Here is a 144,179-nt window from a genome sequence, read left to right on the forward strand (position 1 = left end):
AATGTGAGATATGGCTCGGTTTTAAGGTCTCGCTCAGGCTTTCATTACTTCCATGATAATTATTAACCTAAGATAAGTGTTGCAGTGATTTGAATAAATTCAGTTTGTTAAATGTTACCAGCAGTGTGTGTAATGAACAATTTTTTCACCGCAAATTCCTGCCCGCGTTTTCTTGAACTTCCTGAATGTATCTTGACAGTTAATGCGACAAATGCATTGGTCGGTCGGTAGACGTCAGCGAAGCCAACTCCCAGAAACACAACCACGAATCTGGAGGCCACAGGAACAGCGGCCGTAACCTGAATTACGGCTTATTATTTGTGCAGGTGCACTTGGAGGCCTCACGGACGAAAGTTACGGAACAATTATTTTGCGGGATCAAGTAGTTGGAAAACTGCATTCTGTTTTATAAACAACACATTTTATCCATACAGTCGCAAATGTTGACCTCACATGGGATAAACAGGTTAGTACTGAACAAATTATCCAACACACTGGAAAACTCTACACAAGTTACATAATTTAATTGCGGAAAAAAAATTGAGGCGGCAGAAATGAAGTTCCGCTATTTGTCGAAGGCTACTCATTGCTCGGCTGCGAGAGGAGTGAATTAATACAAATTGGTTGGGGGTTCACAGCGGCACTAATGAAACTATGAAATAAAGGAACAGCTGGTTGCTGAGCTTCAGCACATGACTGTATCTAGGACAGCCAAAAGAACTCGGCAGTACCAACCATCAGCTGAGTGAGGAGACGAACGCCACTTGTAAAAAAGGCAGAATTATAAAAAGTCGGAAGAGTTCCAACGACCGAAACCTTGAAATCGTTCCTGTTGATGAATCACAGTCACTTTAAAGCGCACTGAAAATAAATGAGTTGAGCAACAATTCGCAGACCGTTTTAGATATTTAAATGAGTAGCGAACATCCACCACTATGGCATTTCGGTAGCATGGTGTGTTGTGATGGTATATGCAATCAGATATCATATAGTTTGTGATAGTGTAGGATTCATAAGAACGGGTGACAATTTATGGATTTGACAACAATATGAAATATTCTTATATTTCCACGTCACCTGCTTTTAGACCAATACATTTTTTGACCATGAGTAGCTTCCATCCACGAAGTGGATTATGGCCACTCTGCCAAATATTCATTTACTGTTGCCTAAAATGTTCCACTGAAGTCTAACGACAATGTTAATAAGATGTGGGAACACACTGGTGTCATGTGCAAGTCTTAGTGTATGGAGTGTTACATTAAGAATTCTTTTATAATATCTCCTGTTTCCTGTTAACAAGTCACCTATGTGGACTGGTGATTTGTCTTGAAGATATATTCGTTTATCTTTCGTCTTTCAAAGCCCCATGCAAAAGTATACCCAGGATCTGAGCTAAGAGGCCGGCACCACGTAGTCTCTTGGTGAGTGGCGAAATAGTTTTAAGATTTTAAGACAAATTGCATAGTCTATTGGTGAGTACACACGCTACTAGTCAGTGTCAATATCAGTTCCGCCTTTCTTCAGAGTAATACTGGATTGATAGGTCTGTCTGCGAGGGGAGGAGGATTCAAGTTCGGTACACTTAGATAATTTCTTGTAGAGGGCTCGTAGTATCGCAGAACGTCCTGTTTTGAAGAAGTAAGAACAACTAAAGTAAAGTGCTTGTATTTTGGACATCTAGCATGCTGCAGCCGGAAAAGGTTAGCCAATTTTCCTTTATTGAAATAAATAACTGGAATTCCATAGAAAGTTGTATTAAGAAAGTAGTCACCACCAATAAACAAAGGGTATTTCTTATTACTACTTTCAGTGGAATTCCAACCGTTTATTTCCATGTGTATTTTGGTCATACTGGATGTTTAAGTAGACTCCTGCGAACTTTAAGCAAATATCTGTCCCTCTATGCAAACTACCTTAACGAACTTAGAAAAAATGTATAACTGTCTTGGAAAGTGTGCTGAAGAATCTCAAACAACTAAGTTTTCCTAAACCAATCAGATGTTTAGGTTGACCAAGAGTGTATTTAGCATGCAATTGAAAAACTGTATACGTACGTAAAAATCTGTGTGCATATTAGCTGTATAACTGTTTTACTATTTCCACAGGAACTTGAAGGGAGAGTGTGAACGGACATCCTTTAGACTATTTAGCATGTGAAAGATATTCACAGTGAATATGATCGTTAAATAATAATAATAATAATAATAATAGCAATAATACATTTGTGTTATGTAATTGTAACTTTGTTAATGTTTTCTTCGGGCCATTATCAGTAGCGGATATTTGTTTTAGGATGCCTTACAACAACTTGCTTATCTAAGATACAGCCTACTGTTTCATGTAGCTTTTACTTAGCGTCCAGCATTATTCTTGTGTTATTATAACCTGGGATAAGTTCCCGAGCATATTCCCAGTTATAACCAAGTGTGGTTGGGTTACTGGAATAATCCTCTTTTCTTTAAGGGTGCAAAGCCACCTGATTTATTTGCAACAGAAAATTAATAAATTGTTCTTGTTGTTGTGGTCTTCAGTCCTGAGACTGGTTTGATGCAGCTCTCCATGCTACCCTATCCTGAGCAAGCTTCTTCATCTCCCAGTACTTACTGCAACCTACATCCGTCTGAATCTGCTTAGTGTATTCATCTCTTGGTCTCCCTCTACGATTTTTACCCTCTACGCTGCCCTCCAATGCTAAATTTGTGATCCCTTGATGCCTCAGAACATGTCCTATTAACCGGTCCCTTCTTTTTGTCAAGTTGTGGCACAAACTCCTCTTCTCTCCAATTCTATTCAATACCTCCTCATTAGTTATGTGATCTACCCGTCTAATCTTCAGCATTCTTCTGTAGCACAACATTTCGAAAGCTTCTATTCTCTTCTTCTCCAAACTATTTATCGTCCATGTTTCACTTCCATACATGGCTACACTCCATACAAATACTTTCAGAAACGACTTCCTGACACTTAAATCTATACTCGATGTTAACAAATTTCTCTTCTTCAGAAACGCTTTCCTTGCCATTGCCAGTCTACATTTTATATCCTCTCTACTTCGACCATCATCAGTTATTTCGCTCCCCAAAGAGCAAAACTCCTTAACTACTTTAAGTGTCTCATTTCCTAATCTAATTCCCTCAGCATCACCCGACGTAATTCGACTTCATTCCATTATCCTCGTTTTGCTTTTGTTGATGTTCATCTTATACCCTGCTTTCAAGACACTGTCCATTCCGTTCAGCTGTCCTTCCAAGTCCTTTGCTGTCTCTGATAGAATTACAATGTCATCGGCGAACCTCAAAGTTTTTATTTCTTCTCCATGGATTTTAATACGTACTCCGAATTTTTCTTTTGTTTCCTTTACTGCTTGCTCAATATACAGATTGAATTACATCGGGGAGAGGCTACAACCCTGTCTCACTCCCTTCCTAACCACTGCTTCCCTTTCATGCCCCTCGACTCTTGTAACTGCCATCTGGTTTCTGTACAAATTGTAAATAGCCTTTCGCTCCCTGTACTTTACCCCTGCCACCTTTAGAATTTGAAAGAGAGTATTCCAGTCAACATTCTCAAAAGCTTTCTCTAAGTCTACAAATGCTAGAAACGTAGGTTTGCCTTTCCTTAATCTTTCTTCTAAGATAAGTCGTAAGGTCAGTATTGCCTCACATGTTCCAACATTTCTACGGAATCGAAACTGATCTTCCCCGAGGTCGGCTTCTACCAGTTTTTCCATTCGTCTAAAGAATTCGTGTTAGTATTTTGCAGCTGTGGCTTATTAAACTGATAGTTCGGTAATTTTCACATCTGTCAACACCTGCTTTCTTTTGGATTGGAATTATTATATTCTTCTTGAAGTCTGAGGATATTTCGCCTGTCTCATACATCTTGCTCACCACATGGTAGAGTTTTGTCAGGACTGACTCTCCCAAGGCCATCAGTAGTTCTAATGGAATGTTGTCTACTCCCGGGGCCTTGTTTCGACTCAAGTCTTCAGTGCTCTGTCAATCCCTTCACGCAGTATCGTATCTCCCATTTCATCTTTATCTACATCCTCTTCCATTTCCATAATATTGTCCTCAAGTACATCGCCCTTGTATAGACCCTTTAAATACTCCTTCCACCTTTCTGCTTTCCCTTCTATGCTTGGAACTTGGTTTCCATCTGAGCTCTTGATATTCATACAAGTGGTTCTCTTTTCTCCAAAGGTCTCTTTAATTTTTCTGTAGGCAGTATCTATCTTACCCCTAGTGAGATAAGCCTCTACATCGTTACATTTGTCCTCTAGCCATCTCTGCTTAGCCATTTTGCACTTCCTGTCGATCTCATTTTTGAGACGTTTGTATTCTTTTTTGCCTGCTTCATTTACTGGATTTTTATACTTTCTCCTTTCATCAATTAAATTCAATATTTATTCTATTACCCAAGGATTTCTACTAGCCCTTGTCTTTTAACCTACTTAATCCTCTGCTGCCTTCACTACTTCATTCCTCAGAGCTACCCATTCTTCTTCTACTGTACTCCTTTCCCCCATTCCTGTCAATTGTTCCCTTATGCTCTCTCTGAAACACTGTACAACCTCTGGTTTAGTCAGTTTATCCAGGTCCCATCTCCTTAAATTCCCACCTTAAATTCCTTAATAAATTATGTTTCTTTAATATTCATATTGATTAATAGCTGAATATTTACTATAGACCTTCAGTCTAAAAATAATAAAGTAATTAGTAATATTAAGGTAGCTATAATTATAAGGGAGGGTCAAAAAGTTTCCCTTTAAGGTCGTTGTTGCATCATATATGCAACCTAGCGCGATTATGATGCGTGTATAAGCATCAACATGTATTTTGGTATAATTTTTTTCAAATTTCCTAACTTATTTGAAGTATCTTGTGAACTTAATAGATTATGTTGTATCGTGGCATTCAGTATGCCGGTGCTGAATCATTAATCTGCGTACAATCTTACTGAAAATGATCTTGCGAATATTAGACATTGGAAACCAATACCGGTAAGCATTATTGTGTGACGACGCTTCTACTTTGTCGTGTACGCGTTATTTCTGTCACGTTAATTACAGTATAAGTTATGGAACCTCACTGTTTCAAAAGTTAATAATTTTAGAGGTAGACAGCGGAGTTTTCGCTTTGTGCTTTCGATCCATTTACATAACAGCAACATATGTGTGTGTCTAAATTATAAAATCGATTAATAATTAATTAGTTATGCTGAAGAACTGTCGATAGTTAACTGCCGACCGTATTGCTTTGTAGTAATTATTCTTGTTTATTTCAATTTTGGCAAGTAGCATTCCTACAGTTTCACACTCTTAGTGATTTACTCAAGATTTTACCAAAATTTACACTTAAAATTTGAGCAGAAGGTGAGCAGTATAACAAATAGTCATTTTCGGCAGCAGATGTACAAAAAAATGTTCAAATGTGTGTGAAATCTTATGGGACTTAACTGCTAAGGTCATCAGTTCTTAAGCTTACACACTACTTAACCTAAATTATCCTAAGGACATACACACACACACACACACACACCCATGCCCGAGGGAGGACTCGAACCTCCGCCGGGACCAGCCGCACAGTCCATGACTGGCAGTAGATGTATATTTATACAATTCGTTTCGGTTGTGTTCTGGAACCTTACCTTATTTCTGAACTTTCAGAGTCAAAATTATATTGTCGTTGTGAGAGACCAGATTGAAAGCTCGGGGCACTACAAACTCTGTGAGAATTCAAGAAAAGTAAATTTTTGCTGTTTTTGTTTCATTCTTTTCAAGATATAAATTTCTCTTCAACGGTTCCTGACTTACCTGTGTTGTCAACACATACAAAGTCGAACTTGCTAGTAGCACTTCGCTATTTTTCAAATGATTGGTGCTCAGTAAGTGGACGACGCCTGAAGCGCAGTAATACGCTCAGAATAAGAGGTAGGAAGAGGCACAAGGGAGAGAAAATTTACAAATGAAATTATGGTTATCTCGGGACTCGCATGTGAATGTTAAACGTCTCATAAAGCGCAGCAAACTTGGCGTGACACGGCAGCGCGCTCGGTCTCCCGGCCGGCAGCGCCACGGAAGCCGCTATCTCGCTTCCCTCGGCCCTGCCGCTCGACCCCCTTTTTAAGTGTCAGTTGGAGTAACAACATTGCCGATTCGCTGCCTCCTAAACGGTTTCCGCGCCGCCGACAATTACGCGACGTTAAATCTTCCGCTAGCGCCGGAGAGCGGCGTCCGCCGCCAGCGCCTCTGTTGTATACTGACCCGCTACACGCAATCTTCTAACTGCTCTCCCTAGCTATGACAAGCTTTTGTTATTACCTCTACAGTTTCGTTTCTATCTTTGTTTTACGTCGCCGCCGTAGACTGGTAAAGTGATCAAAGATAATCGCTTCAACAATGTAATGGTATATGTACGAGGATGGGACCACCAATAACCTACATTATCACTGATATTGTTCAAATAACTTACGGGTTTGCTGCCGGTTGACGTCGTCGAACACCGCCGATATTTTGACAGGAGCATACCCTGCCATTCTCAAGGCACAAATGCAAGGAGGAAGAAATGTGCAAGGAAATTTAATACCTCGGATCACAGAGGAGAAACAAGGAAGATACCACACACAGAACAAGTGTCAACACAAACAAAGATAACCAACATCAGAAATATCGATATTTACTGTTAATCAACAGGCGAGGTAGCGCTAATTCTGTCCCTCTGTTTTTTGATGAGAGACAGAGCCGGATTCCAAGCAGCATTTAAACAAAATCCACCATCTCTGTTAATAAGGTTGCTTGATAGTTTGATTTCGACAGCTTCCTTAATAGCACTATCCAATAGCTGGACGTGCAAGCCAGAATCTCCGTGTTGTTGTATTCCATAGGATGACCGGTGTCAAGGCAATGTTCTGCAATAGCGGATTTGTTCGGCTGTTGTAAGCGTGTGTGACGCTTATGTTCAATACACCGGTCTTCCACAGTCCTGATTGTCTGACCAATATATGACATGCCATAACTGCAAGGAATACGATAGACCCCAGCCTTACGCAAACCAAGATCATCTTTTACGGACGCCAACAGGGCCTTAATCTTAGAAGGTGGTCGATAAACACATTTCACATCATATTTCCGCAAAATACGACCAATCCTGTTGGAAATGCTTCCTGCGTAAGGCAAAAAGGCCGTCTACGGAACATACAAGTCTGCACATACAAGAATCTCGTACTGAAGTTCACAAGCTACATATTATCATGAATATTAATTTTCAGTTTTTACACAAACCATGTACATATTCTTATCTATGACTTTTCATATCTTTGCAGACTTTTTCGCGCCTTTCTGTAAATCTGTAATTTATCTTCAATGAGAAATCGTTTCGACTGTCAAAAGACACTGACACAACCCTTTCTACAAGTCCTCCGGCCTCGTAGAGTTGATCTAACAGTTGTTCTTTCAAAAATCATAAAAGACGGTCGTCGGCGCATAGTCGTTACTGTAAGAAGGGTGCAGAGAACTTTCCCACGTAAGTATCCTAATTTTCTGTACAGCGACGCGAGAAGAATGAGGCCGCATGTTTTCGTTCTGCAGGATGATTTTCTCTCGGCGTGTCTCGTGCAATGGTCAATGATCTTCAAAGATGTCTGAGTAAAGCGGATAGCATTTATGGTTTGTGCAGGTTCAATAAAATCTATCTGTGTGCGCTCTCTTCCTGCACCATAGAATACACTACTCATAACTTTCCCAGAAGATCGTGGTTCCATTTTCTTTTTTGTTGGGGGACCCGGATGATAATAATCTATACTCCTTGATTCTTTTTCTTGTTTACAGTGACGAGAACGGTTTTCCTCAGTAATTGAAAAACTTTATAATATGAACATCCGCAGCTGAAAGTGTGCATTCTTCAAAAAGAACCGCGATCAGCTGTTGTGTGGTCTTCAAACCTCGTGTACCTCGTTTCTAAATCTATGAAATATGCTTTAGTTGATGGTTCTTCTACGAACGTCCTGGTGTTCCGTCATTAAGTGCGGAACCAGCGAGCAGAAATCTCTTCATAAGCTAAGCTTTGAAACATATCTTGCAATATAATCGCAAATTTTGTTGCAATCTTATTCACAGGGACACGAGCATCCTCCCTTACGAACTTCTTAACCTTTTCCTTGCTGGAAGGCCTGGAGACAGTTTGAGGATAACCACTTTGAGACTCATCTGGTATCTATCTAAGATCGCTAGTGGCCATGTACACGTACCCATATACTCGCTGAAATCTGAGATGAATTTCAGCAGTACATATTTCTCTTTAAAATTAACGAAATCGTCCCCCTTGCCGGCCATTTTGTAAATACTGCATTTGTTCACTTGACGGAAGTAGTTTTGCCAACACTGATTACGATAATGCTCTCTAAACTGCCGCCCCCCCTCCCACCCTTCCCGATTATTTTCAAGTTTTCTTTCATGTCCTCTGAATGCAAGCCTACATACGGCGTTTATAATGTGGCATATGAAACTAAAATTGTCCTAAAATCTTTACAGTCTTTCTCGTTGTAATGCTTAGGTAACAAAAATAAAGGATTTTAACTAAACCGCCAAACAAAAAGCTCTCGTCATGTAACCTACTGCTAAGCCTGCTCATTCTAAAAATGGTTCAATTGGCTCTAAGCACTACGGGACTTAACATCTGAGGTCATCAGTCCCCAGACTTAGAACTACATAAACCTAAATAACCTATGGACATCACACACATCCGTGCCCGAGACAGGATTCGAACATTCGACCGCAGCAGCAGCGTAGTTCCGGACTGAATCTCCTAGAACCGCTCGGCCACAACGGTCTGCTCTGTTCATTCTAGACAGTGCTTCGTTTCTCAAGGCGTATAGTTTATCAACTAGTATTTTATGTTGGCCTGCTGCTATCTTCTTCGTGAGGTTCTAAATGGCCTTTTCATTCCCATTTCAAAATTTTTGATTCACGATCCATTTCATCACATTTATGTGAACATACGCTTCCGCGGCCATTGTCACAGTCAATAAGGTTCTTCTGGTTTGAGGCGGCATTGTCAGCTACACTACTGGCCATTAAAATTGCTACACCACGAAGATGACATGCTACAGACGCGAAATTTAACCGACAGAAAGAAGATGCTGTGATATGCAAATGATTAGCTTTTCAGAGCATTCACACAAGGTTGGCGCCGGTGGTGACATCTGCAACGTGCTGACAAGAGGAGAGTTTCCAACCGATTTCTCATACACAAACAGCAGTTGACCGGCGTTGCCTGGTGGAACGTTGTTGTGATGCCTCGTGTAAGGAGGAGAAATGCGTACCATCACGTTTCTGACTTTGATAAAGGTCGGACTGTAGCCTATCGCGATTGCGGTTTATCGTATCGTGACATTGCTGCTCGCGTTGGTCGAGATCCAGTTAGCAGAATATGGAATCGGTGGGTCCAGGAGGGTAATACGGAACTTCGTGCTGGATCCCAACGGCCTCGTGTCACTAGCAGTCGAGATAACAGGCATCTTAACCGCATGGCTGTAACGGATCGTGCAGCCACGTCTCGATCCCTGAGCAACAGTTGGGGACGTTTGCAAGACAACAACCATCTGCACGAACAGTTCGACGACATTTGCAGCAGCATGGACTATCAGCTCGGAGACCATGGCTGCGGGTACCCTTGACGCTGCATCACAGACAGGAGCGCCTGCGATGGTGTACTCAATGACGAACCTGGGTGCACGAATGGCAAAACGTCATTTTTTTCGGATGAATCCATGTTCTGTTTACAGCATCATGATAGTCGCATCCGTGTTTGGCGACATCGCGGTGAATGCACATTGGAAGCGTGTATTTGCCATCGCCATATGGCGTATCATTCGGCGTGATAGTATAGAGTGCCTTTGGTTACATGTCTCGGTCACCTCTTGTTCACATTGACGGCACTTTGAACAGTGGACGTAACATTTCAGATGTGTTACGACCCGTGGCTCTACCCTTCATTCGTTCCCTGCGAAACCCTACGTTTCAGCAAGATAATGCACGGCCGCATGTTGCAGGACCTGTACGGGCCTTTCTGGATGCAGAAAATGTTCGACTGCTGCCCTAGCCAGCACATTCTCCAGATCTCTCCAATTGAAAACGTCAGGTCAATGGTGGCCGAGCAACTGGCTCCTCACAATACGCCAGTCACTACTCTTGATGAACTGTGGTATCGTGTTGAAGCTGCATGGGCAGCTGTACCTGTACACGCCATCCAAGCTCTGTTTGACTCAATGCCCAGTCGTATCAAGGCCGTTATTACGGCCAGAGGTGGTTGTTTGCTCTGGGCACTGGTTTCTCAGGATCTATGCATCCAAATTGCGTGAAAATGTAATCTTATGTCAGTTCAAGTATAATATATTTGTCCATTGAATACCCGTTTAGCATCTGCATTTCTTCTTGGTGTAGCAATTTTAATGGCCGGTAGTGTATAAAGGCTTATTGCAATAATCGCTGAAACGTCGGAATTTTATAGCTGACAATGAGGCCTGAGACCCAGAAGAATCTTATTACTATCATCACATTTAATTGGTGCTCCAATCTTAGTCCATGTACTTCATGTAGTATTTCCACAAATGGTCTCTCTTACATATGCTGTCATCTTCCACTTTTTGCTAAGTCTGCTTCGTGTCTCGACCTTTGTTGGATCTTTATATTTGGTAGATACTTAGGTGCTCTATACAGTTATTCTAATTTCGCTGATTCTTTTTAGTTCTTCAATATCCACACACTGAGTTCCACTGATCAGTTAATATTCTTAGTTCTTCTGCAGTTTTCCACATGTTTCTATCCATCTACAAAACTGTCATTCTTCAGTTGCGCATGTTTATCGGGTTTATCTAATATGTTTGATATCGATTCCTGCCTTTCATTTCCGTTTGCTTTTCTCCAACCTCTTCTTCTATAAGGGGCGTTCAAAAAGAAACGAGCTGGAGGCATAATTACAGAAACCAATTTCTGTATGATAGAAGTATTGACCCTGGCTGTTGAGACACTTGTCCCACTGTGACACAAGGCGGTGAATGGCTGCCTCAGAAAATTCCCGTGGCTGCGATGTTAACCAGTTCCGCACGAACAACTGGACGTTGTCGTTCGAAGTGAATCATTTGCCCCTATGCTGACATTCTTCTTTGACCAAGATGGCCCCCTTCTCATTCAATTCCTGCAGCACGGGACAACAGTGAATGCCCAGCTTTACTCACAAACCTCGACCACCCTTCGCGAAGCGATCAAATCAAAACGACCAGGCTACCACACCTGTGGGTTCATTTTGCTTCACGAAAATGCAAAGCCTCATACTGCCAAAACAGTCGCAGCACTCCTGCAGAAAGTCAAATGGGAGGTTCTCGGCCACCCTCCATATAGTCCGGACCTCTCGCCCTGTGATTTCGACATTTTTGGTCTTCTTAGAAAGGCTCTGCGGGGCAAACGGTTCACCTCGGATTACGGCGTCCAGCTGTACGTGAGCAACTGGTTAACATCGCAGCCTTTCACCGCCTTGGGTCACAGTGGGACAAGTGTCTCAACAGCGAGGGTCATACTTCTAACATACAGGTACTGGTTTCTGCAATTATGCCTCCGGCTTGTTTCTTTTTAAACGCTCCTTATAAAATATCTAGAATGATATTTTTATTCGTATTTCATTCTTCTGATATACGACATTCTAATAAGTTTTCCAGTTTTTCTTCATCTGACGTCCGTTATGATATGCATCAGTGTTGCTCATACATCACCGCCAGATGCCTACGATTTATATAACACCATCTCCAGGCAATGTTCCAGTTATTTTACAATATTTTTTACTCTTTGTTAGGTTGTAGCTAGACCTATAAACTATACTGCAGTATCACCATTATATTTCTATATTTAAAGATTTAAATGATGACTGTTAAACCACGTCTCTGCTCACAGTTTCATAGGTGTGAATGAAGGTAGAGGGATGCAGTTCCCATTTTTGGCAGCTTAGTAGTTTTAACCTGGTCTTGGCTTTCTGTTGGATGGTTAGTAGGTGGGATTGCTGCGGTAGTTTGCAGCCGAAAGGTAGTCCAATGTATATGCAGCGAAGACAGGTGCGACTCATTTCATCATGGAATGAGACATTAGTTTATTGTCTTTGATTTTTACCGTCACACAGTCATTTACGTTATGATGTCTAGTGACAGAATCACAGTAACTACTTATTCAGATCATATGCATTATTCCATTCACAAATCCACATGAAGCATTTACGATGACGATCATGGGTTCTTCATACCTTGTACAACCAAGATAATATAAACGATATCATAAACAAAAACAGTAACTTTAATAAATTTTCTTTACGATCTTGTCTCTTTGCCGTGTAACAGCGACGACGTGATTCATATAACCTACAATGGTAACCTGTTTCTGGATTTTGAATTTCATAGCCTTTGTTTATGGCTGTAAGTGAATGTTTTGGAACGAATCATTTGCTACGTGGTGGAGTGTGCGCTTTTTTGAAACTTCCTGCCAGATTAAAGCTGTTTGCCGAAACTGGAAGGTAGAGTTTTGAATATGTCATGGTGAATCGTCCCTGCATATCTTAATCGGCAGGAGCACTGTGCAAGTGAAACAAGATCCGGAGTTCGTGGCCCAGTCCAGCATAGAGTTTTAATAAACCAGAAAATTTGCAGTTTTGAGTAACTGTCATTATCAGGCAAACATAATCGGTGCTGTCGCAATGCCTATTTGTAGACTACCATCAGCGTAAAATACCATGTTCAAAACATATGAAAGCTGTTGAGCCGTTTCTCAACAAACCGTTTTTCTTGTGCATTGCGAATGAAACTGACTCACTTGTATGAGTAAATGGTAATTTATTCTAGACGAAATAAAACTGGTTACCTAAACTTTTCAGCAAACGTGGTGCTGTTTATAATGGAGGTGCCCCCATGCTCAGTAGTAATTTACATTTAACAGCCCACCAGACAGAATGTTGGTAATCCCCTTGAAAGAGCACACAGGTCGGTTTGAGGCAGTCTTCCCAAACTTGCCTCCAAAATCCAGGTGCGGCTTATACTCGAAATAAATATAAAAATTTCCAGTTTTTGATTTAAAATTCCACCAGTCTTAAAAACGGCCATGTACTCAATGCGTCGGGAAACCTATTTCTATCCGGCATCTACATCTACATCTACATGGTTTCTCTGCAATTCACACTTAAGTGCCTGGCAGAGGCTTCATCGAACCATTTTCATACTAATTCTCTACCATTCCACTCTCGAATGGCGCGTGGGAAAAAGGAACCCTTAAATCTTTCCGTTCAAGCTCTGATTTCTCTTATTTTATTATGATGATCATTTCGCCCTACGTAGGTGGGTGTCAGCAAAATATTTACGCATTCGGAAGAGAAAGTTGGTGATTGAAATTTCGTAAATAGATCTCTCCTTTGATTCAGTGACTGCCACCGCAACTCGCGTATCATATCAGTGACACTCTCACCCCAATTGCGCGATAACAATACGAAACTGGCTGCCCTTCTTTGCACTTTTTCGATGTCCTCTGTCAATCCTACCTGGTAAGGATCCCATACCGCGCAGCAATATTCCAGCAGAGGACGGACATGTGTAATGTAGGCTGTCTCTTTAGTGGGTTTGTCGCATCATCTAAGTGTTCTGCCAGCAAAGCGCAGTCTTTGTTTCGCCTTCTCCACAATACTATCTATGCGCTCTTTCCAATTTAAGTTGCTCGTAATTGTAATTCCTAGGTATTTAGTCGAATTGACAGCCCTTAGATTTGTGCGATTTATCGTATACCCAAAATTAATCGGATTTCTTTTAGTACCCATGTGGATGACCCCGCACTTTTTTTAGTTTAGAGCTAATTGCCACTTTTCGCACCATGCTGAAATTCTCTCTAGATCATTTTGTAATTGGAATTGATCGTCTGATGACTTTACTAGATGGTGAATTACAGCGTCTAAGGGGGCTGCTCAGATTATCACCTAGATCATTTATATAAATCATGAAGAGCAGAGGGCGTATGACACTATCTTGCGGAACGCCAGATATCACTTCCGTTCTACTCGATGATTTACCGTCTATCACTACGAACTGTGACCTCTCTGGGAGGAAATCACGAATCCAGTCACACAACTGAGACGATACTCCATATGCACGCAATTTGATTAATAGTCGCTTGTGAGGAACGGTATCAAAAGCCTTCTGGAAAACTAGGAATATGGAATCGATCTGAGATCCCTTGTCCACAGCACTCATTACTTCATGGGAATAAAGAGCAAGTTGTGTTGCAGAAGAACGATATTTTCTGAATCCGTGTTGGTTATATATCAATAAGTCATTTTCTTCCAGGTGATTCATGATGTTCGAGTACAGTATATGCTCCAAAATCCTACTGCAAATTGAGGTCATTGGTATGGGTCTGTAATTCAATGGGTTACTCCTATTTCCTTTCTTGAATACTAGTGTGACCTGTGCTACTTTCCAGTCTTTAGGAACACACCTTTCGTCAAGTGAGCGGTTGTATACGATTGCTAAGAAAGGCGCTATTGTGTGTGCATACTCTGAAAGGAACCTGATTGGTATACCATCTGGACCTGAAGACTTGCCTTTCTTAATTGATTTGAGTTGTTTCGCAACACCTAAGTTATCTACTTTTATGTCACTCATGCTAACAGCTGTTCTGGTTTCGAATTATGGAGTATTTACTTCGTCTTCTTTCGCGAAGAAATTACAGAAACTGCATTTAGTAACTCCGCTTTAGTGACACCATCATCGGTAACATTTCCATCGCTATCGCGCAGTGACGGTATTGACTGTTTTCTGGCACTGGTGTACTTTACATACGACCATCAAGCGAATTTTTATCTGCTGTTTTAAATAAAAATCTTTTGCGTTAATTTTTAGTGGTTTTGGTTGATATGGTTTTGAGCCTCGCTACAATGACCTTGTGTTCCGTAATTCCTGTATCCGTCATAACACTATTAGATCAGGATTATTTGTGGCTAAGAGTTCAAGTGTGTTTTCACAACCATTTATAATTCGTGTGGGCTCATGAACTAATTGTTCAAAGTAATTCTCAGAGAAAGCATTTAGTACAATTTCGGAAAATGTTTTCTGTCTAGCACCGCCTTTGAACATGTATTTTCGCCAACTAACCGAGGGTAGATTGGTCTCCACCGATTATAACTGTATGAGTGGGGTACTTATTTGTAATGAGATTCAAGTTTTCTTTGAAGCGTTCAGCTATTATATCATCTTAGTCGGTGGGTCGGTAGAAAGAGCCATTATTATTTTGGTACAGCTGTTGAGTATAACCTCTACCCATAGCAATTCGGAGGAACTATCTATTTTAGCTTCACTACAAGATAAACTACTACCAACAGACACAAACACACCACCACCTGCTTTATTTAATCTATCCTTTCTGGACTCTGGATTCAACTGGCAGCAGCAATGCGTCGATGCGACGAACATGAGTTGCGGGATTCATACGCTTGCTGACACTGTCTTCCTCCCGGCCCACCGTCACAAACCTAGAACACCATCTACCCTATAATGCGCCATGGCAGTCTACGGTGCACGTGAACTTGAATTGCAAGTGGTTTGTGTTATCGGTAACAGTACAATCCTTTCATTATAGCTAGTTCCATAAAGGAAAAAAAAGGCATTCAGCTGATCGGTATATAAATTGAATACAAAATGGCCAAAACTAGAAGATGACATACTGAAGTGGATTCAAGGACACTGTGGGGCGGCGAGTTTTGTTGGGGGAATAATAATAATTGCTGTATAACTGTTTGCATGTTGAATCAGTTTCTGGCTATTAGAATGTTGTTAATGATGTCTTTCGCCGTTCTCAACACTGGCTCTCTATTTACTTTTTAGGCACCCAGAAAGTGATTTAACAAAACGTGAAGCCTGTAATTAGAGCTCCTAGTGCCCACTTCATCTGAGAATCCCATTATAGCTGCAGCTTATAGCTCTGAGGAATTAGGAGATTGTCCGGGATTTCTAATCAAAAACGATTTTCCAAAATAGTTGAGTATATTCTCAAAGTCACAAATAAAAAACACAAGTATCCCTACAACCTAACTAACAGAGCAGTTCAGAGTCTAGTGCGCTGATGCAACTATATATGTCCGAATTAAATGTTAGAAAGAATGCTCGCCATAATTTGATGAGAATATTTCATCAAACGCCACGCTAAATAATTGGTAGAATGTCTGTCCCGCGACGGCACGTGAAAATACGACAATACGCAAACTGAAGCTAGATAATGAAAATCACTTGAAATGATTTCATGGTTACGCGCATCTCGAGTAACTGAATACGGCATCCGAGGCTGTTAGTAGCAATGATACCGACGCGACGCGACTCCCGACACAGATGGCGTGTTATTCAGCGTCTGGAGAGAACTGGGGCCTTGCTACCTCGCGCAACGCTCTTATATATAAAGCCGCGGTGCGGACGGCTAAGGGAACGCCTGATCAAATCGGCTCTCCCGACTAGCCGCTGGGCTAGTAACGCACCACTTCAAGTTACATAATAAATCATAGCTTCTCTTGCTGATGGCCGATGAAACTCTTAATTTAAATGTGCATTCAGCACGCAGGTAAGTATTGATAATAAAATTTTGACGTGGCTAAGTTAAGTATTTTGGGCGAGAGAATTAATTTAATTGCCCTGCACGCAGCAGATGAGCTCTGAACTGTCCCTTTTGAGATCCGCTATCGCTATAATTTTATAGGTATTCCAAAGAAACTTTTCACATCTTCATAGTCATAGCGGACCTCCAACCTATTTAAATCTAAACATCCTAGCCTTATTTCTTAGCCTACTTAATCTATCTTGCTTCAGTTTTGAGATGAAAACCACAAAATCATGAATTTCCACTAAAATCTTAATTTTTGAAATCCAAAGTACTGTTTTTATTAAATCATTATGAAAGATGAATCTAAATATAAATTTTGAAGTCTCTAGCTCTTTTCTGTTGCGCCAATGATTTTTACAGAAAAACGTCCAAATTTCGGAAATGGCTTAAGTTATCGAACTGATATTCAACACACATTAATTTGGTATTACTTCTGACATGCCAGAAAAGTTTTAGGTAATTTGCTTGATTTTTAAGGTATTGCGCAACATTTATGACGTCAGAGCTAGTTACAGCAGACTGGCTGGCACACAATTGAAAACTGATATGAATTTACTACAGCGTGAGTAGGCTGCTTCCCTACAACACTGTCAAAATTCCACTGGAATTAATACAAAAATGATTCAAATACACGCTCGAAAACTAGCGCTATAGTGAAGCTTAACCGGCTTTAAGGATGGAGTTGGTTGGTGCTACAGGTTTATGAAGCATCATGGACTTACCATGCCAAACAAAACCAAAATATCTCAGAAAATGCCACGAGAGTATGAAGACAAAATAGCATGCGAACAAAAGCCAAAATATGTCATAAAATGCCACAAGAGTATGCAGACAAAATATTATCGCGCCATTGAAAGAAAATCAGTGTGGAATTAAGGCAGATAGCGAATATGGACGAAACTCCTGACATTTGACGTACCGAGTAACATAACTGTTGCCATGAAAGGTGGTAAAATTGTAACTACAAAAACAAGTGGACATGTAAAAATGCACCACACTGTTGTCCTCTCACGTTATGCTTACGGTGCTAAACTTAATCCAGTGATCGTTTTCAACCGCAAAACAATGCTTAAGCCTTCTGAAATACCGCCAGGTGTTGTTGTTCACGTACATGACAGGGGCTGGATGGACCGCGTTGGTATGACATAATGGATAAACAGAGTGGGGTGAAGGAAGTGTGCTTTATTGAAAAAGAGTTGCCTCCTTGTGCTAGATCAGATTAGTAGTCATTCGAAGAATACTGTGAAAGATAAATTGAGACAGGGAAATACAGAGCTTCGGTTATTCTGGAAGCACTTACTTCACAACTGCAACCTATTGATGTCTCGATAAAAAAGCCAATTAAAGTGTATGTGAGAGAGGAATGGAATAAATGGATGATGGATGGGAACCCAACACTAATTCACACCGATGGGAGTTTTAGAACGTCCTATAATCAAAAAAGTGTGTCAGCGGATGAAACAGTCGTGGTCTAGATTGAGAGAAGGCATTATTGGTCGATTTTTCAAGAAGTGCTGCATATATAACGCTCTAGATGGTAGTGAAGACCATCATATATACGAAGAGGACAACGATGGCGACGAAGAGGAGGAGGAGGAAGAAGAAGGAAGTTCAGATGAAGATGTTCAGGGATTTTAAAAGTCAGTTCGGTTTTATAAACTAAGATCTCTTTTAGTTTGCCTTTTCAGTCTAATAATAAAAACGGTAAAAATGTTGTTTATTTAAAAAAAAACTTCTTAAAAATCAAGGTGTGTCTTATAGCCCATAGCGTCTTATAGTGCGTCAAGTATGGTAGATGATACAGACTGCAACTCTGCGGTCATATGACTCTTCACCTCTGACGCAAGACACTGCAGTGAAGTGGTGTGAGTGTGGCAGTCGCTTGTCTGCAATCAGAGCAGTACGATGGGTCGGCGTATGGACCTGACGGACAATCCATGACTACGTCGTGAATGAAGTTGTCCGACTTGTTCGAGCATCAAGGCGGACTCCCCAATGTGACCAGAAGGAATGGTGCAGCCATGTAACACGGTGTCGTAATAATGATCGTAAGGAGAGCCTAACTAACAGGTACTGGGAACGACTGGCATCTCTTGTCATTTATGGTCAAACTAGGCAGCAATAGCTGCTGTCAGTGAACGTAGGTCCATCCCAACCAAAGTAATATCCTATGGCATTAGTGACTGGGACAGAGCGGGATAGCACAGTGGTTAGCGCGCTGGACTCACATTCGGGAGGACGGCGGTTGAAATCCGTGTCCGGCAGCCCTGGTTTAGGTTTTCCGTGATTTCCCTAAATCGCTTAAGGCAAATGCCGGGACGGTTCCTTCGAAAGGGCACGGCTGCTTTCCTTCTCCATTCTTCTCTAATCCGTCTCTAATGACCACGTTGTCGACGGGACGTTAAACACGAATGTCCCCCTCCCTCCTCCTGGTGGCTCGGAGACGCTGGAGGGCAGGTTCAGCCGCCTAATTGCAAAGCTTTTTCTGACCTTTGCGCACAGTGGCGCCTTCCCTTCACGATGGGTGACAGCTGTATGTTTAAGTGTATCTGATAAGTGTGTGTAGTGTGGTATCATGTTTGTGTTGGATGATCACAAGAAACGAGAAAGGGTAAAATCCGAAGGCGCCATTCAGCCTTCACCTCTCGTATAGCAACAAGGAGGCCGTAGGTTTAACGATTCCGCCAGACGGACGGATCTCCATCAACACATGCCTTCACTTCACGCGGCACTTGCGGAGAGGTTTGGTGCAAAGTCTGGTGATCAGGAAATTTATGTCACCCCGCCTCCTTGCCTTTGCCGTAAAGGTGAAGAGAAAACAGCCAGCAGCACGTGACATACCCTGCCCGTCACTCATCCATGTACTGGCCACGCCCAAGTTGGTTGACTTCGGACGAGAACCGGTGTAGTAAACGACACTACGCCGCTGTGAATATTCCCATATTCCGATATTTCAAGATAGTGGCAACAGCGTTGACAAGCAAAAGTGCATAGATACTCAGCTGCACTAATCTATGTCGACTGGGCCGTTGAATCAGCCAGTATTAATCACATAGAAATGTCTGACACTATCTTGAACAGCAGGTCAAATGTAGCAGTCAACATAGCTGCAGTATAGTATCTCTGCTTACTTGATCATCAATGAATGTCTTCACTTGAATGTGGTACACCTGAATAAACTTTAGACTTGCTACTACCTTTCTTCTTAAAGAATTTTGACTTTTCACAACTCGCAATTAATCAGATCTGAAGATAATCACTACTTGGTCGTAGCTAGTTATCAAGTGTCACTAATTGTAACTGAGAGTGAGAGCATAAATATTTTTAAAAAATTACGTTATGTTCATAATGACTCAGATTTTACAAAAACACATTAAACATGCTATACAACTCTTACGGATGAGAACAGACGAATTCTAATAGAAAAAGGGACACTTGTTATTTGATGTCGACATGGATTAAGTGAAACATAAAATTGCATCACGGCAATGACCCCAGAAGAACTGGCATTTACAAATTCAGTAAAAAGTGTAAACTTGGAACTTGTTTAAGCGTATGCAAGAAGATGAGGCGAAGTTAAAGAAGGTAGATTACTGTTCACATCCGTCGACATTGTTGTCATTGGAGACGGAGGACAAACTCCCAATGCTGCTAGGTTGGGGAAGGAAATCGGCCGTGCCATTTCAAAAGAACCCTCCCAGCATTCACCTCGAACGATTTTGGGAAATTACGGAAAATCTAAATCTAGATGTCCGGATGCAGTTTTTAACCGTCGTCCTCTCTAATGCTAGTCTAACTGCTCTAGCTCGCACAGCATAACAAAATGAAATATACTGCAGAGGGAAGACAGATGCCGTGAGAAAAAAAGAGTTGGGGTTAAGCATAACGATCAAATATTGCGACTGAAGATGATATGTTACAACCTCCGTCACGGCAGCTCAGCGTGTTCGGTCAGGGAAGTGCTCACACTCCATTAAAAAATAAAATAAAAAATAAAAAATAAAAAATCACTGAAATATTCATTGATAAAACCTGAAAGATTGTAAGTAGGCTGTTTATGTTTTCTTATTGGCAACGTTACGTAGCGCTCTGTATGAAAATCACTGGCTGTGCTGTGTGCAGTCTGTGGCTAGTTTGCATTGTTGTCTGCCATTGTAGTGTTGGGCAGCGGCAGCTGGATGTTAACAGCGCGTAGCGTTGCGCAGTTGGAGGTGAGCCGCCAGCAGTGGTGGATGTGGGGAGAGAGATGGCGGAGTTTTGAAATTTGTAACACTGCATGTCATGAACTGCTATAAATATTATAACTATTAAGGTAAATACATTTTTTTTCTCTATTAAAATCTTTCATTTGCTAACTATGCCTATCAGTAGTTAGTGCCTTCAGTAATTTGAATCTTTTATTTAGCTGGCAGTAGTGGCGCTCGCTGTATTGCAGTAGCTTGAGTAACGAAGATTTTTGTGAGGTAAGTGATTGGTGAAAGGTATAGGTTAATGTTAGTCAGGGCCATTCTTTTGTAGGGATTTTTGAAAGTCAGATTGCGTTGCGCTAAAAATATTGTGTATCAGTTTAAGCACAGTCTCGTATAATTGTTCAAAGGGGACGTTTCATATGTCGACCCTTAGCCGAGGATACCTCACTGGAATCTTCTGATTTTTTTTCTTGTACTTTGTGTAATTAGTGTACATTTTGTTTATTGCTAGCGCGTAATTGTAGAGAGAATCTCCTTTGTAGTTGCAGTCTTTCATTGTTGTACATTAAAACAGGTGTGGCACGCATGTAATACTAGACTCCAAAGTAAAGTGAGAAATGACAGTGAAGACGAAAGCAGTGTTTTAGCGCCACCGTGTAATGAATTAACTAATGTTCAAAGTAGTAATTTGGTAATAGTGCATATGGAAATGGAGCGGGCGGCAAATAATGGTGTAGACAGTGAAACAAGTAGTGAACAGGGAAGCATTATCGATCGATCGTTCGGCAACAGCTCGCCTCAGGAATCAGAAATGACAGAACACAATATTGCAAATACTGTAGACTCAGGTTTTGGGTCCTCACCGTTTTCTCAAATAAGTCAAGACACATTTTCTGCTTGTCAAAATGTGAATGTTGCCGGTGCAACTTCACTGCCGAAAAGCAATGAGGAACATGTTTCAGACACCAGTGCACTGTTATTACAGTTAATGCAACAAATGGGACAAAGGCTACAAAAGTTAGACACAACGCTTGAACAAAATCAGAAACAAATGGGACAAAATCTTCAAAAGTTAGACACAATGGAACAACACCAGAGACAAACACAGCAACAGTTAGACACGATGGAACAAAATCAGAGACAAACACAGCAACAGCTTCAAAAGTTAGACTCATTGGAACAAACACTTGAACAAACACGTGAAGGTTTAACTACCGAGTTACATAACATTGAATCGAAATGTCAAATAGCCTGTAATGACGTAAAAACACTAATTTGTGAGCATTTTCAACCTATTTTTTCGCGGCATGAAAATGCATTACAGAATCACGAAGCAGCCATAAAAGAACTGCAAATTATTGTTCATGAAAATCATGAGACCTTGCAAGCTAAAACTGACTCAGTTACATCTACCGATACGGTTACGAAACTTGCAAAAACACAGGAAAACTTAAAGGACACTGTACATTCGATTTCAACACAAATGGACACTCTGAAACTTGGTTCAGAAAAACACACAGAGGAAATAATTTCACTATCGGATAAAGTAGCCGAACTTTCAGATCAGTTCACTAACTTATCTACAAAGGTAGATGATGATCTGAATGACACAAGACCTGTAGCCTTCACTGACACTGAAGAGTATGAACAAATTAGAAAATTCAAACAAAATCAAAATCAAATTAATACACAGTACAAAAGAGAAATCCGGGAAGTACAAGATCAGTTGGCACAAGTAATACAAGAATTACATATTTCAGAAGACACTCGCGCTCCAGTACGGGAAGAGGGACATAGAAATACTGAGCAACCACAAAATAATAACACAGGAAACTTCGGAAATTATGAAAGAAATTGGCAAGGCGCATTGAATTTTGAAATGGAACCGCCGAAACGAAGTAACGATGAGCGATGTGCGACTCGCCGACACGATGATTTTGACTATAAGCTGTTTATTACTACACGTAAATTCAAAACATTTAAGAATTCCGTCAACGACATTCATCCACAAGCGTGGCTCCATCAATTCTCTCATTGTTTTCCTCCCAACTGGTCATTAGAGTACAGATTAGAATTTATGTGTGGCTATTTAGAGAATGAACCAGCTGTAAGAACGCGATCGGTCATTCACGATTGCCACAGTGAAGGAGAATTTTACCATGCCTTCCTCTCAGCATATTGGTCTCAAGCTACACAAGACCGAGTAAAACATAGCATCATAATGATGAAACATTTCGAACAATCTGAATTCTCCAGTCTTGTGAAATATTTTGAAGACATGTTGCACAAGAATCAGTACCTGTCAAACCCATACAGCCCCTCAGAACTCATCCGCATTTGCTTAATCAAATTACCTGAACATTTACGACACATTATTTTGGCAGGACGTTGCAAAGACGACACTGAAGCTTTTCAGGGACTGTTAGTGTTTGCACGTGTGTTAATAATTCAGCAAGGGACTGGATAACAGCATTGCTGGTTCTAAGGACAATTAAAAAACTTTGTGAGTGCACAAGTGGTGGTTTATGGACTTGCTATATTGTCCGCAAGACTCTTCGATGGTGATTGTGCACCTGCACATTTGCAACAGATGGCTGCTGGCCGTCTCTACAAGGACTACAGTGGGTCTGCACCTTTGATGACCCGCCAATACCATTATTTCTACAAGGACTACAGTGGGTCTGCGTCTTTGCTGACTCACCAGTACCATTATTTCTACAAGGACTGCAGTGGGTCTGCGCCTCTGGTGGCCCACCAATACCGTAATCTCTACCAGGACTACAGTGGGTCTGCTCTGTGATGACCTACCTACCATTAATCTTCAAAATTTCGACTGACTCTGCTGTGGGTTTGCTCTGTTGTGGACCAATACCTGTCTGCATGTCAAGAGTCAGCACTGTCTTTCCGTTGGAAGGACAACACTACCTCTTCAAGATTGCATGGAAATCCACTACTTCCGTGTGCATTTTCTTTTACTGCTCAGACTTTGAGAAAAACACTGCAATGTTACTGTGATGAATGATCAGGACTGTCTTTATGGACTGTGAGAAAATTTTAGCTTTTGACCAACATTATATCAAGAAGTGTGTGCATTTGATATCTTTCTTACTGTAATTATGAAAAATTTTTTCAAATCTGTATTGGCCAGTGCCCAAAACAATTTGTAAAATTTTTTTGTGGGGACCATGGGGGCTATGTAAGTAGGCTGTTTATGTTTTCGTATTGGCAACGTTACGTAGCGCTCTGTATGAAAATCACTGGCTGTGCTGTGTGCAGTCTGTGGCTAGTTTGCATTGTTGTCTGCCATTGCAGTGTTGGGCAGCGGCAGCTGGATGTTAACAGCGCGTAGCGTTGCGCAGTTGGAGGTGAGCCGCCAGCAGTGGTGGATGTGGGGAGAGAGATGGCGGAGTTTTGAAATTTGTAACACTGCATGTCATGAACTGCTATAAATATTATGACTATTAAGGTAAATACATTGTTTGTTCTCTATTAAAATCTTTCATTTGCTAACTATGCCTATCAGTAGTTAGTGCCTTCAGTAATTTGAATCTTTTATTTAGCTGGCAGTAGTGGCGCTCGCTGTATTGCAGTAGCTTGAGTAACGAAGATTTTTGTGAGGTAAGTGATTTGTGAAAGGTATAGGTTAATGTTAGTCAGGGCCATTCTTTTGTAGGGATTTTTGAAAGTCAGATTGCGTTGCGCTAAAAATATTGTGTATCAGTTTAAGCACAGTCTCGTATAATTGTTCAAAGGGGACGTTTCAAGATGTGATGCAACATGCGGCCACAGAACTGACGGAAACGAAAATACGACGATCAAACATATCGAGAGAAAGAGGAAAAAAAATTTAAAAAATTGCTTGTTTTTCGTTTCGGTTTTTAGGAATTTGACTACTCAGAAACGTAAACTACTATACTGAACAGATAATCAGTTTTTGTACAAAATGGAGTGCAGTTATTCGAAAACAGAACAGACACATTAGGTGTCCCAGATATAGAAAGACTCCATTCATATCCAAATTTCAGCTTAATGTGAAAAAGAATCTACATTAAATTAATTTTAGAGCAATAATATGATAAAAATTACTGGCGTACAATGTGCTCGTATTTTTACTGGTTACAAGAAATCCATTCGTAAAATCCAGTACATCTACATCTACATCTACATGGATACTCTACAAATCACATTTAAGTGCCTGGCAGAGGGTTCATCGAACCACCTTCACAATTCTCTATTATTCCAATCTCGTATAGCGCGCGGAAAGAGTGAACACCTATATTTTTCCGTACGAGCTCTGATTTCCTTTATTTTATCGTGGTGATCGTTCCTCTCCTTGTAGGTCGGTGTCAACAAAATATTTTCGCATTCTGAGGAGAAAGTTGGTGATTCTAATTTCGTGAGAAGATTCCGTCGCAACGACGAACGCCTTTCTTTTAACGATTTCCAGCCCAAATCCTGTATCATTTCTGTGACACTCTCTCTCATATTTCGCGATAATGCAAAACGTGCTGCCCTTCTTTGAACTTTCTCGATGTACTCCGTCAGTACTATCTGGTAAGGATCCCACAGCGCGCAGCAGTATTCTAAAAGAGGTCGGACAAGCATAGTGTATGCAGTCTCCTTAGTAGGTCTGTTACATTTTCTAAGTACCCTGTCAATAAAACGCAGTCTTTGGTTAGCCTTCCCCACAACATTTTCTGTGTTTTCCTTCCAATTTAAGTTGTTCGTAATTGTAATACCTAGGTATTTAGTTGAATTTACGGCTTTTAGATTTGACTGATTTATCGTGTAACCGAAGTTTAACGAGTTCCTTTTAGCACTCATGTGGATGACAGCAAAGTGCCTATAACACTACCTTGGGGAACACCAGAAATCACATCTGTTTTATTCGATGACTTTCCGTCAATTACTACGGACTGTGACCTCTCTGACAGGAAATCACAAATCTAGTCACATAACTGAGACAATATTCCATAAGCACGCAAATTCACTACGTGCTGCTTGTGTGGTACAGTGTCAAAAGCCTTCCGGAAATCCAGAAATACGGAATCGATCTGAAATCCCTTGTCAGTAACACTCAACACTTCATGTGAAAAAAGAGCTACTTGTGTTTCACAGGAGCGATGTTTTCTAAACCCATGTTGACTTTGTGTCACTAGACCGTTTTCTTCGAGGTAATTCATAATGTTCGAACACAATATATGTTCTAAAATACTGCTACATATCGACATTAACGATATGGGTCTGTAATTTAGTGGATTACTCGTTCTACCTTTCTTGAATATTGGTGTGACCTGTGCAACTTTCCAGTCTTTTGGTACGGATCTTTCGTCGAGCGAACGGGTGTACATGATTGTTAAGTATGGAGCTAATGCATCAGCATACACCGAAAGGAACCTAATTGGTACACAGTCTATTTTGAAGAAAAATCGTCTTGGTTGCGGAAATTATTGTTTAATGACACGTTTCGCCTTTTTAGGTTATCATCCATTTATAGAAAATGGAAGAAAGGGAAATATAAACAGCCAGGAGTATGGTCTCACCATGCATAGCTCGAAATAAAAATATCAAAGAAGCGTCTACGAAACCATTGGAAAGATAATTAGCGGTTGCTGTTATTCAAACTAACAGCGTTTGGCTATGCAACGTATTAGTAATAAGGAAATATTTAAAAACGAAGGAGTACCACAGCAAAAGCAAAATGAAAAGTGAAAACATCATCTTCGATACACATGACGCCAAGGACCACGGTACACACTTACTGACTTGCGGATATATGGCCACATTTAAACACAGTATAGTGAAACGGATCAGCACAGTTGAAGACGTCAAGCATGTAAAACAGTTAAGAAATGTACTACGCGCCTCGTGGATCTTAGTGGTGCAAACTCACACAGATGGCGAGCGTGAGTAGTTTTAAAATAGAAATTTAAATAAGAGTGTATAATAGAATTTCAATATTAGGCTACTAAACAAGAAACTCTGAAGAAAGAATATACTAAATCTATAAATAAACATGATGAGATATGATCATTTCCGTAGAGCACCAGTAGGTCGCAGGCCGCGTTCATAGTAGCACTTAATGACAAGTGATGTGAATCTCAACAAAAACACAGTAAAAAACAGATAGTGTAAACCCTGCTAATCTAAATGCATAAAATAACTTCATCAAACAAAATTTAAAAAAAAAACATTTTTATACAGTAACAGACAAGCTAAGTATATATTTTGGCTACTGACCTCATGGAGTCCAGATAATTCTGATTTTTGCTAATCAGCTGATCATTAAATAGTAGATCATTGATCATTGTGCATGTGTGTTGAAGAATTTCCAAATCTCAGAGAAGATTTAGCTTATTGCCTTTTTGAGCGTAATGTAAAATCTGGAAATTGTGCAGCGTAGGTGGTTGCTGCCCGTTTCTTTTTAATTCTCAACAAAAGTGGAATGCCGCTTTACCTGGCCTTTTTTGTGAACAGGTGTATATTAAATGTAGTCTTGAACATACTGTCGGTTTTCCGTATGTAAAGCATTTCAAAGTGATGTACATTCTAATTTATACACTCTAGAAGAGGCATATTTATCCTTACAAAGGTGCTCATTACGAATACAACAGGCAGCTGATCGTTCACACGCACACTTGTCAACTTGTACTGAAAGGGTACAGTACCACCCGACATTGAAAATAGGTACAAAATACTTCATTATTCTTGTCAGAACAACACATTTTTTGTGTAAAAATAACTCAATTTCAATTAACGCAGCGAAGCCGGATACCAGTGTGGGAAAGAATGACAATTTATTTATTTAATTGATCACATGTGCACTCCCACAATGTAAATCCCTACATCCAGTTTGGTGAGATCTGTGAAATGAATGAATGTATGGTCGTCTGCTAACCACAGATAGTGAATGGGAATATATGATCATCTTTGAGTCGATCCTTTGGCCACCTTTGGTGGGACCAAAGACATGAAATTTACCAGAGATTTGAGCGCCTGAAATGTGGTTGACCAATACGGTGGCAAGGTGCTTCCCCCACCTCGACAGAGGTGCGAGATGACCTACAGAACGGCCATGTTTCAGCACTCTGCCGCTGGATCTTCTGCCGTTAAGACCTATTTTTGTTGTGCTCCGTAATGACGAAAGAGTGGAGGCATGGTATGCATGTGGAATATTTAAGAGTAGTTTGAATTAATAATTTCTCTATCTCAGGAACTTTTGTGGGGAGAATTAAATGTCAGGCAGGTAATATTAAGGGGATTGTAGTAATCGTCGGAAGTGACCAACGGTCACAATGAAACCATGTGTAGCTATAAGTTACTTCCGTGTGCTTAAGTTAAGCTGAATTACTAGCGTGTGTACAATAAGTTGAAATATTTAAGAAATAGCGTGTGTATCACAAGTTGAAATATTTAAGAAATTACGTGTGCAGGACTTGAAATTAGAGACGAGTACTTCCACGTGGTGAGTACTGTGTGAGTCTCAATCTATGTATGAGGCAAAGGATAAAGAGAAGTACTCGTCCATGGTATCAGTTAAGGACTCGCGTGTGTGCTTAATATTAAACTGCATGATATGATTCCGTGTGACGCTAGATTTAAACTCTGAGAGAGAATCAAGGTGAGTCGGCCGTCTATCCAGCAACGCCACTTGGCTTGCATTGCACAGGAAGACGTGCATTTATCTCCAGAGTTCACAGTAGGAAAGTAGAATTACAAAGTGGGGCAGTGTCGTGTGAAACTGGGATCAGTATTAATTGAAGTGGGAAAGCTGAAAGTGATAACGTTGTAACCATTCTTTGTGTAGTATTTCATATTGTTGTGTGGTGTATGTCATGTAATTTGGGTATGTGTGGTTTGCATGGGGGAGTAGCAAGGTAGTGTCAAGAGATTTGTGGGTTATGCTTGTTCCTTCTGTATCGCTCGATCTGGAGGAAAGTTTCGTGATGATTGTGAGAGTCGAAGTGTGAGGTATAATAAAAGATCCACCATCCTATCCAGAAAGTGCACTGTAGAGTTAAATAAATTACGAGACCATAATATAGAGATTCACTAATGTAAAGCCGTGCTCACTGGGCGGAATTTCTCATGTGATATTGTTGTAGGTTATAGAATTTGTGTGTTTAGGAATAAATAAGATAGTGAAAAGAAAAAGATTGGTGGACTTTTACTGCGATTTGTATGTTGTCATAATGTCCCAAATTTATAATGTGTGCGGCATTCATATTCAGTGCGGTGGCCACATGCTGACAAAAGCCGTTAAATAAACGGCAAAAAGTAAATGTGGTACTGCCAGTGCGTAGTGTACAGTCAGAGTTCTGTAAATCACTGATAGTCAGATGTGCGTTTCCGTTGCGCATTATTCATACAGGAAGATAATTTGTAACTAAATAGTGAGATACGAGAGTTCATGTCACTCGATAAATTAAGAAAGAATCCACTCGCTTGGCGGACCACTCATCTTGCAGGCCTGACTGCTTGATGCCACAGTATGAGTAAAGCAAGTGGGTGCCTCTCAGTACAACTATTAGCTTTTTGTTCGACAAATGAGTTGCTATGTAATAAGCACATGGAAAGAGCTGTTCTGCTAGGAACTATTAGCTTTCTGCTCGACAAATGAGTTGTTGTCTACCAAGCATATGGAAAGAGATGTTCTGCTAGGGAACATATGTAATAAACATGATGAGATTACAAGAAATATATTGTATATTATTTATACAAAACATAAACATGCATTGTAAATCTCCAAATGAAATTTTGTGACAATCGAAGAAACTGGCGTCCTTTATCTCGTCATATTAAAATAAACCACAAAATTGGTCTTCCCATTGTGTACTTTCTCTTTTCTTTGTTACTGTAACAAAGTGGATTCCTGGAAGAGAAATCTGAACAACATTACCATTTACGCCTTTTTGTTTGGTTAGGCTATCAAGTTTCTCATTAAATGATATCATATAGCAAGGCTAGGAACAGAAGGTTTACTTCCATCTCTTGAGCAATTTGTATGGGGTATATACTTATAGTTTTGTTCCATTATGGTTCAGAAGTGTTACAAGTATGTATTGTAAGCCAGATAACAATCTATGATGTATGGCTTGTGCAGCATAAATGATGTAACGAAAAGGTATAGCTAGATATTGAGAACACATTCCCAATTCCTTGCTGAAGATTGTATGTGGTATCGATATTGACCCGCAAATTCCGTGTTCCAGCTGGAATTTTTCTTCATATTATTTTCATAGTAAATTTGTTACAGATTATGTATAGAAAGGAAACGTTACCAAAATGTGTAGTGGAGCTATTTTTACATGAAACATTCAAAATGCCTTCATAATTGTGTGTGTGTGGATCTAGAAGCCTGTCGACAGACAGACTCAGTGGCAGAGTAATAGGAAAAAGTGGGTTGCACATTTTCCGGATGTAAATCCACTAGACTATTATTTGTGTGCGCCTTTGAAAGCTGATGGACATTTTGGATTTCGTATTCGTATTGTGGGAGGCAGCATAACCAAATGTAGTACTCCAGGGAGACATCCGCGCGAGGGAATTTTTATACGTGTTTTAGTGATAATGGAGGGTATGTTGCACATAATGTGTAAGAAAGAGTTATAAGAGGACGTCTCGGGTGAAAACTGAATAACTAGGCCAGTAAATCCTAAATGCCCTGATTTGAAATGTTATGCCTTATTACAGATAAAGTTATGCCCTACGTAATTACAAACTTAGTCTGTTTACACCATGTTAAGAGAAAGTCAAGTGAACAGTTCAAACTTACTTCAACGGCACAACGGTAAACAAAAGGTATAGCAACAGTTAACTGAATTTAAGTGGATACGAAAATTCATCTCTAGTGCCTCAGCATTAGTGATGTGTTCCAGCAACTCAGTTTACTGTCACTTACTGTGGAGCCGGCCGAAGTGGCCGTGCGGTTAAAGGCGCTGCAGTCTGGAACCGCAAGACCGCTACGGTCGCAGGTTCGAATCCTGCCTCGGGCATGGATGTTTGTGATGTCCTTAGGTTAGTTAGGTTTAACTAGTTCCAAGTTCTAGGGGACTAATGACCTCAGCAGTTGAGTCCCATAGTGCTCAGAGCCATTTGAACCATTTGAACTTACTGTGGACTGCGGATGTGATCCCCGATTTTTAATTATAATTCAGCTAAGACCTATCTGTAATCAAGTACAGCATCTCTACAAGCTGCGTCAGCGTCACAACTTACATTGTTTGCAGTAAAGTTTGCACAAAAAACGGGATTCGTAAGGTTATAAACAGTAAATGCTATCTTTGATTTGAAATATGAAAGAGTTGTAGTGTATCAATTTGTACAGCCAAAAGTTGCGTATTGCATTCGGCAATCGTGTTATGGCTCGAAAATAACAGTAACTTGAATGCATTTAAATATCAAATAAATGGCGAGGGAAATCGAAATAACAGGGAATATTTAAATAAAATTTATACAGTTGACTATTGAAATCAAGTGAACAAAATAATACATGCACTGCTGGTTTGTCCAAACGGCATGTGGTAGATAAATTGCCAATGCGTACCCATCACATACGCGAAGTTTCCATACACAACATACAGCATTTAATAAGTTAAATTTGATGGGAAGAGTGGCTGAATTGACTGTAGTACTCTTCGGATTATGACACTAAAGCCGGATTATGTACAAGCCTCGTAACCTCCGACGTCACAGAGAAACGGAAGTTAAGTAACGACAAGTTGGAAGTAAGTATTTTCACAATATGAATTAATGAAAAATTAACCGTGAAATATAACTACGTCATGAATAACGAACAGATTAATAGTGCAGACACGGAACAGCTACATATAACACCAATAAAATGAACCACCACACCAAACAGCAACACTGCAACCGCAGCAGGGAGCACCAACCAAGACATCCCCTGCCTCGGAGAATTGTGTTTGAGAGCCAATCCAGTTGCGTGCAGCCAGGTTCTGTTCTAAGGCCGTCAGCTAGCCTTGATGTGGCAAAAAGGCGAAACGTTAGAAATGTGACTTGGTCATTTCCACCACCTATATGTGCCAGACCAGGCCCTCAGTAAATCTCACAGAGAAAACATCCATGGATACAAAATCATCTTTGCAGTATCGCTGCGATAACTAGTTCGCGAACATAACAAAAAATTTAAAAAAGTAAAACTGAGTTTTGAAAGAGGAGTTTTAACAAACAACTCTCAGAGTTTATGTAGTAAGCTGGTACGTTCTGTTTTTGTTCCCATGAAGTACTACAAAGAGTTGCAGAAAATTGGTTGCAAGATGGAAATACAATGTTTCGGATTCCATGTCCCTATAATGCGTTTTCTTCTTCCTACGTTCGACGAACGTGTCCTCAAACATCGGCTCATCATTCTCATCATATTCTGTATATGAAAAAATATTCTTGAAATTTATGTTTGCCTTGCCTTGAAGTGACTCTGATGTTTTTGACAATAATATAGCTCATACAACTAATTTGTAAGCTGAAAGCGGCAATCATGGCCGGCGCCACACGAACGAAATGCCTCTTAATAATGAAATCGAATAACGATTTTTCTTTTTGTAAGTGCAGAGTGTACCTGGTCAGGATGGACAAGGTTTGTTCATTTCTAAGGAGCGTTGAGTCAGAAGATTAGGTTTATAGAGGGTCGAATGATTGGAGTCAGTACGTTAGACAAAAAATGTGAAGGAGTACTGGGAGCCAGAAGTCGAAAAATGTTTCAAATGGCTCTGAGCACTATGGGACTTAACTTCTGAGGTCATCAGTTCCCTAGAACTTAGAACTACTTAAACCTAACTAACCTAAGGACATCACACACAGCCATGCCCGAGGCAGGATTCGAACCTGCGACCGTAGCGGTTGTAGCGCCTAGAACCGCTCGGGCACCCCGGCCGGCGCCGGAAGTCGTGAATGGGTGACACACACATATACACACACACACACACACACACACACACACACAGTTATGACCTGTTTCATCACTTCGTGGTTCTCGTTATCATCAGTTTCATTACGCACATTCTATAGCTTGGGGTTCAGGTAAAACTGTCGATGCACCTCCGATTATGGATTACTCGTAATAAGTGCATGAGGTACACAAAATTATGTTGTGTGTCTAGACAACAACTCGATAGTGCAGAGCAACAAAACTATACTTTGTGCTTTCCGCCCATATGGAACTGAATATCCAAGAATTTGGTGAGACAGCTTTTCGTGAATGTTCATACACTGAAGGAAAAAAATCGCTACCTCAGGGAGTTGTGCGACATGGACGAAAGATGAAAGATGGTAGGCATGTGTCTATATTCGGAAGTTGCGTAAAATAGGCGCTATTAGCGCCACTATGGGGTTGCAAATTAGGCTTGCTTTATACACACGCTGTAACGGTCATGTTCCTTATTTACCTTTGAGATTGTACGTGATGTGTTGATGTTAGTCGAGAATGTCTTTAAGGTGACAAAGAAGCTATTCTCAAACCTTATTGAGTTTGAACGACGTCGTGTAATAGGGCTGTGAGAATCTGAAGTTTTTTCTGAAATATTGCAGAAAGACTTGGCAAGAATGTAGCAGCTATACATGATTGAGCTAACGGTGGTCACGAGGATGTACAGTCGGAAGAAGACGGGGCTCCAGACAGCCACGTGGCACTACTGAGTGGGAAGATCATCGTGTTCGGCGTTTAATTGTGGCGCATCGTACTGCGTCTGCAGCTGCAATTTGAACGACAGTTGGCGCCACAGTGATAAAATGGTTCAAATGGCTCTAAACACTATGGGACTTAACATCTGAGGTCATCAGTCCCCTAGAACTTAGAACTACTTAAACCTAACTAACCTAAGGACATCACACTCATCCATGCCAGAGGCAAAATTCGAACCTGCGACCGTAGCAGTAGCGCTGTTCCGCCTAGAACCGCTCGGTCACAGCGGGCGGATCACAGTGACACAAAGAATTGTTACATACTGGTTACTTCAAGGACAGATCCGAGCCAGACGCCCTACAATGTACATTCCACTGACGGTTATATTATTATTATTTTTTTAATTATTTTTTTATTTGGCCTTTGAGTGTGTACTCAATTTAGCCATCGGCAACACATAGTGACAATGTACACATAATTGAATAAACAAATACAGAAATGACAAACTGCCTATTGGCTTCTGTCTCGGGTTCTTCGGCCGACGTTCATCTAATGATTTTTCTGACGTTTCGCCAGCACGAGTGGCTGGCATTGTCAAAGCTTCACCCTCCATTGCCGGTGGTGAACTGGAGCCGAGCTCGCGGCCGCAGACTATATGTACCTGGCGCGCCAACGTCCGAGGGCTTCTCCGCGGTCATTTCCGGTGCGGTTCTCCTCTTGCTACCTGCGACGGTCGTTCGCTGCAGTACGGGAAGCCAGGATCCGTTGACCTTAAGGCTTTCCTCTTTCTTGTTCAAACTGTTCGCGTGTTTTTGTATTTCTACAGCTTCTCTGAACAAGCGCGTGTGATAGTGCTTCTCTACAGCCAGAACTTCCGTGTCGGCGAATTTTATTAGAAATACAAAAACACGCGAACAGTTTGAACAAGAAAGAGGAAAGCCTTAAGGTCAACGGATCCTGGCTTCCCGTACTGCAGCGAACGACCGTCGCAGGTAGCAAGAGGAGAACCGCACCGGAAATGACCGCGGAGAAGCCCTCGGACGTTGGCGCGCCAGGTACATATAGTCTGCGGCCGCGAGCTCGGCTCCAGTTCACCACCGGCAATGGAGGGTGAAGCTTTGACAATGCCAGCCACTCGTGCTGGCGAAACGTCAGAAAAATCATTAGATGAACGTCGGCCGAAGAACCCGAGACAGAAGCCAATAGGCAGTTTGTCAACAAGTGGCCACGAAAGCCTCAACAATTTTGAAATACAGAAATGCATATTTACAAGAATAAAAAGCTTAACTGTTACAGGTTTGTACATAATGTTTTAAAAATTGAATTGAATTGAATTGGAAAATAATTAAAAGGGCCTTGGCGTACAATTCACACCAATTCTGAAATATCTTCATCAGCAAGACATTTATAATTTACGTACACCATTAAAACCTACAGATTGTGACTAGTACTCTTGATGACGTTAACTATCACTTTATATAGACAAACGTCTTTAGTACACAAAAGAGAAGAAGCTGATTGAGGAAGATGGTAGCCCATACTCAGCAATGTCTTCAGAAAGACCAACCGTTCACGGTCAAATTTGGGGCACATAAATAAGATGTGGTTGACATCAGCTTTCCCACTCAGGATCACACTCACATGCTGGTGAACTGTAAACATTGATCCGATGTAGATGTTGTGGGAAAGAGGCATCATTGAAGCGGAGTCTTATGATGGTAGAAATCGTGGGTCGGTCCAGATGTGTCCTCATGAACCACGGCTGTGAAGGAATCCGAGGTTGTAGCACTGTGTAATAACCGCCTTTTGTCTGTTGAGAAACGTTCCACATTTCCTGCCATTGTTGTCTTGCGTGATCCTTGACTTCACGTAAGTAGTCTGTATAAGGAAGGTGCAGATCCAGGACGGTGCCTAAGGTTGCCGCTTGTTTGGCTAATGCATCAACTTCATCATTATAGAGGATACCAGAGTGGGAAGGTGCCCACAACAAATGGATCGTCCGGCCCGTGCGTGTGCTGCGAATATATTCAGATATCACATCCAAGATATAACTGTTGGTTGTTTTGTTCCATCGACTGTACTGAATGTTTTTAAGAACGCTTTGCGGGTCAGATACTATCTATATCTTGGGGAAGTAAGTGCTAGAGACAAACTTAAGTGCTTCCAAAGCTGCCACTGTCTCCACCGTAAAAATAGAAGTGCTCGTAGGCAGGTTGAAGGTTTTGCGGATCTGGATCTGAGGGCAGAAAAGAGCGCATCCTGTACACTCTTCTTGCGGAATTTTGGAGCAATCGGTATATACACAGAGAAAACCCGGCCATTGAGCTTGAACGAGACGTTTGAAGCCAACGTTGACATTAGTACTGTCCAGCCAGGTCGTACTTAAATAATGGACTGGGATCTGGGAGCAGAGCGTTTGAAGATCATATTCAAAAACAGGTAGATGTGCTGAACGTCGTTTAGAATGTATGGCAGGTGACCAAGTGTCAAAGCCGGTTCACCACCGTCATTTGCAACAGCAGTCATCTCCACGGAGAACCAGTGGAGGGCAGGGTTTAGGCCTGTCGTGGTTTCTGGTGAAAGCTGATTCTATCTCTGAGGCAGTGATGGCTGTGTGTTGGTTAGAATGAGGCCAGCAGAGGACCTGCAACCGGCCTGTCGACGAGATAAGCACGCTGGACTTACACCTGAGTTACGGTCTGAACTCTCTCGCGGTTATCCCACGCACTCTGACTACATACTCTACTGGCCATTAAAATTGCTACACCACGAAGATGAAGTGCTACAGACGCGAAATATAAACGACAGGAAGAACATGCTGTGTTATGCAAATTATTACTTTTCAGAGCATTCACATAAGGTTGGCGCCGGTGGCGACACCTACAACGTGCTGACATGAGGAAAGTTTCCAACCGATTTCTCATACACAAACAGCAGTTGACCGGCGTTGCCTGGTGAAACGTTGTTGTGATGCCTCGTGGACGGAGTGAGAAATGCTCACCATCACGTTTCCGACTTTGATAAAGGTCGGATTGTAGCCTATCGCGATTGCGGTTTATCGTATCGCGACATTGCTGCTCGCGTTGGTCGAGATCCAATGACTGTTAGCAGAATATGGAATCGGTGGGTTCAGGAAGGTAATACGGAACGCAGTGCTGGATCCCAACGGACTCGTATCACTAGCAGTCGAGATGACAGGCATCTTATCCGCACGGCTGTAACAGATCGTCCAGCCACGTCTCGATCCCTGAGTCAACAGATGAGGACGTTTGCAAGACAAAAACCATCTGCTCGAACAGTTAGACGACGTTTGCAGCAGCTTGGACTAGCAGCTCGGAGACCATAGCTGCGGTTACCCTTGACGCTGCATCACATACAGGAGCGCCTGCGATGGTGTACTCGACGACGAACCTGAGTGCACGAATGGCAAAACGTCATTTTTTCGGATGAATCCAGTTTCTGTTTACAGCATCATGATAGTCGCATCCGTGTTTGGCGATATCGCTGTGAACGCACATTGGAAGCGTGTATTCATCATCGCCATACTGGCGTATCACCCAGCGTGATGGTATGGGGTGCCATTGGTTACACGTCTCGGTCACCTCTTGTTGGCATTGACGGCACTTTGAACAGTGGACGTTACATTTCAGATGTGTTACGACCCGTGGCTCTACCCTTCATTCGATCCCTGTGAAACCCTACATTTCAGCAGGATAATGTACCACAGCATGTTGCAGGTCTTGTACGGCCCTTTGTGGAAATGTTCGACTGCTGCCCTGGCCAGCACTTTCTCCGGATCTCTCAGCAATTGAAAACGTCTGGTCAATAGTGGCCGAGCAACTGGCTCGTCACAATACGCCAGTCACTACTCTTGATGAACTGTGCCATCGTGTTGAAGCTGCATGGACAGCTGTACCTGTACACGCCATCCAAGCTCTGTTTGACTCAATGCCCAGACGTATCAAAGCCGTTTTTAGGGCCAGAGGTGGTTGTTGTGGGTTCTGATTTCTCAGGATCTATGCACCCAAATTGCGTGAAAATGTAATCACATGTCACTTGTAGTATAATGTATTTGTCCAACGAATACCCGTTTATCACCTGCATCTCTTCTTCGTGTAGCAATTTTAATGGCCAGTAGTTTATTTGTACGTCAGTCTGGTAATCCGAGCTGCCGTGCTGCAGTTTACGAACAGCGGTCTGGGGGATTGTTTACCAACAGGCTAACGCTCGCCCACATACTGCTATTCTTACCCACCGTCTTCTAGAGTGTGTCGACATGTTGCTTTGACCTGTTATATAATCAAATCTGTCTCCAATCGAGCACGTATGGAACATCACCGGGCGACAACTCCAGCGTCATCCACAACCGCAACCACCCATGTATTGACCGACTAAGTGCAACAGACATGGAACAGCAGTCCACAGACTGATATCCGGCACCTGTACAACACAACGCATGCAAATTTGCGAGCTTTCATTCAACATTGTGGCGGTTACACCGGTTATTAATATACCAGCATTTCAAATTTCCAACAGTTTTCCTCGCGCTTACACTACTGGCCATTAAAATTGCTACACCAAGAAGAAATACAGATCATAAACGGGTATTAATTGGACAAATATATTATACTACAAGTGACATGTGATTACATTTTCACGCAATTTGGGTGCATAGATCCTGAGAAATCAGTACCCTGAACAACTACCTCTGGCCGCAATAACGGCATTGATACGCCTGGGCACTGTGTCAAACAGAGCTTGGATGGCGTGTACAGGTGCAGCTGCCCATGCAGCTTCAACACGATACTAAAGTTCATCAAGAGTAGTGACTGGCGTATTGTGAGGAGCCAGTTGTTCGGCCACCATTCACGACACGTTTTCAGTCGGTGAGAAATCTGGAGAAAGTGCTGGCCAGGGCAGCAATCGAACATTTTCTGTATCCAGAAAGGCCCGTACAGGATCTGCAACATGCAGTTGTGTATAATCCTGCTGAAATGTAGGGTTTCGCAGGGATCGAATGAAGTGCAGAGCCACGGATCGCAACATATCTGAAATGTAACGTCCACTGTTCAAAGTGCCGTCAATGCGAACAAGAGATGACCGAGACGTGTAACCAGTGGCACCCCATACCATCACGCCGGGTGATACGCTATTATGGCGATGACGAATACACGCTTCCAATGTGCGTTCAACGCGGTGTCGCCAAACACGGATGCGATCGTCATGATACTGTAAACAGAAACTGGATTCATCCGAAAAAATGACGTTTTGCCATTCGTGCACCCAGGTTCGTCGTTGAGTACACCATCGCAGGCGCTCTGCGATGCAACGTCAAGGGTAACCGCAGCCGTGGTCTCCGAGCTGATAGTCTATGCTGCTGCAAACGTCGTCGAACTGTTCGTGCAGATGGTTGTTGTCTCGCACCCCATGTGTTGACTCAGGGATCGAGACATAGCTGCACAATCCGTTACATGCATGCGGATAAGATGCCTGTCATCTCGACTGCTAGTGATACGAGTCCGTTGGGATCCAGCACGGCGTTCCGTATTACCCTCCTGAACCCACCGATTCCATATTCTGCTAACAGTCATTGCATCTCGACCAACGCGAGCAGCAATGTCGCGATATGATAAACCGCAATCGCGATAGGCTACAATCCGACCTTTATCAAAGTCGGAAACGTTATGGTACGCATTTCTCCTCCTTACACGATGCATCACAACAACGTTTCATCAGGCAACGCCGGTCAACTACTGTTTATGTTTGAGAAATCGGTTGGAAACTTTCCTCATGTCAACACGTTGTAGGTGTCGCCACTGGCGCCAACCTTATGTGAATGCTCTGAAAAGCCTATAATTTGCATATCACAGTATGTCAACTGTTGACACGATGCACAAACACTTAAGATGTCGATGGCACAGGTGAACGATGGAGTGTGACGGTGAAGAATGAACACTAAACGCGACGGCACACACGAGACACTAATGGCGATGATCTCCGGCGCACGAGTGTCCACGTAGCGTGTGCGATTCCGGGGACTTGCCAAGAGGGGATGAAGGGGGACGGGGGGGGGGAGAGGGGAGAACGAAGATGCCAATTGCTGAGGAGATAGGAGGAGGAGTAGAGGGACAGGGGAGAGGAAGCCCGGGGGAGGAGTGGGGATAAATGGAGGAGGGAGGGAAGGGGGAGAGAAGGAAGGGAGGGTGCCCAAAGGAAAAAACACAGGGAGGGAGGATCAAAGTTGGTAGGAGGCATAGATGGAAGGGAGGAGGACATCATCATGGAGGGGGAGCAGTCGGAAGCCACCTTGGGAGAGGGTAAGGAGGGTGGAGAGATGGAGAACAGGTGGGACATGGGATTACAGGCGCGGCAGCGGGTGGGGGTGGGAGCAGATGGGGGAGACAAGCGGGTGAGGAGGATCGTGTTTACGGGAGGTATAGAGGACCCGTATCCTTTCAAGGAAAATGAGGAGGTGGGGGTTGGAATGAGGTTGTACAGGATCCGTGTGGGGGAGGGAGACAGATGCGATAGGCGAGGTGGAGAGCATGGCGTTCAAGGATCTGAAGGGATTTGTAAAAGGTAGGGGGAGGGGCGGAGATCAAGGCAGGTTGGGCGTAACATAGGATAGGGCAGATGAGGGATTTATAGGTGTGGAAGATGGTGGAGGAGTCCAGACCCCACGTACAACCGGAAAGGAGCTTGAGGAGATGGAGTCGGGAGCGTGCCTTGGCTTGGATTGTCCGGAGATGGGGGGTCTAGGAGAGGCGACGGTCAAGGGTGACGCCAAGGTACTTAAGGGTGGGGGTGAGGGCGATAGGACGGCCATAGATGATTAGATAGAAATCAAGGAGGCGGAAGGAAGGGGTGGTTTTGCATACAATGATCGCCTGGATTTTGGAGGGATTGACCTTGAGCAACCACTGGTTGCACCAAGCGGTGAACCGGTCAAGATGGGATTGGAGATGACGGCGGCGGCATGTCCGCCGTATACAAAAAGTACAGAAGGGGGGAGAGGATGGTGCCTTGGGGCACACCGGCGGAGGGAAAAAGTGTGTAGGAATCCATGTCATGGATGGTGATGTGGGAAGGACGGTGGGAGAAAAAAATGGTTCAAATGGCTCTGAGCACTATGGGACTCAACATCTTAGGTCATAAGTCCCCTAGAACTTAGAACTACTTAAACCTAACTAACCTAAGGACATCACACACACCCATGCCCGAGACAGGATTCGAACCTGCGACCGTAGCAGTCCCGCGGTTCCGGACTGCAGCGCCAGAACCGCTAGACCACCGCGGCCGGCGACGGTGGGAGAGAAAGGAGCCGATCAGATGGAGGTAGTTAATGGAAAGGGCGAAAGTTTGGAGCTTGAAGAGCAGACCGGAATGCCATACGCAGTCATAAGCACGTTCGAGGTTCAGGGACAGAAAGATTGCGGTGAGATGGGAGTTAAGCTGGTCGGAAAGGAGATGAGTGAGGTGAAGGAGAAGGTCGTCGGAAGAGAGGGACGGCCGAAAGCCACACTGGGTAACGGGAAGGAGGTGGTGCTGGCGGAGATGCTGGTGGATGCGTCGGGCAAGGATAGATTCCAGGACCTTGCTGAAGACTGAGGTAAGGCTGATGGGGCGGTAGGAGGAGACGGCGGACGGCGGTTTACCGGATTTAAGGAACATCAGGATACAGGAGGTTTTCCACAGGTCGGGGTAGTATCCAGTGGACAGGACTACATTGTAGAGCCTGGCCAGGGTGGAGAGGAAAGAGACAGGAGCTTCACGAAGGTGGCGGTAGGTGACGCGATCGTGACCAGGAGTGGGGTTTGCGTTTTGTGCGGAGTGTAGCAATGAGATCCTGTGTAGTGATAGGGGCATTGAGTTCTGTGTGTGCAATGTTGTCCAAGTACTGGAAACCAGGTGCGAGGGGAGGGACAGAGGTGTCAGTTCGATCATGGACAACCGGGAAGAGGGAGTAATCGAACTGGGGATCGTCGGGGATGGAGAAGACATCAGAAAGGTAGGAGGTAAAGTGATTGGCCTTACTATGGGTGTCAGGGAAGAGGTGATCATCATGCAGAAGAGGATAGTAGGGGGAGGGTTTAGTTCCGGTAAGGCGACGGAAGGCTGACCAGAACTTGGACGAGTTTATAGGTAGGGTAGCATTTAAATGGGTGCATGTCTGCCGCCAGTCCCGGCATTTCTTAGCTGTGAGCAAGTTTCGGATGTGTCGCTGGAGTTGCCGGTGGCGTCGTAGTGAGTCCAGGTCATGCGTGTGGAGGAAGGCACGGTAGAGACGGCGGGATTCACAGTGGAGGAGGACGGCCTGTGGGGGTAAGGTAGGACGGTGGGGTGGATGGCGACAGAAGGGACGTGGGCCTAAACGGCCTCAGACAAGGTCTGCTGGAGAAAGGGGGCGGCATGGGTAACACCGTCAGGGTGGTGGTAGGTGAAGGGGTGGCCTTTGACCTGGGTGGAGAGGCTACCTCAGTAGGCATTACAGTCGGCATGGGAATAATCATGGACATACTTCGGGGGAGGGTAATTATGAGGGTCGGGGTGGGGGCGACGACCATCTGAAACAGTGGGGAGGACAGGGAGATGGTCGCTACCAATGGAGTCCAGGACATCCACCGCTATGCGACCAAGGAGGTTGGGGGAGGAGAGGATGATATTGGGAGTGGAGTTGGATTCGGGGCGGGTGTGCTGGGGAATGGGGACGAGGTCGCCTTGGAGGGTGGAGAGGAACCGATGCCACCGCTGTAACTGGGTGGCGGAACGACTATGGATGTTGAGGTCGGCGGTGCTCACATAGGAGGAGAAGGTACGATCAATGTGGGAGAGGTTGTCGAAAGGAATAGGGGCGTAAGGGCAGACATAGATGGTGGCACAGGTGACGGTAAGGCCGGGGAAGAAGAGACTAAGGATCAGGTGTTTGGTGGGGTTGGGAAGGAGAGGTTGGAGCCGAACCACTATCTGGCGGTGGTGACCAATGGCAACTCCGCCACGCGCAATCGGGAGAGGATTATCGGAGCGGTGCAGAAGGTAGGGTGAAGTGTGGATGGTGTGGTGGGGTTGGAGGAAGGTTTCATTGAGGTGGAAGGCAAGGGTGTGCAGGAAGAGGTTCTTGTCGGCAGGAAGGGAACAGATGTTGTTGAACAGGATACAGTGCTGTCGCACCATGACAGGGATTTAGATGAGGGTGTCGAGACGGGAGAAGGTGAAATGGGCCTGGTAGTGGGAGTAGGTGGCATACATTTTTAGGTGGAAGATGGAACGGGCAGCGAGGGAGCCCTGTTGGAGGGTGTGAGGGCGCTGGAAAGGGTGGACCTTTTGCAGGACAATGGTGAGTAACCTAATGATGTCCTCAGCAGTGGGGGGGGGGGACGAAGGGAATTGCCAGGAGGGGTGGGGGCGTCCAGAGGGCGGACAGGGACGGTGAGTTCAGGAGTGGTCAGAGGGGGTCGGGCTTTACATTTTTGGGAGTAGGAGGGATGGGGGAGATTGCAGGTATTACAGGAGGGAGGGGACTGAAGGTTAGGGCACTGCCGGAGCAAGTGCGCTTGCCTACAATGCGGGCAGGTGGGGGCCTCATGGCACTCAGCTGTTGGGTGCGCGTTGTAGCGCAGACACCTCTGGCAGCGAAGGGATTGAGTAGGGGAACGGGAGGGGTCGACCCTATATCGCTAGTTGAAGAGGAGGGCACCCTCCTTCAGGAGACAGTCAATGGAGGGGGCATCCTCGGAGAAAACCCGCAAAAGGTGGGTGGGGCTGGCCAAGTTAAAAATGCGGCGGACCGCTCGCACCTCCAGCGACGGATGCGCCTTGAGCTCCGCCAACACCTCCTCCTCTGTGATCGTCAGACTAAGCCGAAGGTGGGTGGGGCCGGCCGAGTTAAAAATGCGGTGGACCGCTCGCACCTCCAGCGAGGGATGCGCCTTGAGCTCCGCCAACACCTCCTCCTCCGTGATCGTCGGACTAAGCCGAGTGATCACAGCGGTGAGGGTCGGCAGGCAACGAAGGGGTTGGGGTTGGCGGGTAGGAGATGGAGAAGGAGCAGAGGTGAGGGAGGCATTGGGGCCAAACCGGGTGATGGGGAGGCGGGAGAAGATGTCAGTATGGAGGGTGGGGCTGGGGGAGGAGATGAGAACTGAATCCCGTCTGGGAGTGAGGAGTGATATGGGGGCACCAGGGAAGTGTTGGCGGAGGGAGAGGTTCCAGGCCTCGAGAAGGGAAGGATTGGGATGGGAGAGGAGGTATTTGTATAAAGAGCGGGGGAGGAGGAGGAGGAGGAGGAGGAGGAGGAGGAGGAGGAGGAGGAGGAGGAGGAGGCAGAGGGAGCAGGGCTAGGTGGGGAGACATCCATGGCTTCCTGGGGGGGGGGGGAAGGATGACAGGGCGGGGCCTTCTTGGGAGCTGAGGAGGTGGGGGTGCCACTAGGGCGTTTAAGGGCGGTGGAAGGGTGGGTGGTGATATGAGGGACGGGAGCTATAGGGAGGTGGCGGGATGTGGCAGGTCCCGGTGTGGACGCAGTAGTCGGCGCCAGAGATGGTGACGGTGAAGACGACGGCGACGGCGATGGCGGTGGCGGTGATGGCGAAGGTGATGGGGAGAGCTGGGCATGGGCAGTGGCCCGTCGGGCCACCACCCTAGCTGGAGCTGAAGTGACAGGCTGGGGGAGTGGGGTGAAAGGATCAGAGGTAGAGGAGCGGGAGGAAGAGGCTGGGGAGGGGGCGACAAAGAGTGAGGGAGAAGGGAGAGTTAGAAGAGGAGGGATGGAAAGAGGGGGAGGGGGCGACTGGGCACAACATGTAATGGTGGTGGTGGCGGCGGAGGGCGAATTATACACTATGGCAGTGGTGGTAGTAGTGGCAGTGGTGGTGGGGGCTGACATGAGGGCAGGGAAGAACTAAAACAGTACAGGACGAAAAAGAGAGGAAAAAACCGGGGACGGACGAAGACAGATGAAGACGGAGGAAGATGGACGAAGACGAGGACCAGAGTCCCACACTGCTGGCGCCGGCGACGGCTGGCAGGAACGCCGCAGCAGCTGCTGCTGCCGCAGATGGGGGTGGTGCCACTGCTGCTGCTGCTGCTGGCTGGACCGCTGCTGCTGCTGCTGCTGCTGGCTGGGCCGCTGCTGGCTGCTGGCCGGGACTGCTGCTGGCTGCTGGCTGGACCGCTGCTGGCTGGCTGGCTGGCTGGACCGCTGCGACCGCTGCTGCTGCTGCTGGCTGGACTGCTGCTGGCTGCTGACCGGGACCGCTGCTGGCTGGCTGGACCGCTGCGACCGCTGCTACCGCTGCTGCTGCTGCTGCTGCTGGCTGGACCGCTGCTGGCTGCTGGCTGGACCGCTGCTGGCTGGCTGGCTGGCTGGACCGCTGCGACCACTGCTGCTGGCTGGACTGCTGCTGGCTGCTGACCGGGACCGCTGCTGGCTGGCTGGACCGCTGCGACCGCTGCTACCGCTGCTGCTGCTGGCTGGACCGCTGCTGGCTGCTGGCTGGACCGCTGCTGGCTGGCTGGCTGGCTGGACCGCTGCGACCGCTGCTACCGCTGCTGCTGCTGCTGCTGCTCGGCTGGACCACTGCTGCTCGGCTGGACAGCTGCTGCTCGGCTGGCTGGCTGGCTGGACGGCTGGACGGCTGGACGTCTGGCACCTGCAACCCTAACGCTTCGATTAGTGCTGGAATGGCACAATCGAAGAGCGGAACTCGTATCGGGGTACCGCCGGAGATGTATCACAGCATCTTCTTCCTGTCGGTTAAATTTCCCGTCTGTAGCACGTCATCTTCGTGGTGTAGCAATTTTAATGGCCAGTAGCGTACATTAGCCTGTGCTCTTGCAACGCTAATCAGTTGATTGTGTTACCTAGAGGAATGTATTCCCGAAATTTCATTATTCTACAACAATCATTTTTTGGTACTGCGATTCTTTGTCACTCAGTGTATAGTATACAGTGTACGGCTACTGCTACAGATAATGCTAGTTTACCATAAGACCAACAGATGTCAGGAGCATCCATACCTGCTAAAATCTGAAACTCGATGACAGTGTGCTTTAGGCACCTATGCTTGTCAGAGATGCGTATGTACTGCACAGGGACAGATTTGTCGTGAGTAATTCAGAGGAGCAAACAACCTCCGCTGAGACGAGAATCTTACTTGGTACGTAGGCTCCAATAAATTCTAATTAAATACCACAGGAATATAATTTAAAGAAGATTCAGAACAGTAATTAGGCTGCCCTGGCGACCTATACAATTTGTTAGAAGCAAACATCACCTGTTGACGTACGAGTATTTTCTCTAATGACTGAAGTATAACAAGATACACACGACTAATTGATTAACTAGTTAACAGAAATACGGTATGAAATGAGAATACGGAGAGGTAGTACGGTATTGTGGTAGTACGAGTATGTAGTCAACGAGAGCGTCTGTGTGTTTCGCAGCAGCTTTGTGAACTGTTGGAGCTGACCCAGAACTCTGCATTCAACATGTAGGTCGCGCCCTGGAGCGGTGCCCGCAGGAAACAGGGTCTTGTATACGAGCTCCTGCCCGGCCTGACGGGAAAATGTTTTTACCCCGCCTGGGGTACTGCGGGCTGCGTTAATTTGCGAGCGCCGGCGCTGCTCAGCTGACAAGGCTGCAAGAAGCCCCGCAGACGACGTGGCCGTGTTACGTCAGGACAGCAGAAGAGCTGTCTACACTAGGCGGCCGCGAGCAGCGCCCCAACGGAAGATGAACACGATGCAGGGATTTATCTGCTCACCTGCGCAGCGAAGAAAGCGCCGCAAGGGACAGGCAGAGTTTACGGGAGTGTTGAGTTTGCGATGCTGTTAGGTGTAAAGGAAGAACGTTATTGTACATCTGATTTTCATTGTCCCATCTTGCGTGACACAAATAGCTCAGAGGCCTGTGTTTTGTTCATATTTATTTTCTCCAGTAGTAAAGTGCATATGTGCTTCGGGGGGGTGGGGGTGGGGGGTGGGGATAGAACGTAGCGCTTTAATAAAAAAAATAGTATATAGAGCATCTAAAAAGAATTTTTCTGACTTGGCTCTCCTTTATTCTCGAACTAGCTCAGTATTCGTTGCCTGGATGTGTGTTTCTTCCATTTCATTAGTCGAACTCCTTCCGTCTCTCTCTGTCCACCTCTTCCACTCCCTCACTCTCTGTCCATCTCCTTCTACCTCTCTGCTACACTCCCTCGCTCTGTCCATCTCTTCCTCCCACGTCTCTCTCTCTCTCTTTCCATATGCTGTTCCATTTCTCTGGTTATTTTCCTCTCCCCCTCTTTCTCTCCATCTCCTCCTCCTCCATGTCTGAGTGTATGGTCTCCTTCACCCTCTCCGCCCAAATCTTCTTCTCTCCACGAGATCACCTCTAATAGGAGGTTGCTGGTACTTAGAATTCTCCCAGTAAACTGAAGTCGACCATACACCTTCCCAATTACCAAACTTACATGCTCGTTCAATTTCATATCGCTTTGCAATGTTACACCTAGATGTTTAACCAAAATGATTGTGTCAAGCAGCAGATCACTTGCTGTTGTCGTTCTTGTGGTCTTCAGTCCAGAGACTGGTTTGATGCAGCTCTCCATGCTACTCTATCCTGTGCAAGCTTCTTCATCTCCCAGTACTTACTGCAACCTACATCCTTCTGAATATGTTTAGTGTATTCATCTCTTGGTCTCCCTCTACGATTTTTACCCTCCACGCTGCCCTCCAATACTAAATTGGTGCCGGCCGGTGTGGCCGTGCGGTTAAAGGCGCTTCAGTCTGGAACCGCGTGACCGCTACGGTCGCAGGTTCGAATCCTGCTTCGGGCATGGATGTGTGTGATGTCCTTAGGTTAATTAGGTTTAAGTAGTTCTAAGTTCTAGGGGACTGATGACCACAGAAGTTAAGTCCCATAGTGCTCAGAGCCATTTGAACCATTTTTTTTAACTAAATTGGTGATCCCTTGATGCCTCAGAATATGCCCTACCAACCAATCCCTTCTTCTAGTCAAGATATGCCACAAATTTCTCTTCTCTCCAATTCTATTCAGTACCTCCTCATTAGTTATGTGAACTACCCATCTAATCTTCAGCATTCTTCTGTAACACCACATTTCGAAAGCTTCTATTCTCTTCTTGTCTAAACTATTGGTCGTCCGTGTTTCACTTCCATAAATGGCTACACTCCATACAAATACTTTCAGAAAATACTTCCTGACACTTAAATCTATACTCGATGTTGACAAATTTCTCTTCTTCAGAAAGGCTTTCCTTGCCATCGACCTTCGACCATCATCAGTTTTTTGCTTCCCAAATAGCAGAAAACTCATCTAAGAACCTTCAACATCGCAGCGGGTCAGCAATCGTTGGTTAATATATTAAAAAAACTAGAAACCCGCCTCGATTGCGAAAAAAGCACCTAGTGTTAACCTAGGTTTCGACATAGATAACTACACCTTCTTCAGAAGAATAAAATCCACAAGTGCCTAAGAAGACCTTTGTCAATGATTAAAAGAACACCATAGCTATACATTTATAAGCGAAAAAAAGGAAAACACAAACAGTACATATGTACAAAGTCTAAACCACTGCTTAACTTAATTGTGTAACGTCCACCTTACACCGGCCTATGTTCGATGGGCCTGTGCTTAAAGGTTAAACAGGTTAGCAAACAATATGACAGTGATAAGGCTACTTCAAAGCAACCAATCTCTTAACTTCAATCGGCGACCAAGGTGCGACTGGATCCCAACCTCTATCTTCTGACAATTTTGTTTTGACTAAAGCCCTTTTGACAGTTGGCTGTTAATATTTTAAAAGTTAAACTGATTGTCAGTTATTAAGACCACTCTAAAGGAACGTCTTAGAACATTACTTGTGAAAACTTATTACTAAAGAACTCACTCGGCGGAACCACATGATCCAGCTAAAATACACCAATAATGACCCAGCCTTTCAAACACAGAAACGAACAGCTTAGTACAACAGGTTGTTCAGATTACAACTAATGACTGAGAAATGTAATAACAGTCAAAGAATTGAAGCGGTTAACAGCTGAATCCGACCACAAGGTACCTCTTTTGTTTAACAGCAACCTTTGCCTTAGTACAATTGTTCCGGCTGTATTTAAACGACCAAGAGCTGATTGATTAGAACATTAACGATCAGGTACAAACCAGAAAGGAAAGGCAATATAATAGCGGGACAAGTTTTCAAAGTACAACTAGTGTCTTAGTACAATACTACGGCCTATATTTACGACCAAAGAGCAGACTGAGTAAAGCTCTGAGGGTCGGGTACGAACCAGAAAATAATAAGGAGGGCAGGTAGACAATGCACGAGGATTACAGAATGTTACTCCCCTTTTTCAGCAAGCAGTTCCATGGCTCAATTTAACCGAAAATGTCGCTCTAACACTATGGGGCAGTACATCATTTATATAGAAGATTGCTTGGGAAACGTTAAAAGATTTCCTAAACTGTGTAGTTCTCAAATGCGACGAAAACGAGTCCAAGACCCACAAAACAATATAATTAATCAGGCAACACAAGTTGCATAGCAAATGGCACAAACTGTGAGCTGCTCAGAAGTGGATAGCCCTAATTCAAAATGCGACAGTAACTGCAAACTCGGCGTGCGTGTGCTAGACCGCGCCAGACGGTACCAGAAAAAGGGCGGACCACTCGATGTCAGCAACCATGCATCCCTCTCTAGCATTTGGTTATTGAAACGGAATAGCAAATTTACTTTCGAGGGACTTAAATGAAAACTACACATTTCTGATTGGTACTCGCAAACAAAATTCGAAGTAAGCAAACTCACCGCCACATCCCTTGTTTGTCATAGAGCAAACAAAACACCAGCGGAGGGTGTCGCAACTTTGGAATTTATCATTGTTACATTGGTTCACCGCTAACCTAGACAAACAAAACTTTAATGATATTCCCACTTCTCGTCCTACACGACAGCATGAACTGTCCGCTACACAACATTACGGCTCAACATAGTCTCCATGCATTTGTACACATCTGCGCAGTCGCTGAACCAAGCCATAAAAACCAGTTTGGAAAAGTCCATCGTGTCGCTTCTTCACGCATGACTTTAAAGCTGTTGTAACACCATCCATGAGGACAGTGTACAGGGATGCTGTATATACATCAGGGGTGTGCTGTGTGAAGGAGTTTGGTAATGGAGAAACAGACACTGCACAAAAACAGCGCATCGGCCTGCCGATATCTGTCAAAGATGCCAATCGAGGACGTCCTGATGAAGTGATTCGAGGAGAGAGACACGTTATAGTTTTACAATTAATCGGAACCCATGTATCCTCAACTGAGAAACTTAAGGAGGCAATAACGAAATCCCAAAGAAGTCATTTTTCACAACTCAGACAATGGCAAAACTATGCTGGTCGGTGATGCCTCATGCACCCTACAGTCATGATTTGGTCCCGTCGACTTCCACCCGTTTGGACCTATGAAAGACAACCTACGTGTTAACAGATTCAACAACTTCGATCAGGTTAAAAGATCTTCAAAACTATGGGTCAAGAAGCAAAGACTTGAAATTTTCAAACTGATTTTGGTGCCTGTGTACGACGAAGGCCCAAATGCATGGCGGCTCTGTCGAACGGTAGTCCCGCGCAGAGGACAGTTCAGGCTACGTTCTGTACTAATGCAGCTGCTATACATTTTTCGTGAGACAGGAGGCATTACTTTTGATTCATCCTCGTATATAATTCATTGCAAGCGAACCTGTGGTCTAGGAGTTTGCCGGCGACGAAGCGGACGAGCTGATGGAGCCAGTTACGCGCGACGAAGTCCACGATGCACGCTAATGGCGTCACGGTAGACGATGATGTTTCATGGTTAACAGAGGGAACGCCGTACCGCCGTCCTTTGTCACGGGAATTATTACACCCATCCACAAACCGACACCGGGATTGGCGACAGCACATTGCCGTCCCATAACTCTGCTTAACGCAGACTATAAAATTTTTGCACGACTCCGGGCTACGCGATGCCGCAACATCCTGCCTAGCATTCTGTCCCCAGAATAGACAACTCCGGCCACAGGTGAATGTCGTGATTTAATTGCACTGGCAGCGGCGTGCAGACTCCGCGTCGCGGTGACTGCCATTGATTTTGACAGCGCATTCGACAAGGTGCGGTATCGTTTTCTGTTCTCAGTAATGAGCCAAATGGGTTTTCCACCCGCTTTTATCTATGTTATACGGCGCCTTTACGGCACCGCCGAATCGCTGATTCAGGTCAGTGGCCGTGTCGCGGGACCAGTGACGATCCAGCGTTCCATAAGGTATGGTTGCCCACTTTCGACCCTACTCTATGCCATAAACCTGGAGCCACTCATCGGGAGTCTGACGAGCCACCTTTCTGGTCTCACTTTGCGACAGCACAGTTTTCGGAGTCGTGCGTATGCGGACGACCTCCTCCTCTTGGTCCACTCACGAAATGAAACACAAACGGTGCTTGATTTGATATCAACGTACGGAACTGCAGCGGGCAGTAACATGAATGTGGCTAAATCCACGGCGATGTCCATTGGACGCGGCCTCTCACGCGACGACTTAGCACCTCTTCCATGTGTACAGAAAGTACGATATCTTGGTATCATTTTCACTTCCACCGTGCGCCGCTCCGCTGCCATCAATTTTCGACGTACACTCCAAATTATCCATACGGCGGTGTGAAAAAATTTCCTCCAGCGACTCGATTCTTAACAACGTGACGAATACCTCAGTCAGCATGTAGCGTCCAGAAATGTCCACATCGCACAGGTACTCCGGGTACCATCAACTACAGGCCGCAGCCTCCAGGCTGCGTTCCGATACTTTCTTACGGCCGATACACTCTTTAAGCTCCGTTACTGAACGCTCACCCTCCCGCCGTTAGCGGGAGACCTCGGCTTTGTCAATGTGCTACTCTGAGCGGCGTCCTTGTACATGTCCACCATGCACAAGCTGTAGAACGGAGGCACCTCGCTTACGCGCAGCTTGCTGGAAATTCTTACGCCCGCGACCATAACACCACCATTACCAGTCGGACACATCAAGCACCATCTGACGCACGTTTCTGATTTCGTCGTCGACTTCAGCTGTGCTCATAGTCACTTACATAGTGATTTTTACAACCCTCTGCTTCGTTACACATCCAGCAACAACATCGAAGTCAAACATCCATCGGCGCGATGGACCACTGTTTGGTGTCATATCCACCGACGTTTCCTTCCCTCCAATGTCCGGGCAACATGGTACCACGTCGCATGTGGCAAATTCGCCACAAATCAACGTCTCCACGCTATCGGACTAACGGACTCTCCGCTTTGTCCAATTTGCCACCTCGTGGCTAACGCGCCCTCCAACTGGCTTGTGCTGCCACCAGTAACGTCTGGAAACTTCGTCGACAGTTCGTTGCCTGTTGCCTCCGCGCTCCGCCGGATTCGATTGACCCATGGACTTTTATCCATCCTGAGGATACTTATTTAACCGTCACCAAAAATCTTGTGATTGTATGGGTCAAGGCGTGGACGATCAGCTACGTGTGTAATGATGGCGACAAATCACGCCTTGACTTCTGACAGTACTTACAAACAGCTCACAGTGAAGTCGAGCACCGACCGCGCTATCGCGCCTTCTTCGCCAATTATCTACACGCGATATTTACGTAACCCTCACTCAGCTGGGTGGTGCCACACGCTGACGACACTCCCGTCATCCCTGCTAGCATCTTAGTCTCTCCACGCTACACGTCTACACTGTAACCCACAGAGTAGTAGGCGCGTGGACACGAGCCCCTTTCTTTTACGCACTATACCAGAGCACGCTGGTCATTCCCCCAACTCTACTGTCGGCTTCTCCTTGGCCCAGGCCTTGCATGTTGACCTGCCCACTGTGCCTCCACGTTCGATCTGCCGAGCAGGTGCCTGCAAGTCTTATCATACCCTGCCTTATTTCCCCTTTCTCCCTCTGACCTCACACCTTTTAGCTTACTTCAGTACTACTGTTTTTTTCGACACTTTGTTAATAAAGACTTTTGTTCGCCTTGTTAGAGTGTAATGTCTCGTGTTGATTACGCCGGAAGGATAGAATTTCTGTTGTATTTATGCTACTACAAATAAAGATATTTTGTTTACTTACCCTTTTTCCGGTAAAATAAATAAATAAATGATAAATAAAAAGGGAAGGGGGACGGATCGTGGCCAGGTCTCGGATTTCGACCCCTGCCCACCTTATCTCCACCAGCTCAAACCTGACCACTCGACTATATATAAGAAAAAAAGGAGTACAGCTACCACGCCGGAGGTACCGTGTTCGGATCCCCTCTGTATTTTTGCTTTTTTTAAATTTTATTTTACAGAATATTGAAATAAAAAGAAAGGGTAGTGACTTTGATTCATAACGTCCTCGCTCCCGGATTCGAAACCGCCACCACTTAAATTCTGATTAATAATCAGCATTGGCGGCCCAAGACTTCCGGCATAAGAAGTCATCCTCATTCTGCCAACGACCTTGTCAAAGACGGCGGAGAAGTACACAGAGGTTCAGGGCACTCTCTTGCCCTTGGGGTGGGAAACAGTTCCTAAAGGCGGAAGAATCAGCAATGATCAACGGCATGGGGATGCAGAAGGCAATGGAAACCACTGCATTAAGGACACAAAACGTGTATTCAGAGGACATGTGGCCTGTAGTTGAAAAAGTGTCATGATGATCTCTCCTTTGGCAAAAGTTTCCGGAATGCACCCCCCTTCGGATCTCCGGGAGGGGTCTGCCATGAGGGAGCTGACCATGAGAAAAAGATTGAATAACCAACGAAAGGATAATGTTCTACTAGTCGGGGCGTGGAATGTCAGAAGCTTGAGTGTGGTAGGGAAGCTCGAAAATCTGAGAACGGAAATGCAGAGGGTCAATCTAGATATAGTAGGGGTCATTGAAGTGAAATGGAAAGAAGACAAGGATTTACGGTCAGATGAGTATAGGGTAATATCAACAGCAGCAGAATATGGCGTAACGGTAGAAAGATACGTTACGAATAGGAAGATAATGCAGAGAGTGTTTTACTGTGAACAGTTCAGTGAGAGCGTAGTTCTTATCAGAATCGACAGCAGAACAACACCGACAACGATAGTTCAGGTATACATGCCGACGTCGCAAGCTGAAGGTGAAGAGATAGAGAAAGTATATGAAGATACTGAAAGGGTGATAGGACACGCAAACGGAGATGAAAATCTAATAGTCATGGGGGACTGGAATGCAGTTTTATTGGAGGAGTAGTAAAACGATTACACGACAGTATGGACTTGGGACAAGGAATGGGAGAGGAGAAAGACTAATTGAGTTTTGTAACAAATTTAAGCTAGTAATAGCGAATACTCTGTTCAAGAATCACATGAGGAGGAGGTATACGTGGAAAAGACCGGGTGATACGGGAAGATTTCAGTTAGATTACATCATAGTCAGACAGAGATTCCGAAATCAGATTCTGGAATGTAAGACTTACCTGGGAGCAGATATAAACTCAGATCACAATGTAGTAGTGATAAAGAGTACGCTGATGTTTAAGAGATTTGTCAAGGAGAACCAATATGCAAAGAAGTGGGATACGGAAGTACTAAGGAATGGCGAGATACTCTTGAAGTTCTCTAAAGCTGTAGATACAGCAATAAAGAACAGTTCAGTAGGCAGTACATTTGAAGAGAATGGACATCTATGAAAAGGGCAATCACAAAAGCTGGAAAGAAAAACATAGGTACAAAGAAGGTAACTGCAAAGGAACGATGGGTAACAGGAGAAATACTCAGCTGATCGATGAAAGAAGGAAATACAAAAACGTCCAGTACGATTCGCTGATGACATTGATATCCTCAGTGAAGGTGAAGAAGTGTTACATGATATGCTGAATGAAATGGACAGTCTAAAGAGTACATAATATGGGTTGAGAGTAAAGTGAAGAAAGACGAAAGTAATTAGGAATAGCAGAAATGAGAAGAGCGAGAAACTTAACATCAGGATTGATGGGCAAGAAACAAATGAAGTTAAGGAATTTTGCTACCTATGCAGCAAAACAACCAATGACGGACGGAGAAAGGAGGACATCAAAAGCAAATTATCAGTGGCAAAAAGGGCATTCCTGTCCAAGAGAAGACTACTAGTATCAGACGTAGGCGTTAATTTGAGGAACAGATTTCTGAGAAGATGCTTTTAGAACACAGCATTGTATGGTAGTGGAAAATGGACTATGGAAAAACCGGAACAGAAGAGAATCGAAGCATTTGAGATGTGGTGCTTTAGACGAATGTTGAAAATTAGGTGGACTGAGAAGCTAAGGAATGAGTAGGTTCTGCGCAGAATCGGAGAGGAAAGTGAGCCGTGCATGGCTCGTGCTCCCGCTATCGTGTATTTTACACCCTGTTTTTAACGTACTTCCACCTCACTTTAATTTAAATTACTACTGTCACTGAGTTGCTGCTTTGCCTGACCGGTGAGCGGCGTTAGCAGCGCGTATCGATATATCCCCTGTCGTGTTATCTTTGCTGGAATGCTATTACTTCCCGGTCGTTGTCTGTCGTAAGTCAGTTCGGATTACGAGGTCGGGTCGCGAGTTCGGTTCTGTCAGTCGGTTGGAATGCATCTGGAGCGCAGCCCAGACCTGCCAGTCGGGGAGTTGCAATGCGGCACTGGTGCAGTCAGGTTGGAGCAGCAGTGAGGTCTGCGCCGACATGGCTCGCCCGACCATTGCCGCCACGCATCACTTGGGCCGGCCATGGTCTTGGTGGATCGTCTGTCGGTCATCCTACCGGACGACGCGTTTTGGTTCGCGATCGTTCATGAGTCGGCTGTGTGTGTGTGTGTGTGTGCGTGCGTGCATCGACTCCCAATTTTGTTTTCGCGCGTGCTTACTTACTGTTGGGTATCGTTCACGTCTTCGTGCACGTGTCAGGTTGTATGTGTAGTTGGCGTTATTTTCTTGACAAGTTATTTTAAATGTTTTCGGCATGCTGGCACTGAGAGGTCGGTCGTCTCATCGGGCGAAGAGTAACTGGTTCTCTGAGGGCTTCTGGGCCCTTTCAGTTACCATCTTGTGGAACTTGGGCCGGTCCTTTCCTGGTGCAGGGATGTTGTTTAGCCAGTGGGCGTGTTTCCTCTGCGTGGTTGGGTCCGAGCCAGTATTTACGCCTTCGTGTATCTTGAAGTGAGTGGGAGACGCACCAGCAGTGTAGTTGCGATGGAGCAGCAGGCAGTCGGTCGGTTGGTGCGGACCAAGGAGGATCTCCTTACGGTGCAGTTGGCTGGGTCCGCTGCCGGTGCCTGCGCAGAGTCGGAGCTTGTGTGGAGCTGTCCGATCGCTACGAGCTTCGTGGGCTCACCGACCCAGGACGTCTAAATTAAGTGGTGTTTTAAGTATCCAAGCCACGTCCATTTATGTTGTGTGGTTCTTTTCGGTGGTTTGCTGTTGGGGAGGTTTTCCTGTGAGCTACACAGAGTGTTTGTATTGCTGAAATTTAGCCGCCATGAGGTGCAATTAACTATTTTGGTTGTCTACAATTAGAGTGCACCAGTGGAATTTTCTACCTTGTGGCCGTTAGTGTTCCGGTTACCTACTCTGGTTACTAACGTAATTTCAGGCAGCGTCGTTTCCTCACCTGTTGTCGCTGTCCAACATGGTGTGTAATTTTGACAGCTAAAACATACTCGATTGTGGGTTATCACGTTTGTAACCTTTTCTGTTTGTGTTCTACGTACTGATTGACGGGAAGCATGTCGTTGTGTCGGTCGGTACGTGGCTGTCCCCTGGTTGGGTTTCGACGGATCATGTGAAGTTGGGCTCACCATCTGTCTCGCCTAAATGAACGAGGGCAGACCGACCTCCCTGGAGGCTTCTGAGAGCCACCGGTGTTTAATTATCTGTTTACAGCTACTTAAAATTTAAGGCTTATGGTTATTTTTTCTTTTTTCTTAAAAAATTTTCAAAATTAATTCTTAAATTTATCTTTCAAGCTTAAACATTGCGGCCTTCTGCCTTTAAAATATTATGGTAATATATTTTTAAATTTTGAAACTTAATTGTGGCCTTCAGCCATTGGTATTGCACCTTGCATATGTTTATTCTATCTACTTGCTGTGATGTTTTTTTGAATTATTTTATTGCTATCTTAATTGGATTTTTATCTTGTTGATTCGTCAAGATTTCTTACCTGTAAGCCTTCAGCCGTGGAAGAGATCCATTCGGTAAAGGTCCGGCTATGTGCCGATTTGGTTGTAAAAGTGTTATTTAATTACAATAAATTACAATTAGAAGGTGAAACTGACCACAACCTATTTGGTCCTTTCCACAATCTTAATTACCTGTTCTGCCCAGTGGGTTTAACGGGCGTATCAGAAAGGAATATGTGGAAAACACTGACAAGGAGAAGGGACAGGATTATAAGACATGTGTTAAGACATCAGGGACAGACTTCCCTCGTACTAGAGGGAGCTGAGGAGGCAAAAGCTGTAGAGGAAGACAGAGATTGCGATACATCCAGCAGATAATTGAGGATGTAGGTTGCAAGTGCTATTCTGAAATGAAGAGGTTGGCACAGTAGAGAAATTCGTGGCACGCCGCATCGAACCAGTCAGAAAGCTGATGAGTCAAGAAAAAGAAACAAAAAAGCAAGCTGAGCATCGACAGTTTTCATGAACAATAAATGAGAATGAAATGAAAGTAAACTTGATAGCGATGTGTTCAATCATTTACGGACTAGCACTGTTATGCCAGAGCCAAGGTAGTCCCTGAGGGCCGGCAACCCATATTACACCACAGAGGACGGGGTTGTCTATGTCCAAGGCATACCAAAAGCACCATGGTATACATCGGCTATTTACATACGAGATAATGGAAACAGACATTCCGAGCACTACTTCCTGCAGGGGGAGCTCGAGCCACGGCCTGCAGGAAGTATCACTGCGACAAAACCTGATTGGCTGCAGACAGCTATTTAGGGGCCAGAACCAGCCCCGAAGTTCGGTTCACTCCGGAAGCCGACCTCGTGGACTTCAACCGCGGAAGATTACGTCTTCATCTCTGAATTGGACTTTTACTAGTTTGTGTGTGTTACCACGAACTTTTGTGGAAAATTAGAGGTGAACTCTTGTTTGCCTCCATCAGGAGGCCTTACTAGCATCGTTATTGTTACATTTATTTTTGTTCTTCAGTCATCAGCCTTGTAAAGTTACACAAATAAAAGTTGTGTTTGTGAAAATTTGCGAATTTTCAATCACAACAAAACCACTGTACAATTTTCAAAAAATTATTTTTATTGTCTTTAAAAGTACTTCAAACCTTCTAATGAATGTGGCAAGAAGTCTAAAGAAGTCTAACCCCGAAAAAAAGAAATTTTCCTATGGAATTCGGAGCTCCTCCTCTAGCGCCTCGGATGACCCGAAACGGACTACCTGCGCCAACTCGATACCAAAAATAAATGGCTCTGAGCACTATGGGAATTCTTTGGTCATCAGTCCCTAGAACTTAGAACTACTTAAACGTAACTAATCTAAGGACATCACACACATCCATGCCCGAGGCAGGATTCGAACCTGCGACCGTAGCGGTCGCGCGGTTCCAGACTGTAGCGCCTAGAACCGCTCGGCCACTCCGGCCGGCAACTCGATACCCCTTGTAATGTTAGGCTGGCGTACGTGTACGGAAAAGACAGTTCTTTCGCTTAGAGTCTTGATTTTTGTATTCAGTACTGACTTTTGACAATTTCATTGTGATCTTATAGTGTACAGTTCCGTCTTTCAAGTAAGAAGTGTACTTGGGCAGAAAAGGTATGAAAACTTCAATCAAACGCGGCGTCGAAGTAGTATGTCATCATAGCGTCCAAAGAATGGATATGAGGCTGACAGCATTTGGCAAGAAGTCAGTGCCTCTGTTAAGAAACTGAAAGACAGTTATCAGGATTTTGATATGCATTACGGACTGAGCTGTAGAGTTATAAATTTTTTTGCCAGGTTCTCAGTTATTTCTCAACGCGTGAAACGTAAAACGTGTAGTGCAGCCATCACGTTGCAAGAACGAAGACTTAGAGGCTTAGGCTTCACAATAATCATTGCTTGTCCAAACTGCCCAGAAGTTATTATAACAGGTACATAGTGACCATTACTGAACTCTACGGAAAAAAAAGAACTAGAGTGTGCGAACACATTACTCAACATGTAAACGTCACTACAGATATTCGGATTTAAGTTACGACATGTTCGATATGCCTGCGATCGTTGGCGATAACGTGGCGTAGAATAGCGAAATTCTGCATGACTAGCTGAAGTGTGGGAACATTGATGCTGCTGATGACTTACTGAATGGCTCTTTTCAGCTCAGCAATGGTTTTGGGGTCATAGTTGTACACCTTGTCTTTGATACAGCCCCAAAAAAAGACGTCTCATGTGATTAGATCCGGCAGCTTGTAACCTCCCCCTCACTTATCGACCTTAATGACAGTGAAAAATTAAACCGCGTGTACCTAATGGGAAATTTGGGAAAGCAATCGTCACCGAAGTTAATCTGTCGGTAAAGAGGGAGGAAAGGTTTACATCTAAATGAAAGGAAAAATGCAAATGAAACTGGTGGAAATTAATTTTGAAAAGGGGTAAAGTTAATAAAGAAAGTAAATGTGCGGCCGTTACGTCAATAATTAACTAGCGGTAATTAGATATTTGAGATTTGGGGGAAATCACGGTCGCCAGTCCTAAGGACAATTACTATAGTAACTGAAAAAGAAAGGTTATTACACATATAATTAGCACTAGAAGCGTGGCAACTGAAGGTTGACACGTGTAGTGTGAAAACTGAAAGTTTGTCAGAAGTAATAAATTTCGCTACACTCTGACTTAATTTGGCAAAAGAATCAATAAAACCGGAAAATCGAAAGTTAATTTAGTGACTGAAGTTAATAGTGAGCTTTCTTTCTGAAGCACATCGAAATCCAGCAGAATACGGTTAGTCTTGGACTACCTCAACAATCATTTCAAAAGCAACTTGACTCTACGCAATTTAGAAACAAGAGATTTAACTTTGAACTTGAATTAAATGATTCTGAATAATTAACAATAATAAAATTTAGTACGTACCAAGCTGAGCTGCAGTCACAGGTAAGCTAAAATATGCTAACAAAACTCGCACTCTTAATTTGTGCTTGTGTAATCTAACTATTGTAGCCAGCTATGCTTTAACTGCACTTGGAAACTAAAGTAATGAAATGCAATGATAGTACTTTAATGCTGGCGTCTGAATTTCAACGACACTCGGTTTCATTTCGGAAAAGTAAGGGACCCTGCTTGGTAATGCAATTGGGACAATGAGCAACAAAGGTTCATGCTGAGTTGCTGTAATTTTGCGAGGCAAATGGAACAATTTGAAAAGCTGAGGTCTGCCATACAGTTCTGAAACTTTACGTGCTTTTAGTCTTCCTTGTTAGTTGATTGAAGGTTTGAAGCCGTCGATCGAGGAGGTGGCGACGGTCACTCATTGTCGGCCGTCGCTGTTGCAGAAGCTGGATGTTGGCGCGCCTTCTTCTCGACACGGTCACCAAACGAAACGGGCTCTTGATGTGCGCCGGCTAATGCTTCCCGTCCGCGACACCGTGCCAGAAACTAACATAGCAAGTCGAGCGCAATTACATGCTGCTAAACCCCGAAAGCGCGGCAACTCGCGGGAGCGTCGCACAACACACCTGCTCCACTCGCTACTCCAGCCAGACTCCGACTGCCCTGCCCGCGCTCCACGCGGCAGAGTTAACACTACCAAAGATCCTACACACTTTGATTCTTTTACACGACCTATCGATGTAATCGTTCGATAGCAGTTTTCCCTAGGCAAGACCCAGCGTAAAAATACAAATAATATTTACGAAACAAACCAATTATACACCGACATAAATGCATACATACATTATATATATATATATATATATATATATATATATATATATATATATATATATATATATATACAAATAGTAAAACAATTACAATATATAAAGGCACAGAAATGTCATATATTCAGGTAACAAATTAAGGAAAAAACTTACAGTACAACAGATGGAAATAGGAGGATATGCATTTCCGGCGTTACACGTGCCCCACATTGTCTGAGGATGTTCGTGTAACCTAAACAGACTCAGAAAATGTCCGAAAAAATAAACAGCGGAAATGCATATGCTCAAAACATCATCAAAATTTAGCATTCGTCTAATTAAGCATAAATCAATTTTTTAGACCATAAAAATTGAGTGGAGACAGTCCTAATCTTATTCCACTCTGTCATCTTGCACAAAATAAAACAGGTTGACGACATATTAAAATTCATAGAAAGCATAGAAAATGGTTTAGCTATTCCAAAACCATTAAAATTCGTAACACTATAAGAAATGGAATACTATTTGCAAAATTAATTAGAGTACATGGTCATAAAAACAGGTAGATCAAAATACGCAAATTAATTATTAATTACATAGAATTATTAACTCGTCATGAGAGTCCACGTAACGCTAAACAAGAAAATAATATACAGTAGATCGACAAAAACATAAATATTGACAGCAGAATTCTTTCACATCAGCTGTCCGGGAAGAAAAACAACTCCGCCTTCCGTACTCGCAAGTACAAAGAATGCCGACAGCGGCACAAGAGCCGACAGCGACCCAAGAGCCGACAGCGGCTCCACCTCGCCAGTATTGTTGCGCCCGCCTGTGCGGCACGCTTGATCTCACTCGCCTGTGTAGCGGCATTTCCAGAACGTCCGTTTCACTGAATTCTTTAGGAAAACTCCCGAGTAATCTCAAGGAGTCCCTTAATACTATCACAGTGGATAACTCAACACTGTCCATCATCACACGCATGTACTAGCCTGAAACTTAAAACAGCGTCTAAGTACATCGGCAATGACTAGTAAAACACACATTCATGCATTCATGAAATCTGACAGCTAGTTACAAAAGCATATTTACATTCCTTAATCTACTGTGACTCGGCTGAAAACTTAAACTAGCAGCTTGGATTTTTCAATTGGTTAAAACGTCTAATCAAAAATTAATTACTTGTTAATTACAAGTTCTTTAATGACCTCTAGGTCAGGCAAAAGCATCGCAACATGGCACATCCTTAAATCTTACACTCTATATTACATACTGTACAAATTACCCATTCTGTGGTATTAATCAATTCTAGGTTGGTACAATTTCAAGTCTACAATATTCCGTATACCTAATCGTTTTCCAGAGCTTGGATACTCTAAGCAATAAGCATTTGTGTGAGGTATACCAGTGACTTTATATGGTCCATTATACACAAACTTAAATTTAGAGATTTCATTGTCTATCTCGCTCGATTTCTCGTGAGCTTTTACAAGAACTAAGTCTCCGATTGCAAACTTAGCAAAACGCGCTTTAGCGTCATGACGACGTATGCGAGCATCAGCTTTTAGCTTCATTACTTCTCGCAAACGATCTTTTTTCACACCAATACTAATGTCAATCCGTGGAGGGAATTTGATTATCTCTTCCACTAAACTTTTACTTCTGTCAATGCCGAGATTCCTCACTTTACGGCAGTTCAAATTCATACCTACATCAATACCATCCGGCCAGTTAACAATGTGTATAGGCTGGTATTGCCTATGCACACCGTCTCCTGCCTCGTCAAAACTAACTACTATTGTTTTATCTTGTGACGTACATGTCAAAGTTTTGCTTTCGCAATTAATCACTGCACGGTACTTTAATAGCCAATCTAACCCGATAATTACTTCCGTAGTTAAGTCTGGCACGACGACAAACTCTTGCTCAAATCGTGCCCCACATATCTCGAAGTTGACAAAAATCTGTTTTGTGACCGGTTTACTGGCCTTCCAAGTAGCACCGATAATTTTCACTCCTGTTACTGGCATAACTACGATACCAGGTCTGTCTTTCAGTAACTCAAATATTTTCCCAGATACAGCACTCAATTCTGCACCGGTGTCAATCAACACGTTTAGTTGTAGGTCGTGCATATTAACAGACACTACTATCTGTCTACACTTGTCCTCGACTGTTTCTTTATTTTCCCACAGTAAATCCTCGTCTATATCCAGGTCATTCCAGAATAAACCATCCGGCTTTGATCCTAAATCCGGTTTATTTGGCGGCTTTTTCAGCCTCTGTTCACATACAGTCTTAATTTCAGCACGTTTGTCCTGAGGCTTAGTCTGTAGCTTCGCCTCCAATACCGAAACCTTTTCCTCTAACTCGTCAACTAGTGAGTGTTGCCCTGCTATCATTTCACTAATTGTCACCTTCGTTGATTCCACTTTGGCCAGATTGATATCATCCGCCAATCTACCTGGAGGAATGTGCCCAGTAGTCTCTGCAATTACTTCCGCTAGATCTGCGCAACCCACACTGCTATCGTCTGACGGTATAATGTCAGCTCTAACGTCATACACGCTGTAATCCACATGCTTTTCTACCAATCGTGTCCGGCTATCACTAAAATTTTCGTAATCTTTCTCCTCAATACTTTCGCAATGTTTAAACTGGAGTTTTGCGTCGGATGGGTCGGCTACTTCTACCACTGTAACTTTCGGTAAAGTTTGCCGGTTAGGGCCAGAACTTTCCGTTACTACTTCAACAGCCAACTCCTGCGGGACGAAACACGACGAATCTTGCTCGTGCTCCCCATTAACATCAATTATTTCTAGTAAAGTCTGCCGGTTAGGGCCAGAACTTCCTATCACTTCACAAACACTATCTACCTGCGGGACGAGACGCGGCAAATCCTGCCCGCGCTCCCCATAAACGCTTCTCCCATACAGACCCCTATAATCTCTTAGTTCGTCGTATAAGCGACCGAACTGCCTTAACCAGACCTCATCCCTCTCTGCATCCCCTCGCTCGATGACAGACGTTTTATCCGACATCTGATCTTCTCTCAACACTTGCGAATCATTCTTAAACTCAATCTCCAGTTCCGCTGTGGGTATTACAGCTGCCACTTTATAATCGATTTCCGGAACACTACTTAAATTGTTCTCACTGACAGTGAATGTACTTCCCACTGCCGTGTATACAGCTGATTTACTACTTGTGGGCGCACTCCTTTCTCCTAACACTGGCACACTCTCCCGCCGTTGATTATTCCACACGGAATTTTCATAACGACGACACCTGGGTTTTCTACTGTTATTGGGCCACCAAAATTTCTCCACGCCCGGTCGGCCCCTCACCGGCGCGGCTAATGGTTTCCCTGGTTCGTCCCAGCAGATACGCTCCCCGGATGCTGCTGAGGCGGCTGATCACACCCTCTGGCGTTATTACTATTCTGCGAAGCCCGTATCACGTTAGTACGATACTGGTTTCCGTCATTCCTGTTATTATTTGCAGTGTATCGATTGTCATTACGGCCCGAACCACTATTGTTATTGCTGCCAAGATTTCGGTATGCATTATTCCCATATTATGATTGTTGTGGTTGCTGTGGTACCCGTTGTTGTTACCACGGCCTCTACCAGTATCGCGATTATTGCGCCAATTGTCCTCGTCCTCAACTCTTTCCAGGAAATGATTGATTGTCCTGTAATTGCTTCCTACGTGGCGTTTTGTATCATCTGGAAGCTTCTTGTAGAGTTCCCAGACTATTTCGGATTCCGTGCGGCGATCACGCAAATATTCCAACTTGCGGATCCAGCCCTCACAAAACTCCTTCATCGAGCCGCGCGAATTCGCATCGAAAGGCCTCGATACGACAAATTCGCGCCAGACACTTTGCTGTTTTTGCTCTGACCAGTATTCAGCCAGAAACCAATTTTTAAACTCGTCAAAGGTCAGGTTCGTAATGTTGAGGTTTAAGCCCCAACGCTTGGCATCACCAGCCAACACATCAATAACCGCATTAATTTTTCTCTCATTAGTCCATGATCTGGGTAAAACTCTTTCACAGTTTTTAATGAAATCCGTCGCGTGTATACCGCCTTTTTTCAAGGGGTCGAACCGCTCCTCTTTCGTCAACAATTCCGAACTATGTGCACAGATTGGCACATAGCTCTGTTTTTCTTCAAGTTTCTTTTCTAATTCCGACACTCTCGTAATCACTTGGCAAGTGGTTGTCGCAAGCGTTTCCACTTCCCTCTTTTTCTCTTCGCAGGTATTAGCCTGCTTCCTCACTTTGGTATCTACTTCGGATACTAAAACCTTTAAAGTTTCCACCTTCTGTTGATCGTCTTTTCTCACTAATTGAATTTGTTCCGTCACCTTATTCTCGATGATCGGAGCAACTGCGTCTCCTACACTTTTCTCGATTCTGCTAATTTCGGAATTAAAACGCGTATTTATGCTCGCAATTTCCGCCTGAACGCCTATCATTTCCTGTTTAAGATTACCGATTTCGGTATTAATCACAACAATATCTTCTTTGATTTTATCAACTTTTGTGTTAACAACTCCAACATTGTTGTTAACAACATTAATAGCTTTGTTCTGATTGTCTAGCTTCCTGTCAATTTTTCCAGACTGAGCTTTAATTTCTGCCGATTGAGTTTCTATCTTGCTAGACTGAGCCTTGATTTCGTTAATCAAAACATTCAATAAATCAGTTAAATTCCCGGAAACTACCGGTTTTACTTCCGTAGCGGCTTCCTCTTTAATTGTCCCCCCGTATTCGTCATCAAGGGATTCCGATTTGATTTTCACTTCCGATTCCGAAACATTTTCTAATGTTTGGAATTCCATTTCTGCTCTTTGTTGCGTCTCGGCGGTCGCGTCTTTCATGCTAGCCGCCTGCCCCTGAACAATGGGTACCGCGGTGCGTGTTTCCCACTGTTCGACCGATTGTTCCGTACCCAAGTCTACCAAATTTTGGTAATTGTTGCCTTCACTCAATTTAATAATTTTCAATATAAATAACAAATCTCAAATCTAATTAGGATTCCTCAGACTAATATTCTCGCTGACGTATCGACCATTTCGTAACCAGTACTTTGTTACGAGAGTTGCACAATGCAAAATTCGTGTCCAGAACAACCTCAAATTTGAAGATTGTCCTGTCACCAGGTCGCCACGTGTAACCTCCCCCTCACTTATCGACCTTAATGACAGTGAAAAATTAAACCGCGTGTACCTAATGGGAAATTTGGGAAAGCAATCGTCACCGAAGTTAATCTGTCGGTAAAGAGGGAGGAAAGGTTTACATCTAAATGAAAGGAAAAATGCAAATGAAACTGGTGGAAATTAATTTTGAAAAGGGGTAAAGTTAATAAAGAAAGTAAATGTGCGGCCGTTACGTCAACAATTAACTAGCGGTAATTAGATATTTGAGATTTGGGGGAAATCACGGTCGCCAGTCCTAAGGACAATTACTATAGTAACTGAAAAAGAAAGGTTATTACACATATAATTAGCACTAGAAGCGTGGCAACTGAAGGTTGACACGTGTAGTGTGAAAACTGAAAGTTTGTCAGAAGTAATAAATTTCGCTACACTCTGACTTAATTTAGCAAAAGAATCAATAAAACCGGTAAATCGAAAGTTAATTTAGTGACTGAAGTTAATAGTGAGCTTTCTTTCTGAAGCACATCGAAATCCAGCAGAATACGGTTAGTCTTGGACTACCTCAACAATCATTTCAAAAGCAACTTGACTCTACGCAATTTAGAAACAAGAGATTTAACTTTGAACCTGAATTAAATGATTCTGAATAATTAACAATAATAAAATTTAGTACGTACCAAGCTGAGCTGCAGTCACAGGTAAGCTAAAATATGCTAACAAAACTCGCACTCTTAATTTGTGCTTGTGTAATCTAACTATTGTAGCCAGCTATGCTTTAACTGCACTTGGAAACTAAAGTAATGAAATGCAATGATAGTACTTTAATGCTGGCGTCTGAATTTCAACGACACTCGGTTTCATTTCGGAAAAGTAAGGGACCCTGCTTGGTAATGCAATTGGGACAATGAGCAACAAAGGTTCATGCTGAGTTGCTGTAATTTTGCGAGGCAAATGGAACAATTTGAAAAGCTGAGGTCTGCCATACAGTTCTGAAACTTTACGTGCTTTTAGTCTTCCTTGTTAGTTGATTGAAGGTTTGAAGCCGTCGATCGAGGAGGTGGCGACGGTCACTCATTGTCGGCCGTCGCTGTTGCAGAAGCTGGATGTTGGCGCGCCTTCTTCTCGACACGGTCACCAAACGAAACGGGCTCTTGATGTGCGCCGGCTAATGCTTCCCGTCCGCGACACCGTGCCAGAAACTGACATAGCAAGTCGAGCGCAATTACATGCTGCTAAACCCCGAAAGCGCGGCAACTCGCGGGAGCGTCGCGCAACACACCTGCTCCACTCGCTACTCCAGCCAGACTCCGACTGCCCTGCCCGCGCTCCACGCGGCAGAGTTAACACTACCAAAGATCCTACACACTTTGATTCTTTTACACGACCTATCGATGTAATCGTTCGATAGCAGTTTTCCCTAGGCAAGACCCAGCGTAAAAATACAAATAATATTTACGAAACAAACCAATTATACACCGACATAAATGCATACATACATACATACATATATATATATATATATATATATATATATATATATATATATACAAATAGTAAAACAATTACAATATATAAAGGCACAGAAATGTCATATATTCAGGTAACAAATTAAGGAAAAAACTTACAGTACAACAGATGGAAATAGGAGGATATGCATTTCCGGCGTTACAAGCTAATCGAGGCCTATGTCAGTGGCCTCTGGGTAACCCAGAGCCAGAATGTGGTTCCCAAACTGCCTCTCCAGGACATCAAACACACTCATGCTTCGATGTGGTTGAGTGCTGTCTTGGATGAACCACATTTTTTTTCGAACTAAGGGGCACTCTGGATAATGGGGATGAAATAATTTTCCGAAACCTTCAAGTACCGTTCGGTAGCCACCATGTCATATCGTACTTATTACTCCGTGACCGGACGTTGCACGCCACACAGTAACCCGTTGAGGGTGAAGAGACTTTTCGATCGGGAAATGCGGGTTCTCAGTGCCCCAAATGCAACAGTTTTGCTTATTGACGAACCCTTCCAGATGAAAGTGGGCTTGGTCGCTAAACCAAACGCGCATGCGCGTACTAATTCCCATCATGCCCTACGGTCAACCGTGCAGTTTGAACGTCCTAACGCAAACCGTTCAGAAGTTATGTCGATTTTATTTCATGTAGTTCAGTAACTGTCACCCTGTAGTAAGTTTATGCTGAACGCATACGAAATCAACCGACGAATTGTCCTAGCAACGCGCCTGTTTGGAGTAGGACTACGCGCTACTGTAAAGATTTGTTGGTTCATGGAATTGCTACGAGTGATATTTCAATCGTTCTATGATAAAGTAGCGGATGCGACTTCGATCGCACGGTATCTGTGCGAAAGGCCATTCCTGGGTTAGTAGACTAACGGTGTGCCTTTTCTAAAAGTAGAATTTTTTTATTTGGTCATGTCTGAAACACATTTAAAATCTTAAAACGTGTTTTTCTCGGAATTTGATTTTTCAAAACGGCATGGAACGTAACTCCAACAACTTTCAATCTCTATTTGAATATTTAACCACAGCTTTGAAATAACATTTCAAAGTGAACCACATAGAGGTTTTTCTATTAGTTAATTCAAACAATATTTATTAACAAATGACTGTCATTTTTTGGTGAAAATTGAACTCGCTAATTACAAAAAAATCAACATTTCTAAAATCCCCTATGTTCACTAGCTACACTCAAGCAAATTTTTAATTTTTTTCCGGGTTCAAATTTTCATCAGTTACAGTACGTGCCTCAGATCGCCTCAAATTCAACATGCCTCGGGAGTATTGCTGCAATGTCGTAATTTTGTAATATTTTCTATAATTTTTTTTTGTAATATGCTTAAAAATACGCTCAGTAACTACTCTAAGTATTACTTCTCTATCACCTTTCCTTTCGAAAAATAAAATCAAGAGAGACTATTTTTAGGACGTTACAGTGGTGTTACTCCTTAATAACTATGATGAATCCTGACATTTTCAGCTGTATTGGAGGCGATCTCAGAATCTAAACACAGCTTTTCTTCTTATTACAGAAGTTTATTCGCCCAGATCGCATCAAAACGCAAAATGTTTACTAGTTTCGGCGAAATTAAATGGCCATCTTCAGACTATTTGTACAAAAAAAATTTTACAGGGTCAATGAGCTGAAGATGGTGATTTAATTTCACTGAAACTGGTAATCATTGCACATTTTTATGTGACCTGGACGAACAAACTTCTGTAATAAGAAAAACAACTGTGTTTTTTTTTCTTAATAATTAGGCTATGCAGGAAGTTACATACGTTTTGAAATAAAAAATAGAAAATATGTAAAAACAAAAGTTTTACTATACACATTTTAAAGGTACACTCTTAAATTATTTTCCTACGTAATCGCCATTCAGACTGAGGGATTTATCATACAGTGGCACAAGTTTTTTAACACCGTCTCTGTAGAAAACTGATTTATACCGGCGTCAGTATCAAAGTGTTGTGTAGTGAGCTATGTCTTCGTTGCTGGGAAGAGGTGTTAGTCGCTCGACACCAATTCCGGGCTATGTGATGGATGATCAAACACCTCCCATTCAAAAGTCGGTAAGAGCTCTGGGGTACAATTGGCAGTGTGCAGACGTGCGTCGTCGTGAAAATAGAAAGCGTTCTCCGACTCTTGTTTTGTATAACTTGCATTAATTTCATCGGTGTTTGACAATACCTATGTTAACTGTTGTGCCAGGTTCAAGGAAATCACCGAGCATCACTCCCTTAAAATCCCAAGCACAGAAGCCACGATCTTTCTTTCTGACAGCGTTTGCAGGCACCATCTTGGTTTCTTGGGAGAATTTGTGTGTCCCTATTCCATCGACCGCCGTTTTGTTTCACAATTATTGACATACGTCCCTCAAGTTTCGTCCCCAGTTACGGTACGATCGATCACTTTGTAACCATTTATCTCGTAATCTTCGAGGAAGATCAGTGCTGCAGCCAGTCTGCTCTTTGTGGTCTTTCGTTAGGATTCTTGGTACCCACCTAGCCCAAAACTTGTGGTAAACGAGCTTCTCCGCCACAGTTTCACGCACCGAACTCCGTGCAATTTGAGGAAAATGCTGCGAAAGTTCCGTAATCGTGGAATGACGATTTTTGTCGTTGAGTATCAACGCCAGTCCGTCAGTCACAAGGCTAGACCTTACCACTACGGTCCTCATCGTGAACATTGGTACGGCTAGTTTTAAAATCAATCCACCACTGCATCACTCGACTTTCAGGCATTAATGCTGTTCGCTACATATCACTGAGGTCGCGATAAATTTCGACTGGTTTGCAGTTTTTTACCAACAAAAAGCCAATCACAGAACCACATTGTAACTGGCGAGATTTTCTATTTCAGCACACGTTTTAAGAATTCATAGGGGTAGAGACACGGAGATCACACGCTACCACGATGGACGCGTATTGAGTGTATGAACGTAATGGCACCAAGATGGCGACTGTAGCCCCGGCCGCCGCCGCGATGACCAAAACGTCTGTTACTTTCTGGTTAGCCGTTGTAACTCTTTAGAGCACCAATAATAATAGGGAGGATACTGCAAGAAGAATATCGACGAGATTTACGGGACATCAAAACAGGTCGGTGGAGACCGAAGTGACGGTTGTCTAAGTGGTAGCCAACCGGAATTTCGATTTCGACAGAGATCATATGCCGATTGGACAGGCCGCGCCTAACGCAGACGCACGACCAATGATCATTTCGCGCCGTCATACCGCTGGTTAAGGACGCGCACGGCAGCGCGTTTTCATGGCATTAGCGACCGCCGGCCGCCGCCACGTCATCAGTCCGGACCGGACCGTAATGGTGGGGGATAAATAGATTCCGCAGGCAGCTGGCGCCGGGCCCACCCTCTAATTTGCATGTCACTACGAGCCCCGCAAAATGGGGATTTGTCGCTCGAATTGAATACGCGCCGCTAATGCCACTGATGAGCAGCGTGCGCGGTCGATTATTCGTTCCGCGCCGGGCAGGCCCGCTCCCTACCCCGACACCTATACACACATTCTACGCCGCCTTTCGTTTTGTGCGAAAATAATTGCAGAGTTCTGCGTGTAGCTCCTTTTTTTCCCCCATGCGAACGCACTGAATATTGCGTCCCACATCGTTTGTAGCCTCTCATTTTCATTTGGATTGCCCTGGCAGTGGTGGTAGCAGCTGTTGGTGCTGCCTCGTAGCGGCGTACGAGTGCTATTGCAGTGGTAGAATAAACACTCGGGAAATTAATTAGTAATATCGGGTTGTTCTAACAGGGGTACAGCACATTAAACCGAACACTTCATAAAAATAAAAGTGAATTTTCCAAGGATGGAACTGCACGGAACGGCGATCATTGGAGAAAAGTGAACATCGAATGCTTCAGTGCGTGCCTGTGTGTATGTGTGTGTGTGTGTGAGTGAGTGAGAGAGAGAGAGAGAGAGAGAGAGAGAGAGAGAGACATTAGGTATATGGCACTGTAATACAGATATGCTACCTAGAACTATTATTATCTGTAAATATGATGTATTTGTTTATTTTGTAAATCAATGGAAAATATGTGTTAACTGAAAAGTGGTATGTGCTGAAGCCCATACAAACTATTTTGTATTATGATGTAATTATTTTAGGTTAATGCCGTTAGGGAAAGAAGTCTTTACTCAGTCTAATACACGTAGCCACGACTCTCTCTGGTGCGAAAGTTGCTACCGTTTCACAGTTTGAGCTACACTAGCGTTCCAAGAGGTGAGAAAGCAGTCAGTCACACGTGTCGTAAGCATAACGTTTGTTTTTAATTATTTTCTATTTAATTAACGAAACGGTTCTCACACTTTTCGTTCATTAAGAAGAAAATAATTAGAAAAAAAATTATGCTTACAAAGCATGTGACTGACTGCTTTCTCACCGCTTGGGGCGCTGGTGTCGCTCCAACTATGAAACGGTATCAACGTGGTATCAACTTTCGCACCAGAGAGAGTCGTGGCTACACGTATTAGACAAAGAGACAATATATAGAAAAGCTGTGGCACGTTATTCAGCGCTCCTTGTGGTGCCACGCCGTACTAGTAGTCGCCATGTTTCGGGAAGTCATTCAGCGGTTGTTTTGAAAGTTAGAGAGTTCTTTATAGTTTTGTAAGCTGACTTCCCTATCGGAATCGCGCCAGCCATGTGATTAGAGTATAAATATCTTGAAAAAAGATTGAAGATTGGTGTAAATATTCTTGCATATTGTGTTCCGTAACTGTGCTGTGTTTTCCATACAGTGATGTACTTATTTACTTGTGTCATAAGGCTTGTCACATCAAAGATCTTCTAAGCATACGATATTCCGAAAATTTTGTGACGACGAAGAAACTAACAAAAGGGGGCATTATTCTTTGTATCATTTCCGAAACGTCAGGAACATAAGCTCGTAAGCTTTTTTTGTGACTGATATTGCTGGTTGGAGGATATGGCCGATTAAGTCTTTTTTTATGATCCAGTTATTGATACTTGCAATAGGTATTACAATAACTGTTTTTGTTGCTTTCTGGAAGCTAAATCAAGTATGATTTCACTTAGGAAACACGGATTACACGGGAAAGGTCTGTCAGATCGTTATTTCTTTTAAATTATAACTTCAAATTATAATAGGAGCCCTTTATATGCAAAGTGTGAAGGACAAATTACCTTTTGAATCATCGTGGTACGATTTTAAATATGAATGGTCACTTTTCAAAGTCCGTATCTGCATCAAATAGTTACACATTTTGAACTACACACATCAAAAAAAGTTTTGCATCACCTCGGTTCCGAGAATTCCGGAACCTGTACAGAAAATTGGAATAGAGATCAACATAAACATCATTTCCGCCCTTTTTATTGCTCATGAAAACCACACATTGCATGTTGTACCAGCATACAGCGAGACCTTCAGAGGTGGTGGTCCAGATTGCTGTACACACCGGTACTTCTAATACCCAGTACCTCAAAGGAAACATGTGCATTACTATTATTTGCACGACGATTCTGATGGTGTAGTAAGTTTTTCAATATCTTTATTAGTTTAAAGTTTAGTACCTGACAGTAAATTATACATGTGACACCCAGCAACGAATTTCCAAAATTTAAACGCTTCATCCAATTTCGTCGATCGACATGTACTCCGCAAGCCACCTGACGGTGTGTGGCGGAGGGTACCCTGAGTACCTCTATTGGTTCTCCCTTCTATTCCAGTCTCGTATTGTTCGTGGAAAGAAGGATTGTCGGTATGCTTCTGTGTGGGCTCTAATTTCTCTGATTTTATCCTCATGGTCTCTTCGCGAGATATACGTAGGAGGGAGCAATATACTGCTTGACTCCTCGGTGAAGGTATGTTCTCGAAACTTCAACAAAAGCCCGTACCGAGATACTGAGCGTCTCTCCTGCAGAGTCTTCCACTGGAGCTTATCTATCATCTCCGTAACGCTTTCGCGATTACTAAATGATCCTGTAACGAAGCGCGCTGCTCTCCGTTGTATCTTCTCTGTCTCTTCTATCAACCCTATCTGGTACGGATCCCACACTGCTGAGCAGTATTCAAGCAGTGGGCGAACAAGCGTACTGTAACCTACTTCCTTTGTTTTCGGATTGCATTTCCTTAGGATTCTTCCAATGAATCTCAGTCTGGCATCTGCTTTACCGACGATCAACTTTATATGATCATTCCATTTTAAATCACTCTTAATGCGTACTCCCAGATAATTTATGGAATTAACTGCTTCCAGTTGCTGACCTGCTATTTTGTAGCTAAATGATAAGGGATCTATCTTTCTATGTATTCGCAGCACATTACACTTGTCTACATTGAGATTCAATTGCCATTCCCTGCACCATGCGTCAATTCGCTGCAGATCCTCCTGCACTTCAGTACAATTTTCCATTGTTACAACCTCTCGATACACCACAGCATCATCTGCAAAAATCCTCAGTGAACTTCCGATGTCATCCACAAGGTCATTAATGTATATTGTGAATAGCAACGGTCCTATGACACTCCCCTGCGGCACACCTGAAATCACTCTTACTTGAGAATGACATGCTGCGTTCTGTTATCTAGGAACTCCTCAATCCAATCACACAATTGGTCTGATAGTCCATATGCTCTTACTTTGTTCATTAAACGACTGTGGGGAACTGTATCGAACGCCTTGCGGAAGTCAAGAAACACGGCATCTACATGTGAACCCGTGTCTATGGCCCTCTGAGTCTCGTGGACGAATAGCGCGAGCTGGGTTTCACGACCGTCTTTTTCTAAACCCATGCTGATTCCTACAGAGTAGATTTCTAGTCTCCAAAAAAGTCATTATACTCGAACATAATACGTGTTCCAAAATTCTACAACTGATCGACGTTAGAGATATAGGTCTATAGTTCTGCACATCTGTTCAACGTCCCTTCTTGAAAACGGGGATGACCTGTGCCCTTTTCCAATCCTTCGGAACGCTACGCTCTTCTAGAGACCTACGGTACACAGCTGCAAGAAGGGGGGCAAGTTCCTTCGCGTACTCTGTGTAAAATCGAACTGGTATCCCATCAGGTCCAGCGGCCTTTCCTCTTTTGAGCGGTTTAACTGTTTCTCTATCCCTTTGTCGTCTATTTCGATATCTACCATTTTGTCATCTGTTCGACAATCTAGAGAAGGAACTACAGTGCAGTCTTCCTCTGCCGGCCGCAGTGGCCGTGCGGTTCTAGCGCTGCAGTCCGGAACCGCGGGGCTGCTACGGTCGCAGGTTCGAATCCTGCCTCGGGCATGGATATGTGTGATGTCCTTAGGTTAGTTAGGTTTAAGTAGTTCTAAGTTCTAGGTGACTGATGACCTAAGATGTTAAGTCCCATAGTGCTCAGAGCCATTTGAAGCAGTCTTCCTCTGTGAAACAGCTTTGGAAAAAGACATTTAGTATTTCGGCCTTTAGTGTGTCATCCTCTGTTTCAGTACCATTTTGGTCACAGAGTGTCTGGACATTTTGTTTTGATCCACCTACCGCTTTGACATAAGACCAAAATTTCTTAGGATTTTCTGCCAAGTCAGTACATAGAACTTTACTTTCGAATTCATTGAACGCCTCTCGCATAGCCCTCCTCACACTACATTTCCCTTCACGTAATTTTTGTTTGTCTGCAAGGCTTTGGCTATCTTTATGTTTGCTGTGAAGTTCCCTTTGCTTCCGCAGCAGTTTTCTAACTCGGTTGTTGTACCACGGTGGCTCTTTTCCATCTCTTACTATCTTGCTTGGCACATACTCATCTAACACATATTGTACGATGGTTTTGAACTTTGTCCACTGATCCTCAACACTATCTGTACTTGAGACAAAACTTTTGTGTTGAGCCGTCAGGTACTCTGTAATCTGCTTTTTGTCACTTTTGCTAAACAGAAAAATCTTCCTACCTTTTTTAATATTTCTATTTACGGCTGAAATCATCGATGCCGTAACCGCTTTATGATCACTGATTCCCTGTTCTGCGTTAACTGTTTCAAATAGTTCGGGCCTGTTTGTCACCAGAAGGTCTAATATGTTATCGCCATGAGTCGGTTCTCTGTTTAACTGCTCAAGGTAGTTTCCGGATAAAGCACTTAAAAAAATTTCACTGGATTCTTTGTCCCTGCCACCCGTTATGAACGTTTGAGTCTCCCAGTCTATATGCGGCAAATTAAAATCTCCACCCAGAACTATAACATGGTGGGGAAATCTACTCGAAATATTTTCCAAATTATCCTTCAGGTGCTCAGACACAACAGCTTCTTATCGCTATAAACACGCCTCCCCCTTCACTGTCCAGCCTGTCTCTGCGGTATACATTCCAATCTGAGTTTAGGATTTCATTACTGTTTACGTCTGGTTTCAGCCAACTTTCTGTCCCTAGTACTATATGGGCGTAGTGACCGTTTACTAAAGAAACCTAAATTGGTATAAATTACGGCCATATAACTTGAATAGTACATGAGTTATTGGAGGTCAAATTGGCCGATTACTATCGATCGCGTCAGGCCATAAGTACTCCACAGTTACACGGAAAAACGGTAGCAGCATGCTCATAAATATATTTATTCACCTATGTCTTTGTTTATATCCGATATATACACAGAGACATTAGGCTAATGGCCTACCCTTTGTTGCTATCCCTTTGATATATGTTTATTTAATTTGTTTAAGTATTTAATAATGTGTGTTAGAGCGTTTTTATGGTCCAGTCATGGGAGTATTTATTTAATTTCAAGTTATTCAAATGTAAATCCAGTATTTAGAAAGTGTTTCATTATGTTTGTAAATGTTCTTTGGCTTGAAGATATAGCGGGAGCGCTCTACCCAATCACAGCACTCATGAATGGGGAGACTGGATGGAAGTGGGAGGAGAGAATCGAGAGAAGACACTGGGAGTTCGGAACAGGGCGGCGTGCTGGATGGTACGGCACAGGACACGGGAGTGAAAGCTTTATGCGGACAGTTCATCGCGGCTGACGCACAGTCGGCGGAAAGAGTTGGACAGTGGAGCAGTTTGCGCGTGGTCGCGGAGGGTAGAAATATTTCGGAGTGCCGATCTGTGCTGTTGTGTGATTTCCGTGGCTTCTGCAGTGAAGACGTAGTGTACGTTTAGAAGTGAATATCTCGTGAGCTATGTTGTTGAACATAACTAATTACGTGCAGTAGGAATCTTTTGCTTCCCTGTTATTCAACTTATATTTTATTTAATTGCTGGATCATCGACACCAATAAGTGTTTTTCAGAAATATACCACATACTCAAAAGTACTTCTACTATCGTACTCATCATTTAAAGTCGTTAAGATAGTACCTGCAGATTTTATTTAATAGCAATCTTCATTTATAAATATATATGTTACATTCATAATTCGCAATTGCCGAGTGACAGATACCTTCGACCATTCGATTCTTGTGTGTATACTCATCGTATATTGTAGACTGAGCAGTATTTGGGCTGTAATGAGGCAACTATGTATCTAAGGCCCTAGACAACGAAACCATTCAAAACTTGTACAATTGCAACTTTGAGTTGGAGGATACGTAGTTGAGGGCCACCACGCCAACATCATTTCATTTTTATTTTTATTCTTTGAAAGCTCGCTGTGTGATACTTGGTAATTACTGGAAATAAGGAAAATGTAGGAGGGAGGACCTACCAATATATCTTTCTTTTCACACAACCTGTTTATTTAACAATATATAAACTGTTTTACAGATAATCGGAACACTTAAGCAAAAAATTTCTTTTGCAAAAGAAATTTGAAGTGCTGTATTACAAAACAGCAAACAATATGACAATGTCTACAAGACGGCCGGACCTGCAGCTCGCCCGTTATCGGGTGAAACAGCGCTGTTTACTATCGGGCTGAACGCAGTCTATCTTATTAAAAGCCCTTCTGCAACACATGAAAACTATATAAGCACCATTGATGACAACAGTGATTCAGTTACCCAAAATAGATGACTTAGCTTTTAATTTGAAAGCTGTATGTCGAAAGGTTCGGGGTTAAGGTGAGCACCTGTGCTTAAAGGTTAAACAGATTAGCGAACAATGACAATGATAAAGTTTACTTCAAAGCAACCAACCTCTTAAATTCTATCGGCAACCAAGGTGCGACTGGATCCCAACCCATCTCTTCTGACAATTTTATTTTGACTAAAGCCCTGGTGACAATTGGCTGTTAATATATTCAAAGTTAAACTGGATGTAAATTATTTAGACTGCTCTGAAGGGACGTATTAAAACACTACTTGCGAACACTTATTACCAGAGAATTCACTCTGCAGAACCACACGATCCAGCTAAAACACAGAAACGAACAGCTTAGTACAACAGATTGTTCAGCTTATAACTAATGACTGAGAAATGCAATTACAATCAAAGAATTGAACCGGTTAATAGCTAAATCTAACCACAAGGCCTGTCTTTTGTTTAACATCAAGCTGTGCCTTAGTACAGTTATTCCGGCTGTATTTAGGACCGAGAGCTGATAAATAAGAACATTAATGATCGGGCACAAACCAGAAAGGAAAGACCATATAATAGTAGGCCTAATTTTTAAACGACAACTAGTGTCTTGGTACAATACAACTGCCTATATTTACGACCAAAGAGCTGACAGAGCAAAACTTTGAGGGTCGGATACAAACCAGAAAATAATAAGGAGGGCAGGCAGACAATCTAACAAACCACCACGAGGATTACAGAATGTTACCCCCCTTTATCAGCAACCAGTTCCATGGACCCACGGTGCGTCGTAGCGGTTACTGACTGGTGCGAATGAAAGCCAGGTAGAAGAGGGCAGCCAGGTCACGAGCGATCGTCCGATACTAATGTTGCCAACCAACCAACGAGATGTCAACCTGCTGTTTGTAGTCGACCCCATTGCAGCGCGCCGGTATCTTTGCTCAGCGCGGGCCCTCCTTGCGCAACTCGTGGCTTCAGTCCCTGGGACCTCGTGACCACCTCTTGTTGCGACGCTACTGCCAATTCCCAAACTACGTGCTTCTCTCTCGGGCCAGCGAACCCCGTAAGTACATCGGCAAGCAAAGCCATTCTAGGGACACAACCCACGGATACAAACTCTTCCTCATAGATACAGGCAATGGGGTAGCAAAAGGGATAGACGATACTACACCTGAGCCAGTGGCGCCAGACAGAACAGTCTATTAATTCTATGGCGCCACGGCCCACAGCGCATTTTTTCAGCAATAAGCAGTAGCTTTGAGCCGTGCTGCGGCTCGCGTTGGTGCCGTTGCTAGGTTGGCAACGTTTAGTTGGTATAGTTACGGTTGTCACCTTCTTCTTGTGTTCATTGGCGCCACTCCGTTTGCAAGCGTTGTCTGTCCGCTGGTAACAGCAGAGGCGGTTTTCGATATCTAGTAAAGGTGTTGCTATCGATGGGGCGACGTTGTGGTGTTTCGGTGTCGTGTGAGTCGGCAGTTCGGTTGGTGACGGACGAGCAGCCAGGTCCACACAGCGGGGAGGAAGCGCAGGGACTGCTGGCGGCACGCATGCACTGCCGGATGGAAGGGCTGTAGTCGCGAGGGGTACAACCTCGTTCTCAACCGGACCCAGGAAGTTGAAGTTGAGTGGACCTTAATTCAAGTAGTGAAACCTCCACCACTGTGAGATCTCGCCATTTACTTGCGTGCTGCTGCTCAGAGTGTCGCCAAGACGAGGAGCAGGGAGTGGAGCGTTTGGGGAAGGCGAACCTAATTAGCCTTCCTTAAACTCCGTATTATTAATTGTTGCATTCTATGTGCTATTATTTGTGGAGTTGAACCAGTGGCATTTTTCCCGCCTAGTGGCCGCTAACATCCCAGTTACCTGCCCTGGAGTTTATTGTGTGTTACGGCAGTGTACCTTTCCTCGCCTTGCCGCTGCTGTCTGGTAAGGTGTGTAGTTCGACAGCTTCCTTCATTTGTGGGCTGGGTGGTGTTTTTTTTTTTCTACTCTGGTAGTAGTGGTTCTTTTCTGCTTCCAGATGCTCTAAACACCGTGTAACGACGACTGTACATATAATAATTTTTTTCTTTATGAGCCGGCCGCTGGTGGCCGAGCGGTTCTGGCGCTACAGTCTGGAACCGCGCGACCGCCACGGTCGCAGGTTCGAATCCTGCCTCGGGCATGGATGTGTGTGTTGTCCTTAGGTTAGTTAGGTTTAAGTAGTTCTAAGTTCTAGGGGACTTATGACCTCCGCAGTTGAGTCCCATAGTGCTCAGAGCCATTTGAACCATTTTTTTTCTTTATGAATTTCGATAAATTAGTGTGAACAATGTTTGATTTCATTTCTTTCTCTTTTCGTGTCATGTTAAAGAAACTGTGAGCAACTTTTGAAATGAATATTATTATTTATGGTAGATTTCAAATGATGTGATAATCAAAAGGAAGTGTACTTAATGTTAAAACTATTGTAAGATGTGAAAATTGTAATTTAAACACTTGGTCCATACGTAGGTAATGCATTAGGATATGTGAAGTAGAAAACCTGTGGTGAATACCCTACCTGTAGGGGAGCGGGAAAAGGCGAGTGCGGGAAAACGCACACTGGGCGCGGTTCGGCACAACGGGCTCAGTATCACAGTCGGAGGCAAGCAACAGTCGGAGTTGTGAATCGGTCAGAGGAACATGTACTGTACCGAGGAGGCTACCCAGGAAAAGTGGATTCCATTGGGCCTCGGATGAACCGATTCCGACGACTACTTGGCATGGCTATATTCTGAGGCACAAAATTGGAAAGATTACGACGCTAAGAAGATGGAAAGTGCCGATGTAGTGTGAGCCTTAGCCGTGCTTGTATGTGTGCTGTGCTGCCCGCTATCTCGCTGCCCGCCAACCGCCGCACCGACTTGCACAGGTCAAATATTTATTTCATCTTTAGAAGTGTATCTGTGTGGACCAGTGTCGAAAATGTTTCTAACTGTTCAATAATAACGTGACTTTTACCAGAATTGCTTTAGCCATGACTTATCCTGATCACTGACCTAGACAGGATCCTTACCTCGTATTGTGCAACCCGAGTATCCTGAACTGAAAGTTTAAAAATTAGTGTTAATAAGAATTATCAGTAGATCAATCTTTGCTATAAAGAAGTTTAAAAGTTCTGTGTGTTATTGCAAATGTTGGTAAAGAACAAAAGTATGACTAAATTGGAAGAGAGTTTTTCGAATTGAGTTAGCGATACTATTTAATTAATTTGAGACAGAAATAATGACAGTTAAATTATTCAGAAGTAAGACAAAAGAGTAGTTATCCATAGATTGATAAATTTGAGTGTTAATTTGCCTTCAATACTTAATAGTTTCAGTATAACGACCATAACAGTTTCAGGCCCCCCCCCCCTTTCTCTTGTCCATTCTTTCAAACCTTGAAATGTGCTGACCAGATTTGACCAGTAAAGTTAAGTTCTATATTGAACCTAAGGGTATTAGTGTTGTTTTCCAAGTTTAATAGTGACATTGTATGTGTGCTTTTAAAACTGCTCATTCTAGGACAATCTATGCCCGATTTCAGTCTGATCAATATACAAAATGCCGTTCGTAGTAATCATTGCTGTGTGGTGTTGTGTAAATTTAGCTCGTCCAAATTAGTACAAAAAGAGAAAGCTTTAGTTCAGTGGATTTTTCTGGTTCCAAACTTTGCCAGATGACGCATCATTACTACGTGTTACTATGCTTGTACATGCACCCACTTGTACAAGGAAAAACTAACTCATTGCCTAAGTAGGCTGGCGACCGAATTATTAATTATAGGTAGCATTTACTGTGTGTACTTCTTGTCCATGCGAAAGAGTAATTACACTTTACATTTGCTTGATGCATCACTGTAGTTATTGACTGAGTACAAGTCCGATCTTGCTTCTATTAGGTACACGCGGTCAACTTATGTACTAAAATCCTTGTTTATAAGGTGAAGCCCGTGAACTTATTACAGTACAGGCTTTATACAGCTAACGTACGTCCGAGTAGGGCGGGAGCGTTACAACCGGAGTCTGAAGACGTAGTGCTGAGCGCCGGTTCCAGCTTGGGTCAATTATTCTATCGTTGCATTGATCATTGGACGTTAGGTAGAATTGGCAAGTGATTATTGGTCACGCGTTTAAGCTGCCACTAGTCTGAGTTACTATCTTGTGAAGTCAATGCAAGTCTTAGCTGCCTGTTTCATCGCTTGCGAAGTTTTCAGGGACTTTCCCTGGTCGATCCCTGGAGCAACGTCTGCGGCTCAGACCTTCAGCCGTGAAACAGTTTTATATTATTACTATTGGGGCCTTCAGCCGCGAAGTAGTTTGAATTTGTTGTCATTACAGCCTTCAGCTGTGAGTGTTGCTTGTCTTAAAATTTTAATGAGACAATTGTATTCTAGCAGTAAGATTTTTATGACTGTTCTTTAAAAATATTGTAATAACTGTAATAGCAAGTTGAAGAAATTAACTGATTCTTAAAAGATTGCAATTCAGGCCTTCAGCCGTGAAACAGTTTTTAAATTATTTATATTGGTGCCTTCAGCCGAGAAGTAGTTTTAATTTGTTGTCATTAAGGCCTTCAGCCGTGAGTGTTACTTGTCCTCAAATTGTAATTAGTAAATTGTATTCTAGCAGTGAGAGTTTGATGATTGTTATTTTAAGAATATTTTAATAACTGTAACTGCAAGTTGAAGTAGTTTAACTGGGTCTTAAGAGATTGCTATTCAGGCCTTCAGCCGTGAAACAGTTTTTAAAATATCACTATTGGGGCCTTCAGCTGAGAAATAGTTTTGAATTTGTTTTCATTGAGGCCTTCAGACGTGGGACACTTCTTAATTTATTGTCACTTTTTATTTGTTGTTGTTTCCAAATAAAGTGTACGTGATTGAAAAATAAACTAACCAACAGTAACCGATTACGGCCCCGTCCACAATCGTAACCCAATCTGCCTTCCTCGGTACCAGGTCTCAAGCTTATATCATTGAATTAGTGTCATTCGGTTGATTTTCCATGTATTTCACGGTAATTCATGTCTCTTGGTAATTTACTGACCCACGGAACGCAAAAGTGTAAAAAATGGTTCAAATAGCTCTGAGCACTATGGGACTTAACTTCTGAGCTCATCAGTCCCCTAGAACTTAGAACTACCTAAACCTAACTAACCTAAGGACATCACACACATCCATGCCCGAGGCAGGACTCGAACCTGCGACAGTAGCGGTCGCGCGGTTCCAGACTGCAGCGCCTAGAACCGCTCGGACACCCCGGCCGGCAAAAGTGTAACAACTATTTCGTTAATTAAGTAGAAAATGACAAAAACAAAGATTATGTTTACGATGCATGTGACTGAGTACTTTCTCACCACTTGGCGCGCTAGTGTCGCTTCAGCTGTGAAACGGTAACAACTTGTGCACCAGAGACTGTCGTGAATGCATGTATTACACTGTGGTAAAGGCTAATGTAGGGACAGTATCTGTGCACGCGACTGTGACGTCAGAACGTAGTGCGCGGTGGACTTGACTTGTTTGTGAGACGTAAAACTGAAGATACCAAAGAGGCTTGCACTGTCACCCTATGTGAGGTGCGGCACCAACAGCATGACGAGTGTGGGTAGATGCAAGGGGATCCAATGGCATCAAGTTCCAGCCCCATAATTGGTCATTGCGAATCAAGGTGTGCCCGCAATATTACGTGGAGCAATGGGAGCACTGTAGACGACTACGAAGACGGCGCCTTAATGTCTGGAACGAGCTCTAAGGTTGTTTTATTTTCGTTCACATTAGAAACTTTGGAGGCATTATTTCAATGATACGCATTGTACGTAAAGACTGTAGTTACTTGATATTGCCAATATCCTCAATAATTGTCACCTACTTAGAGTGCTTTTCCTTTCCACATATTACATTCTCGAGTGCCGTTTAAATACCATAAGAAAAGTAATGAAAGTCTGTAATTGTCAGTTTTGTTTGTTTTCTAGAAAGAAAATTGAAAGTTCAAATGGCTCTGAGCACTATGGGACTCAACTGCTGTGGTCATAAGTCCCCTAGAACTTAGAACTGCTTAAACCTAACTAACCTAAGGACAGCACACAACACCCAGCCATCACGAGTCAGAGAAAATCCCTGACCCCGCCGGGAATCGAACCCGAGAACCCGGGCGCGGGAAGCGAGAACGCTACCGCACGACCACGAGATGCGGGCTAAAATTGAAAGTAATTAATAATGTAGCCTCATGAAGCTAACAGTGTGATTCCTGCCAATTGAGTGAACACAAAGTAAATCAAAGTAACTTAAAATTAAAGTAATTGTGGAAATTTCGAATCATAGAAAAGAATAAATGAAATTAACGTATTTCATATATTTGTCTATTGCAATAATGCTATTGTATACTGGCTCGGTTAGTATTTCGGCGTTGTCAGTCTGTTGAAAGCCCACAATTGCTTGTTTGGTACAGAAAATTTTCATAACACACTCTGTTCAAAGCTTGCCATGTCCAATAATATAGTGCACGTAAATAAATGTGAATCTGAGTTTACGTAAATTACTGTCGGAACAAAGGGACTAACTATCTCTAGTCATATGAAGATGGCATCTGTTCTTTCGAACGTGTCCGAAAGAACAGATGCCATCTTCATGTCGTTTAAGTCTAACCGGGTGATGACCTTCTTCAGTGCGGATGCACACGATTTTCTGAACTCTTACGGGACTCGGTGGATTGTCCACCGCGAGTAGCGAGTATAATGGCAGGGGCACTACGAATGTAGTGTGTGGACTATAAGCTGAGAATGTGGGTCTCACGGGGAGCGTGCCAGCGATAAATCCCTGCAGTCGCACTATTCTCTGTTCCCACGGTGGCTCAGATGGATAGAGCGTCTGCCATGTAAGCAGGAGATCCCCGATTCGAGTCCCGGTCGGGGCATACATTTTTAACTGTCCCCATTGATGTACACTCCTGGAAATGGAAAAAATAACACATTGACACCGGTGTGTCAGACCCACCATACTTGCTCCGGACACTGCGAGAGGGCTGTACAAGCAATGATCACACGCACGGCACAGCGGACACACCAGGAACCGCGGTGTTGGCCGTCGAATGGCGCTAGCTGCGCAGCATTTGTGCACCGCCGCCGTCAGTGTCAGCCAGTTTGCCGTGGCATACGGAGCTCCATCGCAGTCTTTAACACTGGTAGCATGCCGCGACAGCGTGGACGTGAACCGTATGTGCAGTTGACGGACTTTGAGCGAGGGCGTATAGTGGGCATGCGGGAGGCCGGGTGGACGTACCGCCGAATTGCTCAACACGTGGGGCGTGAGGTCTCCACAGTACATCGATGTTGTCGCCAGTGGTCGGCGGAAGGTGCACGTGCCCATCGACCTGGGACCGGACCGCAGCGACGCACGGATGCACGCCAAGACCGTAGGATCCTACGCAGTGCCGTAGGGGACCGCACCGCCACTTCCCAGCAAATTAGGGACACTGTTGCTCCTGGGGTATCGGCGAGGACCATTCGCAACCGTCTCCATGAAGCTGGGCTACGGTCCCGCACACCGTTAGGCCGTCTTCCGCTCACGCCCCAACATCGTGCAGCCCGCCTCCAGTGGTGTCGCGACAGGCGTGAATGGAGGGACGAATGGAGACGTGTCGTCTTCAGCGATGAGAGTCGCTTCTGCCTTGGTGCCAATGATGGTCGTATGCGTGTTTGGCGCCGTGCAGGTGAGCGCCACAATCAGGACTGCATACGACCGAGGCACACAGGGCCAACACCCGGCATCATGGTGTGGGGAGCGATCTCCTACACTGGCCGTACACCACTGGTGATCGTCGAGGGGACACTGAATAGTGCACGGTACATCCAAACCGTCATCGAACCCATCGTTCTACCATTCCTAGACCGGCAAGGGAACTTGCTGTTCCAACAGGACAATGCACGTCCGCATGTATCCCGTGCCACCCAACGTGCCCTAGAAGGTGTAAGTCAACTACCCTGGCCAGCAAGATCTCCGGATCTGTCCCCCATTGAGCATGTTTGGGACTAGATGAAGCGTCGTCTCACGCGGTCTGCACGTCCAGCACGAACGCTGGTCCAACTGAGGCGCCAGGTGGAAATGGCATGGCAAGCTGTTCCACAGGACTACATCCAGCATCTCTACGATCGTCTCCATGGGATAATAGCAGCCTGCATTGCTGCGAAAGGTGGATATACACTGTACTAGTGCCGACATTGTGCATGCTCTGTTGCCTGTGTCTATGTGCCTGTGGTTCTGTCAGTGTGATCATGTGATGTATCTGACCCCAGGAATGTGTCAATAAAGTTTCCCCTTCCTGGGACAATGAATTCACGGTGTTCTTATTTCAATTTCCAGGAGTGTATATCAACGCCCGTCAGCAGCTAATGGTATTGATTTAATTGTAATTTTATCTTTAGTCAGTCGTCAACAACGAGCTGAATATCCTTTCGCGCCGGCCGGAGTGGCCTTGCAGCTCTAGGCGCTACAGTCTGGAGCCGAGCGACCGCTACGGTCGCAGGTTCGAATCCTGCCTCGGGCATGGATGTGTGTGATGTCCTTAGGTTAGTTAGGTTTAATTAGTTCTAAGTTCTAGGCGAATGATGACCTCAGAAGTTAAGTCGCATAGTGCACAGAGCCATTTTTTTATCCTTTCGCAAATTACCATATCTGGTTATCATGGACGTAAGATAATTTCTTTCTTTACCCGAAATTATTTCGTAACGTATTGTGTTTTCAGAAACATGTATCAACCTTCTATTGACACACGTACAGCCAGAAGGTTACGTATTCATCGCTGTCCGCATCATTGATCAGATAGTGGACAGGCAGTGTCCAATTGGCCTGGCGACCGTATTAATTAATTTCTAAATCTGTTCTGGACTGAAACATCCTGGTAGGTTAAAACTGCGCGCCGTACCGAGACTCGAATGCTCTGGTAGAGCGCTTGCCCGCGAAATGCAAAGGTCCTGAGTTCGAGTTTCGTTTCGGCACAAAGTTTTAATATGCCAGTAAGTTTCATATCAGCGCACACTTCGCTGTAGAGTGGAAATTTCACTCTCGAAACATCCCCCAGGCTGTGGCTAATGCATGTCTCCGCAATATCCTTTCTTCGAGGAGCGCTAGTTCTGCAATGTGTGCAGGAGAGCTTCTGTGAAGTTTGGATGGTAGGAGACGAGGTACTGGAAGAATTAAAGCTGTGAGGACGGGTCGTGAGTCGTGCTTCGGTAGCTCAGCTGGCAGACAGCACGGTAGCTCAGCATGTTCGGTCAGAGAGCTGGCTTGCATCTGTAATAAATAAATAAATAAATAAAAACTGAGTGAAAAGATCAGCAACGAACTTCAATGGATGTCATGTGACGTCCAACCACATACAACAAACAATAACGAATAATAAAAAAAAAAGCATGGCAGACAACCTGCCCCCGAAAGACAAGGGTCCCGAGTTAGAGTCTCGGTGCGACACATAGTTTTAATCTGCCAAGAAGTTTCATATCGGTGCACACTTCGCTGCAGAGTGGAAATTTCCTTCTTGTTCTGGACTGTTAGAATCATGTGGTACCTCTTTTCGTTTCGTACGTTATGTTATTGATAGCACTATGTTAAGCATTAAACCAAAATCCATGTAAGTAGAAAGTGCTGGAGTAGAATAAATTGTTACTGAACTTCTGTTCAGCCAGCCCGTGAAAGTTTTCTTCGGAGAAGATAGTCTTTTCCAAAATCAAATTCCTTAGGCTTATGCGCTCATGGTCATATTATCGCATTACCTGTTTAGTAAGGGGGAGGTAAAAGATAGATACATATATAAAGAGAAACAGAGTAGTACAAGGCGGCTAAATGAACTACGCTGCTGCTTTCTCCTCTCTCTGCAAGGTGGATGACGTAAAACATTACCCTTACATCCCTTTCATTCCGTCAACGGTTCAAGATACTGATACGAGGTTTTCGGGAAAGTATAGTAGCCAGAGGAATATGTAATGCTAATACTCTTAAGTGTCGTGACAACAAAGATATTGAATTACGTATACTTTTTTAATAGGATCGATCCACTTTTATTAACGGTATTCGAAAAGCTCTTGAAAAGACGAGAGAGATTGTTAATTTCAGGTATTAAACTTTACGTCGAATGTATTATCTGATCAAAACGATCCGGACAGCAATTAGCGGACATTAATGTGCGGTGTGTCCACCCTTCGCCCTTTATTACCACTTGAACCCCGAAGGGCACCCTTTTAACGAGGTGTCTCAAGGTCGTGGAAGAATAGCAGCCCATTCTTCACATTACAGCCTGTTATCTAGAAAGCTACCAAAGGACAAACGGTCATATGCTTGTTGATAGTAATAAATATGTGTGAATTGATTCTGGTACTTATAAATATAAAAAAAAAGTGCTCAATCTACAAAAATGCTACTACCACCATTATTGTCTCCCACTACAAAACTACAATTAAAAAAAACAACCTCAACCAATTACTCGACTATTCATACTCCTTTAGCGCTACAGATTCTGTTTTGTATGTGTTCATTTATTAGGGTGCACCTAAACCGTTCACATTAGTTTCCTTTGCTGGATCCACCCTCGTAGAGGCCCGATCAGTACCCACTGTCTGCTGGATTCCATGAGCTCAGGGCAGCACGTCGGCAGCGTTTCCACTTTACAAGCGGTTCCAAGTTTCACTTCAACTTCTTAGAATTCACACTTCCGTGATCACTCTCACGAACGCAATGTAGATTCTTGGAAAATAATTTCATTCAGAGGTCGCCGACATCAGTTGTCTTCTCTCCATCTGCAGAGTATCTAGTCTAGCAGGGATGGCAGCGTACTGCCGCGTTGTTGAGCGCCTTGCGTAGTCTTCCTTGGCCTTCCGGGCTACTGCAGCCGCAGTGACGTGAAAGATGCGTCCGTTGATTTGTTCCTCAGGGTCTTTAAGGCCTGACGACCAATAGCCGCTATATCTTCGTAGAGTGCACAGTGCAATCATTTGTCCACATTGCCGCAGGTGCAACTACACTACTGGCCATTGAAATTGCTACACCAGGAAGATGACGAGCTACAGACGCGAAATTTAACCGACAGAAAGAAGATGCTGTGATATGCAAATGATTAGCTTTTCAGTGCATTCACACAAGGTTGGCGCCGGTGGCGACACCTACAACGTGCTGACATGAGGAAAGTTTCCAACTGATTTCTCATACACAAACAGCAGTTTACCGGCATTGCCTGGTGAAACGTTGTTGTGATGCCTCGTGTAAGGAGGAGAAATGCATACCATCGCGTTTCCGACTTTGATGAAGGTCGGATTGTAGCCTATCGCGATTGCGGTTTATCGTATCGCGACATTGCTGCTCGCGCTGGTCGAGATCTAGTGACTGTTAGCAGAATATGGAATCGCTGGGTTCAGGAGGGTAATACGAAACTCCGTGCTGGATTCCGACGGCCTCGTATCACTAGCAGTCGAGATAACAGGCATCTTATCCACATGGCTGTAACGCATCGTGCAGCCACGTCTCGATTCCTGAGTCAACAGATAGGGACGTTTGCAAGACAACAACTATCTGCACGAACAGTTCGACGACGTTTGCAGCAGCATGGACTATCAGCTCGGAGACCATGGCTGCGGGTACCCTTGACGCTGCATCACAGACAGGAGCGCCTGCGATGGTGTACTCAACGACGAACCTGGGTGCACGAATGGGAAAACGTCATTTCTTCGGATGAATCCAGGTTCTGTTTACAGCATCATGATGGTGGCATCCGTGTTTGGCGACATCGCTGTGAACGCACATTGGAAGCGTGTATTCGTCATCGCCATACTGGCGTATCACCCGGCGTGATGGTATGGGGTGCCATTGGTTACACGTCTCGGTCACCTGTTGTTCGCATTGACGGCACTTTGAACAGTGAACGTTACATTTCAGATGTGTTACGATCCATGGCTCTACCCTTCATTCGATCCCTGCGAAACCCTACATTTCAGCAGGATAAAACGGTCCTGTGCGGGCCTTCCTGGATACAGAAAACGTTCGTCTGCTTCCCTGGCCAGTACATTCTCCAGATCTCTCACCAATTGAAAACGTGTGGTCAATGGTGGCCGAGCAACTGGCTCGTCACAATACTCCAGTCACTACTCTTGATGAACTGTGCTATCGTGTTGAAGCTGCATCGGCAGCTGTACCTGTACACACCATGCAAGCTCTGTTTGACTCAATGCCCAGTCGTATCAAGGCCGTTATTACGGCCAGAGGTGGTTGTTCTGGGTACCGATTTCTCAGGATCTATGCACCCAAAATGCGTTAAAATGTAATCTTATGTCAGTTCTAGTAATATATTTGTCCAATGAATACCCGTTTATGATCTGCATTTCTTCTTGGTGTAGCAATTTTAATGGCCAGTAGTGTATTATAATCTGTCTTTTGATTTTGCACAGCTACCTAGGTCACGGGAAATGACCAGTGAGGTAATGTATCAGTCCACTCGACGACTCAATAAATGTCAATTTCAGTCCTTCTTTAAGTTATGGAGAAATTGATATGTCCTCCTGCCGGTGCCTGATGTGCTCACCTTTTCTTAATTTCCAAATCTAATGGGCGTATTCGCAAAGTTACTAAGAATGCATCTTTCGGGGTAGTGCAGTAGGCGCCCATTAAAGCTAGTAGCAGTCCTCGTTGAACTCTTCTGACTAATAAATCTTCAGAAGCTGCAGTCTATAAGTCCAAACCTTTGCGCCATATCCTACAAATGATGCTAGTACAGATTGGTGGTATGCTCTCTGTTCAAGGGAAATCGAATTTGCCTGCCTGCGATGTTTATTGTGGTGTCCTGCAGACTTGTCTCTTATAGGGTACCTAAAGGGTGCTACTTTCTCGGATAGCTATAGAACAATTCAAGATAATCACATTAATGGTCTTTATTACAATAAAGTAGATTCACAATCTTAACTTTGCGTCGCTAGCAATTGGTGACATGAAAATAATCAATGTCCTTCGCCATATACAATGTCCATGCAAATAATTCACACAAGTTCATGTGGATCACAAGTAACGGTTCTTCTAGTGGCTCTCTTCTAGTGCGTGGTTTCTAGTCCGGGTCTGCTAGTGCTGATCTGCTAGTGCGCGTCTTATACTGTCCTGCCGAAGCTGCCAGGAGCGGCGCTTATTCTCTTCGTATACAGGCCTGTCACGGTGCTGTCCTAGTCAGCGTACTAGTGGCTGACGGCTTCTCACAGCCTACTCTACTCTTGCGCTCTTCATCTTCGTGCCGGCCTTTGTCGTTACGCCGGAACAGTTATAAATTTGTTTATCATGTTAGTACCTTTCCTGCCTGCTCTCTCTATATGATGCACGCACTTACGACGTTCCTCTGTGAATACCCCTAATATCTCGTTACTGCGCCTCTTCTGATAGTTACGTCGTGATGTTGGAAGCTGGGATCTGGAGCGAAGACGACTTTGTAATTCATCCCAAAGGTGTTCCACACGGTTCATGTAGCGACTGTGAGCAGGCCAGTCCAATTCAGGAACGTTATGGCTCACAAAAAATTTTCCCACAGATTCTGCCTTATGACAGGGTGCATTGTCATGCAGAGTCAACGCTTCTGAACTGTTTCTCTATTGCACGCAATACAAAATGCTGTAAAATGTGTTCGTACCATTCCTCATTTAGCGGTTTTCTTATGAGCAACAAGGGCACAACACTCAGCCCACGATAAACACCCAAATACCGTAAAATAACCTCCTCTGTATTTCACTGTTGGCACTACACATGATGGCAAGTTGCCATGCCCAAACATTCCCATCTGATAACTAGAGTATAAAGTAATTCATCACTCCAATTCACTCCTTTCCACTCCTCCGCTGTCCAGCTCATCGGTCTTTATTCGAGGCCTGTGCAGAAAGTAAGGTCCGATAGGTCGCGAAATGAAAACCACATCGATAATCAAAATTTTTTTATTCGCAACAGTTAGCCGCACCTTCCAGCTACCTCTCTAAATAGTCGCTTCTCCGACTTACATATCTGTCGTGGCGTTGTACGAACTTTCCAGTACGTTCGCCACAGAAAGCAGCCGCCTGTGCTTTCTGCCAGTTCTCTACGCTGGTTTGCCTTTTGTTGTTTGTGCCAAAATGTTGTCTGCGTAGCCAGCGGTTTATGTGAGCAGACATGAACAACAAAGGGAGCCAATTAAGGGCCGTATTGTGAGTGATCAAACACTTACCATCGAAAGCGCTGCAGGAGCGTCTTCATTGGCCCTGCAGAATGCGGCTGAGAATTGTCGTGAAGAAGGAATTCATGACATTTATGTTACGTGGGCTGCATAGCTTCAGGCGAAATCTCTCACCAGATCTACGTACTTGGCGGAACACACTGTTGTTTTAGGCATTTCTACGAAATCACTTTGCTCTCTGAACTGAAAAGAGCGACGTGACGCGATCGACATGCACACTACACACAATGCCGAACACATTTGTGCAAAGTTCCATCAGATTTTCACAGTGGTTTCCATTTCGCATCTAATCGGACTTTACTTTCCGAATACGCCTCGTACCATGTCAAGCGTCGCTTATTATTGAAAACAAAAATTTGTAGCTTATGAGGATCTGTTCCACCACTGTACACTCCATATACACAGTCATTGTGCAAACTAGACTGCTGGTAGCACTTCGGAACTCACGAGTGATTCCTTCTACTGATTTCATGCAACTTTTTACTTCTACACCCCGTAATAATTGACGGTCCATGTCCACCAGTGAATGTCTGCCTGGTCTTGGATTAAGTGCGGTTGTCCCTTTGTGTTTCTGCTTTGCAATCACATCAGCCCCAGTCAACATGGGTAGCGTTAGAAGAGTTGACATGTCTCTGATGGATTTGCTACTCAGGTGACATCCAATTGCTAGTCCACTTTCGAAATCAAAACTAGACATGGTTGTCTCCCTGGGTACTCCGCGATCGTTCATTAAATAAAATATGGCGTTTCAGTCTTCGATCGCTATTCTTTATTTTCAATTACCGGTTTCGCGCTAGCTGCCCATCTTCAGATCTGTTAAACAATGTTAAAAATGTAATTAATAAGAGGGATACAGTTAGTGATAAAAATATCTTAGTTTACAAAAATTTCTTTTTGTAAACTAAGATATTTTTATCACTAACTGTATCCCTCTTATTAATTACATTTTTAACATTGTTTAACAGATCTGAAGATGGGCAGCTAGCCCGAAACCGGTAATTGAAAATAAAGAATTTCTTTTTGTAAACTAAGATATTTTTATCACTAACTGTATCCCTCTTATTAATTACATTTTTAACATTGTTTAACAGATCTGAAGATGGGCAGCTAGCCCGAAACCGGTAATTGAAAATAAAGAATTTCTTTTTGTAAACTAAGATATTTTTATCACTAACTGTATCCCTCTTATTAATTACATTTTTAACATTGTTTAACAGATCTGAAGATGGGCAGCTAGCCCGAAACCGGTAATTGAAAATAAAGAATTTCTTTTTGTAAACTAAGATATTTTTATCACTAACTGTATCCCTCTTATTAATTACATTTTTAACATTGTTTAACAGATCTGAAGATGGGCAGCTAGCCCGAAACCGGTAATTGAAAATAAAGAATTTCTTTTTGTAAACTAAGATATTTTTATCACTAACTGTATCCCTCTTATTAATTACATTTTTAACATTGTTTAACAGATCTGAAGATGGGCAGCTAGCCCGAAACCGGTAATTGAAAATAAAGAATTTCTTTTTGTAAACTAAGATATTTTTATCACTAACTGTATCCCTCTTATTAATTACATTTTTAACATTGTTTAACAGATCTGAAGATGGGCAGCTAGCCCGAAACCGGTAATTGAAAATAAAGAATAGCGATCGAAGACTGAAACGCCATATTTCACTTTCGAAATCATTGAGTAAGCTCTCCTGACCGACCTATTCTTCTGTACTGTGTCTTTACTGGCAACACAGTACTCCCCATTTTATACGAGTACTGGTGGGTCCACCCCTCCTGACATCTAGTGGTCAGTTCTGCATTACATAGTGGTGTCCAAATGCCTTTGATCAGATCGTCTATACGAGGTGTGGCTAGAAAAAAACCGGACTAGTACTGGTGAAACAATAAAACGAATGCAATAAGGCTGAAAGTCGCGTGGCCTGTCACGTGACTCTTGCTCCGCCTACTGCTCGAGTTTCATCTGCCTTCTGCACTCAGTCTGCCCGTGGCGTCTGTTTTAAGTAGTTGACGTTTTGTCTGTGCGTCGGAAAATGTTGAGTGTACAGAAAGAACAGCGTGTTAACATCAAATTTTGTTTCAAACTAGGAAAATATGCAAGTGAAACGTTTGTAATGTTACAACAAGTGTACGGCGATGATTGTTTATCGTGAACACAAGTGTTTGAGTGGTTTAAACGATTTAAAGATGGCCGCGAAGACACCAGTGATGACACTCGCACTGGCAGACCATTGTTAGCAAAAACTGATGCAAACAATCGGTAAACTTGTTCGACAAGATCGCCGTTTAACAATCAGAGCAGTGTCTGAGTTAACAGGAGTTGACAAGGAAAGTGTTAGGCAGATTCTTCATGAAAGTTTCAACATGAACAAAGTGTGTTCAAAAATCGTTCCAAAGTGTCTCACAATTGAACAGAAGGAACGCCGAAGAATGATTTGTTCTGACATCCTGGAAAACATTGAAAGTGATCCCACCTTCTTACAAAATGTTATTACTTGCGATGAATCGTGGTTTTTTACTTACGATCCCGAAACTAAACGCCAAGCGATGCATTGGAAAACTCCTGGTTCTCCACGACAAAAAAAAGCACGAATATCAAAATCGAAATTCAAGGCAACGATGATTATTTTTTTTTTGACATCAAAGTGATTGTGCACATTGATTGGGTACCAGAGGGACAAACAGTGAATCAGCATTACTACATTAGCGTCCTGGCTACCCTACGTGAGCGAGTACGGAGAAAACGGAACGATTTGTGGAGAAAAAAGTCATGGATCCTTCACCAAGACAATGCCCCAGCTCACAGTGCGTTGTCAGTGAAGAAGTTTTTGGCAAAACACAACATTCCCATCTTAGATCATCCACCCTACTCACCTGATTTGGCCCCCTGTGACTTTTTTCTTTTCCCTAAAGTCAAGTCAGCTTTGAAAGGAACTAGATTTGAGTCTGTTGAAGCAGTGAAAGAAAAAGCGATGGAAGTAATGTATGGACTTACCGAAAATGATCTGCAGCATTGCTATGAACAATGGAAAATTCGTATGGAGCGGTGTAGAGACCGAGGAGGAGAGTACATTGAAGGAGATAACATGAAATTGTAAATAATTGTAAATAATTGTTTTTTCCAGCATCAGTCCGGTTTTTTTCTAGCCGCGCCTCGTATTCATGTAATGCGCTACAATTAAAAATGCAAGATGGCTGGATTCAGCTATTGCTGTGTAAACGTAGTCAAGAGATCAACTCATGCCATGCTCCACCTCTGTACGAAGCCTTTCGACCGTATGTATCAACAAAAGGTGTTGCAGGAAACATGAATAGATACACGTGTTGGGAACAGCTTTTCTAAACCCCTAGTGATACGATCTGGTGGTCGTTCAGTTAGTCATCTTGCCGGACGTGGGTCGCTTCCTTCATTGTGCAGAGATGTTGGGTGGCCAATGGGCAAGAGTTACGCTAGTTGGCAAATAGCTGCAGTTACAACAGTCGTGATGATCCATTACCTATGCCTTATAAAATGGAGTCAAGAGGAAATACTGACGGTTCATAAATGAGTTATGATCTACAATCACTGAGCCGCGCGCGACTCTTGTTCATACCGTTTATTACTTGATATCTTGTCTTTGCGGTACCGCCGTCCCGTTTCTAATTCGTTTCTCTGGCGTCACTAAATTGCCGGCCTGCCTGCCCGTGAGTGGCAGCAGCAGCGCTATCGATAAGAGCACTGCCGTACTATCTTTGGAGCGACCGCCAGTATTTCCGTGTCGTGGTGTGCGGTGAGTTCAGTCGGGGCGCAACGCCAGTGAGGTCCGGACAGCCAGTACTCGCCGACCGCTTGCGACACACTTGCACTGTCCGACTGAAGGAGACTGGAGCGGGAACGACCGTTGGTTGGTCGTTGAGTTGGTCAACTTGCCGGACATGGGTCGGTTCCTTCATTGTGCAGAGATGTCGGGTGGCCAATGGGCAAGAGTTCCCTCTGCATGGTTGGGTCCGAGCCAGTGTGCCCGGGTCGCCGTCTCTCCGAGTTTTGAACGGATAGGAAGTTGAGTCGGGATGGAGCTGCAGTGAGGTCCGGACAGCCAAGACTCGCCCGACTGTCGCTGACACACATGACTTGAGCGGGGACGACCTCGGTTGATCATTCGGTCGGTCGTCTCATCGGACCTCGTATATCTGGTCGCCGACCGTTTCGGGTTCTCTGTGTGTGACGACTTGTCATTCGTCCTGGTTGTTCCACAGTGGTTGCTTTTACGATTGTTCGAGTTCTTGTGGAAGTGTTTTCGTGGAATTCTGTCTAGCTTGTGTAATTTCGACAGAGCAGTTATGTTCATGCTCTCTGCGTAGGCAGTCGGCAGTCGGTCGGTTGGGACAGTGCAGCGAGGAAGTCTCCGCGGCGAGAGCATTAGCGTAGTGTTCCGCAGTGTGTGTTTCCTTGCCGTGTTGAGCTGTCCGTACCGCGTGTAGTTTGACAGCCTTTGGTGTTGTTCATATTTTTGAGTGGTTATTGTGCCTTGGCTGTTTTAGACGCCATTTTGAAGACGTAGTGCTGCTGGTATCTTCATCCTTTGCTGATATTTTCCGTTGTCGTGCCGTTCGTCGGCGCAGCGGAATTAATTAGGTTGTTGGTCGGTACCGGCCGGAGAGACCGAGCGGTTCTAGGCGCTACAGTCTGGAACCGCGCGACTGCTACGGTCGCAGGTTCGAATCCTGCCTCGGGCATGGATGTGTGAGATGTTCTAGGTTCTAGGGGACTGATGAGCTCAGAAGTTAAGTCCCATAGTACTCAGAGCCATTTGGACCATTTGTTGGTCGGTCCTTCAGCCGTCCCTGGGTCGGATTGCCATCTGATTACTTAATTTTATTGTTGGCTGCCTATCTCATCTAACCTTACGTTAGAGTTACCTCATCAGGCCCTGTGTTTGAGTGTTTTTAGATTGTGATTTTGGTCTCAAGTACGGTGCGAGGCCTTCAGCCACCTATTAATTTAGTTTGTTTTAATTTTAAAATACGGCCTTCAGCCGTCTTTAGTTAAGACTTTGAAGATTCTTGTTTGAACTAATTTTTTTAAGAATAAAAAAGGGGAATTTTGCTCTATTGCAAATCCTTGTTATCCAGACCTTAAGCCTTCAGTTATTCTATGTTCAGTATGTGGCCTTCAGCCGAACGTTAGGTGAAGTATTCTAAGATTAGGCCATCAGCCGTCTTAAATTAAAATTTTAAAAGTCACTTGTTATTAAAACTTTTAAAATTTTCTTCTTTATCTGAAATTCTTGTTATCCAGGCCTTAAGCCCCCAGTTCTTCTATCTCCAGTATGTGGCTGTCAGCCGAATTTTTATGTAAATTTTTTTAACTAAGGCCTTCAGCCGTGTGTATTCCTTAAGGCAATCTTAATAACTTGTGTTCGGGCCTTCAGCCGTATTGTTTTGAATGCTTTTAAGGACGTGTGTGATTAAGTGTTTTAGGAAAATATAGTTTCTATGTTTTGTGCGACTGACAGTAACTGATTTTGTCCCCTTTCCACAACTATAACCTGATACGCTCTGTCCTGCGAAACCAGATTTCAATCGCATTACTATCAAATGGCTCTGAGCACTATGGGACGTAACTTCTAAGGTGATCAGTCCCCTAGAACCTAGAACTACTTAAACCTAACTAACCTAAGAGCATCACACATCCTTGCCCGAGGCAGGATTCGAACCTGCGACCGTGGCAGTCGCGCGGGTCCACCGCTCGGCCGCCCGGTCGGCGCGCATTAGTATGAAACAAACCCAAGTGATGTAAGTTCCCGTTACGCTCAACTGTTCTAAATAAACGGTTTTATTAAGCCCATATCATTCCTAGGAATAGGTTAGCAAATAACTCCACCTCTACCCACATCTTGCGAAAGCCAATCCTCTGGACAGTAAGTCGTGGTGGGCTGCATCAAACCTGTAGAAGGACTGATCATAGATAAACGTTTTTTTAAAGGACATCATATTCGCCGTCGACTAGAAATTATTTATTTCTATCACAATTGTAATTTCGGCCTTGAGGCCATTATTAATTCAGATAACTACTATTCTTTTGCCCTTTAGCACATAACGTGTTTCCCTAACACGATACTGTTTAAACCATGAATCTCATAAATAATCCCGCACGCCTTTCCGTGAAATAACTGAATTACAGAAAAGTTTTTATCCTACTAACTGTCGTAGCACTTTCAGCTCTTAATTGATGGTCATGCGACAGAATGCGTGACTAATATGTTCCAAATCGCCGCGCGTAAAAACGGAATTTAGCGGTGATCATGCTTCGTATTCTGTTTCTGATAAGAAGGTAGGATCAAGTGTTTTGGACAGCTCTTGCAGTAAGGACCATTTGTATACCCAACAGAAGAATGATCTTAGTGCCACTATCCTACTGTACAGGGTCAAAGTACAAATATTACATACACTGAAGAGCCAAAGAAACTGGTACACTTGCCTAGGGCTCCCACGAGCTCGCAGAAGTGTCACAACACAACGTGGCATGGACTCGAATAATGTCTGAAGTAGTGCTGGAGGGAATTGACACCATGACTCCTGCAGGGCTGTCCATAAATCCGTAAGACTACGAGGGGGTGGAGATCTCATGTGGACAGTACGTTGAAAGGCATGCTAGATATGCTCAATAGTTCATGTCTGGGGAGTTCGGTGGCCAGCGGAAGTGTTTAAACTCAGAAGAGCGTTCCTGGAGCCTCTCTGTAGCGATGCTGGACGTGTGTGCTGTCGCATTGCCCTGCTGGAATTATCCAAATCCGTCGGAATGCACAGTGGACATGAGTCGATGCAGGTGATCAGGCAGGATGCTTAAGTAAATGTCACTCATCAGAGTCGTATCTAGAAGTATCACGGGTCTCATACAACTCCAACAGCACACGCCCTACACCATTACAGAGCCTCTACCAGCTTGAAGACTCGCCTGCTGACACGCAGGGTCCATGGGTTCATGAGGTTCTCTCGATACTTGTACACATACATCCGCTCGACACACTCTGAAACGAGACTCGTCCGACCAGGCAACATGTTTGCAGTCATCAAGAGTCCAATGTCGGTATTGACGGGTCCGGCGAGGCCTAAAGCTTTGTGTCGTGTAGGCATCAAGGGTACATGAGTGGGCCTTCGGCTGCGAAACTGCGAAACCCCATGTCGACGATGTTTCGTTGAATGGTTCGCACGCTGCGACTTGTTGATGGTCCAGCAGTGAAATCTATAGCAATTTGCGGAAGGGTTACACTTCTGTCACGTTGAACGATTCTCTTCACTCATCGTTGGTCCCGTTCTTGCAGGATCTTTTTCGAGCCGTAGCGATGTCGGAGATTTGATTTTTTACCGGATTCATGATATTCACGGTACACTCGTGAAATGCTCGTACGGGAAAATCCCCACTTCATCGCTACCTCGGAGATGCTGTATCCCACCGCTCGTGCGCCTGCTATAACACCACGTTCAAACTCAGTTAAATCTTGATAACCTGTCATTGTAGCAGCAGTAACCGATCTCACATCTGTGCCAGACACTTGTTGCCTTATACAGGCATTGCCAACGGCAACACCGTATTCTTCCTGTTTACATAACTCTGTATTTTAATGCTCATGTCTGTATCACTTTCTTTGGCGCTTCAGTGTATTTCCTCCTGCTTACATTTCATGTGGTCTACGGTGGTCTTGATGGGATAGGCTTGATGGGACTTACGGAGGCATCTCACAAAAAGGGTTTTCTTACCACATATTCACAGTCACCAGAGGACCAAAACCCAGACGAGGATTCCAAGACCGTTGTTCACGGCAAATGACTGAGATTTGTATGATGTACTCCTAAGAACCCGATCTCGAACAAAACCAAATTTCTTTGATATTTTTATGATTTTCGAGGATACCCTAACTCTACCCGTAAAATCGGACATAAGGCGAAATTTAAATAGGAAAAAACAGCAGCAGATTGCTCAAATTTTAACGGCATATTCTTTAGGAATTTATGTAGAAGAGCTATTCTTCCCGTTTTCAAAAAAAATTATTCGTTAACGAGAAGTATCCCTATAACTTGCTCTTTCGGTACCAAAACCAAGTCGGGGATTCCAGAAGGAAATGCAAATCAAATGGTTGTAACTTTAACGATGTATTCCTGAGATCCTGATCTCGAAGAACCATGAAAATGTTCTTCATATCTCTATCATTTTCCAAGATCCTGAGATAAGTTCAGATAAGTTCAGAGTTACCCTACTTGTAAATACGCACATAATATCCGGTGCGAAGCGAAAACGTGGTTTGTAAAGTGACATAGCATGGAGAAATATGCTGTAGTGTCTTCATTATCATCTAGGAATCCCATATTGTGGCACTGCAACACGTGTAAAATTCGGTCTGAGGTGTAAAATTAGTTTTGCGTTACTTCAGTTTCACATAAGTAAAGTACCTAAATTTTACTGACCAGTATGTTTCGTTTCATATGTGTTACGTGCCCTACTGCAGCAGCGAAATGAAGGTAACTAGCGGAAAAATGCTCCTATCGGGACACAAAAAAAAAAAAAAAAAAAAAAAAAATGCGAATACGTCCCTGTTTACTTAAAAGACTCCACCTTCCTCAGCACCTTTAAATGTTTTCCAAAAATTTTGTCAAGCTCGAACATATTCGCAATTTTTTATGCTGAGAGAGAAGAAAACAGTGGGAGTAGCAAAGAGGCGGAGAAGTAATAAATACTGGAAGACAGTAAACAGTGGTTGTGCTACAGAAAGAGTGAAGAAGACACTCATAGAGTGAGAGAACGAATTTGCAGTGGCAGTGGAACATAAAGTACCAGGAAAAGAGTGAAGAAGACAATGCCTTGAGGGGGCAGGGGGGGCGGGGGGGGGGCGGGGGGGGGGAGTAAAGAGAAAGTGGAAGTGGATGAGAGCCAGTGGTAATGAGAGACAAAGTATATGGCATTGGCAAGAAGGGAGAGAGTGATAGTGACAGTGAGACAGCAGCAGTAGGGCGGAAGGAATGACATATTATAAGTAAGAAAGAGCAATAGGGAGACATCGACAGTGAGAAGATCCGGCAGCAGTAGGAAAGAACGAAGAAGGCAATGACAATGACAGACACAAAGAGATAATGACAATGAGTTTGGCTGAATGAGTGAGTGAAAAAGGACAACTGTTAGTGGGTTGGTATGAGCGACTTACAGCTATGGACTATGTGAGTGAGCTGCAGTTAGAGGAGTTAGTGTGAGCTGCATATTAAAAAAAGAACGCGAATATATTTGGATGCCAAAATTTTTGGGGAAATTTTTAAAGGTGATGAGGAAGCTAGAGTGAGGCAGATGGTATCCCAATTTTCAGTCGGAGTCTTTTAAATAAACAGGGTCATATTTGCATTTTTTGTGCTCCAATAGAAGCATTTTTCCGTTGGTTATCGTTTCTAGCAAATTCTTTATATTATTTACGGACGACGGGGCAGCGTGCGATCGCTCCGTGCTGAAGATGAATATGCGCGAGTGACCAGTAGCGCTGGGGCGTTGTTGAGTTATCCACCAAAACAACGTCTCCTCTAGAATCTAGACAAAAGACGCGCTTAGCCTCGAAAATTACTCTTTCATGTTTAATATTTGCACGTGTTCTATTAAGGAGAACTCAAAAATAAAGTTTTCCTTAATAGGACATTAGCAATATTTTGACCAGTTTGTTCATGGCGCTGTATTGAAACTCCTAGTGGATTAAAACTTTGTGCCGGATTGGGACTCAAACCTGAAACCTCTGCTTTAGCTCTACTGGCTAACCTATCAAAACAGGACTTATTTTGTTTAATGAGACATCAGTGTTTTGACTGGTTTGACACAGCCCACCACGAATTCAATCTTTTCATCTCAGAGCAGCACTTGCAACCTACGCCCTCATTTATTTGCTGGATGTATTCCAAACTCTATCCCTCTCTAGTTTTATCCTCTACAGGTCCCGCTACTACCATGGAAGTCATTCCCTGACGATTTAAAGGAAGGAGCTTGTCCCTTCTTCTTGTCACTGTTTTCCATATATTCCTTTCCTTGCCGATCTGCGGAGAACCCCTTGTTTATTACCTTGTTCGTCCACCTAATTTTCAACATTCTTCTGTAGCACCACGTCTCAGATTCTTTGACTCTCTTCTGTTCCGATTTTCCCACTGTCCAGTCATGTGTGTCAGCAACAGTCAGGTGAGTCTTGTCTGTCCGGACCTCACTGCAGCTCCATCCCGACTCAACTTCCTATCCGTTCGAAACTCGGAGAGACGGCGACCCAGGCACACTGGCTCGGACCCAACCATGCAGAGGTAACACTTGCCCATTGGCCACCCGACGTCTCTGCACAATGAAAGAACCGACCCACGTCTGGCAAGATGACCAACTGAACGACCACCAGATCGTATCACTAGGGATCGAAACGTACATCCTCAGAAACTTCTTCCTCAAATAAGGGCTATGTCTGATACTGGTATACTTCTCATAGCCTTCAATTCTTCTTAAGACCGTGTAAATTCATGTGCTGGTGTGCTGGAAGGAATAAGTACCGATGACACGGTCTCAACCGTCATCCGTCTCGAATTACCATGTTACATAGTCTTACCCGTGGCGTTGAAAACTTTTTACGGAATTGCAAGCGCTGCGCTTTCATGCTCCGTTATCCTTGGATTAATTGGAAAGGAAGGTTTTTATTAGGCAGATCTTAAGTATTCACATATAGGGATATGGGGCACTTATTGGAATTGCACTTTAATATAATATACAGTCACATCGCCTTGCACTTTAATATAATTTGTTAGTGCACCATCAATCTTAACCCGTATATTAATTCTTTCATTAGCATTAACACGTCTCCTGTTCTTTGTATACAAGCAAAATGGCTTATCAGTATGTACAACAGCTGTACCATAATTCCTGTCGCCCTGAACTCCAATAGAACAAGTACGATAACAAACAATGTCTCTATCATAATAGGACTCCAAACCTAACTGAGGCTTATCACTGCCCCTTACAATAGCAATAGTTAACCAACTATTACCAGTTACAACCTCTGTAGTTGTACAAGAAAAATGAATCTTAGCTCCTACAAAAGTAATAGGTCCATTTAGTAGCTCTTCTTGTGCTACATTATTAGGAGTAAGACTAAATGTATCCACAGTCTTGTACACAGGCAATCTTGATCTTCTTGTATATCTTCTCCTCCTGTACGGCATGGCTGTGTGCTCAGTGCGGCTGCCTCGAGTCGAATGAGCCTGCAGCTGCTTGTACTGTGGAAGTTCCTACTGATAAGCGCCAGAAACTGGGCGCGGCAGGAAGTAGCGCCACGATAAACCGCAATGGCGGCCACTTCCTGGATTTTTTCCAGCGGATCGCGCTTAGTTAAAACTATAGCGCGATCCTCCGAGCTCTGGAGGCGGCCGAGCGTAACTCGTTCAAGGCCACCCGCCAATATGGCGGCGCACACAGCTCCTACAAAAGTAACTAAGTACTAAATTGGTGAAGGTCAAACGTAAGGAAAAGTATTACATTGCTTTTAAAAGACAATATAAATTAGATTATCCTTCATGAATAAACACAAGTATCAGATCTGTTAAACATCCCCACCGGACGTGATAGCATAAACTAAATTCAAAATACGGTTGTTCGATTTTGAAACATGATGTTGCCAGTGAGAGAAACTGTCTGTAATTCACCTGAATTCACGAATGGTTAAACCAGAAAAGGATACCGGACACCTCGCGTTCTGATGAGGTCAAAAGAGAAAACAAAGGCAAGTACGTTTGGGAACTACAGGCTAGAGGAACGTAGTTCCAACCGCGTAAATGAAACATTAATACTCACTGTGTTGCGACTTCAGGTTATTGCTGAATATGTCGGTTGAACGGGTCAATGTGGAAAACCCAAAAGCGTTTACATCATGTACATTAATTGTACTGCCAGGAATTACAGTGTTTTGCGCATACTCCACGAGCCGTCCAAACAAAAATATATGAACTCAGTGCTCTGGTGTGCCTTCCGCTCGTCAAAGCTTCCGCATGCTTCCAAGAGATGCTTGTCGATGCCTTTTCAAAGACGCACTACTCTATCCGGCAGAGCCGTCCAGGGTCGAATCCTCTTTGATTTGATAAGTGATTTAAACATCGCCTGTGAGTATGGAATTTGAAAGCATTTCGCGTTAAAGCAGGAATGTTTTAGTAGCTAAGGTTAAACTGCGGGAGTAACAAACTACAACAGCTAGTATACTATTCTATTCTTTAGTAAACGGAATGTTCCACTGATACTGCTCCAAGAACGATTAGTGTTGGAATTTCGAGCTGATTCGTTCTAGTAAGACGTAGACGTTTATGTGCCTTGATGGTCATAGCACCGTTCCACTGGTACCCGTATGACAACTGAATTTCGCGGCAGCTACTTCAAGCGACACCACCGGTCCATAGAGAGGGTTCGGTGTTCATGTTCGACCGAAAGTCCCTTGGATCGGGCTAAGACGGCATGACATCGGACAGGTGGCCGGGTCCGTGAATGTACACTACTGACCATTAAAACTGCTACACCAGGAAGATGACGTGCTACAGACGTGAAATTTAACCGACAGGAAGAAGATGCTGTGATACGCAAATGAGTAGCTTTTCAGATCATTCACACAAGGTTGGCGCCGGTGGCGACACCTACAACGTGCTGACATGAGGAAAGTTTCCAACCGATTTCTCATACAAAAACAGCAGTTGACCGGCTTTACCTGGTGAAAAGTTGTGATGCCTCGTGTAAAGAGGAGAAATGCGTACCATCACGTTTCCGACTTTGATAAAGATCGGATTGTAGCCTCTCGCGATTGCGGTTTATAGTATCGCGACATTGCGGCTCGCGTCTGTCGAGATCCAATGACTGTTAGCAGAATATGGAATCGGTGGGTTCAGGAGGGTGATACGGAACGCCGTCCTGGATTCCAGCGGCCTCGTATCACTAGCAGTCGAGATGACAGACATCTTATCCGCATGGCTGTAACGGATCGTGCAGCCACGTCTCGATCCCTGAGTCAACAAATGGGGACGTTTGCAAGACAACAACCATCTGCACGAACAGTTCGACGACGTTTGCTGCGGCATGGACTATCAGGTCGGAGACGATGGCTGCGGTTACCCTTGACGCTGCATCACAGACAGGAGCGCCTGCGATGGTGTACTCAACGACGAACCTGGGTGCACGAATGGGAAAACGTCATTTCTTCGGATGAATCCAGGTTCTGTTTACAGCATCATGATGGTCGCATCCGTGTTTGGCGACATCGCGGTGAACGCACATTGGAAGCGTGTATTCGTCATCACCATAGTGGCGTATCACCCGGCGTGATGGTATGGGATGCCATTGGTTACTCGTCTCGGTCACCTCTTGTTCGCATTGACGGCGCTTTGAACAGTGGACGTTACATTTCAGATGTGTTACGACACGTGGCTCTAGCCTTCATTCGATCCCTGCGAAACCCTAAGGTTCAGCAGGATAATGCACGATCGCATGTTGCAGGTCCTGTACGGGCCTTTCTGGATACAGAAAATGTTCGACTGCTGTCCTGGCCAGTACATTCGCCACATCTGTCACCAATTGAAAACGTCTGATCAATGGTGGCCGAGCAACTGGCTCGTTACAATATGCCAGTCACTCCTCTTGATGAACTGTGGTATCGTGTTGAAGCTGCATGGGCAGCTGTACCTATACACGCCATGCAAGCTCTGTTTGACTCAATGCCCACGCGTATCAAGGCCGTTATTACGGCCAGAGGTGGTTGTTTGCTCTGGGCACTGGTTTCTCAGGATCTATGCACCCAAATTGCGTGAAAATGTAATCTTATGTCAGTTCTAGTATAATATATTTGTCCAATGAATACCCGTTTATGATCTGCATTTCTTCTTGGTGTAGCAATTTTAATGGCTAGTAGTGAAGCTGGGCGAGAGCACCGATTTTGCTTACCTATTATATTGGGAGTGCTGCTGATCACTGTTTGGCGCTGGTACCACAGGTACGTCACTAGTGATTCTGGAACAGCTGCTAGCTACTTGTGACGAGTTGATTAAACGCGTGCTAATATGTCATTTGTAATTTAATGATAACTCGTGATACAGTATGACTTGATTTCCTAAAAAAAATTTTAATTGTTGGCGACTTCTCATTTTACTGTGTGTTTGGAGCATGGAGCCTGATAATCGTTGTGGAAAAATCTTTTTTTCAAGAATTTGAGTAAATTAAAGTTCCCGGTACGGGATGCCAGCCTGTAGACAGAGTGGACATGTGGGATTGCTGCCTCTAGCCTTTGGTAAGCAAATCACCTAACTGCAAGGCAACAGCCGCTTAATTTTTCTCCTGGATTATTTCACTTAGTAAGGTTGACTTCACCATGTCTAAGAGCTCTTCTTGCCTCAGATCCGAGCCCTCCTGGAGGCCATCTAGTCTGAAGCCTTGAGGGGCCTCGTTGTAGACTGCTCTTCGCCTGGCCCCAACTCTTCTACCTTTCTGGCTTGGGTCACCCTCCAAGGGGATTAAGCTTCCGCCAGCATAGCTCTTAGGGTATAAGGGGACACGCGAACATCCTCAACACATTAAGGTGGTTGTCCTCGACCATTACCAATATCACGAACACTACCACTACCCTGTGGCACAAAAAATAGCTGTGTTGGCTGGATGGAAGAAAGCAAAAAGTGTCGTCACAGGCAGTGAAGAAGGTTTTAAGGTCTACCTATTACAGGATGAGAGCATAAAACAGCTATACCAAAACAGACTGAACTTTGCCTAAACCAGACGGATGCAAGTGGCAGATTAGAAACCGAATGGCAAAATATATAGCTGTGTCGAACAGTCAGTAGATGAGTCACCAGGCAGAAAGAATAAGAGAAGGAATAAGAAGGGACTTAGAATATGCAACAAAGATATCGCAAAAGCAGTTGAGGGAATAAATAACGATATATTTACAGGCGAAAACAGAATCAGCGAAGCAAGAACACAAAGAAAAGGAAATAAAGTAAAAGACGTTGTCAGGAAAACAAATAGTGGAATCGTAATCGTGGAACAATTTTGTGAGCAGAATTGAACGCGATGTCCATGGAAAACAGCCTATAGCTTACAAGATGATAAAGTATTTAAATAAAACTTTAAAAAAGGATACAATCCTAAAAATAATACCAGAATGTAAATGAATTGCACATTATAAAGAGCTCTGGTGTAATGAAAACCAGGAATTAGACGAGGATCCCCCCCCCCCCTTTTCCCTGAAATGGATAAACCTTATGACGGCGATCTCATAACGATCCACAAACTAAACGATACCGTGAATAAAACAAGAAACCAGAAAGCAACAGGACCTGACGGCATAAACGCAGGATTACTTAAATATAGGTCGGGGGGATTATTTTAAAACCTAGACTTATTCATTTATACAGTATTCCCCTATCAGGAAAGATGCGAAATCTCGAAACCATAGAGAGCTGCAGATGTCGTATCCATCTTTAAAAAGGGAAAATAAAATGAATTCAGTAATTACTGTCGTATAAAATTAGGCGGACGCAGGGTTTAAGATCCATGCCAAGATAATAAATCAATGTCTACAAATTATTGCCGAAAATCTGTTAACCAAAGAAGAAAGTGGCTTCAGAAAAGAGAGGTCCTGTACTGACAATGTTTTCATTCTTAAACATATAACAGAGAAACAAAGAGACTTCAGCTGGAGAACACAAATCGTATTTATAGACTCAGAAAAAGTGTTCGACGATGTAGATAAGAAAATCTTATGGGACATATGAAATTAGAAAGGATATCCTTTGCTAATAATAAAGGTGATGGAAAGCCTATATAGAGATACAAAAATAAGAATAAAGACTAATCACGCTATATCAGAACACATACCTACAAATCAAGGGGTCCGACAAGGGTGTAGCTCATCATCCACAAGTTTTAATACATACACTGGCGATGTGATTGAAAAGTGGAAACACCAAATTGATCCGGGCTTGAAATTATAATATGACACATTTTTAATACAATGCTTTTTGCAGACGACCTTGCAATTGTACATGATAGTGGAACAAAGCTCCATCTATAAACGTAACTAAATTTCGAAAGAATTCAGTATCAAAATATCTATTCCTAAAACAAAAGTGACGACTTTCAATGAGACAAAACCGCCGAGGACCAAGATTGTAATAGGAAATAATACCATTGAACAAGTTAGTCACTTCAGTTACCTAAAAAACTAAACTGTTCCCGAACAGGCCATGAAGGCCGAAGGGAACTGACCGGCCGCCGTGTCACCCTCAGCCCATAGGCGTCACTGGATGCGGATGTGGAAGGGCATGTGGTCAGCACACCACTCTCCCGGCCATATGTCAGTTTCCGAGACCAGAGCCGCTACTTCTCAATCAAGTAGCTCCTCAGTTTGCCTCACAAGAGCTGAGTGCACACCGCTTGCCAACAGCGCTCGGCACACCGGATGGTCACCCAGTCCAACCCGACAGCGCCTAACTTCGGTGATCTAACGGGAACAGGTGTTACCACTGCTGCAAGGCCGTTGGCACGTGAGTTACCTAGGAAATATTATAAGCTACCAGAATGAACTCGACAGTGACAAAAGCAGAAATATCAAATTATTTGCAGAACAACCAATTGAACATTTATTAATGAGGTGAGAAAAGACACAAAACATTAATTTCTATAAGATAAAGGCCGCCCCGACATTGCTATTTGAAAGTGAAACTTGGACAACTGCTAAAAAGGGAGAAAGCAGAATCTAAGCGACAGAAATGAAATTTCTAGGAGGAGTGAAGGGCTGCACAAGATTAGACTAAGAAAGGAAGACCTAAGTTCAATCGACAAAGCTGGCCAGAACATCTACAAATAATTCTAGATTCAAGGCTCCAAAATAAGCCTTAAATTTCAGACCTTTCGGTATAAGATCTACAGTAAGATCAAGAAAAAGATGGCTGATTACTTAGAAGATGGAACAGGCCTATGGTCTAGACCATGATGAAAGAATACAAAGAAAATCTTTTTTCTAAGAAAATAAAGGACAAACCATGTGAACAACCAAGTCCTTCCACTCTCCTGTTGCTCCACTACACAATGGTAGCAGACCATGCTCACTTCAAACGACGTGGCTTATTATTAATTTGTAAGCATATTATATTTAAGAGTATTTTGGAAGACATACATGGTTATTTCTGGACGTGTGACCTGGAGATATCTGGAATGAGCAATCTGAGAGAGGACAAGGTATTATACGAGCTTAGAATTAGGGGCTATGAATCCCTTGTATGTGTAGCTGACCAAGTGCGTATATTGAAGAAAATATTGCACTGCCTTGTTGTCATTCCACCAGCGCATCCAAATGAGGTGAATAGGGCCTTCGCCACAGTTAGATCAGTGCTAATGTAACTGGGGTAACACCTATTATTTCATTTTTTGAAGTAAGCGAGCCTTCCCCCCCCCCCCCCCCCCCCCCACCCCACACACACACACAGGTAAAGTGTTGAAGATCCGAATAACGCATTAAGTGGATAGGTCATATGATTTACAATGCAGGAAAAGAAATGATGAAGTGAGTAAACAAATAGACTGGTTACAGGAGGGACCGCGTCTGTACACAAACGCTCGGAAGCAACTGCAAGGGAACATGGAATATTCTAGTCCAATCGGGGAGTTATTGGCGGACAGCAAGTGTGTCTAAGGGATTGAGAGTGCAGTAATGTGTCTGCTAGGCTACCAAACCATTTACTTGACTTGTTACAAGGGCCTAGAAAACTGTCGTTCGATGATTTACCACAGTTAGAGCACCTGCTGTGGTTCCTAATTATTCACAGTTTATTATATTTTAATTAATTATTTTAATTATTTAAAAAATTTTGTTGTGAAAATTCTCTGCTTCTTATTTATTTTTGGTACTTTTAGTTAAGATTTCCAGTGGTTTTCTTTAGGTTTTAGCTTCAGTCTTTTAAAAGCTAAAGAACATTTCTTCGGTTTTAAATACCACAGGGGTCCTAGATATATGTCCTGCAGCGTCGATCTCGCTGCTACTCCTCGTCGGAACTGCTCCAACTGATATCTCTGAAATGTTTATTTCGCTACGACGATCGGTCGGCACAACTAGGTGCTATGTTGTATGATGCGTATGGATAGATGTGTCCACTTTTTTTTATCAACGAAAAGTTTATTGCTTGTGAGATATTCTCTCGAAGAATATTGACCGTGAAAAGATGCAGGCTCGCACTATCAGTCCACACTGCGCCTCCGATCGATTTACGTCGCGTGATATCTGAAGAATGTTTGTCAAATCTTTTGTAAATTGATAAATACACACTGCGACGGGGCGGTAAAGAAGAAGTGCGGTTGAAGAGTTCACACTAATGTGCATATACTAATGATGGTTAAAAAATGTTATTGCAAATTTTGGCTCTCACGAAAGTCTCAGGGGATGATTTCCACACTTAGTGCATTAGTACACTGTTCCGCACCCGCGCATTTGTTATAGTTTTTGAATTAATTATTCACTCAGACATGGGTACAGTTTATGCTAGGGAACAAAAATTAGGCGATTATTAAAGCAAAATAATTTTTTTTCACGAAACAGTTCAATCACTATTTATTGGTGTCGTCCCTTTCTTTCACACAATGAAATTAGCACTGGTGAGACGGTTTACAGTCTCCGAGCCCCCAATAGCAGTAATGTAGGCTGGTATAAACGAAAATTACTCAATCAATTCGAACAGAACTACAAGTCCCACTGTCCTCTTTGTCCTAGCAGTTTTGGCGCGAAATCACAGGTCGCCACATGTTCACTTACGCCGATGTATACCTCGTAAATCGTACTCACACAAATAATCGTAGCCCTTCCAGTTCACCAAATACACGCTTGCACACTTGCACTATTGAACAATACTCTTTGTCGAAATAAATCGGCGCGAAAAATTCTTACTCAAAAAACCACATGGGCCGCCCAAAAGTGGGGCTTGCTCGCCGTCCACCCTCCAAGCGACTGACCAACGACTGACCCCTGGCCAAGATGGCCGCTCGCTTATATAGGCTTGGATGTCCACCCCCTTGGTTATGCAACTACCAATCTCACCAGTTAAGGTTACAAATTTTGATACATACAACCCTCGACAGAGATAAGTACACCATCGGAACCGCGCTTAAAAGTACATCATGTGTACTATGTAACATTAATTTCTAGTGTTATTCTATCGCCCGGAAATCAAGTTTTAGTTTTTGCGAAATTTCGTCACTTAGCGAAAATGTGTTTGTTTACATCTGTGATGCAAAGTTTTAACATAGAACTACATATAGCACCGTTTTTAGACGTAATCGATAGCGATCTACATATTGCGTTGCTCAAAACCTTCATATCTATAACAATTAATTATGGGCGATAAATATTAATAATAATTTGCAAACAATGAAAACTATTGCAAGTTAAGTATATAGTATAACTTAACTAGTTATAATATGTGTGATGCCATCCAAAATATTGTATAGTGCCGTTCTTTACGTGATGAATTTTCTATCGAATTTTATTAACAATTTTCCGTCAAACTTTGTTTATTGCTCTTTACAGGCTTAATTATTTATGAATTTTAACATATGACTACAGCACTCGACCCTCTATGACGAAACGTTTTTAATGAGTGCTCGCTGATCCCTGTAAGCTGTTATTTATTATTTTTATTAATATTTCAGTATTCGTGATATTAACCGATTTTGAGGTTACTATAACTTTTGCGTCTCGTGACTTGAAATGGTTCAAATGGCTCTGAGCACTATGCGACTTAACTTCTGAGGTCATCAGTCGCCTAGAACTTAGTACTAATGAAACCTAACTAACCTAAGGACATCACACACATCCATGCCCGAGGCAGGATTCGAACCTGCGACGGTAGCGGTCGCTCGGTTCCAGGCTGTAGCGCCTAGAACCGCACGGCCACTCCGGCCGGCGGACTTGAAATAAAGATCGATCTTTCAGAAGGTGCATATTGCTGACCACAATCCACTGCCGCGTCGCTCTTCACCGTAAGGTACACAGTTTTCGCGTAATGCGCGAAAAACCAAACAATGCCCCAAGCTGCGGGCCACATGGTCGCTCGGCCGCGGAGACCGACCGTTTCAAATTTCGCGCGGGCGCGGCACGAGCTTCCGCGAATCGCGCACCACGTCGCGAGCTCGCTTTCCACAAAGTAGTCCTTGCATGCTAAACCTATTCATCTAGTACCGGGGTTTGTACCGTTACGACACCTTAAATGCGTATTATTTTCTTGAATTTGTTTATTGTGCCATCGACAAACTAAAAATTCACAGTGGAGCTTAATACCGTCGCACAACAGCAAAATCTCTCCAACATAAAACACGTCCGATCTCTCAAATCGTTTCAGCCAGAGTGCTCCAATATACATCTTTGGTTACTTATTCCAGAGAGATGCGTCCGTAGCACGGTATGTCCAATTCTCGCAGGCAGTTCATACTACTCACGGGATTAATAATTCCCCGCATGTGAGTGATAGATTTTCACCATATATGATTGATTACAATACTCCAGTTTGGGTGCTATATTTTCTTTATAAGACAATAAAGGGCCAAAACTGCTTGTGATTTGTAATCTAATAAACCTACACAACATTTTATCACCTTGAATGTCTACTGTATAAGTATGTCCATATAAACACAAATGAGGTGCGAGAGCACTAATCATGTCGCAGAAAGTATGAAACTATCACTTAGGCGTCTTGGCAGTTTCGTATTTCCTGCAGCAAATGCACTGCTTTCGTGTCGTGTGACTTTCATACTTTTCAATTGGCTGAGGACAGCCATAGCTGAAGACAGAAGAACCACCACGAACGGAACTGGAGGTGGGAGCAAACTGCAGAAACAACGGATATGCTACTGGGGTTCCCACATTCCATTAGTATGGGTAATATACCCATCCTGCTTCTTTCCATGCATACAAAGGGAATCATTGAGGATAATAGGCACAGTCACTATAGACTCACAAATAACGCCAAATAATTCGAATAAATAACAAAATATAACCAAAAATTTTTGTCTTTTAAGGTGTTTCGAACCGTTACTATACATTCACCATGCTTCCTAGTCCTTCCCGTTCACCATTACACTATCAGTGATATGTCAAACAGATGCTTGCAATTATACCTACATCAAATTTATGTATATGTCTAATAACTGTCACTCTACGCCTTTTTTATTCAAAATGTTGCAGGCTTACTTGCGTTTCTTAATATGATTACAGTACATGAACAGAGAAGAATATGTTATAAAAAATTGTAATTTAACTGAATGATTTTCACATATTTATTATTTTGAATGTGAATAGTATGCGTTGTTTTATTGTTTAGTTAATGTTTATAAAGAAGATGTTACGCCATTTCGGAGTAGGATAGTCAGCTAGAAACGAAGCTTTATTTTCGGACATCTTAAGCTTCATGCTATTGCTTGTCAAAAAGATTTCGACACTCTTGAAAGTGTTTCACGAAGTGTTATGCTGTGTTTCAGTACCTGTGCCGAGCCCGAAACTCGTCCGACACAGAGGGGAATGAAACATCACTGTTTCGATACAATCAGTCCGTTCCAAGCAGAGGTGGACTGAAACAGCCTTATTTTGAAACAACGATACAGTTTCTGTGTCTGGCTCGAGATCGAGACAAGGGCGGAATGAAACACCGCTGTTTCGAAACAGTGAACCACAGCCGTTCAGAAACACTGAAACAGTTCCACGTATCGATACACTGTATCGAAACATAGAAACAGTGGCCAAGTCTAGTATAGAGGCGCCAAAAGAGCTTTTTTAGCGGTGTTGTTTGATTTATTTTGTGGTGTTGTTGCTGTGCTTTGTAAAAGTTTTGCGTTAAAGTGCCTGGGTGTGCTGTAACAGGGTGTCTGTCGTACAGCCGAAAGACAAAAGGCACGGATATAATTTATCATTCGTTCCCAAAAGACGTTAAAGGGCAGAAGGATTGGATAATGAAGTGCCACCGAAAAGACCACTTCAATGTTGCGACGTCAACCGTTTGTTCGTTGCATTTCACATCCGATCATTATTTACGTGACTTGCGAGCAGAACTTCTCAATCTATCGCCGAAGAAAACACTTAAACCAGACGCAGTGCCGAGTGTAAATATACTAGGAAGTGTACCCAGTGTTAGTGGAAATTCAGGCCCTGATGACACAGTTTCTCCGAATAGGGCAGACAGGTTGCAGGCAAGAAAGACAATGAAAAATGCAATTGAGTACCTGGCTAGTGTGTCTCCGAAAAAAAGAAAAATAGACCAGTCAACAGCGACAGATGACTGTGACACTGATAGTAAACAGATCAGCGAACTCTGGAAACGTATGTGTGCAAACCTCAGGTGTAGTGAGAAGTGTTTGAAACTCAAAGTGAAAGCTTGTGGTGAGAAAATAAAAGTCAACAAAAGTGTCAAAAGAAGCAAGTGCAGGAGAAAGTGACTCAAATATTAGGCAAATTGTTTTCAAAAACACAGATAAACTGCTCGTTGAGTGGAAAGAAACGAGCAAAATGGCAAAGGGAAGATATTTGTAAAGCGGTTTTCGTGCTGTGTCTAGGAAGTGTTATTTGTTTTTAATAAATCAGGTCGGTTTCCCACTTCCAGGACTGTCAACACTTAAGAGATGGACGTCAAGCTCTTTCAGATGCTTTCCTGGTGTGCTGACAGATGTTTTGCAACTAATGAAAGCCTTCTCATCTGTATTGACAAAAACTGAACGTGTGTGTGTGCTATCATTCGACGAAATGAATGTAGATAGCAATATTACTTATGATCCTGTTGAAGATCGTGTTGTAAGGCCACACAGTAACGTGCTATTTGTTATGGTACGTGATTTGTTTTCTGGGTCGAAGCAACCCATTTACTATGATTCTGACACACAAATAACAGCTGATCGGTTAGACAGTATTATCTGCTCTGTACAAGATGGTGGTTACGATGTTGTTGCGGTAGTGTGCGACCTTGGAACAAACAATCGATCTGCGTGGAAAGATTTTAATGTGACAGAAACAAATTCCTGCTTTTCCAATCCGCAGTATGAAAAGAAACGAATCTGGGTGTTTTCAGATGTTCCGCATTTGTTTAAATTAATGAGGAACCACTTTCTGGATGCCGGACTAAAGCTTCCAAGTGGGAAAATTGTTAATAAATCTATTGTAGAAAGACTGCTCGCATTAGGTAGGAGTGAAATGAAGTTGTGTCCTAAACTGTCACAGCTTCATCTCAGTGTCAGGGGGAGAGAGCGTCAAAGGGTTTATTTGGCAATGCAACTTTTTTCGAGTACCAAAGCTAAAGCCATAAAATACCTAATACCTGAAGAAGAGGAAGCAGAAAATTTTTTCAGTTAGCAAACGACGCATTTAACATTCTGAATGCTCGGAGGTACAATAAGAATGCGTTATCATGTGGTTATGGGATACATAAGGATGTTCAAGAAAGAATATTGAGAGAACTGTATACGTGTGCCGAAAAAATGCGCGTAGGCAATGCAAATCACTTGCTCCCATTCCAGAAAGGCATTATGACAACTGTTCTGTCATTATTTGCACTGTTTTCAGACCTTCACCCACTACAAATGACATATATTTTGACTGCAAGATTGAACCAGGATGTACTGGAAAGTTTTTTCTCACAGATCAGAGGAATTGGTCATTTCCATTTGAACCCTTCTCCAACAGAAGTAAAATATCGATTACGGCTGTTACTGCTGGGACACAATGCTCATGACATTCCTCTGTCAAGTGACACATCAGTAGAAGCAGATGAGTGTGACGGATTTTTGACGTCACATCTGTTCACAGGAATTTTACCTGACGTGAGCGAAGCACTGCAAATGATAGATGGTGAAAAAGAGCTACGAGATGTTAACTTTCCTCTTCAACCTGCACCAGAAGAATCTGCTGTCAAAGAGGGATGTGACTGCTCTGCAGAAGGATTCCGTTACCTGGCTGGCTACATTGCATATCGTGCAAAGAACTGTGACAAGACACTGGGAACGCCGTTTGCTGATATTTTAAGTCCTCCAACAAATGAAAATTATGGTTGGATTGAATTTCTATCTTGCTGTGGGCTTACAGTTCCATCAGATGAGTGACTACATAAGGTGTCTCAGTTTGAACTAATTTTTAATGAATTTAATGGATTGGATAGTATTTCCAAGGGAAAAAATATAGTGAAAACAATATGCACTGCTGTCCAAACTAAACATCCGGAATTTTCTTCACAAGTTATAAAACTGTATGTCAGAACACGACTTTTCATTCGTATGCGGTTCCTCAATACGAAGCATAAAATGCAGAAAGCAGCACAGAAGCGGAAATCAAGACAGTGGCACTCTTCTTCCACTGCAAACATCTAAACAGGTAAATCAACTGTTTTAAATAATTTCCTGAGAACTTATTGCTGTTATAAGTAGTTGTTTGCCCTTAGTAAGAGTCGCTTGCTGCGCTAGCCGCTGCCTCGCTTTGCTCATACAGTGACGTCACTGCGCCAGCCAGCTTCGGGCCCAAACTAGTGTTTCCTATAATATTACTGAGTGGAATATGCTGGCGGCTGATGACAACTTTTGCTGCTTATGAACTTTGTGTAGCTTCCATAATCACTTGCTACTTCTCATAAAGTTAAATATTTTGACATTAGCCATTTAAGTAACTCTGTAAACGGCTCATGTGGAAGTGGATTTTCGATCAGAAGAGCCTTCCCATTTGGGCAAGACTTCCTGAGGGAAACCATGAAAAATATGGAACAAGGCTAATTGGAGGGGCCTATGCCAGAGTGAACCAACTACAAATTACATGTTTCGAGATATTCAGCTCTTAAGTTCAACTACAGAAAAAAAATCTGATGAGATATTGAGGGCAGTAAATGATCTTCAACAGATTGCTAACATATACTCTATCTTGTTTATTGGCTTCTCAATCAAAATGCACCTATCACAGGTCTGAAAAAATGATGGTGATTATAAGGAAGTGAAATAAAGTTTGAATAAGTACATTGTCTCAGCACAGATGTAACTATTAAAGCAGTTTTGTTTCGTCACACATGTTATGTTTATAACAGTCTTGTTCCATTCTTCAACAGCAAATGTCATCTACTATAAGGAAACTGTGTCTGGTACATTTTATACAGAATTTTCGGGAATCTCATTCATCTTCTGATAACCCATCTTCACTGGAATTTCCAGCTATCTCTGCAGCACTTCTCAAGTTCTTGTAAAAATCATGGTAGATAGGGGGAATGAAGCACAGCATTGACTCAAGATCTTTCTTCTTTGCACTCGTAAGTGGTCTTCCTCTGGGATACTTGAGATTCAGTGCTATGTGGTGAAGATTGGGTGTCCGACCTCTAGCTCGTTTAGAGAAACTAATTTCATAGTACCCCACATCATCATTGTGTGTGTACTTGAACTGCATTACGTTGGGCTTCTCTTTCCTTATTCTGATGAATCTTATTTTCATCCAAGCTACAGTTAGTTCATCAACTTTTTTCCTGTTTCTTAAAACTGGTGTTAAGCTGTCAGAGCTGAAGAAATCATCACGTTTCATTTCCACCACACCGAACTTTTGTTCCTTGACTCTGCATGTTTTCATTATGTTCTGGTTGGCTCTGAGCACTATGGGACTCAACTGCTGAGGTCATTAGTCCCCTAGAACTTAGAACTAGTTAAACCTAACTAACCTAAGGACATCACAAACATCCATGCCCGAGGCAGGATTCGAACCGGCAACCGTAGCTGCCTTGCGGTTCCAGACTGCAGCGCCTTTAACCGCACGGCCACTTCGGCCGGCCATTATGTTCTGGATTTCATGCATGTGGTAAATGTTTTGGTTGCATCTCATCTTGTTCTCAATACGACTGATATCAGTGTCATTTGGCAGGTAACTGTGGCCTGGGATTAAAAATTTTTGAATGATTTCTTTGACATGCTGAGCAGGATCTTTAACGATACGCATTAGTATTGTTACCAGTTTGAAATGTCTGTTTTGGCCACCACATGAGTCTGACCAAAACACAACAGTTTCTTTCATAGGATTAACATTTACGTGTTTCATAAGACACGATCCTATCTCATCTGGTCCTCGACCTGCTATTCCCTCATGCCAAAGGTGCATAGTTCCTTTGGAAGTACCCATATCATTGATACGCAAATTGAAGCAAGAAAGTTGACGTTTGTAATACCCAACACCAGTGGGAACTTTTTGGAGCGAAATTGTCTTTTGCAGATCAAACGCAAGGGCTGTGTATTCACCATTTATTGCTTTCTCTTTGTCTTTTCGTAGTGTTGCCCTTGCAAGGTCAACCTGTCGATGATGTAGCACTCTTTCCATGTTTAGATCTTCAAGAGCTTTCACATTGTCAGAAGTGTTCTCTAGTGCATTTAGAGAGTTGGTTTTAATTTGAAAGATATCACATTTCTTGCCTGTGTCTTTGTGTGGCAATTTAAATGAGAGGTTGAACTTAGTTTTGAAAACTTTTTCATACAACGATTGTGACGCAATGCCAGACTCTGCATTTTCTGCTATCAGTTGCTCTTTATACAGCCTGTACATCAAGCTCAAATTGAGGTGACAGGAGAGGCCGGCCAAAGTGGCCGTGCGGTTAAAGGCGCTGCAGTCTGGAACTGCAAGACCGCTACGGTCGCAGGTTCGAATCCTGCCTCGGGCATGGATGTTTGTGATGTCCTTAGGTTAGTTAGGTTTAACTAGTTCTAGGTTCTAGGGGACTAATGACCTCAGCAGTTGAGTCCCATAGTGCTCAGAGCCATGAGGTGACAGGAGAGATACTTCCTATCGGGACTACCCTTCCGACAATAGTGGCTCCTATAGCATGGAAATGAATTAATATGATCTCTGATGCGACGAATTCTTTCTTCAGGAAATTTATTATGCGGCTCATGTTTTCCTCTTCTGTCTTGTAGTTGACCAGACTTCACTTTCAGAAAAGCTCTGTGAATCTTTGCACTGTTAACACAGAGTGTGTTTAGGAACATATTTTTGCAAATCTTCACATCACGTGATGTGGTAGGAATAAAGTAATGTCGAGTAAATGTTCTTAGGGGATCTTCAGCATTTGATCTTCTGTCCTTCACAATGAAGGACTTTACAGACCGTCCAATCAAAGCTGTTTGTGTTTCATACCGTCCATCACTGTAATACGAGGGGCGTTCAGAAAGTAAGCTCCGATCGGTCGCGAAATGGAGACGACTATGAAAATCCGATAAAGCTTTGCACAGATATGTTGGGTAGTGTCTCTAGTATAACCCCAGTTAGCGTCACGTCGCTCTTCTCATTTCTGAGCTCTCAGTGAGTGCGTAAAGATGTCTAGAAAATAGTGTCTGCCGCCAAGTACGAGGGCCTGGTGAGAAATTTCGCCTGAAGCTATGCAGCTAACATTACATAACTGTCGTGCTGTTTCGTCTTCAAGACAATTCTCAGCCGCATTCTGCAGGGGCAATGAAGATGCTCCTGCATCGTTTGCAAATGGAAATGTTAGATTACCCACAATACAGTCCGCAATTGTCTCCCCCTGAGTTTCATCTCTGGTCACATGAACCGCTGTCTTGGACGACAACATTTTGACACAGACAACGAGGTGTAGGCCAGCGTGGAGAATTGGCGGAAAGCACTGGCGGCTGCCTTCTATGATGACGCTATTGAAAAGTTGGTACAACGCTATGACAAAAGTCTAAGTCAGAACGGCGACTACGTAGAGAAGTAGCTGAAAGGTGTAGCTAATTGTTACAAGTAAAACATTTCTGATGTTCACTGTGGTTTCAATTTGGCAATCAATCGGAGCTTACTTTCTGAACAGGCCTCGTACATATCAAAAAATAACTGTAGATCCTGCAGTGAGACTTTTTCATAACATTTGTGACGACATGTACAGCGGTAGTCATTTAACGTTTTTCTCATTACTGTTTGTCCCGTCGATGATGTAAATGCGTTTCCGCTGTTTTTGCAAGTCTTCCGAACATTCTTTTTCCAGTTACCTGGATTGCTTTTCTTGCGCTTCACCCTAATTGGTTCTTTGTATTCTGCAAAAAATAAAAATGTTTCTTAATTTAAAACTACGGCGTACATGTTCTCCCCTTACATCATTACGAATACAATTTAGCAAGTAAAATAGTTAAATAAAAGTTGACAACAGATGTGCAGTCAAAACGATGCGTTTTCGTATATTTCATTTGCCAAAGTGTACCAACTACATTCCTAACGCTGACGGCATTCTCGTTGTTCAGCGACTGTAATAATCGATCAGGAACATGTCCCTATCGGTAGTTGTGAGTATTCCACTACGTAGTTCACAGTTTACTCCCTAGATGGTAGCACAGCACATCATCATGTAGTTAGTTCACTTTTGGATATGACAGTAGCCTTCAATAATCGCATGCAACGAAGTAATGTTGTACACCATTCTTAGCCAAATTTATGCAGTTTTGAGTATAAAACATACCTTCACTACTTGATTGACGTGAGGATGGCACATATTCATCGCTGGAACCACACTCAATGTCAACATTACTGTCATTTGACTCTTCTGAACTCCTGTATGCAACTTCGTCTGCCATCTTGTTACTGGATTTAGTTCACTCTGGCACCAGAGATAAATGTAGATCTGAGACAATCCAGAAGTGCCAACATAAAAATAATCGCTCAGTGTCCCTCAACAGTCCTGGTTCGTTTTGCCATATGAATCTTTATAATTTCCTGCACCATTATCAATAGCTAACCTAAAATGCCAAAATTTGTAGTTGGTTCACTCTGGCATAGGACCCTCCAATTTAACCTTATGTACAAAAATTAATTAAAAGTTCAAATAACAGATCTGACATTGTGTTTATATAGGGTGTTCTTGCATTGGTGGAGTCGGGTAAATGTGAAGATGTCTTGGTAGTGACCTCAGCACGACGTCTGATCGAAGTTGCAGGACAGGAGAGTGTAGAGACGGAGAATGACCCTCTTGCTAGTGTGTGTGGGATGGTCAGGAACAGGGTTGATCCTCGGGTAGGAGAACGGCTGGATCATACCCTCACAGGGCCATTCACAGGGCAGTGATGTGTGAACATGTAACATACCCCAGAACAAGTATCAATGCTATCATTACTGATGGGAAAGCGCTGCTCGTACTATTAGAAAAATTATCTACACTTTCTTATATTTCTTCATTCCCTCAGGAATGAAACTGTTTTAAACCGTGATGAGGATATAATCCCTTTATATTTCTGGTCTCAGGATGGTCTAAGACATATGCTCCTCAATTTGATATCCTAATCACTTCAACCCCCCCCCCCCCCATGAACCATGGACCTGGTGGGGAGGCTTTCGTGCCTCAACGATACACATAGCCGTACCGTAGGTGCAACCGCCGGCCGAAGTGGCCGTGCGGTTAAAGGCGCTGCAGTCTGGAACCGCAAGACCGCTACGGTCGCAGGTTCGAATCCTGCCTCGGGCATGGATGTTTGTGATGTCCTTAGGTTAGGTTTAACTAGTTCTAAGTTCTAGGGGACTAATGACCTCAGCAGTTGAGTCCCATAGTGCTCAGAGCCATTTTTGTAGGTGCAACCACAACGGAGGGGTATCTGTTGAGAGGCCAGACAAACATGTGGTTCCTGAAGAGGGGCAGCAGCCCTTTCAGTAGTTGCAGGGGCAACAGTCTGGATGATTGACTGATCTGGTCCTGTAACACTAACCAGAACGGCCTTGCTCTTGTGGTACAGCGAACGGCTGAAAGCAAGGGGAAACTACAGCCGTAATTTTTCCCGAGAGCATGCAGCTTTACTGAATGATTAAATGATGATGGCGTCTTCTTGGGTAAAATATTCTGGAGGTAAAATAGTCCCCCATTCGGATCTCTGGGCGGGGACTACTCAAGAAGACGTCGTTATCAAGAGAGAGAAAGAAAGCTGGCGTTCTACGGATCGGAGCGTGGAATGTCAGATCCCTTAATCGGGCAGGTAGGTTAGAAAATTTAAAAAGGGAAATGGATAGGTTTAAATTAGATATAGTGGGAATTAGTGAAGCTCAGTGGCAGGAGGAACAAGACTTTTGGTCAGGCGAATACAGGGTTATAAATACAAAATCAAATAGGGGTAATGCAGGAGTAGGTTTAATAATGAATAAAAAAATAGGAGTGCGGGTAAGCTACTACAAACAGCATAGTGAACGCATTATTGTGGCCAAGATAGACACGAAGCCCACGCCTACTGCAGTAGTACAAGTTTATATGCCAACTAGCTCTGCAGATGATGAAGAAATTGATGAAATGTATGATGAGATAAAATAAATTATTCAGGTAGTGAAGGGAGACGAAAATTTAAGTCGTGGGTGACTGGAATTCGACAGTAGGAAAAGGAAGAGAAGGAAACATAGTAGGTGAATATGGATTGGGGCTAAGAAATGAAAGAGGAAGGCGGCTGGTAGATTTTTGCACAGAGCATAACTTAATCATAGCTAACACTTGGTTCAAGAATCATGAAAGAAGGTTGTATACATGGAAGAACCCTGGAGATACTAAAAGGAATCTTCCCGGGTTCGATTCCCGGCAGGGTCAGGGATTTTCTCTGCCTCGTGATGGCTGGGTGTTGTGTGCTGTCCTTAGGTTAGTTAGGTTTAAGTAGTTCTAAGTTCTAGGGGACTGATGACCATAGATGTTAAGTCCCATAGTGCTCAGAGCCATTTGAACTAAAATGAATCAGATAGATTATATAATGGTAAGACAGAGATTTAGGAGCCAGATTTTAAGACATTTCCAGGGGCAGATGTGGACTCTGACCACAATCTATTGGTTATGAACTGTAGATCAAAACTGAAGAAACTGCAAAAGAGGTGGGAATTTAAGGAGATGGGACCTGGATAAACTAAAAGAACCAGAGATTGTACAGAGTTTCAGGGAGAGCATAAGGGAACAATTGACAGGAATGGGGTAAGAAATACAGTAGAAGAAGAATGGGTAGCTTTGAGGAATGAAATAGTGAAGGCAGCAGAGGATCAAGTAGGTAAAAAGACGAGGGCTAGTAGAAATCCTTGGGTAACAGAAGATATACTGAATTTATTTGATGAAAGGAGAAAATACAAAAACGCAGTAAATGAAGCAGGCAAAAAGGATTACAAACGTCTCAAAAATGATATCGACAGGAAGTGCAAAATGGCTAAGCAGGGATGGCTAGAGGACAAATGTAGGGATGTAGAGGGTTATCTCACTAACGGTTAGATAGATACTGCCTATAGGAAAATTAAAGAGAGCTTTGGAGAAAGGAGAACCACTTGCATGAATATCAAGAGCTCAGATGGAAACCCAGTTGAAAGCAAAGAAGGGAAAGTAGAAAGGTGGAAGGAGTATATAGAGGGTCTATACAGGGGCGATGTTCTAGAGGACAATATTATGGAAATGGAAGAGGAGGTAGATGAGGATGAAATGGGAGATATGATACTGCGTGAAGAGTTTGACAGAGCACTGAAATACCTAAGTCGAAACAAGGCCCTGGGAGTAGACAACGTTCCATTAGAACTACTGACAGCCTTGGGAGAGCCAGGCCTAACAAAACTCTACCATCTGGTGAGCAAGATGTATGAGACAGAATATAGTAATTCCAGTCCCAAAGAAAGCAGGTGTTGACAGATGTGAAAATTACCGAACTATCAGTTTAATAAGTCACAGCTGCAAAATACTAACGAGAATTCTTTACAGACGAATGGAAAAACTGGTAGAAGCCGACCTAGGGGATGATCAGTTTGGATTCCGTAGAAATGTTGGAACACGTGAGGCAGTACTGACCCTACGACTTATCTTAGAAGAAAGATTAAGGAAAGGCAAACAACTTTTCTAGAATTTGTAGACTTAGAGAAAGTTTTTGACAGTGTTCAGTGGAATACTCTCTTCCAAATTCTGAAGGTGACAGGGGTAAAATACAGGGAGGGAAAGGCTATTGACAATTTCTACGGAAACCAGATGGCAGTTATAAGAGTCGAGGGACATGAAAGGGAAGCAGTGGCTGGGAAGCGACTGAGACAGGGTTGTAGCATCTCCCCGATGCTATTCAATCTGTATATTGAGCAAGCAGTAAAGGAAACAAAAGAAAAGTTCGGAGTAGGTATTAAAATCCATGGAGAAGAAATAAAAACTTTGAGGTTCACCGATGACATTGTTATGCTGTCAGAGACAGCAAAGGACTTGGAAGAGCAGTTGAACGGAATGGACAGTGTCTTGAAAGGAGGGTAGAAGATGAACATCAACAAAAGCAAAACGAGGATAATGGAATGTAGTCGAATTAAATCGGGTGATGCTGAGGGGATTAGATTAGGAAATGAGACACTTAAAGTTGTAAAGGAGTTTTGCTATTTAGGGAGTAAAATAACTGATGATGGTCGAAGTAGAGAGGATTTAAAATGTAGACTGGCAATGGCAAGGAAAGCGTTTCTGAAGAAGAGAAATTTGTTAACATCGAGAATTGATTTAAGTGTCAGGAAGTCGTTTCTGAAAGTATTTGTATGGAGTGTAGCCATGTATGGAAGTGAAACATGGACGGTAAATAGTTTATACAAGAAGAGAATAGAATCTTTCGAAATGTGGTGCTACAGAAGAATGCTGAGGATTAGATGGGTAGATCACATAACTAATGAGGGGGTATTGAATAGAATTGGGGAGAATAGGAGTTTGTGGCACAACTTGACTAGAAGAAGGGATCGGTTGGTAGGATATGTTCTGAGGCATCAAGGGATCACCAATTTGTTACTGGAGGGCAGCGTGGTGGGCAAAAGTCGTAGAGGGAGACCAAGAGATGAATACAGTAAGCAGATTCAGAATGATGTAGGCTGCAGTAGGTACTGGGAGATGAAGAAGCTTGCACAGGATAGAGTAGCATTGAGAGCTGCATCAAACCAGTCTCAGGACTGAAGACTACAACAACAACAACAACAACAATCACTTCAAATGGTCCTTCGTACATCAATTGCCATTTTTTATTTGTCTTCTTTAGCAGCGACGCATGAGGATATGTAAGTCACAATACTCTTTCACCAACGCCGAAGTATTGTCTGCGTAATATTCTTTTGTCAAAATCTACCTTCCTCTTTCTAGCACTTTCGGACAGATTTATTAAAGCTTTTCTTCTCTTATCTTGCCATTGGGTTTCTCATTCTGATATCTTTGGATCTTATCTATCCATTTATTTCTTTCTCTTCTCTCGAACACTAGTTCAGCAGGTGTAAAGTTTGTGGTCATATTGTTCATGATATCCTCCAATGTTTCGAGATATTCTATCCATCTTGTCTGCTCCGCATGACAATGTGTTCGCATAAATATATTTAATTCGTGAAAAGTTCTCCCGATCGGGTACGCGCCCGGGTTATATCTGGATGTTAATATTTGTGTGGTGTTGGCTGGATCTAAAGCATGGCTCCACCTATATCCAGTGAAATTTGTAGCAATGTCTGATAGCTCTGCATTAGGATTTTCAAAGCGCGGAATGTAGTCATTGAATAAACGCTTCAGAATTTGTGCTGCTGTAGCAGTTTTCATTGGATAGAATTTGACATATTTTGTAAATATGTCCAAGAAAACTACAATGTATTTACAGCCTCCTCTAGCCCTCGGTAATGATCCACATACATCCATTGATAAAATAGATAGCGGCTTTTCCGGAATAATGAAATTTAACAGGCTTTTACTGCCTCTAATATTTAGTTTTGTTTCCTGACATGTTACACATTTTCTCAATACTCTCCACACTTTTCTACGTAAATCTGGGAAGTAACAGTACATTCTCAGTTTCTTCCGGTACTCTTGAAGAGCAAACGTCCTTCTTCCTAATCTTACATGTAATATATTACAAGTTTGTAAAAAGCTAAGAGCTTGATTGTCACAATACACAGTGTTTCTTGCTCCATATAAAGAACAAACTTTTTGAATGTCCACACTACTGCACACTTGTTCCGTGGTTGTATACGATCTCTCGCAACTTGACAGTGTCCTACTAGCGAAAGCTATTGGGGAAAAGGTGGGCTTGCTATCTATTTTTCGAATTTGGAACAAACAAATGCCCAAACCAACAGATGAAGCATGTGTCATTAATCCACATTCGAGGGACATATCAGGATGATAGAGAATCTTTGCATTAGACAAAGTGTGCTTGATTGATTCAAATGCTCGTTGACATTCCTCAGTCCAATGCCAATGCACGTTCTTCCTCAATAAATGTAGTAACGGCACAGAATTCAACGACTGATCCTCTATGAACCGGCGAAAAAACGGTGCAAGACCTAAAAATCCTTCTATCTGCCTTTTCGTTCTAGGAACAGGAAAATTTTTTATCGCACATATCTTCTTTTCTTCTGGTAAGATGCCTCTTGAATTTATTAAATGCCCTAAGAATTTTATTTTCTCCAAGCAGAAATGTGACTTTTGGAGATTAGGTGTCATTCCCACAATAGAAAATCTCTTTAATACTCGTGTCAGTAGATTCACATGTTCTTCCCAGGTATTTGTAGCTATCAAGATGTCATCCACACACAATGTTAGGTGACTCCTTAGTTCAAGTCCTAATGCTGCATCCAGTGTGGATATGAATACTACTGCACTGATATTCAAACCAAACGGAAGAACCTTGAAATGATAACTTCTTCAGGCGTATACAACTGCAGTATATTTTCTCGACTCTTCACCTAACTTGACCTGCCAGTATAAATCACACAGATCGATTGTTGTAAAATACTTCGTTCCATTCAACTTTTGGATCAACTCATCTATATTTTCTGTGTGAGTACATACTGGTACAATAATTGTGTTAATTACACAAGCATCGAGTACAAGACGGACCTTTCCACCTGGTTTCGGCACAACGAGACGCGGACTGCAGTTGGGACTGTTTGGAGGTTTAGTTATATTCCAATCTAACGTCCTCTGTTTTTCTTGGTCCACAGCATAGCGTTGCTTCCAAATAACGGGATAGGAACTATGGCAGCATGTTCTGTGTGACTTGACATTCAAATGACATGTATAGCCCTTAATGATACCGGGTTGTTCTTCAAACACTCTCATATACTAGCTTAACAGGATAGACAAGTGTGTCCTATGCTCATCCTTAAGGCGCTCTAGCTCGCTCAACTTCTGTTTTATGTGCTCGGATGTTTCTACTACTTGGATGACTATAATCAAACTCGTTTTGCATTGCCGGCGCTCTTTCATTATCAATTGCAACTTTGCCCCTCCGCAGTATCTCCCATGTTTTCTTTTTTCCTTAGCAAATCTACCTGGGCTAGGGCTCCATCGATCCAAAGATTTACTTTCCTGGTAGAGAAGTCTAATTTAGCATCCTTCTCCCGGATAGTTTCTAATCCCAGAACACAGTCGACTATTAATTTATCCACTACTAGGAGCGCGCATGTTGTCGCTGCATTTCCTAGTTCCAATTTTACCATCATGTGTGTCTTCACAGATTGTGATTGCATGCCAAACGCTCCTAGTATTTTACCGTGTTGCTCAGAAAATGTCGATAACTGGTTCTTCTTCATTATTTTATTAAATAAACTCATTGATATCCTTCATTATTTTATTAAATAAACTCATTGATATTGCGTTTACTAATGCACCAGTATCCAAAACTACCGGTACTGGAATACCCTCTGTTTCAACTTTCATTGCAGAAATGGGTTACGATGAGTATTCCTCCATACATCTGTTTGTGTCAGCACAAAGCTCCTCTTCTATTAATATTTCTTCGTTGTACCTCATCATATTTACATTCTGCTCATAGCCCCTATACTCCTCGACCGCCCTCCGGGGCACGTTTCGGTCGGAATCAGTTTTACGAGCGCGCTTCTTTTGCATGAACCGCACCCTCTATCACTTCTTTAATAACTGGTGTTCATTGCCTCCAGTCATTATCCATCAGCATAGAACATTGTGTCTGCCTATTATTGTTTTGCCAGTTCGTAGAATTCCAGTTCACATTATAACCTGCATTGTACCTTCTGTCGTGTCGATTCTGTCTGTTTTTCCCGTAACTGAAACTGATTCCATTACCGCTACGCGGATTACGATGTTGGTCGGAATTACTGCAGTGCGGCGGAGCGCGATTTGCTTTTGTCTCCTGGATCAGCTGATTGGTCACTCTGCTGCCGTAAGCATTATTCGACTGCGAATACGCGCTGTGTCTGTCTGGTCTTTCCTTAATATCTTCTTGGATCAAATCAATGAAGTCCAAGACTGACATGAATTCTTCTAAATTCTCCTCCGATGCATGTATTAACTACTCTCTCGTCTCAGCCGGAAGTTTTGCCTTCAAAATCCTCAGAATATCCTTGTGCGTTATAGGTTCATCCCAGTATCTTGCTTTATTTAAATACTTCTCAAAGTATCGCCGTAGACTTCCTATTTTTACACAGAACGACTATTGGTTAAAGGCCTCTTTTCTTAACGTTCTTGCACACCCCGTGACCAATACTTAACAAGAAACGCCTTCTCAAATTCGTCGTACGTTTCGCATGTATCCATCATATCTGTGGCCCATAACGAATCATCACCTTGAATAGATCCTGAAACGTAACTGATCTTTTCCGCTTCAGTCCATGCCCTTGGTAGTTCTCCACGAAATCCTCGTATACATACCACTGGGTTTATGGATTTTGGGTCAGGTGAGAACGTCTGAAACTGCCTATGATTCAACAATTTTTCCTCCATTAGCATTGCAGCATACACATTATTAGCTTGCGGCTCTGCATGCATTCCGTTATATTTTGTATTTCTCTCCGGCGAAGCATGTCCGTTACCATAACATGATTCATGGCTTCAGGCCTGCGTTTGTTCTACTTCACGCAGCTCGTTTCTACAGTCTTTTACTGGCCCTTGCATTTTTTCCATATCTCTGGACATATTTTCAACAGAATGAACTATTTCGTCCTTCCATTGTTTAAAATTCGCCGCCTAATTGCTCTTTTACCTCTTTAATTTCTTCTTTAATATTTTCTGAAATTGGTAAGCTGTCAATAGGCAATTTGCTTACCACTTCTTTTATACTTGCAGCTACACATAGCATTACCTGCTTTTCCTTAGCGAATGCCCATTCATCTAATTTATTTGAGAAATCCTGTTGATGTTTACTGAAATTCTCTCGTATCAGTTGATCACATCCAGAAGCTACGGTAGTCACAGTTTCTGTTAATTCCACTACTAAAATTTCTACGTCCTCCTGCTTCGATTTCATGTTTTCCATTCCTTCGGTAATCCTTTCGATTTCCATAGGAAACTGCTTTTGCGCATCTCACAGCTCGGTTATCTCATTTGAGATTCGTTTTTGCTAGCTAACTAATGCTTGAATTGCAGCTGACATGTCTGTTTGTTTCTGACTCAAGTCTGATTGCTTTTGTGATAATGTCTGTACCACCAATGACATGATATCAGTTTGCTTTTGTGAGATGCCTTCCTGCTTTTGTGATACTGCTTGTACCACACCTAACATAGTTGTTACCGATACTGACAAAAGTCTTAGTTGTTCTAAGATTTGAGCCATAGGATCTGTATCCTGCTGAGACGAAGCTGCTGTATCTTCTACACTCGTATTTTCACCAATTTCCTGAACTTCTAACATTTGCTCTTTATCCATTTTAAATTGTGATGTAGTTTTGACCATAACAAAATTAGAAAACACACTTAATTACACTACCTCATATAAAAATTCCTCCTGAGAAGAATGCACCACATAAGTGTCTATGACTACTTCTGAAGAAAATACGGAAATGAAGTGAAAATATAGACCTATATTACACTATAAAGATTGAGACTAGTCAGCTTAAAAGAGCAGATTGAGGGAGATTACTTATAGTTGTGTGTACTTGCCTTATCCAGCTTGCAGCATTGTGAAGTTCTGCGGTGGGAATGGGGACTGCTCAGCTTACACGACCGAATTCCACTAATTATATTATACATGAAACACACACAATATATGGATTAGTACATGCACAAATCTGTGAATACATATAACAATTTTAATTGTTGGCCGTCCTGTCACAGTCGCCATTTTATTGTATTTTAATCAATTAATTAATTTATTTAAGAAATTTTTTTATAGAAAATTCTCTGATTCTTACTTATTTTTGGTGTTTTTAGTGATGATTTCCAGTGGTTTTATTTAGGCTTTAGCTTCAGTGGCTCTGAACACTATGCAACTTAACTTTGAGGTCATCAGTCGCCTAGAACTTAGAACTAATTAAAGCTAACTAACGTAAGGACATCACACACATCCATGCCCGAAGCAGGATTCGAACCTGCGACCGTAGCGGTCGCTTGGCTTCAGACTGTAGCGCATAGAACAGCATGGTTTAGCTTCAGTGTTTTAAAAGATAAAGAATGTAAGTCTTTGGTTTTAAATACCGCAGGAGAGCTATATATATATATATATATATATATATATATATATATATATATATATATATATATATATATATCCCGCAGCGTCGATCTTGTTGATACTCCTCGTCGGAACTGCTCCACCTGAAATCTCTAAAAATGTTTATTTCGATACAAAGATCGTTTGGCACAACTAGGTGCTATGTTATATGATGGGTATGGATTGATGTGTCCAACTTTTTTTACCAACGACAAGTTTATTGTTTCTGAGGTATTCTCTCGAAGAATATTGACCGTGAAAAGATACATTTTCACACTATCATTCGACACTGCACCTCCGATCGATCTACGTCACTTGATATCTGAAGAATGTTTGTCAAATCTTTTATAAATTGATAAATACACAACTTGAATCCCCCCCATGAACCATGAACCTTGCCGTTGGTGGGGAGGCTTTTGTGCCTCAACGATACAGATAGCCGTACCGTAGGTGCAACCACAACGGAGGGGTATCTGTTGAGAGGCCAGACAAACATGTGGTTCCTGAAGAGGGGCAGCAGCCTTTTCAGTAGTTGCAGGGGCAACAGTCTGGATGATTGACTGATCTGGCCTTGTAACATTAACCAAAATGGCGTTGCTGTTCTGGTACTGCGAACGTCTGAAAGCAAGGGGAAACTACAGCCGTAATTTTTCGTGAGGGTATGCAGCTTTACTGTATGATTAAATGATGATGGCGTCCTCTTGGGTAAAATATTCCGGAGGTAAAAAAGTCCCCCATTCGGATCTTCGGGCGGGGACTACTCAAGAGGAGAAAGCAAACTGGTGTTCTACGGATCGGAGTGTGGAATGTCAGATCCCTTAATCGGACAGGTAGGTTAGAAAATTTAAAAAGGGAAATGGATAGTTTGAATTTAGATATAGTGGGAATTAGTGAAGTTCGGTGGCAGGAGGAAAAAGACTTCTGGTCAGGTGACTACAGGGTTATAAATATAAAATCAAATAGGGGTAATGTAGGAGTAAGTTTAATAATGAATAAAAAAATAGGTGTACGGGTAAGCTACTACAAACAGCATAGTGAACGCATTATTGTGGCCAAGATAGACACGAAGCCCACGGCTACTACAGTAGTACAAGTTTATATGCCAACTAGCTCTGAAGATGACGAAGAAATTGATGAAATGTATGATGAGATGAAAGAAATTATTCATGTAGTGAAGGGAGACGAAAATTTAATAGTCATGGGTGACTGGAATTCGTCATTAGGAAAAGGGAGAGAAGGAAACATAGTAGGTGAATATGGATTGAGGCTAAGAAATGAAAGAGGAAGCCGCCTGGTAGAATTTTGCGCAGAGCATAACTTAATCATAGCTAATACTTGGTTTAAGAATCATAAAAGAAGGTTGTATACCTGGAAGAATCCTGGAGATACTAATAGGTATCAGATAGATTATATAATGGTTAAGACAGAGATTTAGGAACCAGGTTTTAAATTGTAAGACATTTCCAGGGGCAGATGTGGACTCTGACCACAATCTATTGGTTATGACCTGTAGATTAAAACTGAAGAAACTGCAAAAAGGTGGGAATTTAAGGAGATGGGACCTGGATAAACTGAAAGAACCAGAGGTTGTAGAGAGTTTCAGGGAGAGCATAAGGGAACAATTGACAGGAATGGGGGAAAGAAATACAGTAGAAGAAGAATGGGTATCTTTGAGGGATGAAGTAGTGAAGGCAGCAGAGGATCAAGTAGGTAAAAAGACGAGGGATAGTAGAAACCCTTGGGTAACAGAAGAAATATTGAATTTAATTGATGAAAGGTGAAAATATAAAAATGCAGTAAGTGAAGCAGGCAAAAAGGAATACAAACGTCTCAAAAATGAGATCGACAGGAAGTGCAAAATGGCTAAGCAAGGATGGCTAGATGACAAATGTAAGGATGTAGAGGCTTATCTCACTAGGGGTAAGATAGATACTGCCTACAGGAAAATTAAAGAGACCTTTGGAGAATGGAGAACCACTTGCATGAATATCAAGAGCTTTGATGGAAGCCCAGTTCTAAGCAACGAAAGGAAAGCAGAAAGATGGAAGGAGTATATAGAGGGCATATACAACAGCGATGTACTTGAGGACAATATTATGGAAATGGAAGAGGATGTAGATGAAGATGAAATGGGAGATATGATATTGCGTGAAGAGTTTGACAGAGCACTGAAAGACCTGAGTCGAAACAAGTCCCCCGGAGTAGACAACATTCCATTAGAACTACTGACAACCTTGGGAGAGGCAGTCCTAACAAAACTGGTGAGCAAGATGTATGAGACAGGCGAAATACCCTCAGACTTCAAGAAGAATATAAAAATCCGAATCCCAAAGAAAGCAGGTGTTGACAGATGTGAAAATTACCGAACTATCAGTTTAATAAGTCACAGCTGCAAAATACTAATGCGCATTCTTTACAGACGAATGGAAAAACTGATAGAAGCCGACCTCGGGGAAGATCAGTTTGGATTCCGTAGAAATGTTGGAACACGTGAGGCAATACTGACCCTACGACTTATCTTAGAAGAAAGATTATGAAAAGGCAAACCTACATTTCTAGCATTTGTAGACTTAGAGAAAGCTTTTGACAATGTTGACTGGTATACTCTCTTTCAAATTCTGAAGGTGGCAGGGGTAAAATACAGAGAGCGAAAGGCTATTTACATTTTGTACAGAAACCAGATGGCAGTTGTAAGAGTCGAGGGGTATGAAAGGGAAGCAGTGATTGGGAAGGGAGTGAGACAGGGTTGTAGCTTATCCCCGATGTTATTCAATCTGTATATTGAGCAAGCAATAAAGGAAACGAAAGAAAAGTTCGGAGTAGGTATTAAAATCTATGGAGAAGAAATAAAAACTTTGAGGTTCGCCGATGACATTGTAATTCTGTCAGAGGCAGCAAAGGACTTGGAAGAGCAGTTGAATGGAATGGACAGTGTCTTGAAAGGAGGTATAAGATGAACATCATTGAAAGCAAAACGAGGATAACGGAATGTAGTCGAATTAAGTCGGGCGATGCTGAGGGAATTAGATTAGGAAATGACACACTTAAAGTAGTAAAGGAGTTTTGCTATTTAGGGAGTAAAATAACCGATGATGGTCGAAGTAGAGAGGATATAAAATGTAGACTGGCAATGGCAAGGAAAGCGTTTCTGAAGGAGAGAAATTTGTTAACATCGAGTATTGATTTAAGTGTAAGGACGTCGTTTCTCAAAGTATTTGTATGGAGTGTTGCCATGTATGGAAGTGAAACGTGGACGATAAATAGTTTGGACAAGAAGAGAATAGAGGCATTTGAAATGTGGTGCTACAGAAGAATGCTGAAGATTAGATGGGTAGATCACATCACTAATGAGGAGGTACTGAATAGAATTGGGGAGAAGAGGAGCTTGTGGCACAACTTGACTAGAAGAAGGGATGGGTTGGTAGGACTTGTTCTGAGACATCGAGGGATCACCAATTTAGTGTTGGAGGGCAGCGTGGAGGGTAAAAATCGTAGAGGTAGGCCAAGAGATGGATACACTAAACAGATTCAGAAGGATGTAGGTTGCAGTAATTCCTGGGAGATGAAGAAGCTTGCAGAGGATAGAGTAGCATGGAGAGCTGCATCAAACCAGTCTCAGGACTAAAGACCACAACAACAACAACAACACTTTGAAATTGTATTATTTTCTTAAATTTGTTTATTGTGCCATCTACTTATTACTCATTCACAATGAAGCTTAATAGCGTCGCACAACAGTAGCAAAATCTCTCCAATATAAAATACGATCGATCTCTCTAATCGCTCCATGCAGAGTCCTCCAATATATATCTTTGGTTCCTTACTCCAGAGAGATTGTCCGTAGTATGGAACGCCCAATTCTCGCAGGTAGTTTATACTACTCTCGCCTTTATTAATTCTCCGCAGGTTACTGAAATTGTTTACAATTATCAGTTAATTATGAGAGGAGCAAGGGTAAAATTGCTTCCTGGAAAGGCAGCAGTTCAATAAGTTGTTATACCGAAAATGTGCAGGGCTATTAATGCACTATGGTAGTTAATATAACAAGGATTGTGTGATACGGACTCAATAAATTCTGTCAGTATTTTAGTTAGGAATTGGTCCCTTACGCAAGAGACCAGGATATGAGAACTGAAGGTGCCATTGGAGAGCAGGTAAGGCTATTACATAAGCAATGGAACTCCGTTTACGAGATTTAGACTTGACTGTGGAGGCGTCCAGCCAAGGAATGAAGAATTATGACTGACTAGGAGGAAAGTGGGTAGACCAGTAATACAAATAGCTGCTTCTTCTATTGCTCCTTTTCCATTTATCCGTTTATGCTGTAAATGGCACGGGCAACTTATTATAATTAACTAACAAAGAATTGTACAACAGCTACCAAGTACTTAAGTACTATGTGGATTTCTCCGATTGAGAACCGGATTTTCTAGTTGCAGGGAGGACAACTCTGGTAAATTGAACTTGTTGGAGAATTCGCGGCTAAGTTGGGGAATTCTGAAGTGCAGGTAGCTCGTCACTTAGCTGTCCCTGTGATTGCTGGTTCCGACTTTATCCAACAAACGGGCCTTATTCTTAGCTGAAAGGAACTGCAATTTCTATTCCGATTTTGTATGAGGCGAACTTAAAAATGTTGTGAACGTTCTCGCAAGGCGCTAGTGCAAGCTGGTGCCAGAGAAACATACAAGAGCGTATTATTTCAGCTATTTAACTTCTGTGCAGGTGCGCCATGTATTCAGTCAGGTGCTTACCGATAAATTGGGGGTGCTAAACGTGTCGAGTACGAGACTGAGCTTAATAATCTGGTTAGATAACCACCATGCTACCTTCCCCTCTGAACATGAAACAGCTCAAGCTCTTTGTATTATTCACTAGTACCTTTAGTTCCAAAAGGAGTGGTGGAATTTGGCATGTCGCAGATTATAGCGCACTGAACGAAAACATAATTTTACACTGTATTTCGTTGCCTGATTTTTATTGTTACTTCTCTTGGTATTGTAAGGGTACATTCTTCTCTACTCCGGCTCTCACTCAATCATAAAATCAAATTCCGTTATTTGATGATTCCAAGCTGATCACAACATTTCCTACCCATTGGTCTCTCAGCTGGTGTGGCATTCTTTTCCCTTCCAGTAGACAGTCTTTTTTCATATATCAAATTTGTCTATTACTATCTACACGACTTGCTTACCTACATCGAAATTTTTTTGAACGTATTCGGCCCGTTCAGGAGATGTAGCATCAGCTAAGGTAGATGGAGCTCGCAGTTGAAAATGTCATTTTTGAGAGGTACTGATCCTCCCCGGTATATTAGTGTTGATCAGAACCAGACCGACGCTGTTTACATCTGTCCACCACCTAGGAAACCTAAGGCTGTGAGTTGGTTCATTGGAATTACTGATTTTTTTCCGATTTTCATACCTAAATTTATCCAAATTGGAAATTACATGAATGAATTAAGGAAGGAAGGGAATTTGAATGGGGTTCTTCCTAGAAAGCAGCCTTTGACAATCTTAGGACCGTTTTAGCAAAAGCATCTGTACTGACTTTTCAAAGAAATGTATGGAACACACAGATGCATCAATGCCGAGTGTAGCAGCAGTCCTTTTACAGGAACAACCCTTAAGGTATGCCTCTCACACTACGTCGCTGTTAGAAGCTGGAAATTAAGTTGAAGAATTGCAAGCTTCGGCCACGAATTTTGCCCTTCACAAGCTTTTTATGTATCTGGAACAAAGCCCATTCACTCTTGAAACGAATAATCAGGCTCATAGTTACATGTTAGGAAGGCTGAGGCAGACGGGATGCCCTGCCAGATGGGCAATCAGGATCGACACTTTCGGATTTAAGGTGCGTCACATATGAGTGGACGATAATGCATTGCTTACAGTCTTAGCTGCGTGTTTGACGAAGATAATGGCGAACACTTCCTCCATGAACCATGAACCTTGCCGTTGGTGGGGAGGCTTGCGTGCCTCAGCGATACAAATGGCCGTACCGTAGGTGCAACCACAGCTGTTGAGAGGCCAGACAAACGTGTGGTTCCTGAAGAGGGGCAGCAGCCTTTTCAGTAGTTGCAGGGGCAACAGTCTGGATGATTGACTGATCTGGCCTTGTAACATTAACCAAAACGGCCTTGCTGTGCTGGTACTGCGAATGGCTGAAAGCAAGGGGAAACTACAGCCGTAATTTTTCCCGAGGACATGCAGCTTTACTGTATGATTAAATGATGATGGCGTCCTCTTGGGTAAAATATTCCGGAGGTAAAATAGTCCCCCATTCCGATCTCCGGGCGGGGACTACTTAAGAGGACGTCGTTATCAGGAGAAAGAAAACTGGCATTCTACGGATCGGAGTGTGGAATGTCAGATCCCTTAATCGGGCAGGTAGGTTAGAAAACTTAAAAAGGGAAATGGATAGTTTGAATTTAGATATAGTGGGAATTAGTGAAGTTCGGTGGCAGGAGGAACAAGACTTTTGGTCAGGTGATTACAGGGTTATAAATACAAAATCAAATAGGGGTAATGCAGGAGTAGGTTTAATAATGAATAAAAAAATAGGAGTGCGGGTTAGCTACTACAAACAGCATAGTGAAAGCATTATTGTGGCCAAGATAGACACAAAGCCCATGCCTACTACAGTAGTACAAGTTTATATGCTAACTAGTTCTGCAGATGATGAAGAAATTGATGAAATGTATGATGAGATAAAAGAAATTATTCAGGTAGTGAAGGGAGACGAAAATTTAATAGTCATGGGTGACTGGAATTCGTCAGTAGGAAAAGGGAGAGAAGGAAACATAGTAGGTGAATATGGATTGGGGGGAAGAAATGAAAGAGGAAGCCGCCTGGTAGAATTTTGCACAGAGCATAACTTAATCATAGCTAACACTTGGTTCAAGAATCCTGAAAGAAGGTTGTATACCTGGAAGAATCCTGGAGATACTAAAAGGTATCAGATAGATTATATAATGGTAAGACAGAGATTTAGGAACCAGGTTTTAAATAGTAAGACATTTCCAGGAGCAGATGTGGATTCTGACCACAATCTAATCGTTATGAACTGCAGAATGAAACTGAAGAAACTGCAAAAAGGTGGGAATTTAAGGAGATGGGACCTGGATAAACTGAAAGAACCAGAGGTTGTAGAGAGTTTCAGGGAGAGGATAAGGGAACAATTGACAGGAATGGGGGAAAGAAATACAGTAGAAGAAGAATGGGTAGCTCTGAGGGATGAAGTAGTGAAGGCAGCAGAGGATCAAGTAGGTAAAAAGACGAGGGCTAATAGAAATCCTTGGGTAACAGAAGAAATATTGAATTTAATTGATGAAAGGTGAAAATATAAAAATGCAGTAAATGAAGCAGGCAAAAGGGAATACAAACGTCTCAAAAATGAGATCGACAGAAAGTGCAAAATGGCTAAGCAGGGATGGCTAGAGGACAAATGTAAGGATGTAGAGGCTTGTCTCACTAGGGGTAAGATAGATACTGCCTACAGGAAAATTAAAGAGATCTTTAGAGAAAGGAGAACCACTTGCATGAATATCAAGAGCTTTGATGGAAACCCAGTTCTAAGCAAAGAAGGGAAAGCAGCAAGGTGGAAGGAGTATATAGAGGGTCTATACAGGGGCGATGTTCTAGAGGACAATATTATGGAAATGGGAGAGGAGGTAGATGAGGATGAAATGGGAGATATGATACTGCGTGAAGAGTTTGACAGAGCACTGAAAGACCTAAGTCGAAACAAGGCCCCGGGAGTAGACAACGTTCCATTAGAACTACTGACAGCCTCGGGAGAGCCAGGCCTAACAAAACTCTACCATCTGGTGAGCAAGATGTATGAGACAGGCGAAACACCCACAGACTTCAAGAAGAATATAATAATTCCAATACCAAAGAAAGCAGGTGTTGACAGATGTGAAAATTACCGAACTATCAGTTTAATAAGTCACAGCTGCAAAATACTAACGCGAATTCTTTACAGACGAATGGAAAAGCTGGTAGAAGCGGACCTCGGGGAAGATCAGTTTGGATTCCGTAGAAATGTTGGAACACGTGAGGCAATACTAACCTTACGACTTATCTTAGAAGAAAGATTAAGAAAAGGCAAACCTACGTTTCTAGCATTTGTAGACTTAGAGAAAGCTTTTGACAACGTTAACTGGAATACTCTCTTTCAAATTCTGAAGGTGGCAGGGTTAAAATACAGGGAGCGAAAGGCTATTTACTATTTGTACAGAAACCAGATGTCAGTTATAAGAGTCGAGGGGCATGAAAGGGAAGCAGTGGTTGGGAAAGGAGTGAGACAGGGTTGTAGCCTCTCCCCGATGTTATTCAATCTGTATATTGAGCAAGCAGTAAAGGAAACAAAAGAAAAATTCGGAGTAGGTATTAAAATTCATGGAGAAGAAATAAAAACTTTGAGGTTCGCCGATGACATTGTAATTATGTCAGAGACAGCAAAGGACTTGGAAGAGCAGTTGAACGGAATGGACAGTGTCTTGAAAGGAGGATATAAGATGAACATCAAAAAAAGCAAAACGAGGATAATGGAATGTAGTCAAATTAAATCGAGTGATGCTGAGGGAATTAGATTAGGAAATGAGACACTTAAAGTAGTAAAGGAGTTTTGCTATTTAGGGAGTAAAATAACTGATGATGGTCGAAGTAGAGAGGATATAAAATGTAGACTGGCAATGGCAAGGAAATCATTTCTGAAGAAGAGAAATTTGTTAACATCGAGTATAGATTTAAGTGTCAGGAAGTCGTTTCTGAAAGTATTTGTATGGAGTGTAGCCATGTATGGAAGTGAAACATGGACGATAACCAGTTTTGACTAGAAGAGAATAGAAGCTTTCGAAATGTGGTGCTACAGAAGAATGCTGAAGATAAGGTGGGTAGATCACGTAACTAATGAGGAGGTATTGAATAGGATTGGGGAGAAGAGAAGTTTGTGGCACAACTTGACTAGAAGAAGGGATCGGTTGGTAGGACATGTTTTGAGGCATCAAGGGATCACAAATTTAGCATTGGAGGGCAGCGTGGAGGGTAAAAATCGTAGAGGGAGACCAAGAGATCAATACACTAAGCAGATTCAGAAGGATGTAGGTTGCAGTAGGTACTGGGAGATGAAGAAGCTTGCACAGGATAGAGTAGCATAGAGAGCTGCATCAAACCAGTCTCAGGACTGAAGACCACAACAACAACAACAATGGCGAAGAAGCCTGTTGGGCAGTTATTTAAAGCAGATGGTCAGCAACAACGCAAACACACTTGTGTAGTACCCTCACCTAGTGTAGTACCCTCACCTATCTTCCTGTGCTCTTTAAAGACATTGGTAAATAACAGGATTAATGTCACATTAAGGAGAAATAAAGAGAATTTAAGTGCTGGATTTAGATTTAAGCACTGTTGTCTAAATGAAATGATCTTTGTTACCTATCCATAGAAATAAAATGAAAGATTCAAGCATTGTTGTCTGAATGAAATGATCTTTGTTGCCTATCCAGAGAAATAAAATGGAGTAAGATGGTTTTGCTCTCATAATTAGTACCCCTTACGTTTGAGAATGACCATCAGTCACCAGTAGTTTTCCACTTAAATATATTTAAAAACTGGATGAATATTCGAGAAAATTTTAACTAGTTCAGCGTGGGTAATGAGATCAAGAAGTGAGTACAGTCTTGTAAGATCTGACCTCCTTTAATACTCCTATACACGAATCTCACAACCAAACATCTGCCAACCTTATGTCTGTGTGAAAGGCGAATTCATAGCTAGGAAATTTATCGTTGATCAATCTTGACAGAGAAGCCTAGAGACAGCCAAAACCTTAAATGGCGAGGGTTATGGGGGCGGTTGGAGGACAATGTCAGGTCCTGTAACCTCCAGGCAGTTCTAAGGGCGCTAGGTGAATGAAATAATGGGGTAGTTGCTGCCAAGGTTTTCTTGAACGCTCAAGATTCGCAGTTTTGTGACTCCAGCCACCTTGCTAGCCGCTAACCATCACTCCAGGAGAATTTCATGTATCCACTTACCACAAATTAAGTTTTTGGTTGCTGGTGCAGGGAAAGTGAAGAAGCCTCATCCGTTAAGCCACTGTGCGGGTGAAGGCGTGCACTAGTGATCGTGACAAACGGCCATTGAAGAAGATACTGACGAAAAATAAGAAGACGAGGGCTGCAAAAGTTATTGCAGAACTGAATGTCACAGCCACGAACCCCGACAGTTCCAAAACGAATGGAACTTCATAAGCTGGGAATTGCAGGGCGAACTGAAACTCCAACAGTACACATCACTGATGCAAATAGTCACAGGGAAACGTGCTGCTGAAGCCATAACACGTGGACAAGAGAGCAACTGAAGAAAGTCATTAAGTAGGATAAGTCTTATTTCATACTTTTCCAACTTTTCCCCAAATTTACTTCCCAATAGTGGAACACTGGGAAGAGAGATTTGTGCAGTCATGTCGTGGTATTCCATGGGCCTCATGTTTACTCTACAAGGTTACATTACTGAGATGGATTATGTGACCATTTTGGTTGATCAGGTCTTTCCCCATGGTTCAGTGTGTCTTCCTTAATGGCGATGCTTTGTTCCTAGACGACAGAGCCCCTTTCATACATGGTTTTGTGAGCATATGGATGAATTGTTGTCACATGTCCCCTGGCCATCACAAACACCAGAGCTTAAAAGTATTGAGCGTTTCTGGTCTGCCTTGAAGGGATGGTTGTGTCATCACTATCCACCTCCACTAAAGTCAAACTTACAAAGAGCTTGACAGTGTGAGCCAATTTAGCTGTAAGACGTTAAACTGCCTCTGGCCTTGATGCATGCACTATTTACATGGGAAGGTTGCCATAAAGCTATCGTATCCTCAAGCAAGCTAGCCCACAAGCGTTGTAGCTGGCCCTTGTTATCCCAAATGCTGGCAATTGGGATGGAAGTTGATGTCCTAGCTTGTCTCGCAAATGGTCTATTGGGCACAGATCTGGGGATCTTACTGGCCACGTGAGTACCTCAAAATCACGCAGACAGTTCATAGAGACACGTTCATATGTGGGCGCGCATTGCCCTGTAGAAGAATGTCACCATGATTCTGTTGCACGAGAGGTATGGGTATGCAGGATGTCCGTAACGTACCATTGTGCCGTCAGAGTTACCCCAGCCATCCAGCTGTGAACTGAAGCCATAAATGGTTCAAATGGCTCTGAGCACTATGGGACTCAACTGCTGAGGTCATTAGTCCCCTAGAACTTAGAACTAGTTAAACCTACCTAACCTAAGGACATCACAAACATCCACGCCCGAGGCAGGATTCGAACCTGCGACCGTAGCGGTCTTGCGGTTCCAGACCGCAGCGCCTTTAACCGCACGGCCACTTCGGCCTAACTGAAGCCATACCTGATGGCTTCCCACACCACGGCGGTAGGAGTAACAGAGCTGTATCTCTGCAAAACAATGGAAGAAAGGAACTTATCTCCAGGCTCCTTGCATCCTCGGCGACAATAATGATCTGAGATCTAGAAAACCGCGATTCGTCGCTGAACACAGTATGGGATCATTCATCAGCAGCCCATGATTCCCAGTCACAGCACCACTCCAAACTAAGTCATTTGCGCTTCTGTGTTAGTGGCAACCTACGGATGGGATGGTAATTCCCTCTGGCTGCTGTTAGTTCCTGACCAGTGGTGCAGGTTGTCACAGAAAGTTGCTGGGAGTCCATTGTTTGTTTTTGGATGGGAGGCGCAGCTGAGACGGAGTCACACTCTCTGTTTGGTGAACGATACGCTGATCCTCCCTTGTGGTGGGGAGACGTGGTCGATGGGGACTTTGACGATCAATATGCCTGCCTTCACGTTCCCATGCAGTTGTCATCTGGCCAGTGTCATATGCGAACGCTCTACAGATCTGCACACTTCTACCAACCGACCAAACGGAGACTCCCAATGAAGGTAGTTTCAAACACTGTCAGATGCTGATAACTCTGTCTCACACGATTACGGAGCATACCCGTGTCCTTCGTAGTGATCCCTCAACACCTCACATTGTTCACACCCCTTATATATCCTACCAGGCCTGGTACAGCAATAAAGGGCAACTACACTAATCCATTTTTGTAACCATTTTACCTGTCACAGACAACTGCAATCCTAATCATTTAAGCCCCTTCGACAGTGTTTACGTGTACGGAGTTCTACTGAAATACGACAATTTCTTCCAGATGCTTCACTTTTTTTGTTACGCAGCTTCTTTTGCTAGATGGAGCGCTACAGGCACAATGGGTAGGTTGTCTCCCGATTGTCTGCAACCCCATAGCGATTGTTTCCAAACACGAGCTTCAGATGATTGAATTATGGTCCAGGTGGTCCTAGTATTAAACAGTTATAGCTATATATTAATATATTTTTATCACACAGTTCAGAATAATGTTCTTTTCGATATTTACTTCCACACTAATCCTTGTGGCGTTCCTTTACAGTACCAAGTGTTAATGTGTTTGGCCTTCAGATCTTGTTTCTGGGTCAGCCCATCGCGGTACGGATACCAAAAATTACGGATCTACAAGAAAATACACGAAGTGGAGTATCTGGAATCTCAAAAAAATAGCTCTGCACAAAGTTTCCTAAGAGAGCAAGATGTACCTGACGATGATGTACGAATCCTATAAAACTTAGGAACGAAGTTTCTTGCGACTACATTCTTCAGATATCTTGTCGTGTTAAATATCTGATGTCCATAGAGAAAATCAGACTAATTAGAGTTGGGTCATACGATATTCTTATTAGCCTGGATGTGGTCTCTCCATTTACATTAATTTCTGTGGAAGGACACATTTTTCCTGAAATTATAAAGTTCTTCCGATTTGCTATGACGACCACGTATTTCGTCTAGAGCTGAAAATTTTATGTAATGACCGACAATCCGTTCCCCTCTCGCCTTTAGCAAAAGCCCCAGGCTCAAATGGCTCTGAGCACTATGCGACTTAACTTCTGAGGTCATCAGTCGCCTAGAACATAGAACTAATTAAACCTAACTAACCTAAGGACATCACACACATCCATGCCCGAGGCAGGATTCGAACCTGCGACCGGAGCGGTCGCTCGGCGCCAGACTGTAGCGCCTAGAACCGCACGGCCACTCCGGACGGCAAGAGCCCCAGTGTAGGCGGAAGCAACTGTATTGGTCAGCCCATCAGTACCATTTCCAACCACTGTACAGAACATCAACGGTACATGAAAAATCAGGAACCTGAGAAATCAGCAGTTTGTAAGCACTGCCTCACAAATAAACACAAAATACTGTTTGATTAAATAAGTTTGGTCCCAGACTTCTTTATACGAGTATTTATTCTTTACTGTTATTTCATTCCCATGGTCCTATGTGGACGGGGGATGAGCTGCCAATGGTACAAACATGCCGCATTTCAGCCAAGGGACATGTAGCATGCACAAAAAAGAAAAAAAGTCCAATAAATTAGAAAGCGACATATTTACAAATGATTTTAAAAATTTGTTCAAGTTTTATGTAAAAGAAACTTGAATACTAAACAGTAATACTGAAATATAAAAGGAATATATTTAAAAGATTTACAATTCATTGCAGAGAATGTGTCATCTTAAAAATGAAGCGTAAGCTGTCACTGCGAGTTGAGAGTTGTAACGTTAAAGGTAAAGCGTTTAGTCGCGTAGGAGGATGTGTATACAGGGAGATCCACTGATCGTGACCGGGCCAAATATCTCACGAAATAAGCGTCAAACGAAAAAACTGCAAAGAACGAAACTTGTCTACCTTGAAGGGGGAAACCAGATTTAATTATGGTTGGGCCGCTAGATGGCGCTGCCGTAGGTCAAACGGATATCAACTGCGTTTTTTTAAATAGGAACCCCCATTTTTTATTACATACTCGTGTAGTACGTAAAGAAATATGAATGTTTTAGTGGGACCACTTTTTCGCTTTGTAATAGATGGCGCTGTAATAGTCACAAACATATGACTCGCAATTTTAGACGAACAGTTGGTAACAGGTAGGTTTTTTAAATTAAAATACAGAACGTAGGTACGTTTGAAAATTTTATTTCGGTTGTTCCAATGTGATATATGTACCTTTATGAACTTATCATTTCTGAGAACGCATGCTGTTACAGCGTGGTTACCTGTAAATACCACATTAATGCAATAAATGCTCAAAATGATGTCCATCAACCTCAATGCATTTGGCAGTACGTGTAACGACAATACTCTCAACACCGAGTAGTTCACCTTCCGTAATGTTCGCACGTGCATTGACAATGCGCTGACACATGTTGTCAGGCGTTGTCGGTGGATCACGATAGCAAATATCCTTCAACTGTCCCCGCAGAAAGAAATCCGGGGACGTCAGATCCGGTGAACGTGCTGGTCGTGGTATGGTGCTCCGACGACCAATCCACCTGTCATGAAATATGCTATTCAATACCGCTTCAACCGCACGCGAGCTATGTG

This window comes from Schistocerca nitens, chromosome 5 (genome assembly GCF_023898315.1).
Source record: "Schistocerca nitens isolate TAMUIC-IGC-003100 chromosome 5, iqSchNite1.1, whole genome shotgun sequence".
Classification (NCBI taxonomy): Eukaryota; Metazoa; Arthropoda; class Insecta; order Orthoptera; family Acrididae; genus Schistocerca; species Schistocerca nitens.